Here is a 144,179-nt window from a genome sequence, read left to right on the forward strand (position 1 = left end):
GGAAGTGGAGTTGGGGGGTGGGGAGAAACTCAATATCTTCTCTTGGGCTTCTCAGTCTCCAAACCCCACCCCATCCCACCTCCAAACGGGCCAGCAAACAGGTCCCCTCTGCCAGCCGCTGACCAGCGGCCCCCTACTCCTCCTAGGAGAGGCTGGTACCTCGAGGTGCACAGTCCGCGGGGTCTTCCGGGACGCCTAAGGCTTTCCCTTTGGGGGAGATGGCTGCTGTCAGGGAAAGGAAGCAGGTTGGGAGGGGTATCCATGAAGCCCTCCCGCCCCCTCCCCAACACACACACACAACCCAGCTCCAGCCCGAGAGCCCTGGGAGCCCCGCCTGGGTTTCTTGCCTTCTCTCAGGAGCCTCACAAACGTGGTAAATGCGGTTTCTGAGGGTGCTTGGTCTTCTGTGCCAAGAGCGACTCAGAGCAGCGGGTCCCACCGGCGCAGAAGTTGGGCAGCGCTCGCTGGACAGTGAGGAACTCGCAGAGAAGATGCACTTGCCAGCTCAGCCCTGGGAGGGAGATGCCCCGCCAACTCCCCTCCTTACCTCTCTCCCCTCAATGCCAGAACTAGCGCTGGGGCTGGCGGCGGGCGCCCAGCTGGAGATATACCAGGCCCGCCCCTGGAGCCACTGGCCGGATGCGCGCGGCCGGGAGTACCCGGCCTGCTGGGGTCGGTGGGTACTCTGGGGGCGTGCGAGAGTGGCAGGCGGAAGACGCTAACTGAGAGCGCTGCTCAGGAGAAAGTCCGCGAATCCTGGCACAGCCCAGTGACTGACTGAATAGCCTCCAGGTTTGTCGCTCCTGAGCGCTGCGCGGGAGGGGTACAACTGGGCACTAGCCTCAGTGCCTGGTTTACAATGGCTAGGGGGCCTCGACAGTGTCCCACACACTTCCTGAAGGCGAGCAGGGTGGCCAACCGCACACTCTTTGCCTGCCTTGAATCCCCACATTTAGGATAGGAACTAAGCTCACAAATGAGCCCACAGAAAACGGTATGGTCGCACTGCTCCAAGCAGGGAGGCAGCGACTAGGCTTGCCGCTGGCTCAGTTGGCCTTCAGAGCCTGCGGGCTCTTGGGCAGTGCCAGGGTGCCGCCCCAGGGGCCTGAAGACCTATTGTTGCCTCCTGCTGCAGCCATCTCTTAGCTGGATGACCTTGGAGAAGCCAAACTTTGGAATCCATCATTTTTCCTTCTGAACAAATGTCAGAGCTTATCTTACTTGGGATTAAGTCATGTTTCAGAGCTGGGTTATGGCAGGCCCCCTCAGGGCTCTGCTTCTCTTTAGGTAGTTAAACCAGCCTTAGATCAACACCAAGGTCCCAGAGAACAGGTACTATGCAGCTAGCTGTAGAGCCTCTCTCTAATAAGACAGGACAGGGGGAGAGGGTCACAGGGCAGAAAGGAAGTATCATATAGGGGAAAAAAGACACACACACAGAAGAAGGAGAAGGAGAAGAAGGAGGGAGAGGGAAAGGGAGAGGAAGAAGAAGAAATAGAGAAACTAGTTGTAGCCAGGAAAGCATGAGGAACACATTGGAAAAATTGGCTTGAAGCCTTGGATCTGTCACATATTTGCTATGAAACCTTAGGTGGGTTCTCCAAACCTTAGTTTCTCTTAATCTCCAAGGTTCCCTCCAGCTCTAACCTTGAGTGGCTTTGATCCTAAGACCAAATTTCGTGTTACTTAAGTACAAATGACTAGTACTAAGTTACTTAAGTACAAATGACTAGTCCAAATGCTGTAGATGGTGGCTTTAACGGGGGTTGAGGGGATAGGAAGTCAATGGAAGGCTGTCCATTTAGTCGGGTCAGACCTGAGCTAGATTTTTTTTTTTTTTTTTAGACAGAGTTTCATTATTGTTGTCCAGGCGGGAGTACAATGGCAAGATCTCAGCTCACCACAACCTTCGCCTCCTGGGTTCAAGGGACTCCCTTGCCTCAGCGTCCCAAGTAGCTGGGATTACAGGCATGCGCCACCACACCTAGCTAATGTTTTTGTATTTTTAGTAGAGACGGGGTTTCTCCATGTCGGTCAGGCTTGTCTTGAACTCAGGTCCCGACCTCAGGTGATCCGCCCACCTCGGCCTCCCAAAGTGCTAGGATTACAGGTGTGAGCCACCACACCCAGCCCCTGAGCTAGATTTTTAAGATGTAGAAGTTGGAGGACTGGCTAAGAGGCGGAGGAGGTGGCCATGCCACACAGTAGGGGAGAAGTTGGGGTTCCTGGTGACTTGCTATCTGAGGGGAGCTTTTTTCACCTCTCAGTTTCCCCTACTATCAAATGAGATCCCCAGCACTAATTATCTGCCTGCCCCTTCAGGCACCTGTGAGGAAGGACACTCGATGGGGAAGGTAGAGATTCATGAGATAGATAATGATGAAACCATCTTAATTAAAGAGCTTTACCCCTTTGACATATCTAAAAAATATACATATGTCTGTTACCCAAAATTGTTTCCTAGATGCAAATCTGGGATGTGCTTTGCTCCATGGACGACCTTGACAAGGGAATATCCCCTGGGTTGATTCCCCTCCCTTGCCCTGTTATGGTAGGGAGGCTAGGAGAGGGCCAGGTCAGGTAGAGAGTCACAGTTTTGCAGGCATGGAGAAGAGAAGCTCTCTCTAGGCAGGCCCTCTTGGCTGCCGGTGCACAAGGTTGACCGTGAACTTGGTCAGGAATGTTAATAGCGTTCTGGATAATGCAAGGTACTCTGGTGTAAATGGCAGTACCAGCTACTCACTGACCAGACTCCACAGGGAATTTTACATTGTAATCAAGACTGCCCGTAGGACAACACCAAGTGGGTTTCTATTGAATGCTGAAAAACATTATCACAGTGGTTTTCTTTCTTTCTTTAAGTTAAACAAATATTACCATTATATTGATATACATTTGTGAACCAATTCAGAAGTCTCCTACTTAGAACTTCCTTCCCTCTGCTCTTACTAATTGGAGACTCCCTGGAATGAGGGGAAGGGGGAGATTAACACCATCTTTTTCAGGTGCACATATTCCCTTTGGAGTGTCAGATTCTCTAAACCTCCCTTTATTTTGCTAGGCTCACCTTGTGGCTGAGGTTAACCAAGAAGAGAGAGCAAGGATTGAGCTGCCCCTCATTTTCTTTTTCTTTTTTTTTTTTTTTTGAGACGGAGTCTTGCTCTGTCACCCAGGCTGGAGTGCTGTGGCCGGATCTCAGCTCACTGCAAGCTCCGCCTCCCGGGTTCCCGCCATTCTCCTGCCTCAGCCTCCCGAGTAGCCGGGACTACAGGCGCCCGCCACCGCGCCCGGCTAGTTTTTTGTATTTTTTAGTAGAGGCGGGGTTTCACCGTGTTAGCCAGGATGGTCTCGATCTCCTGACCTCGTGATCCGCCCGTCTCGGCCTCCCAAAGTGCTGGGGTTACAGGCTTGAGCCACCGCGCCCGGCCCCTCATTTTCAACTAGTAGTTTCCCAACTGGGCTCTTAAGAATCTCTCTGGGGCTCAGAGGAGACAAGCAGGCAGGCTTTGATCCTAGCTCCCTTCAAGCAGGGCAGTATTGTATCCATCTGTTTCACAAAAGTGAGCCTCCAGGTATGATTTCATTGAAGAAAAACTGTCCCTTACAATATCAAGTTTGAAAACCATAGCAATTTTTACACGTTTTCATGTATTTGTTGGGCATCTTCCACATACCAAGGACTGTTCTAGATACTGGAGACACATCAAAGCAGCAGCCGGGTGTGGAGCCTCATGCCTGTAATCCCAGCACGTTGGGAGGCTGAGGCAGGTGGATCACGGCAAAACCCCGTCTCTACTAAAAATACAAAAAAAAAAAAAAAAAAAAATTAGCAGGGCATCATGGTGCACACCTGTAATCCCAGCTACTTGGGAGGCTGAGGCAGGAGAATCGTTTGAACCCAGGAAGCAGTAAACCCAGGTTGAGGCAGGAGAAGCATTTGAACCCAGGTTGCAGTGAGCCAAGATCACACCACTGCACTCCAGCCTGGGTGAAAAAAAAAAGCAGCACATAACTCCCAGGCTCTCCCTCACATATTAGATAGTGCATCTTTCCCCACATACACACATCCTCGTACTGGCTTCCCATGTAGGCTAGAAGCTTCAGAGGGCAAGGGCTAGTATATCTCCTCCAGTGACATAAGCAGGACAGTGCTTGAACAGATCTTACTGAACATGCCAGTGAACATTCTGGCCCTAGGAGTGTGCAGAGGGACAAGAGGAAACAGTTGGAATGCCATGCACTGTGGTCATTCACAAAGCAGAGACTGGGCACACAAATAACAAATGGTTGACAGTCTTGTACTTGGAAAGGACTGCTGAGCAACTCTGGGAGGAAAGAGTCCATTCAAAGCCAGAGACCTGTGGTAAGGTGTAAGCAACCCCGTGCACACATACACCTGCAAACACTCTATGCCTGGAAGCTTGGCCAAAGCATGCATTTGTTCTGTATTTGATAGTCTCATTTTATAAACTGGGGTGACCCATAAATCTGCAGTCCTTACAGGGGGAAAAAAAAGAACCATGAACATTAATGGTATCGATATGGAAAGCAAGACCTCCCCTTGCTATACAGAGTAGCCAAAATCCACAACTGAAAGAAAGTTTAGCCGGGCATGGTGGCTCACGCCTGTAATTTCAGAACTTTGGGAGGCTGAGGTGGGTGGATCAGTTGAGGCCAGGAGTTCAGGACCAGCCTGATCAACCTGGTGAACCCCCATCTCTACTAAGAATTTTTTTTATAAAAAAATAGCTGGGCGTGGTGGCGCGTGCCTGTAATCCCAGCTACTGAGAAGTCTGAGGCAGAATTGCTTGAACCCAGGAAGTGGAGGTTACAGTGAGCCAAGATTGCACCATTGCACTCCAGCCTGGGCGACGGAGCAAGACTCTGTCAAAAAAAAAAAAAAAAAAAAAAAGGAAAGAAAAGGAAGGAAAGAAGGAAGAAAGGAAGGAAGGAAGGAAGAAGGAAGGAAGGAAGGAAAGTTAGCTTACATGGCAGCTCTGGTTTCACAAATGAGGCAACTGAACACTAGAGAAGGCAAGTGACTTGCCACAGGTCATAATGAATTTGATACGGCCAAATTGGAAGTTAGGGTTCATATCTCTTTGTCTCTTTGTTTATAGAATTTTTTCCATGTGATCTGAAAGCTAAAGAGCACAGAACATCTCCTTCTTTTTTTTTTTTTAAGACACAATTTCACTCTTTTGCTCATGCTGGAGTGCAATGGTGCGATCTTGGCTCACTACAACCTCCACCTCCTGGATTCAAGTGATTCTCCTGCCTCAGCCTCCCGAGTAGCTGGGATTACAGGCATGCACCACCGCGCCCAGCTAATTTTGTGTTTTTTTAGTAGAGACGAGGTTTCTCCATCTTGGTCAGGCTTGTTTCGAACTCCTGCATCTCCTTCTTCTTACTTATTGTAAGAAATTATTTCAGATTTCCCACCTACAAGATTTTCATCAGTTCAACAAATATTTATCGAACATATATTATGTGCTAATGGAGCTGCCATTTGTAGGGCAATAATAGGATATGACACAGTCCTTATCCTCTAGTAGCTAACTGAGGAAACAAGAGACAAAGATTTAAAAACTAACAGGTGGTCTGTAAGAAGTGCCAAAATTAAGGGAACAGTGTGTCCACAGAAGCCCTCAAAGGGGACAGACTGCAATGCAGTCTCATGGAAAAGGTGCCTTTAAGCTAGGTTGGAGAGGATTTAAATAGAGAAGTGAAAGACCACCCTGAGGCTCAATACCAGGGGACTTCCTTTATATTGGGGGATAGGTGGCCCAGGAAAAAGAGAATTCCAAGTAAGCTGGACTGGTCAAGTGCAGTGACAGGATCTCAGCTCACTGCAACCTCTGCCTCTTAGGTTCAAGCGATTCTCCTGCCTCAGCCTCCTATGTAGATGGGATTACAGGCATGCACCACCACACCCGGCTAATTTTTGTATTTTTAGTAGAGACGAGGTTTTGCCATGTTGGCCAGGCTAGTCTCAAACTCCTGACCTCAGGTGATCCACCCACCTCAGCCTCCCAAAGTGCTGGGATTACAGGCGTGAGCCACCACACCCAGCCAGGAATTTGTATTCTTAAAGGCTATCCATGTGATTGTGATGCTCAGTTAAATTTGATGTTCACCCATGTAAAGGATGATGCAGAATACATTGGAGGAGTTTACCCCAATTCTTCCCTCCCTTCATCCTCAGTTCCTCTAGTGGTGGCATTAATAATTCTTCCTATATTTTACTGAAAGGTAAACTGAGAGTCCAGAGACTATCAATGATGCGCACAAGGTCATTCAGCAAGTAGTGGAGATGCTGGCCTGTCAACCACTAAAAACAGAAAGATGGCAAGATACTATCCCAAGGAAGATTTTGCTTAATTTCTCTGCAAGACAAGTTAGACCCGCTTGGTAAGCTAGGGAGTCTGTCACCCAGAGTACAGAAAGGAGCAAGTCTTGAGCTGCCAGATGTGTGGGACAGAGCCCAGGACAAGGTTAGTCACCAGGAGGTTGGAGTTCTAACTTTGCTATGTGACTCAGCCCAAGCCACTTCCCCTCTCTCTTTATGTCTGTTCTTCACCGATGAATAACAATGCCCAACGTCACTGTTGGAATTAGCTACCAGTGATGGAAAATGCACAGTGCAGTTAGTCCCGATGTGAAATGTGATTCCTGGGAACAGAAGGGATGCACAGCCATCTGTTAATTGTTATGAGTAAAATTTGTGCTGGCTGCTCTCAGAGTAAGCATTTTCTTCCCAAGAGGAGAGTGGGCAGGAGGCTTGAGCCTGGGCCCTGCCCTCTTCAGAGACACTCACCAATGTGGAGGCTCTAGAGGACCAGACAGAGCAGTCTGGTCATGGGAGGAAAAAGAAATAAAAGGCAGGTTATCTGGAGGGAAAGCAGCAAACATTCACCAGGAGCAAATTATCTGAAGGCTTTGGCAGGATTGGGAAATGGTTAGAATCAGGGCTTAGATCTTTTTATTAATTTGTAGTAAAATATACATAACATAAAATTTATCATTTTAACCACTTTTAAGTGCATGGTCAGTGGCATTAAATACCTTCACATTGTTGTGCAACCATCGTCGTCATTCATCTCCAGAACTTTTTTCATCTTGTAAAACCAAAATTCTATACCCGTTCAATATTAATTCCCCATTCCGTTTTCCCCCAATCCCCTAGTAAGCCACCATTCTACTTTCTGTCTGTATCAATCGGACTACTCTAAGCAGTTCAAAGAAGTAGATTCATACAATATGTGTCTTTTTCCAACTGGCTTATTTCACTTAGCATAATGTCCTCAAGGTTCATCCATGTTGTAGCATATGAGAATTTCCTTTTATTTTTTCTTGGAGATGCAGTCTCACTGTATCACCCAGTCTGGAGTGCAATGGTGCAGTCTCAGTTCACTGCAACTTGTGCTTCCCGGGTTTAAGCCATTCTCCTGCCTTAGACTCCCGAGTAGCTGGGATTACAGGCGCATGCTGCCACGCCTGGCTAATGTTTTGTATTTTTTAGTAGAGACGGAGTTTCACCATGTTGCCCAGACTGGTCTCGAACTCCTGAGCTCAGGCAATCTGCCTGCCTTGGCCTCCCAAAGTGCTGGGATTACAGGCATGAGCCGCGTCACCCGGCGGCAAGAATTTCCTTCCTTTTTAAGGCTGAGTAATATTCCATTGCATATAAATCTCACATTTTGTTTATTAATTCATCTGTTGATGGACACAGGTTACTTCTGCCTTCTGGCTATTGTGAATACTGCTGCTATGAACATGACTATACAAATATGTCTTTGAGACCTTGATTTTAATTCTTTTGGGTACATACCCAACAGTGGAATTGCTGGTTCACACTGTCCTTCTATTTTTTTTTTTTTTTATTTTTTGAGGAAACAGCATACTGCTTTCTACAGTATGCGCCATTCTGCATTCCCACCAGCAATGCTTACGTAAGGGTTCCAATTTCTCCATATGCTGGCCAACTCTTGTTATTTTCTGTTTTTTGTTTTGTTTTGTTTATAGTAGCCATCATAATGAGTGTGAGTAGTATCTCATTGTGGTTTTGATTTACATCTCCCTAATGATTAGTGATGTTAAACATATTTTCATGTGCTTTTTGGCCATTTTCATATCTTCTTTGGAGAAAGGTCTATTCAAGCCTTTTCCCATGTTTTAATCAGTTTGTTTTTTTAAGAAAACAATTGCTGGCCGGGTGTGGTGGCTCACGCCTGTAATCCCAGCGCTTTGGGAGGCCAAGGCGGGTGGATCACAAAGTCAGGAGATCAAGACCATCTTGGCTAACACGGTGAAACCCTGTCTCTACTAAAAATACAAAAAATTAGCTGGGTGTGGTGGTGGGCACCTGTAGTCCCAGCTACTCTGGAGGCTGAGGCAGGAGAATGGCGTGAACCCAGGAGGCAGAGCTTGCAGTGAGCCAAGATCGTATCACTGCACTCCAACCTGGGCAACAGAGTGAGACTCTGTCTCGAAAAAAGAAATCAATTGCTGCTAAGTTTTAGGAGTTCTCTATATATTCTGGATATTGATCTGTTACTGGCTATGTGGTTTGCAAATATTTTCTCCCATTCTGTGGGTTGCCTTTTCACTCTGTTGATAGTTCCCTTATCTGAAGACTTTGGCAGGGCATGGATCTTGAACTTGAGAAATCTGGATTCAAAATCTGGCTGTGTAACATTGGGCAAGCTATGTTTTCATCTGAAAAATAGGGATGATGCTTATAATAGAACCTTGCTTATAAGATTGCTGTAATGATAAGTAAATGAGATTGTACATGTAAAATCTTACCGCAGAGCCTAGACCAGGTTAAGTGCTCAATAAGTAGTAACCTTTGTTACTGTTGGGCTTAAGAAGGAGCCAGAATAATGTACTTGAAATACTATATTCTTTATTATCAAATGGATGAGTATGCCAACAATAACTAAGCAAGCAATCTGAACACAATAACGTTACATAATACTTAACACTTGTGTAGCAAGTTGCAGTATACAAAGCATTTAAACATGCATCATTCATTCAACGAGCTCCACTGGGGGCATAATGATGAGTAAGACACAGTCCTGCAGAAGTGAGTAGGAGAAATCAACAAGGAAAAAAAGGCCGTTTAATCAGGCTGATGAGTGTTAAGAAGACAGAAGCATAGGGTGCTGCGGAGGTGTGACGGGGGAGACACAGAGGAAGAGCAGTTCAGACTGGGGGAGGGTTTCCCAGGTGGGTAATATAGATACAGAATATTACAGCGTTAGAAGAAGAAAAGGGGGAGTGGGAGCTGCAAGGCACTGAGTGTTCTGGGAACAACAAGAAGCTACTGCAAAGGCTGGAGGTGAGAGAAGCTGGCTCACTCAGGAACAGCTGTTAACTATGGCTAGAGCTTAGAATTTAAGAGGGAGTAGTAGTGTGGGATGAGTCCAGAGAAACCAGCAGGTGCCAGATCATGAAAGGCCTTGTAGACCAGGGTAAGGAATTGGGATTTTTATTATAATAACAGAGACCTATTGAAGGGTTTTGAGCAGATGAGCTACGTAACTGGGTTTGCCTTTTCAAAGGATCTCTTTGGCTACAGTGTAGAGAGCAAAATGAAGAGGACTCAGTTAAGGAGAGAACAGAGGATGGAGAGAAGAGGCATTTAGGGATAAGACAGAGCAGACGTGGAGACTGACTGGATGACCTCAATTGATTCTCTTTGGTAGTAACTTAGATATTAGCATCAATGGAAGTTGAGGAAGGCTAAGTGATTTGTACGAGGTCTCACAGCTTAAAGAATTCAATTAGGACCCTGGCTTTCCACCTTGACATCTTTTGTTCACTTCATCAGAAGATGCCATTAGACGGGGTGCTAGGTCTTTGTATGTAAAACCACTTCACGGAATTCAAGTCCCATTTCCCCATTGACTTCTATGCAGGAAATATTCATTTCAGAGGTATAGTACTTTATCTAAATGTTGAACTGGTCACCAATGTACTATGTTTTGGAACACTTGAGCTTCAAGTCACTCTTTTATCTTCTATTCTACTTTTAGTGTTTAATGGGCAGCCTGTAAGCAAACCCTTCCATTCCAGGGAGGCTCATATAAACAGGCCAAGGCTCAGGAAAGAAAAATGGGCTTGCGTCCTAGTCCAGACCACTAATTAACTGTGGGATGTAACTAGTCACTTTCTTTTTATAAACTTATATCAGAAAACCCCGGGGAATAAACAAGTGCTTATTCACTCAAATTCAATAACTTTATGAATGTCTTTTAAAATAACTGCCCTTTCAAACTGTGACTAGGAACTCTCTCATCAATCTGTTTGGTAAATTGGGTCTCTGACCTCATAATACACTTATACTTGATAGCGATTTTCCCTGAACGCTACTGTTTGCTCACCAGGGAGTGTGTCCCTGCCCTGTAATTGCTGAGCATGGTGTTATCAGACTCCAAGTGTCAACCAAGATATATGGGTATGTTTGTTTTTTCTGAGATACTTGTACTGCTAATATACTTTTGGAGGGGGAGGGCCACTCACTGAGTTAGAAAACCAGTAAGAAGAGAAAAAATGACTGAGGAAGGAGTTCAAATTATAGTTTATGAAAAACCCAACTGATATGCCCATCCTGAGACATCAATAAGATGATGAAGTGTCTCTGTGAATGACAAGGCCCTGCACACACAGAGGGTATTAATGATAATAATCTTTCTTCGAATCCCACAAGGTAGCTGAGTCTGTAAGTGAAAAGGAGCCTGTGGTGGTGCAGACTTGCCCAGAATCAGGGCCCAGTGGGGCTGCAGTTCCTGCTCAACAGGAAGGATGGAGCCCTGACATGTAACTCCAATCCCAGGGGCTGAGCTCAAGGTCACAGAGCCTGTGCAGTGACCCCCATGGAATGTGGGAGTGAAGGTCAAATCCCAAGAGAGACCAGCATTCCAGACTGTCTCTTACCCCTCCCGTGGCTTCCAGGAGCAGTAGGAAGTGCTGGGCTTGAGGACTGTGGGCCTTACCTGGCCTGGAGGGAGATGGCACTCCTGCACTGGTGTTTGTCTTTGGAGAGCACCCGCAGCCTGCTCCAGCTGTGACACAGTAGACTAGGAGGCCAGCAAGGGACCAAGTCACTCCCTGTATGTGGGGGGCGGGGGCAGGGTCTCCCCTGAGGGGTTAGATCCCTTGTTGTCCCCAGCCTCACAGCAGAATCACACTAGGCCAGAAGAGCAGAAACCTCACACGAGGCCAGGGAAATGATCCCAAGAAAAAGGAAGAGGGGATAGCAAGGCCCTTTGTAGGCAGTCAAGCCCTAGGCAGGTAGAAGAGAAACACCATTCATGGTGATAGTGATTCCAAAGCCTTTTGAGTCATTCAGCAAACATTTATCAAACACCGATCTGGTGCAGAGCCCTGTGGCAGGCTGTGGGTGTTACAAACTTGAGGCAGGCCTAGGCGTTCCCCCCAAAGGGCCTTTCTTAGAGGAGCTAAACCATGTCCACACACATCACTGTCATTCAGGATGGCCTCTGGTGAGGGTGGTGGGGGGTCAGATATAGAAAAGTAGGCTGCCTGGAGGCCCTGAGTTTTGAGACAGGCTGTAAAGTAGATCTTTGGGCTGGTCTTCCAGGGGTGTTGCCTGTTATCCCAACATTAAGCGGAAACCTCTGCGGGTTGTTGTGCCTTTAAGTCTCTCCCTCTGTTCCACCCTGACCCTGATATTGGGTCTGCAAATGGAAAGGACTTGGCCACTTCTGTTGACTGACAGAGGGAGTAGGGTGGGGAAACAGAGCACCTTTCCCTAAGGAAAATTGTCATCATCATCCAAATGTCTGTCTTCTCATCTAGACTAAACTGGGGCAAGCCACAAGCCTTAGGCAACTGTGAGTCCCCAGCCCCTAACACAACTTCAGGTGCATGGTAGATGTTCAATACATGCTCACTGCATGATTGAATGAGTAGAGTCTAGAGTGTTTGTCTTGCAGCTTTGAGTGGACAGCCCTGCTCTTCATGACCTGGGAAGACACTTTTTGCTTTCTATGAAAACTGTCTACCTAGGAGGATTTGATTTTGCAGTAGGCCAGCCCTGCTCTTCATGACCTGGGAAGACACTTTTTGCTTTCTATGAAAACTGTCTACCTAGGAGGATTTGATTTTGCAGTAGGCATAAAGACACCTTATTCGTCATCCTCCTCACCATAGAACTTCCATTAAATCTTCTATATCTGTCCTGTAGGTCTTTCCTCTAGACAGGACAACATCCCCTTCCTTCCTCCCTACCACAAGGCTCAAGTGTTGTGTTTTTGTTGTTGTTGTTGTTTTTCAGCCAAGAACCCTCTGAGGCTTCATGTACATTTTGACATAAGTCCTGTGGAGACAATGTCCTGCCTTTACTGCCCTACCCAGTCAGGGGCTGCCTATCTTTTGAAGCCCAAGTCCCTCCTCCTCTGGGAAGCCTTTCTTGAGAAAAGGCCACACACTGTGACCCTTCCTGACTCTCTTGACTGCACAGTTGAGTAAGTCATCATATTATAGGTAAACATAGTTGAGTCGTTTGAGTCATAGAGAGGTTTCATGTGTAGCTTTTTCTCCCAAATAGATGGTGATCCCCCTGTTGCCAGATATGGTAGCACTGACTTCTCTATCCCCGGTAGTGTCTCCCAAAAGACATTCTGCATAGGTATGTGGCAAATACTTGCTTGATTGAGGGGAAGGCAGATAACTGATCTGAACCTTTCAGGGATTGTCAAGTCACACATATTTCCTTTTTCTATGCCTGATTAATCAACCTTCTGCTATCAAGTTGTCCCAGACGTTAGACATGAAACAATTCTGTCTCAACTGCAGATTAGAAATCAGGAAATCTTTGGTTATAGTCCTCACTGATGTGAACTTTGGCAAGCCAGTTAGCTGCCTCAGTTTCTTCAATTAGGAAATAGGGAGACTTCCACTTCTGGCTAAGATGGAGCAACAGGGTTTGCATTTACCCTCCTGAATGAAACAACCAAATAGAATCAAATAAAGACAGACGACATGAAGTAAGTTTTCAAGGCACTAGATATTAATAGTAGGTGATGAAGGATGGTGATCCCAGGAAGATAGGAAACAAACAAGGTGAGCCCTATGAATGCCCCAGGTTATTTTTTAACAGCTTTATTGTACTATAAGTCGCATACCATACAATTCACCCACTTGAAATGTAGAATTCAGTGGTTTTAGTATGTTCACAGATACTGCAACCATTACCAATTTTGGAACATTTTCATCACCTCAAAAGGAAATCCCATGCCCTTTGGCTATCCCTGTTCTATTCCCTATTCCCTTCAGCCCTAAGCAACAATCTACTTTCTGTCTGTATAGATTTCCCTATTCTGGACTTTCAAATTAATAGAATCATACAATATGTGGTTTTTGTAACTGGGTTCTTTTACTCCCAGTTTTCAAGGTTTATCCATGTCGTAGCATGTATCAGCAAGTACTTTATTCCTTTTTATGGCCAAATAATATACCACTGTACGGAGATACCACATTGTGTCTATTGATTCATCAGTTGATGGACATTTGTGTTGTTTTCACCTTTTGGTTATTATAAAGGATGCTGCTATAAATATTCCTGTACAATTTCTGTATAAGTTTTTGTGTGGACATATATTTTCCTTACTCTTGGGTGTATACCTAGAAGGGGAATTGCTGGGTCATATGAGAACTTTCTGTTTAAACTTTTCACGAACTGCCAGACTGTCTTCCAAAGTGGCTGCATCATTTAACCTTCCTGTCAACGATGTAGGACGATTCCAATTTCTCCACACCCTTGCCCATACTTGTTATCTGACTTTTTAATTATAGTCATCCTCATGGGTATGAAGTGGTGTCTTATTGTAATTTTGCCTTGCATCTCCCTGATGATGTTGAGCAACTTTTCATGTGTTTATTGTCCATTTGTACATCTTCCCCAAAGAAATGTCTATTCAGATCCCTTGCCCATTTTTAATTGGTTTGTCTTTTTATTATTGGGTTTTTATATAGTCTAGATACCACTCCCTTATAATATTAATGAACTGAAAATATTTCCCCCATTCTGTGGGTTGACTTTTCACTTTTATGATGGTGTCCTTGTTTTACATTTTGATGAGCTCAAATTTATCTATTTTTTTATTTTGTTGCTTGTCCTTTTGGTATCATAAATAGCAATTCCTTGCCAAAGCAGAGGTCATGAACATTTAATCTTATGGGTTTTTTTGTTTGTTTGTTTTGTTTTTTTACGGAGTTTCACTTTTTGTTGCCCAGGCTAAAATGCAATGGCACCGTCTCGGCTCACTGCAACCTCCACCTCCCAGATTCAAGCGATTCTCCTGCCTCAACCTCCTGGGTAGCTGGAATTACAGGCGCCTGCCACCATACTCGGCTAATTTTTGTAATTTTAGTAGAGATGGGGTTTCACCATGTTGGCCAGGTGGGTCTCAAACTCTTGACCTCCGGTGATTCACCCTTCTTGGCCACTCAAAGTGTTGGGATTACCGGCGTGAGCCACCGTGCCTGGCCATATTTAGGTTTTTGATCCATTTGAGTTCATTTTTATATATAGTGTGGGGCGTGATCCAACGTCATTCTTTTCTGTGTGGCTATACAGTTGTTCTAGCACTATTTGTTGAAAACACTATTCTTTCCTCATTGAATGGTCTTGGCACTCTTGTCAAAATCAGTTGACCATAGACACATGGTTTTATTTCTGGACTCTCAATTCTATGCCATTGGTGTATATGTCTATCCTTATACCACTACTGCACTGTCTTGATTACCATTTGTTGTAAAATTTGAAGTCAGGAAGTGTGAGTCCTCCTACTTTGTTCTTCTTTTTCAAGATTGTTTTAAGTATTCTGGGTCACTTGCAATTCCATATGAATTTTGGAATCAGCTTGCCAAATTCTTTCTTTTCTTTCTCTTTCTTTCTTTCTTTCTTGCTTGCTTGCTTGCTTGCTTGCTTCTTTCTTGCTTGCTTTCTTTTCTTTCTTTTTTTTTTTTTTTTTTTTTTTTTTTGACGGAGTCTCGCTTTGTAGCCAGGCTGGAGTGCAGTGGCACAACCTTGGCTCACTGCAACCTCCGCCTCCCAGGTTCAAGCGATTCTCCTGCCTCAGCCTCCCGAGTAGCTAGGATTACAGGCACGTGCCGCCACACACAGCTAATTTTTGTATTTTTAGTAGAGACGGGGTTTCACTGTGTTGGACTGGATGGTCTCAATCTCTTGACCTTGTGATCCACCTGCCTCAGCCTCCCAAAGTTCTGGGATTACAGGTGTGAGCCACTGCACCCAGCCAGCTTGCCAATTTCTAAAGAAAAGCTAGCTGGGATCTTATAAAGACTGCATTGAATCTGTAGATTACTTTGGGAAGTATTACCATTTTAACAATATTAAGTCTCCTGACCCATGAACATAGAATGTGTTTCCATTTATTTATACCTTCTTTAATTTCTTTCAACATTGCCTTGTAGTTTTCAGAGTATAATTTTTGTATTCTTTTTCTTAAATTTATTCCTAAATATTTTATTCTTTTTGATATTGTAAATGGGATTGTTTTCCTTAATCTCATTTTTGATTGTTTATTGCAAGTATATAGATAAACAATTGATTTTTATATATTGATCTTATTTCCTGCAACCTTGATTGACCTTTTTGTGGATTCCTTAGGATTTTCTACATACAAGATCGTGTTATCTGCAAACAGAGATACTTTTACTTTTTTCTTTTCCAGTTCAGATGGCTTGTATTTCTTTTTCTTGCCTAACTGCCCTGGATAGAACTCCCAATACAATATTGAGATGCTGACATCCTTGTTTTGTTCCTAATCTTAAGAGTAAGTCATTCACTCTTTCATCATTAAGTATAGTGTCAGCTGTGATTTTTCCTAGTTGCCCTTTATCAAGTTGAGGGAGTTCCCTTCTGTTGCTAGTTTGTTGAATATTTTTATCATGAAAGGGTATTGGGTATTGGATTTTGTCAAATGCTTTTTTTTTTTTTTTTTGATGGAGTCTCACTCTGTCACCCAGGTTGGAGTGCTGCAGTGGTGCGATCTCGGCTCACTGCAGCCTCCACCTCCCGGGTTTGAGCAATTCTCCTGCTTCAGCCTCCTGAGTAGCTGGGATTACAGGCGCCCACCACCACGACTGGCTAGTTTTTGTATTTTTTAGTAGAGACAGGGTTTCACTGTGTTTGTCAGGCTGGTCTCAAACTCCTGACCTCAAGTGATCCACCGGCCTTGGCCTCCCAAAGTGCTGGGATTACACGTGTGAGCCACTGCGCCCAGCCTGTCAAATGCTTTTTCTGCATCTACTGAGGTGATCATGCGAATTTTAGTTTAGTTTTTATTCAGTTGCTGTGGTATATTGATTTTCAGATGTTAAACCAACTTTATGTTCCTGGGATAAATCCCACTTTTCTCCTTTCTTTCTTCTTTTTTTTTTTTTTTGAGACGGAGTCTCACTCTGCCACCTAGACTGGAGGGCAGTGATGTGATCTCAGCTTACAGCTTACTGCAACCTCTGCCTCCCAGGTTCAAGCAATTCTCCTGCTGCAGCCTCCCAAGTAGCTGGGACTACAGGTGTGCGTCAACACGACCAGTCAATTTTTGTATTTATAGTACATTTTGTATTTTTAGTACGTTTCACCATGTTGGACAGGCTGGTCTTGAACTCCTGACCTCAAGTGATCTGCCCGCCTCAGCCACCCAAAGTGCTGAGATTACAGGCGTGAGCCATCGTGCCCAGCCAAATCCCACTTTTTATACTGCATTGTTTTCTTTGTGTTGTTGGTTTCAGTTTTCTAGTATTTTTTTTTTTTTGATTTTTGCATCCATGTTCATAAAAGTTATTGATCTTTAGTTTTCTTTTCCTGTGATATCTTTATCTGATTTTGGTATCAGGGTAATATTGGTCTCATAGAATGAGTTGGGAAGGGTTCCATCATCATCTATTTTGGGATACTTTGTGATGATGAACTGGTGTTAAATTAACCTTTTTTTTTTTTTTTTTTTTTTGAGAAGGAGTCTCGTACTGTCTCCCGGGCTGGAGTGCAGTGGCAGGATCTCGGCTCACTGCAACCTCTGCCTCCCGGGTTCAAGCAATTCTCCTGCTTCAGCCTCCTGAGTTCCTGGGATTACAGGCTTACAGGCGCCTGCCACCATGTCCAGCTAATTTTTTATTTTCTCTGAGACAGAGTCTCACTCTGTCGCCCAGACTGGAGTGCAGTGGTGCCATCTCGGCTCACTGCAAGCTCCACCTCCTGGGTTCACGCCATTCTCTGGCCTCAGCCTCCTGAGTAGCTGGGACTATAGGCGCCTGCCACTACGCCCAGCTAAGTTTTTTTTAAATATATTTTTAGTAAAGATGGGGTTTCACTGTGTTACCCAGGATGGTCTCGATCTCCTGACCTCATGATCTGCCCACCTCGGCCTCCCAAAGTGCTGGGATTACTGGCATGAACCACTACACCCGGCCAATTTTTTTGTATTTTTAGTAGAGACGGGGTTTCACCATGTTGGCCTGGCTGGTCTTGAACTCCTGACCTCATGATTCGCCTGCCTTGGCTTCCCAAAGTGCTGGGATTACAGGCATGAGCCATTGCGCCCAGCTAAATTAACTCTTCTTTAAATGTTTGTTAGAACTCAGTGGTGAACTATCTGGGCCTAGAGTTTTCTTTGTGGTTAGTTTTTTAAAATTACTAATTCAATCTCTCACTTGTGATAGGTCTATACTCGTTTTTTCTTTTTGAGTCAGTTTCAGTAGTTTTCATCTTTCTAGGAATTTGTTCATTTTATCTAATTATTGATGTCCAGTTGTTAATAGTATTTCTTTATAATCTATTTTATTTCTGTAAAGTCAGTAGTAATGTTCCCTCTTTAATTTGTAATTCTATCAATGAAATCAACCCAATAGTCCCAGAGACAGTTTTTGTAGATAAACATAGAAATTGATCCTTTTGTCCTTAAAGCTTGAAACTTTTGTTTGTTTCATTTGCGTTCCTTCCTCAGGAAAAGACCCTCAGGCCTCTCAAAAAGTATCAAACAACTGAAACTCAACAGATCACCACATCCAGACAATGAGGTGCCAAACCACTCATTCCTCATGATTGCTTCCTTACCCCTCCCTAGTTCCTGATTTCCCACACAGTTACATTTCTTCCCCACTAAATAAACCCCTAATATTAGTCAGCCAGGAAGATGGAATTGAGACTGATCTCCCAACTCCTCAACTGCAGCACCCCCCCATCCCCACCTTATTAAAGCCTTCTTCCTTGGTTATATTCATTGTCTCAGTGAGTGACTTTCTGTGCCAGGAGCAGCAGGATCTAGACCAAACCTCGGGTGTTTTGGTAACAGTAATTTGAGTCTTCTCTCTTTTCTTCTTGGTCAATGTAGCTAAAGGTTTGACAATTTTGTTAATTTTTTTCAAAGAAGCAGCTTTTAGTTTCATTGGTTTTTCTCTATTTTTTTCTATTATCTAGTCTGTTAATTTTCACTCTAATTATTCTCTTCTTTTCACTTGCTTTAGGTAAATAACACTGAGTAAAATGTTTCCTTACATTATTTGTTTTTGTTTCGGCCTATCTTCCCTTCTTTGAAAGCTATCACATTCAATCATTGGGTAAGCTTATGTTAAGTTCCTTTATTGCTGCACTATATAAATTAAAATGTCAAGTTAAAACAATTTCTGTAAAGACAGAGATGGATGTCTAGCTTCTAGAACCTTGCTACTAAATATGTGGTCCATGTATCAACAGCATCAGCAACACGTGAAAGTGTTTTGGAACTACAGCGTCTCAGGGCCTCTGCGGACCTAGCATCAGCAACACCTGAAAGTGTTTTGGAACTGCAGAGTCTCAGGGCCTCTGCGGACCTAGTGAATCACAACTGCACTTTAACAAGATCCACAAGTAATTCCTGCACACATTAAACTTTAACATGCACACTGCTATTGAAAGCAGCATTATCAAAGAAAACCAAAGTGATGATCTAGATAAGCCTAGAAGCCCATGTAATATTAAAGAGCCTAGGCCCAGATTTTGGTTTAGAGAGCAATATGGGAAGAAGCTGAGCTTCGTTTAAGGTAGGACCAGGCTTAATTCAATGGCTTGAGACTGTTGCACGTAAACTGAATAGAACACCAAAGGCTGGGCTGGGGAAGAAGACTAGAAGTCATAGGGGCTGTAAGAGAAAGACCTCTTGGAAGAGCAAAGATTGAGTGGTGGCAGTAGAAAAATGAATAAGGGAAAAGCTAGTTCCAGAGGGATACAAATATTGTAATGGCACTTATATGGATTTTTAAAACACTTAATACAACTTATATATGCTTATTCCATGGCAGACTGGAATAAAAACATTTAATCAATTTATATATATACACATGCATGGGAATGATCATACATACATACATATATATAGAGAGAGAAAGAGAGAGATGTGTGAGAACGATAAACAGCACATTTAGGACAGTGGTTACCTCTTGGAAGGTATATTAGTTCATACTGCATAACAAATTAACAAATTACCCCAAAATTCAGGAGCTCAAAACATAATCCAGACATGGCTTCTCTGAGTCTTTTGCTTCAGGGTTTCTTCCAAGGCTGCAATCAAGGTGTCAGCCGGGGGTTCAGTCTTACCTGGACTTCACCAGGAGGATCTGCTTCCAAGTTCACTCACATGGTTGTTGTCAGGATTTGGCTCTTTGTGGGCTGTTGGACGAAGGACTCGGCTCTTCACCAGGTGTTGGCTAGAGGCTTCCCTTGATTCCTTGCCATGTGGAGGAATCAAGAGCATAGAGCATCTCACAACATGGCAGCAGGCTTCATCAGAATGAGCGAGTGAGAGTGCTAGCAGGATGGAAGTCAGTCTTTTGTAACCTAATTACAGAACTGACATCCCACAACTTTTGTCATATTCTGTTCATTAGAAGCAAGTCACTAAGTCCAGCCCCCAGTCAGGGGGAGAGGATGATACAAGGGCATGAATACCAGAAGACAGGGTTCACTGAGGGTCATCTTTCAGAGCTGCTAGTAAAAGCAGAGGATGGTGGGGCATGGCGGCTCACACCTGCAATCCCAGCACTTTGGGAGGCCAAGACAGGTGGGTCACTTCAGATCAGGAGTTCGAGACCAGCCTGGCCAACATGGTGAAACCCCATCTCTACTAAAAATACAAAAATTAGCTGGGTGTGGTGGCAAGCAGTAATCCCAGCTACTTGGGAGGCTGAGGCAGGAGAATTGCTTGAACCTGGGAGGTGGAGGTTGCAGTGAGCCAAGATGGTGCCACTGCACTCCAGCCTGGGTGACAGAGTGAGACTCCATTAAAAAAAAAAAAAAAAAAAAAAAAAAAGTTTAAATAAGAGCAGAGGATGTTAGTAAAAGAATTGTAGTTGTGTGGGTACTTCAACTATGTCTGTAACATTTTCTTGCTTAAGTGAGCACATGGGTATTTATGATGGTTTTTATAGACCATTTGCAGGTCTGAAATATTTCCTAATAAAGAAAAAAGAGAAAAAATTAAAGTTCAGTGGACCTAATCTCTGAATCTGTTGAAGACAGTTGTTCAGAGAAGGGGAAGGGTCCAGGGATTTGAGGGTTGGTAGCCTTGTTTCTACTTTTAGTTAAGGCTTCCTAGGTGCTCTCTAGTTAGCATCAATGCCTTCTCCCATATTATGCAATACCATATCTCATAGTCCGTCTTACATTACTGTTATTTACATATATATGTGTGTGTACTGTCATGTGTGTGTGTGTGTCTGTCTATCCCCCTCCTAGGGATTGTCAGGTTCTGGAAGGTCCCGAGTAGCTACAGGCGCCCGCCACCACGCCCGGCTAAATTTTTTTGTATTTTTAGTAGAGGCAGGGTTTCACCGTGTTAGCCAGGATGGTCTCGATCTCCTGACCTCGTGATCTGCCCGCCTCAGCCTCCCAGAGTGTTGGGATTACAGGCGTGAGCCACCGCGCCCGGTCTAGGTGGGGCATTTCAACACGAAAAGGACCCAGGCAGCCCTAAAGTAGCAATCATGACTGAAAGTGCATGCTTGGATTTTTTTTTTTTAAATCTTGCTATTAGAAGGACAACAGAAATTATAGTAGTTGTAACTGGTGAAAATTTCATTTTCTGAAACTTTAGGAAGTTCTCGGTGAGGTTGGAAACACTAGGCATCATTATTCATGTCCAGAAACGGTGTTAATCGTGTACATACTCAGAATGCAGTTTCCTCACAATATTAATACGCTTTATGATTGCACTACACATGATCCATGTAGCAGAATAAAATCCATCACTTTAGGATAAACTGTTAATAGCCGTTGAGGGGAAATAAAGATGACAGCTGAGTACTTGTTCTGTACAACTTACAGTGGCATCTTCCCCATTTCCAAAATAGTAATTCCAAACTTTAAGCAGAAAATTCAGTTTAACTAAGTAGACCTGGAACAAATGCCAAATATAGTACATGGCCCCAATTACCATTGCCATATTCTGTTTCTCTTTCAGAAGAAAACACATCTAGGGCTCCACTACAGATCTCTTCTTAAGAATTGATATAGTAACTGGCTGGGCACGGTGGCTCATGCCTGTAATCCCAGCACTTTGGGAGGCGAAGGCAGGTGGAGCACCTGAGGTCAGGAGTTCAAGAACAGCCTGGTCAACATGGTGAAACCCCGTCTCTACTAAAAATATTAAAAAAAAAAAAAAAAATTAGCCAGGTGTGGTGGCGGGCACCTGTAATCCCAGCTACTTGGGAGGCTGAGGCAGGAGAATTGCTTGAAACCGGGAGGCGGAGGTTGCAGTGAGCTGAGATCGCTCCATTGCACTCCAGCCTGGGCGACGAGAGCAAAACTCAGTCTTAAAAAAAGAAAATAAAGAATTGATATAGTAACCTTACCTTCTTCTCTTGTGAAAGAGAAATCTTTCAACAAACACCCTACCTCCTGCTTGCCCCTTGGGCCCAGAGCACAGAGCATGTCATTTTGGAAGGGTTGCTGGCCCACACTGTTTCTCTTTGCAATTACTTTAATTCCCCCAAATAATCCCTTGACTTCTTTGAACTTCTCAGAAGACAAACTGAAAAGGTAAGTGTGCAGGAACATATGTGTAACCACATTGTTTCATACTACACTTACTACTTCAAGTCCATTTTCTTCACAAAGTGAAGCCTTTGCAGAATTCATAAAGGAGGGCCTGAAATAAGCCCTGAAAGGGTTTTAAAGTTCTTAAAAGTTCACAGTCTAGTGCAGTGGCTCATGCCTGTAATCCCAGCACTTTGGGAGGCCAAAGTGGGAAGATCGCTTAAAACCAAGAGTTGGAGACCAGCCTGGGCAACATAGCAAGACCCCATCTCTACAAAAAAAGTAAAAAATAGCCAGGTATAGTGGTACAGGCCTGTGGTCCAAGCTACTCAGGACGCTGAGGTAGGAGAATACCTTGAGCCCAGGAGGTCAAGGTTGCAGTGAACAATGATTGCACTACTGCACTCCAGCCTTGGCAACAGAGCGAGACCCAAGTCTCAAGAAAAAAAAGTTCACAGAAATAAGATTTACCAAATGTTCAAAAATAATTATGATGAATCACAATCGTGAAGAAACAGTTTTCTGTCTTTATTACAAAGTTATTTTTAAAGTGTTTCTTCATGAATCATACCAAATAACTGATTGCAATATATATTGTCATCTTCATAACTACTTCTGAGAGAGAAAAACTCTTAATTAAAAAAAAGGAAACCAATATTTTAATTGAAAAATATTTTCTGGGCCGGGCGCAGTGGATCACACCTGTAATCCCAGCACTTTGGGAGGCCGAGGCAGGCGGATCACAAGGTCAGGAGATCAAGACCATCCTGGCTAACATGATGAAACCCCGTCTCTACTAAAAATACAAAAAATTAGCCAGGCATGGTGGCAGGTGCCTGTAGTCCCAGCTACTCGGGAGGCTGAGGCAGGAGAATGGTGTGAACCCGGGAGGCGGAGGTTGCAATGAGCCGAGATCGCAACACTGCACTCCAGCCTGGGCGACAGAGCAAGACTCCGTCTCAAACAAAAAAAAAAAACGAAAAATATTTTCTGCACATTAAAATAAATGACACAGTAATGAAAGAAACAATATACTTCCCAAATGTAGATTATGTCATTATTAAATAATACTCTTCTTGAATCTTTATTCAATTTTATTCCATAGTAGAGCTGTAAGCTATTTTGGTAAACTGGCAAGCCCTTCTAGATTATTCACTTCAAGGATCAGAGCAGCACTATATCTTTGTTCTTGAAAGTGGGATTGGTTTTTTTTTTTTTAAAGATAGAGACATATTAATGATAGAATCTGTGAATTATCTGTCCGGAATGGATTCTATTCAGAGTGATGCGTGGTACGTTGAATACTTTCACAGGCATTAACATCACATACTATTACTTTGTTTAAAAAACAAATGGGGCCAGGCGTGGTGGCTCACACCTGTAATCCCAGCACTTTAGGAGACCAAGGCAGGCAGATCACAAGGTCAAGTGATGGAGACCATCCTGGCCAACATGGTGAAACTCCATCTCTACTACAGATACAAAAATCAGCTGGGCGTGGTGGCATGCGCCTGCAGTCCCAGCTAGTCGGGAGGCTGAGGCAGGAGAATCGCTTGAACTGGGGAGGCGCAGGTTGCAGTGAGCCGAGATCACGCCACTGAACTCCAGCCTAGCAACAGAGCGAGACTCCGTCTCAAAAAAAAAAAAAAAAAAAATTTAGTCAGGTCTTTCTGCTCCTATCACTGTCATGAATATCAGGTATCTGGTTGTACTGACACTCATATTCCTGAGACACAATGTTTTGAATTGAGGGCATTCAGTGCTTATAGAACTCTACTGAGATGTTACCACTACTAGATCCCTCCCCACAATGACAGTTGGCTTTTCTAAGGGCACCCATCAAGTTGTATTATAAGATAAATCACATGTATATGTTTTTCATAAGATTGTGAACTTACTGAGGGAAGGAACTTTCTTTTTTTTTTTTTTTTTTGAGACAGAGTTGCCAGGCTGCAGTGTAGTGGCATAATCATGGCTCACTGCAGCCTCTGCCTCTCGGGCTCAAGCAATTCTCCAACCTCAGCCTCCCAAGTAGTTGGAATTACAGGTGTGCCACCATGCCTGACTAATTTTTGTATTTTTTGTAGAGACGGTGGTTTTGCTATGTTGCTCAGGCTAGTCTCGAACTCCTGAGCTCAAGGAATCTGCCTGTGTCTACCTGCCAAAGTGTTGGGATTACAGGCATGTGTGACCGCACCTGGCCCCTTTTATAAATATTTAGTATTACTAACACAATGCCTCAAACATAGTAATAATGATAAAGGTAATGATGAAAGCAATAATAACCTGTGCTGAACACTTTCTATGTACCAGGCCCTGTTTCTAAGTATATTACATGATTAACTCAATTAATCTCACAACGATCTTAGGAGGGAAGTACTGTTTAATCTACATTTTACAAATGAGGAAACAGAGGTACCCACTGGTTGAATAACTTGTCCAAGGCTATACAGCTAAATAAACTGCACAACCAGGAGCTTGAATCCAAGCAGTCCAGCTCCAGAGTAATGCTCTTAACATCTAAAGGTATGCTCTGCTGCCTAGAGTATGTATTCGATAATTATCATCGCAAATATTTGTTTGACTATTCTCTAAACACATGTTGTAATTTAAACATGTAAATGAATGTAGTCCTTCGAAGATGTTGCCCGGGTCGGGCATGGTGGCTCACGCCTGTAGTCCCAGCACTTTGGGAGGTTGAGGTGGGTGGATCACGAGGTCAGGAGATCGAGACCATCCTGACTAACACGGTGAAACCCCATCTCTACTAAAAATACAAAAAATTAGCCAGGCATGTTGGCGGGCACCTGTAGTCCCAGCTACTCTGGAGGCTGAGGCATGAGAATGGCGTAAACCCAGGAGGCGGAGCTTACAGTGAGCTGAGATGGCCCCACTGCACTGCAGCCTGGGCAACAGAGCGAGTCTCTGTCTCAAAAAAAAAAAAAGATGTTGCCCTGGGAAGCTACAATTGTTCAGAACCTTTTGTAATTCCTTCTTTGGAGTTGTTCTCAGAGCCAGTCTATGAATCAGAGAAGAAAATTGGTCAATATATTATGATCATAACTAATTTTTAAATAAGCTAGATGAGTACCTTATGTGCCCAACTTGTTTCTGAATAACATTTGTTTTCCAAAAATCATTCTCCATTAAAAGAATGAAAATTTGCTGTTGTTGAAGATGGTCCAAAAATGTGATACAGAGATATTTTTCAATCAACTAACAAACATTTACTGAGCAACTAGTCCTGTACATGCTTGGCCCCAGGGGTACAAAAACCACACAAGACATCCTCCCTATCTTCAGGGAGCACTCAGCCAGGTGAAGGAGAGAGATAATCCAGTGTGACAAGTGCTTTGACTGATGCAAGCACAGGAGCCCAGAAGAGGGGCATGAAACCCAGCTTTAGGAGTGAGGGCCAGCTTCCTGAAAGAAGGAAGTGATGTCTAATTTTAGTCCCAAAAGACAAGCAGTTGTTGCCACACCAATAGAACAAAGGCATAGACTCTCATGGTGGCTACATTAAAGGAGAGATTATATCTTTCAGTGGGTACACCCTATTATGTTTGTTGTCAAAAGATAACAATCACTTTATTTTGTAGTCACACCTGGTACTCAAGTTGTTTTTGCCTTTAAACTGAAAATATTTGCAGATAGTGGTTTAAAAGCTACATGAGTTTTAAGTATGTTTGAGTGTTGTTTGCTTTTGTTACTGAACCAGTTACGTAAGTTTCCCTAAAGAATTTTGCTGAAAGAGTAAACTGAAAACAAAATGATACATTAAGAAGTTAATTATATCAGAATCTACCACAGTGGGTTAATAGGTTTAGTATATAGCAGGCACATGATGACCATCTGTTTGAAAAACTAAAGGAGTAACTCCTTAGTACTGATTCTCCATATATATATATATATATATATATTTTTTTTTTTTTTTTTTTTTTTTGAGACGGAGTTTTGCTCTTGTTGCCCAGGCTGGAGTGCAATGGCACGATCTCCGCTCACTGCAACCTCCACCTCCCTGGTTCAAGTGATTCTCCTACCTCAGTCTCCCAAGTAGCTGGGATTATAGGCATGTACTACCACCCAGCTAATTTTTGTATTTTTAGTAGAGACAGGGTTTTACCCTGTTGGCCAGTCTGGTCTCAAACTCCTGACGTCACGTGATCCACTCGCCTCGGCCTCCCAAAGTGCTGAGACTACAGGTGTGAGCCACCGCACCCAGCCTGATTCTCGATAATTTAAACAAGCAACTTGTTTCCTTCACTCCTGTGAGCCAAAGTAGGCCAGGATAACCACACACTAGGAGAGAAATGACTGCTCTGGCAGCAGCTCATGCTTTTCTCAATATATCGATTTGAAGGACAGTAACTTTGAGCCATGAGGGGTGGGAGATATGATAACCCAAGAAAGGGATGCCCTATGTTTTTGTAGCTTACCTGCCCTTAAAAATCAAATGACGCTGGGATCACCCAAAACTGTCCTTGGAGGAAAAAAGGTCTCAGGAGGTAGGTAAGTGTTATTCAACATGGGTGGGGTTAAGTGCTTAGATACAATGAGCGATGGTGGGCAGTGTTCTATTCTAGTTGCATTCAGAGACAAGAGTTTGAAGACTCTTAATCTTCATCCTCTAGGTGGCCTGATGCTAACTCTGTAAAATGGTTATAGACAGCAAGAAGTAGAACTCATAACAAGGAAGCCTAGAGGTCCTAGAGCCTCTCCTAGAGGATTAGGAAAGGTCTGAGGCATGAGATACTATATGGGAAGATAGCCCTTTCTGGGATTTGAGAGTGAAATGACCTTGGGTAGGAGAATACACTGGGCACTTGGGAGAAAGGAATGCCTGCTAAAGCAAAGGGTGCCAAAGATAAACTTGACCTGATTGTCTAGAGCCGAGCCCAATGAGTTTAAAGAGTAGGGGACAAGAGATAATAGGAAGGAAAAGAATTTTCCTGCTCTGCCTTCCTACCATTTATTGACTCATTTGCACATGAAATATTTAAAGAATCATGACAGGGAGCTGAAGGAGCTACAGAAAAGAAGGAGCTACAGAAAAGAGTTTCTGCCCTCAAGTAATTTGTAATCCTGAGGGACTCTGATGCTGTACTGAAGTTACATCTTGTTGCTAAGGCATAAAACAGCGAAATAATACAATGTCCTTCCCCAGATCTGCCCCACCCCCTCCCCAACACTACCCTTAATGGCTGTTCATCCTACACACTCTTAATTATTTCAGACTCATGAAAATCCACAGATATGGATTTTACCAAGAATGCAGCAATATTTTTTCAAATTATTTCCCTATGTGTTCCCAGTGCACAGAGAAATAAAAAGTTATATTTATATTCACATGTTCAATCACTTACCTATTATATAAAGCAGGGCTGTTCAAATATGTTTTTTCTTCTTAGCAGTTGAACTTCTTTTCAAACAAATTTCGCAGAGAATAGCCACACATAACATATGAAAACAAAGCAATTCTGACTAAGATAGCGTGGGGGTCAAAACTTTGACTTCTCAGCTCTTTTTTCATCCATTTTCTAATGAGACCCATGAAATACCTCTGTCAGTGTGTCAGGGTGGCTGTAACGAAATACTTGAGACTAGGTGGCCTATAAACAACAGAATTTTATAATTCACAGTTCTGGAAGCTGGCAAGTCCACAACCAAGGCAATAGCAGATTGGTGTCTGGTGAGGGCTTGCTTCCTGGTTCACAGATGGCAATTTCTCACTGTGTCCTCACATGGTAGAAGCGGTGAGCTAACTCCCTGAGGCCTCTTTTATGAGGGCACCAATCCCATTCAGGAGGGCTCTGCCTGCATGGTCTAATCACCTCCCAAAGTTTCACCTCCTAATACTATCACCCTGGGAGTTAGAATGTCAACATATGAAATTTTAGAGGACATGAACATTCAGTCCACTGAAACTGCATTCTGCAGAATGCAGTTCAAAAGCATCAATGTAAAATATTTTGTGTAAAATCATTGATTTATCAGGTTAACAGAAAACAAAGTGGAAACCTTAAAACAAACAAACAAACAAACAAAAAACCTCGGTTGCTCTGGATTACATTTAAGAATATTTCCACCACATAGTCAACCTTCAAGTTTCCATCCAAAAAAAGTGGAAACAATAGCATGTGAAATCCAAAAGTCAATAGTATCAAACCCTGGAAAGCATGGTATTATGTTCTGGGGCTGCAGAGCAGATTTACATTTCCCTTTGAGCTCAGATTAGGCCAGTGATTCTCAACCTTAGCACTACTGACATTTAAGGGCTGATAACTTTTTTTATTTTTTATTTTTATTTTTTTTTGAGATGGAGTCTCGCTCTGTCGCCCAGGCTGGAGTGCAGTGGCGCGATCTCGGCTCACTGCAAGCTCCGCCTCCCAGGTTTACGCCATTCTCCTGCCTCAGCCTCCCGAGTAGCTGGGACTACAGGCGCCCGCCACCACGCCCGGCTAGTTTTTGTATTTTTAGTAGAGACTGGGTTTCACTGTATTAGCCAGGATGGTGTCAATCTCCTGACCTCGTGATCCGCCCACCTCAGCCTCCCAAAGTGCTGGGATTACAAGCGTGAGCCACCGCGCCCGGCTTAAGGCCTGATAACTCTCTGTTGTGTGAAGCTGTCCTATGCCTTGTAGAGATATTTAGCAGTAGCATCCCTGGCCTCTACTCGTGAGATATGACAACCCCCTCCCCAAATTGTGACAACAGAAATTGTCTCCAAACATTGCCAAATGTCCTCTGGAAGGCAAAATTGCCTCTAGTTAAGAACCATTGATAAAAATATGTGCCTGACTGGGTACACAAACATATCTTTTGTTGCAGGTGGCATATATGATGCAGGGGGCATTTAAATGATGATGAGGATAATTTATACCCAGATAATAAAAAGTTGGCCATATCAGGTGTTAGAGCTGATAATGGTTTCACAGCACCAAAAAAAAAAAAAAATCAGTTTTAACATCCTTCAGCTTGGTTCCATGCAGAAGTCACTCTGTCAGCTAGGCTGGGGCAATCAGAAGTTTGCCTCCACCACTAATATCTCCTTTATTGACCCCACCATGGTACCTAAAATATATTACTTCCTCTGGTTTTCTGGGAAAGGGAACATTCTAAGCCATCATAATTTGTGTACAATGAACTATAATTACTTTTTTTCCATTTTTAAAAATTGTAGTGAAATACATATAACAAAATTTACCATCGGCCGGGCGCGGTGGCTCAAGCTTGTAATCCCAGCACTTTGGGAGGCCGAGACGGGCGGATCACGAGGTCAGGAGATCGAGACCATCCTGGCGAACACGGTGAAACCCCGTCTCTACTAAAAAAAGTACAAAAAACTAGCCGGGCGAGGTGGCGGGCGCCTGTAGTCCCAGCTACTCGGGAGGCTGAGGCAGGAGAATGGCGTAAACCCGGGAGGTGGAGCTTGCAGTGAGCTGAGATCCGGCCACTGCACTCCAGCCTGGGCGACAGAGCCAGACTCCGTCTCAAAAAAAAAAAAAAAAAAAAAAAAAAAAAAAAAAAAAAAAAAAAAAATTTACCATCTTAACCATTTTAAGTGTGTAGGTATTCACTACATTCATAATGTGCAACCATCACCACCCTCCATGTCTCGAATTCTTTTCATCTTGTAAAACTGGAATTTTATACCCATTATCAATTTTATTTATTTATTTATTTATTTATTTATTTATTTATTGAGACAGAGTTTTATTCTCGTTGCCCAGGTTGGAGTGCGGTGGCATGATCTCTGCTCACTGCAACCTCCACTTCTGGGGTTCAAGCAGTTCTCCTGCTTCAGCCTCCTGAGTAGCTGGGATCACAAGTGCCCACCACCACGCCCAGCTAATTTTTGTATTTTTAGTAGATACGGGGTTTCACCGTGCTTGCCAGGCTGGTCTCGAATTCCTGACATCAGGTGATTCACCCACTTCGGCCTCCCAAAGTGCAGGGATTACAGGCATGAGCCACCACATCAGGCCACCCATTATCAACCTTAAAGAAAGATACCAGGTGGCCGGGCATGGTGGCTCATGCCTGTAATCTCAGCACTTTGGAAGGCCAAGGCGGGCAGATCACGAGGTCAGGAGATCAAGACCATCCTGGCCAACATGGTGAAACCCCGTCTCTACTGAAATACAAAAAAATTAGCTGGGCGTGGTGGTGGGCGCCTGTAGTTCCAGCTTACTCAGGAGGCTGAGGCAGGAGAGTCGCTTGAACCTGGGAGGTAGAGGTTGAAGAGCTGATATTGTGCCATTGCACTCCAGCCTGGGTAATAAGAGCAAAATTCCGTCTCAAAAAAAAAAAAAAAAAAAAAAAAAAAAAAATAATAATAATAATAATAATAAAAGAAAGAAAGATACCAGGAAAAAAATCTCCTAATTTGAAGCATTTATTTAGTAGTAAGCAAAGAGGATTATAATCTGGAATGTACAGCTATGGCAAGCCAGAGATGCATCTGAAGAAGGGAGGGGAAGCGGGGCCAGGCACGGTGGCTCACACCTGTAATCCCAGCACTTTGGGAGGCCAAGGCAGGCGGATCACGAGGTCAGGAAATCGAGACCATCCTGGCTAACACGGTGAAACCCCATCTGTACTAAAAATACAAAAAATTAGCCGGGTGTGGTGGCGGGTGCCTGTATTTCCAGCTACTCAGGAGGCTGAGGCAGGAGATCGGGTGAACCGAGGAGGTGGAGCTTGCAGTGAGCAGAGATCACACCACTGCATTACAGGAAGGGGAAGCTTTTATTGGCGAGAATAAGTTCACATAAGCTGTAGGACACGAAGTTCATTGGTTCAGGAGGTTCGAAATCAGAGTTGGCATCAGTTCACTGATGGAGATGCTGTGCTAGGCAAGTGTACTTTCCAGACCATCTTATCTGAATTGCTGCAGTCCTATAAAAGGAATATCTTGTGGGGTTATTTTAGAAGGTCCTTGAGACACAGTCTTTATCTCATACAGGCAGGCATGAACTCTCCTCCTTCCTGCTTTCCTGGCTCCAATTTGTTTGGGTTTGACAAAAGTGAATTTATCTTGGTATCTGCAACATTTAAACCATTAAACATTAACTCTCCATTGCCCCTTTCCTCTGGCCCATGGGAACCACCATTCTACTTTCTCTATCTATTATTTTGACTGCTCTATGCATCTCATACAAGTGGAATCATATACTCTTTTTGTGACTGGTTTATTTCGCTCAGCATAATATCCTCAAGGTTAATCCATGTTGTAGCATGTATCAGAATTTCCTTCTTTTTTAAAGCTTAATAATATTCAATTGTATTTATATACATTTTACTTATCCATTCATCTTGGGTTGCTTCCATGTTTTATCTATTATGAATAATGATGCTATGAACACGGGCATACAAATATCTTTTTGAGACTCTTAGAGAAAATAATTGAATTGCTTTTTCTGTTTTGAGACAAGGTCCCCCCTCTGTCACACAGGCTGGAATGCAGTGGCATGATCGCAGCTCACTGCAGCCTCAACTTCCCGGGCTCAAGCGACCCTCCCACCTCAGCCTCCTGAGTAGCTGGGACTACAGGCCCGTGCCATCATGCCCCACTAATTTTTGTATTTCTTTTTATAGAGATGGGGTCCCACTATGTTGCCCAGGCTGGTCTTGAACCCTGGGACTTAAGCGATCCACCCTCCTCAGCCTCCAAGCATGCTAGGATTACAGGTGTGAGTCACCACATCCAGCCTGCATTGCTTTCAGTTCTTTTGAGTGTATACCCAGAAGTGGAAGTGCTGGATCATATAGTATTATTTCTTCTTCTTTGGATCATATAGTATTATGCCGCCTTCTTCTTCTTCTTCTTCTTCTTCTTCTTCTTCTTCTTCTTCTTCTTCTTCTTCTTCTTCTTCTTCTTCTTCTTCCTCCTCCTCCTCCTCCTCCTCCTCTTCTCTTCTCCTCCTCTTTTCTTCTCCTTCTCCTCCTTATTCTCTTTTCCTCCTTCTCCTCCTCCTCCCCCTCCTCCCTCTCCTCCCCCTCCTCCTTCCTCCTACTTTATCCTCCTTCCTCCTCCTTTATCCTCCCTCCTCCTCCTTTCTCCTCCTTCCTCCTTCTTCCTCTTTCTTCCTCCTTTTCTTTCTGAGATGGAATCTTGCTCTGTTGCCCAGGTTGGAGTGCAATGGCACAATCTCAGCTCACTGCAACCTCCACTTCCAGGGATCAAGCTATTCTCCTGCCTCAGCCTCCTGCGTAGCTGGGACTACAGGTGCACGCCACCACACCCAGCTAACTTTTGTATTTTTAGTAGAGACAGGGTTTCACCATTTTGGCCAGGCTGGTCTCAAACCCGTGACCTCACGTGATCCACCCACCTTGGCTCCCAAAGTGTTGGGATTACAGGTGTGAGACACCATGCCGGGCCTCATATAGTATTTCTATTTTTAATTTTTTGAGGAACCATCATACTGTTTTCAATAGCAGCTGTATCATTTTACATTCCCACCAACAGTGCACAGGGGTTCAAATTTCTCCGCATCCTCACCAACATTTGTATTTTCTCTGTGTGTGTGTGTGTGTCTTATAGTAGCCATCCTAATGGATGTGAAGTGGTATCTCATTGTGCTTTTGACTTGCATTTCTCTAATGATTAGTAATGTTGAGCATCTTTCCCTGTGCTTTTTGGCCATTTGTATATCTTTGGAGAAATGTTTATTCAAGTCCTTTGCCCACTTTTGAATTCACTTGTTTGTTTTGTCGTTGTTGTGCTTAAGTTTTAGGAGTTCTCCACATGTATTCTGGATATGAATCTCTTATCAGATACATGATTTGCAAATATTTTCTCCCATTCTGTAGGTTAGCTTTTTACTTTGCTGATACTGTTTCTTGCTGCTGCTGCTTCTGCTGCTTCTTCTTCTTTTTTTTTTTTTTTTTCTGAGACAGGGTCTCACTTTGTTGCCCAGGCAAGAGTGCAGTGGCATGATCATGGTTCACAGCAGCCTTAGCCTCCCAGGCTCAAGTGACCCTCCCAAGTACCTGGGGTTACATGGATGAACCACCACACCCAGTTAATTTTTAATTTTTTCTTTTTTTTTTTTTTTGTAGAGATGAGGTCTCACTATGTTGCCCAGGCTGGTCTCAAACTCCTGAGCTCAGCTGGGCGCAGTGGCTCACACCTGTAATCCCAGCACTTTGGGAGGCCGAGGCAGGCAGATCACGAGGTCAGGAGATCGAGACCATCCTGGCTAACATGATGAAACCCCGTCTCTACTAAAAATACAAAAAAATTAGCTGGGCATGGTGGGGGGTCACCTGTAGTCCCAGCTACTGGGGAGGCTGAGGCAGGAGAATGGCGTCAACCCAGGAGGCAGAGCTTGCAGTGAGCCGAGATCGCGCCACTGCACTCCAGCCTGGGTGACAGAGCGAGACTCCGTCTCAAAAAAAAAAAAAAAAAAAAAAGAATTTTATACTTTTAGGTCTTCTATTTATGTATTTAATTTCATTTTTAGTTAATATTTGTGTATAATGTTAGGTAAGGGTCCAACTTCATTCTTTTAACGTGTAGATGGATATATAGTTTTCTTAGCATCATTTGTTGAAAAGACTGTACTCTCACCATTGAATAGTTCTTGGCACCCTTGTCAAAAATCATTTGACCATATATGTGACAGTTTATTTCTGGGCTGTCTATTCTATTCCGTTGGTCAATATGTCTGTCTTTTGCAGTACCACACTGTTTTTACTGTAGCTTTGTAGTAAGTTTTGAAATCAGGAAGTATTAGTCCTCTAGCTTTGTTCTGCCATGATTGCTTTTTTTTTTTAATCAGAAGAAACAGCTTCGTGTTTTCCATTTGCATAATCTTATCATAGACCCGTACAAGAAAAAGGTACCATTCGTGCCTGAATTTCTTTTTATGCAAATGCAGCTAACATATCATGAAGAACTCAAAATAAGTCAGTCACATTAGAAAAATATTTATATATTTATATATATATTATAATATTTATATATTTATAAATATATATATAAATATTATAATATTTATATATATATATACACATTTTTTTAGACGGAGTCTTGCTCTTGTTGCCCAGGCTGGAGTGCAGTGGCACAATCTCAGCTCACTGCAACCTCTGCCTCTCAGGTTCAAGTGGTTCTCCCGCCTCAGCCTCCGGAATGGCTGGGACTACAGGCCTGCACCACCATGCCCGGTTAATTTTGTATTTTTAGTAGAGACGGGTTTTCACCATGTTGGCCATGGTTGCTCTCGAACTCCTGACCTCAGGTGATCCTCCTGCCTCAGCCTCCCAAACTGCTGGGATTACAGGCGTGAGGCACTGTGCCCAGCCTTTTCTGATGCGTTGTCTTGCACAGGTGACCCTGAACCCGGAGGAGGAGGGGCTCGGCGTTTCTTCGTCTCTGACTTCATGGACACCTCTGAGATGCTGCCCAGCAAGAGGGATGGACCCAGTGTAATGGAATGTCAGTGCATGGATGGAGAGTTGGGAGAGCCATTCAAACCCCTTTCCAGGGCAGCCTGGAAGTGTCCTTATCACTGTCTGTACCCGACAGCAAGAGCTGCTCAGCCTTACTATTGCTTCTTTTATTAACTTTGAAAAATCCCAGAAAGTTTTTCTTCTCTTTATCTGTCTCATCATTGCCAAGTGATTATTTTCTAAAGGTTTATCTTCTGTTGTCCCACTAGTAGAGCTCCTTTATCCCAAGCTCGTTCAGGGAGTTGGACAGCTCTAGCTCCTCCCTGGCAATGTTGTCCCTGAGGAGAACCACGTGCTCTGGGCTGACCTCACACTTTGCACAAATGACTGGGAGAATATTTTGGAGAGGAACCTCAGGGCTCACAGGCACAACAGCTTTTTGTGTCTGCAAGTAATTTACGACAAAACACACAGATTTCTCAGGCACCTTAGGGGGACCAGGCTGAATTTTCTCTTCAGGAACTTTTTCTTTCAGAAACACAGTATGCACATTCAGGGTCCCAATCAAAGTATTTGGCTTAAAACTCAAAGGTTGTTGGGTTTCTGAAGACCAAATTTCAAGGGCTTGGTGGAATGGATTCAGGTGGTTTTGAAGGCAAAGTTCAACCAGTAGGTCCATCATTGCATGGCTCCCATTGAGCACGCTCCTCTTCTCCAGCCCCCTGGGCAGGACCACGGTGACATCCATGGTGCAGGCCCTCAGCTCCTCCTTCATGCGGACCAGGTTCTGCTGCAACCTGAGGGCCCCATTGTTGGGGTCTTCTGGTGGCTGTGCACGTGCAGAGTGGCAGCCTTTCCAGGAGGCGGGGGAGCACGGGCCTTCATCTTCCTCCTCTCCTCCCAGGCACACCTGGGATCTCAACAGCCCCCATAGGCGTACACTCAGCTCTCCATGACGTGAGGTGGGTGCCTGCAGTCACAACAGCTGCTCTTTTAGACCCGGGGGAGGATTGCACAGGATAAAGTGTGCAAATTTCTTTTGGTGGTGCCTGGCACTGGTAAGCAGTCGATCCACGTAACTCTTACCATTCAGACTTGTTCACTTGCTTTTGGTGCATAGTTCCCTGAACAACTATGCAGCTAGAGTCCTGGCCCCTTGAAAAGAGCTCAAAGCAGAAACAAGAGCCAAACACCCATCATCGTGCTCTGGCAGGTATACATGTCACCGGAGCTGGGCCAAGGTGGTGCGGGGCAGCAAGTTGGGGGGCTGTTTTGGGGAGTGGGAGAGTCATGCATCCGAAGTCCTCTTCTCCAGCCAGTGTGCTGCAGTACCCATGATTGCTTTTTAAGATAAACCTTTGTGGAAAAACAGTCCCAAAGACAACGGACAAAGTACATTGTGGTTTTGACAGGAAGATGGGAAGAAATACTCTTGGAGGCTGTTGCTGAGATGGATAACTCTAAGTGCTTGGAGAAAGATGATGAAGAAATTAATAAAAGGAAATACTATATATTGAGCATGTACTATGTGTCAGATGTTTTCATATATCCTCACAACAAACTCTGGGAAGCAGGTAATATTATCCTCATTTTTCCTGGTAATATTCTGAGAATTAGATGAAGTAATTTGCTTGTACCACTAGTAAGTGACAACTGAACCCATGTCATTAAGATTCTAAGGCCTGTCACCATATTTCCTTGATAATGAAACTACCTGAATAAATGTATCAAGCAGGGTCTAATCAGAAGAAAGAAATCACATGAGCTATTTGATCAAAGACAATTTAATATAAATAATTATTAACTAGGTTTATAGTTGTTAACTAAGTAGCTTAAAGGGTAAAAAGATAACATTTTTACTCAGCACAGATAAGACTGTGCTGTCCAATACAATAGCTACATGCAGCTTTTGAGTGCTTGAAATATAGCTAGGACAACTGATGAACTGAATTTTAATTTTTATTTAATTTTAATTCATTTAAATTTATATTTAGAAACTATTAGTTGGTACTTCCATTTCTAGCCAGTATGAAATAATAGAGACTGAATTTACCCTCACATTTGAAACAACTGAATATTGGATCAAATATATGAAATGGTTTCCAATACACTGGACAGCAGACAAGAAGAGCAGTGATCCCTGAGACAAGAGAAATAAGTGAGCTCTAGGATTGTCCCAGATTACTGACTGAAGAGAGTTTCCTGGCTGTGGCACAGAGAAGGGGAGGTAGAGCCAGGAGGACTCCCTGACTTGAGACAGGACTGAGAGTTCAGGAAGCTCAAAGCAGCTGGACTGCAGGGAAGAATACCTGGAAGGAGAGAAGTACACAGAAGGAGAACTCTAGAGAGCTTTGGTGGATCACCTTTAAGTACTGATAGGTGTGTACATATGAGGAAACTACCAGAAGCCAAGGAAAGGACTATACAAGAGGATTAAAAGGAATAGTATCTGACCGGGGATGGTGGCTCACGCCTGTAATCCCAGCACTTTGGGAGGCCGAGGTGGGTGGATCACGAGGTCCGGAGATCGAGACCATCCTGGCTAACACGGTGAAACACCATCTCTACTAAAAATACAAAAAATTAGGTGGGCGTGGTGGCAGGCGCCTGTAGTCCCAGCTACTCGGGAGGCTGAGGCAGGAGAATGTGTGAACCCGGGTGGCAGAGCCTGCAATGAGCCGAGATCACACCACTGCACTCCCGCCTGAGTGACACAGCAAGACTCCGTCTCAAAAAAAAAAAAAAAAAAAAAAAAAAGGAACAGTACCCAAGTACCCAACATATACTCAGAACCTGGAATACTATCTGTCCCAAATAGGCAGACTGGAAAACCTCATAATTAATGGTAAATTGATAGATTACTCAGAAGGGTCTTCCCTTGTAGTGGGAAATAATTAGCCTTAGAAAAAAACATTGCTGTGCTCCAACCTAACAGATCTTAAAAGAAAGACTGAAAAGGATAAAACTATGTTCAAGTAATTTAAAAATCAATTAATTAAAATAGTCCCAGAAATAACATAGATGTTAGAATTAGTAGACTAGGATATTTAAAGATTTATTATAATTGTATTTTAAATGGTAAAAAAGTTATGTAGAACCATATAATATATTAAAAAAAGGAAATGAAACTTAGATATGAAAATTATAGTATCTGAAATAAAATACACTGATAGGATTAACAATAGATCAGACATTTCAGTAGGAAAGATAAATGAACTTGAAAAAATGTCAATAGAAACTATCCAATGAAAGAGAGAATAATAAAATAATTATTAAAAAATGAAGAGATTCAATGAGCTATTGAACAACTTCGAGCAGCTTAATATATGTATAATTGTAATCCCCAGAGGAGAGGAGGGGAAACAAAACAACATTTGAAGAAATATTTGCCCATGTTTTCCAAAATTGATGAAAGCTATAAACCTACATATCACAGCATCTCAATGAACTCCCAGCATAAGAAACATGAACAGAACACTACCAAGGCAGGTCGTAATCAAATTGCTCATAACCAGTGGTAAGGAGAAAAAGTTAAAAAGCAGCCAGAGAAAAAAGGAATGTACAAAGGAACAAAGACAAGGATGATGGGAGATTTCTTGTGGGTGACAACACAACCACGAAAGCAGCGGAAAAATATATTTAAAGAGTTGAAAGAAAGAAGAAAAAGCTTCCATACCCAGTACAAACACTTTTCAAAAACAAAAGTGCTGGTCAGGCACAGTGGCTCATGCCTGTATTCCTAGCACGTTGGGAGGCCGAGGCAGATGGATAACGTGAGGCTGAGAATTCAAGACCATCCTGGCCAACATGGTGAAACATCGTCGTGACAAAAAATACAAAAATTAGCTAGGGGTGGTGGCGGTTGCCTGTCGTCCCAGCTACTCAGGAGGCTGAGGCATGAGAATCACTTGGACCTGGGTGGAGGTGGCAGTGAACTGAGATCATGCCACTGCACTCCAGCCTCAGTGACAGAGTGAGACTCTAAAAAAAAAAAAAAAAAAGAAGTGCCACCTCACACCCATTTGAAATACAAAAAAAAAGGGTTGGTGAAGCTATGGAGCAACTAGAACCCTTGTGTACTGTTGGTGGGAATGTAAAATGGTACAGTCTCTACTGTGGATAACAGTACGGCAGTTCCTTAAAACATTAAAAACAGAACTACCATATAATTCAGCAATTCCACTTCTGGGTGTATACTCAAAAGAATGGAAAGGCAGGATTTTGAAGACATATCTGTATACTCATGTTCATGGCATTATTATTCACAATAACTAAAATGTGGAAGCAACCCAAGTGTCCACTGTTGGATGAATTGATAAACAAAATGCAGTATATACATACGATGGAATATTAAGCCTTGAAAAGGAAGGAAATTCTGACATATTTTACAACATGGATAAACCTTGAGTACATTATACTAAGTGAAATAAGCCAGTTACAAAAAGACAAATACTGTATGATTCTACTTATATGAGGTACTAGAATGAGTCAAATCCATAGGGACAGAAAGAATGCCAGGCCGGGAGCAGTGGCTCACGCCTGGAATCCTAGCCCTTTGGGAGGCCTAGGCGAGATGATCATGAGGTCAGGAGATTGAGACCATCCTGGCTAACACAGTGAAACCCCATCTCTACTAAAAATACAAAAAATTAGCCAGGCATGGTGGTAGGGTCCTGTAGTCCCAGCTACTCAGGAGGCTGAGGCAGGAGAATGGTGTGAACCTGGGAGGTGGAGCTTGCAGTGAGCTGAGATCGCACCACTGCACTCCAGCCTGGGCAGCAGAGCGAGACTCCAGAGAAGGAGAAGGAGAAGAGGAAGAGGAGGAGGAAGAGGAGGAGGAGGAGGAAGAATGCCAGCACTTAGGGAGGCCAAGGCAGGTGGATCGCCTGAGGTCAGGAGTTCAAGACCAGCCTGGGCAACATGGTGAAATCCCCAACTCCACTAAAAATAAAAAAATTAGCCAGGTGTGGTGGCAGGCACCTATAATCTCGGCTACTGGGGAGACTGAGGCAGGAGAATCGCTTGAACCCAGGAGGTGGAGCTTGCAGTGAGCCGACACCATGCCACTACGCTCCAACCTGGGTGACAGAGTCAGACTCTGAAAAAAAAAAAGAGAAAGAAAGAAGGAAGGAAGGAAGAAAAGAAAAGAAAAGAAAAGAAAAGAAAAGAAAGAGAAAGAAGGAAAGAAAGAAAGAAAGAAAGAAGGAAAGAAAGAAAGAAAGAAAGAAAGAAAGAAAGAAAGAAAGAAAGAAAGAAAGAAAGAAAGAAAGAAAGAAAGAAAGAAAGAAAAGAGAAAAGAGAGAAAGTAAATAGAATGCTAGTTGTCAGGGCTAGGAGTAGAGGATAATGGGGAGCTGCTGTTTAATGGATATAGAATTCTAGTTTTGCAGAATAAGAGTAGTTCTGGAGATGACTGATAATGATGGTTGCACAACAATGTGAACGTAGTTAATGCCACTGAACTATACATTTGAAAATTGTTAAGATGCTAAATTTTGTGTTATGTGCAGTTTGCAACAATTTTAATTTTTTTTTTTTTTTTTTTTTTTTTTTTGCGATAGAGTCTCTCTCTGTCGCCCAGGCTGGAGTGCAGTGGCACGATCTCAGCTCACTGCAACCTCCACCTCCCGGGTTCAAGTGATTCCTCTGCTTCAGCTTCACGAGTAGCTGGGACTACAGGTGCATGCCACCATGCCTGGCTAATTTTTATTTTTGTTTGTTTCGTTGGTTTTTAAACGGAGTCTCTCTCTGTCCCCCAGGCTGGAGTGCAGTGGCGCGATCTCAGCTCACTGCAAGCTCCGCCTCCCAGGTTCACGCCATTCTCCTGCCTCCGCCTCCCGAGTAGCTGGGACTACAGGCGCCCGCCACCACGCCCGGCTAATTTTTTGTATTTTTAGTAGAGACAGGGTTTCACCATGTTAGCTAGGATGGTCTCAATCTCCTGACCTCGTGATCCGCCCACCTCAGCCTCCCAAAGTGCTGGGATTACAGGCATGAATCACCGCGCCCGACCTAATTTTGTATTTTTAGTAGAGATGGAGTTTCACCATATTGGCCAGACTGGTCTCGAACTCCTGACCTCGAGATCCGCCCGCTTCGGCCTCGCAAAGTGTTGGGATTACAGGCTTGAGCCACTGCGCCCGGCCCAAAATAAAGACTTTCTAAGCATACAAAAGGTTTAAAAAGTCATCACCAACGGACCTGAATTACAGTAAATGTTGAAAGACATCTTTTTTTTTTTTTTTTTTTTTGAGACAGAGTTTCACTCTTGTTGCCCAGGCTGGAGTGCAATGGTACAATCTCAGCTTGCTGCAACCTTTGCCTCCTGCCTGGGTTCAAGCAATTTTCCTTCCTTGGCCTCTCAAATAGCTGGGATTACAGGCAACCACCACCACGCCCAGCTAATTTTTTATATTTTTAGTAGAGACGGGGTTTCACCATGCTGGCCAGGCTGGTCTTGAACTCCTGACCTCAGGTGATCCACCTGCCTTGGCCTCCCAAAGTGCTGGGATTACAGACGTGAGCCACCACACCTGGCCTGAAAGACATCCTTCAAGCAGAAGAAACGACCCCAGATGAAAATATGGATCTATATTAAAGCAATAAAGAACACTGGAAACAGAAACTTCATGGATAAATATATATGATATTTTTCTTATTTCATAAATATCATTAAAAGATAATTGACCAAGCAAAAATAGTAACAATGAATTGTGGGCTTTATAATTTATGTGTAAGTAAAATATATGCAAACAACAGTATAAAGGCCAGGAGAGAGTAAATGTAGGTATACTATTGGAAGGCTCTTATATTATTTGTGAGGTGATATAATATCACTTGAAGGGAGACTACAGTAAGTTAAAGATATGTGTGTGTGTGTGTGTGTGTGTGTGTGTGTGTGTGTGTGTGTGTGTAGCTTGAACCCAGGAGGTCGAGGCTACAGTGAGCCATGATCAGGCCACTGCACTACAACCTGAGGAACAGAACATGACCTTGTCTCAAAAAAAACAAAGAAAGAAAAAGAAAAAGACCATCAGACTGGATAAAGAAGCAAGACCTAAGTGTATGCTGTTCACAGCAAACACACTTTAAATACACAAACCAGTGAAAAATAAAGTGATGGAGAAAGATATACCATGTGTAGTGAACTCAATAGTGGCCCCAAAGATATGTTTATGTTCTAATCCCCAGAACCTGTAAATATTACCTTACATGTCAAAATATGTGATTAACTTAAGGCTTTTGAGAGGAACTTGTCCAGGTAGGCCCTAAATGCAATCACACGTATCCTTGTAGGACAGAAAGAGAGCTAATTTAGCTACACTAACACAGTGGAGAAGGCAATATGAACGTGAAACAGAGAAAGAGATAGAGCTGTAGCCATAAGCCAGCGAATGCTGACAGACACCAGAAGCTGGAAGAGGCAAGGAATATATTCCCCACTAGACCCTATGATGGAAGTGTGGTCTTACCTATACCTTGATTTCAGACTTCTCACTTCCAGAACCATGGGAGAAGAAATTTTTTTAAGCCACCAGAATTTCAGTAATTTGTTATAGTAGCCACGGGAAACTAATAGATCTAGTTAATTAATGCTAACACCAGATACAGGAAAGACAGATGGCTTTATTAGTGACAGACAAGTAGATTTCAAAGCAGCAAATATCACGGTAGGATGATAATAACAAAGGGGTCAATCCATCAACAGTACATAACTGTCCTAAATGTTTGTGTACTTGACAAAGCTTCAAAATACATGAAGCAAAACATGTATTCAAGTCATACAAAGTATGTATTCTGATGTCAATGGAATTAAATTATATTCTAAACACAGAAAGATAGCTGGAAAATACTCAAATATGTGGAAGCTAAATGGCATACTTATAAGTAAAACATGAATCCAAGAAAAAAAATCAAAAGTGGAATTGAGAGGCATATTTAACTGAATGAAAATAGAAATAAAATACATCAAAATATGAGATACCATAAAGCACTATATAGTGGAAAATTTATAACACTACATTCATATGTAAGAAAAGAAAAAAATATTTCAGATAAATGACATCATTTCCACATTAACAAATTGAGAAAGTAGATCAAATTAAGCAAAAAGTAAGAAGTAGAAATCAATAAAATAGAAAACAGAAAATCATTACAGAAATTTAATGAAACGAAAATCTGATTCTCTCAGATAATAAGCAAAATTGATAAAACTCTGGCTATGTGGATCAGGACAAAGAGAAGACACAAATTACCAATGTCATAAATGAGATAAAAATATTAACACAGATTCTACAAATATTAAATGGTTAATAAGGGAATATTGTAAACACATTTTTAGCAATAAATTTGAGGACTTAGATGAGATAGGCTAATTGCTTGAAAGATATAAACTACTAAAGCTCGTTAAAGGAGATTATATCATTATCTCTGTCTATCTACCTATCTGTATGTATAGAGATACATACACACACATACAGACAAACACACAAAAATGAATACCCCTAAACCTATCATAGAAATGGAATTTGTAGTTAAAAAGCTTCTCACTAGTAAACTCCAGTTTAGTAACTCCAGACCCAGATGTTTACACCGGTTATCACTACCAAAAACTTAAGGTTTGAAATAACATCAGTTTTACCCAAACTCTTCCAGAAAACTGAAAGGAAGGAATATTTCCTAACTCATTCTATGGGGACAGCATCACCATGATACTGAAGCAAGACAGATAAAACTACAAACCAATACCCTCTCATGAACATAGAAACAAAAACCTCCAAACAAAATCTTGGCAAATTGAATCTAGCAATATAGGAATATAAAAAACATAATGGGTCCAAAAAAACAGTAGAAAGAATGACTAAGACCTACTATTTGATAGCACAACAGGGTGACTATCGTCAATAATAACCATACATTTTAAAATAACTTAAAGAGTGTAATTGAATTGTTTGCAACTCAATGGATAAATGCTTGAGGGGATGGATACCCCATTCTTCATGGTGTGCTTATTTCACATTGCATGACCATATCAAAACATCTTACGTACCTCATAAATACATACACCTACTATGTACCCACAAAAATTAAAAATTAAAAAAATAATAATACATCATGTGTAAGTGTGGTTTATATCAGCAATGCAAGGTTGGTTTACATTTGAAAATCAATCAATATAATTGACCATATTAATAAATTAACAAAGAAAAGCCATGAGCTCATCTCAATAGAGGCAGAAAAGTCATTTGACAAAACCAGTATCTATGGCTGATAACAACTCTCAGCAATATAGGAGTAGAAGGAAAGTTCCTCAACTGATTAAAGCACATACGTGAAAATCCTATACCTAACAAACTTTATGGTGAAAGACTGAATGCTTTCCATATACAATCAGCAACAAGTCAAGGATGTTTGTTCTCACCTCTTATATTCAGCATTGTCTTAGTCTGTTTTGTGCCATTGTAACAGAATACCTGAGACTGGGTACTTTATAAAGAACAGAAATTAATTACTGACAACTCTGAAGGCTGTGAAGTCCAAGATCAAGTCACCAGCAGGTTAGAGCCTGACCTCTCTGCTGCCAAGATGATGCCTCGAACACTGCATCCTCTGGAGGAGAGGAATGCTGTGTCCTCATGTGACAGAAGCGCACAAACCCACTCCCACAAGCCCTTTTTTATAATGGCATTAATCCATTGAGAGGGCAGAGCCCTCAAAACCTAAACATCTCCCAAAAGGCCCCACTTCCCAACACTGCTGCAACTAGGGATCAAGTTTCCAACACATGAACTTTGGGGGATGCATCCAGACCATAGCACACATTGTACTGGAGGGTCTGGCCAGAGAAATTAGGCAACAAAATGCAATAAAAGCTCACAAATGATAAAGAAGTACTCTCTTTACTTGGATATAATTGCTCATATGCAGAAAATCAGTTACAATCTAAAAAAAGTTCTAGAACTAAAAGTGAGTTTAGCAAGGTTGCAGGCTACATCATTAATGTTTTTTAAAATTTCATTTATATATACTAGTAATTGACAATTGAAATTGAAATTTTAAAAGACCATTTAGGTCGGGTGTGGTGGCTCATGCCTGTAATCCCAGCACTTTGGGAGGCCGAGGCAAGTGGATTGCTTGAGGTCAGGAGTTCAAGACCAGCCTGACCCACATGGTCAAAACTTATCCCTACTAAAAATACAAACATTAGTCGGGCATGGTGGCACACACCTGTAGTCCCAGCTACTCAGGAGGCTGAGGTGGGAGAATCGCTTGAACCCAGGAGGCGGAGGTTGCCGTGAGCTGAGATCACGACACTGCACTTCATCCTGGGGATCACACCACTGCACTTCAGTTGCATATACAAATGGTCATAGAAGCTTTATTTGCAATAGCTACAAACTGGAAAGAGCCCAAATGTGTATCAATAGGTAAATGGATAAACAAATTGTGGTATAGCCATACAGCAAAATACTACTCAGCAAAAAAAGAAAAGGACCATTGAGATATATATAAAATAACATATATGTGGCCGGGTGTGGTGGCTCACGCCTGTAATCCCAGCACTTTGGGAGACTGAGGTGGGCAGATCACGAGGTCAAGAAATGGAGACCATCCTGGCCAACATGGTGAAACTCCTGTCTCTACTAAAAATACAAAAATTAGCTGAGCGTGGTGGCGTGCACCTGTAGGCCCACTTACTAGGGAGGCTGAGGCAGGAGAATCACTTGAACCCAGAAAGGCGGAGGTTGCAGTGAGCCGAGATGGTACCAGTGCACTCCAGTCTGGGCAGTAGCAAGACCTTGTCTCTGAAAAAAAAAAAAAAAAAAAAAAACTACAACAAAAAATAAAACTAACATAGGTGAATCTGAAAATAATTATGCTCAGTAAAAGAAGTCAGAAAAAAATTGATGTATGATTCAATCAATCTATGAATCAAAACGTATACATTCTTTTTTTGTTTTTTGTTGTTGCTGTTTGTGAGTTAGGGTCTTGCTCTGTTGCCCAGGCTGGAGTGAAATGACGCGATCTCGTCTCACTGCAACCTCCGTCTCCCAGGTTCAAAGGATTCTCCCACCTCACCAAGGTAGCTGGGACTACAGGTGTGTGCCACTATTCCTGGCTATTTTTTGTTTTTAGTAGAGACAGATTTTCACCATGTTGGCCAGGCTGATCTTGAACTCCTGACCTTGAGTCATCTGCCTTGGCCTCTCAAAATGCTGAGATTATAGGCATGAGCCACTGTGCCCAGGCAAAACATAAATTCTTAAAAAACACAAACTAGGCCAGGCAAGGTGGCTCATGCCTGTGATCCTAGGCACTTTGGGAGGCCAATGTGGGAGGATTGCTTGAGTTCAAGAGTTTGAGACTAGCCTGGGCAACATAGTAAGACTTCATCTGTACTAAAACTTTTTAAAAAAATTAGTCAGCCATGGTGTGAATGCCTGTAAGTCCCAGCTACTTGGGAGGCTGAGGTGGGAGGATCATTTAAGCCCAGCAGGTCGAGGCTGCAGTAAGCTGTGTTTGTGCCACTGCACACCAGCCTGGGTAACAAAAGTGAGACCCTTTGAGGGTCAAAGTGAGATTGTACACTTAAAATATGTGCAGTTTATTGTATGCCAATCATACTTCAGTAAAGCTGTTAGAAAGAACTGACCCACACAAATACGTCCAACTGACTTCTGACAAAGATGAAAAAGTAATTTGGTGAAGTGTGAGAAAAGGCTAAGGCCTGACAGACTTCGCCAATAAAAAAGACACCATGAGCACTTTTAAGATTCAGACAGTTTATTACTTACATGGAGAGTGAAAAGAAGAGTAGCCAAAGGTGCCAGCTCCCTGTGGTCCTTGTTTCACACACCAAAAAGGATGACATCAAAACAAAAGGGACCTCTTATCCTCTTGTATACTGAGAAGATCACAAGGAGTTCTGCCAAGATTCAGATAAACTGCAGGTCAAGTCTTTGTCTGTGTGGTCTCTGTTGTCAGGTTGCCATAACAGAGCTGTTCCTCCACACATAAAAGCCGCAGACCCCGGGATTTGAACAGGTTTCTCTGGGCAGAGTTATTCCTCACATGCTCCTGTAGTTAACTGCAAGAGAGAAAGCACATCCTGTGTGGCTTCAGATAGGGAAGTCTATGCCTGACCTCTCTGGACTCTGTCCAATGCATGCATTTTTCCTGTTGTTTTTGCTCTGTTTCCTTTTCCTAATAAACTTTAGCAGTGAGTAAAACCTGCTATATTGACTCTTGTGACGCCTTCTAGTGAATCACTAAACCTGGGGTGGTCATGGGACCCCAGAAACATGGGAATTTTCTTTTTAACAAATGGTGCTGGAAAATGTGCACATCCATAGGCAGAAATAAACAATAAACCTATACCTAAGCCTCATACTTTATACAAAAATTAACTCAAATTTGATCTTTGATTTAAATGTAAAATTATAAAGCTTTTAGAAGAGAACACAGGAGGCTGGGCATGGTGGCTCACACCTGTAATCCCAGCACTTTGGGAGACTGTGGTGAGCCCATCATTTGAGTTCAGGAGTTTAAGACCAGCCTGGCCAAAATGGTGAAACCCTGTCTCTACTAAAAATATAAACATTAGCAGAGCATCATGGTGCATGCCTCTAATCCCAGCTACTTAGGAGGTTGGGACAGGAGAATCACTTGAAACTGGGAGGTAGAGGTTGCAGTAAGCTGAGATCATGCCACTGTACTCCAGCCTGGGCAACAGAGTGAGACTCTGTCTCAAAAAAAAAAAAAAAAAAAAAAAAAAAAAAAAAAAAAAAAAGGCCAGGTGCAGTGGTTCATGCCTGTAATCCCAACACTTTGGGAGGCCAAGGCGGGCAGATCACAAGGTCAAGAGATGGAGACCATCGTGGCCAACATGGCAAAACACCCCATCTCTACTAAAAATACAAAAATTAGCTGGGCATGGTGGCACATGCCTGTAGTCCCAGCTACTCGGGAGGCTGAGGCAGGAGAATCGCTTGAACCAGGGAGACAGAGGTTGCAGTGAGCCGAGATGGCGCCACTGCACTCCAGCCTGGCAACAAAGCAAGACACTGAAAAAAGAAAGAAAAGAAAGAAAGAAAGAAAGAAAGAAAGAAAGAAAGAAAGAAAGAAAGAAAGAAAGAAAGAAAGAAAGAAAGAAAGAAAGAAAGAAGGAAGGAAGGAAGGAAAGAAGGAAGGAAAGAAGGAAGGAAGGAAGGAAGGAAGGAAGGAAGGAAGGAAGGAAGGAAGGAAGGAAGGAAGGAAGGAAGGAAAGAAAGAAAGAAGAAAGGTAAAGAAAAAAGAAGAGACCGGGCACGGTGGCTCACGCCTGTAATCTCAGCACTTTGGGAGGCTAAGGTGGGTGGATCACCTGAGGTCAGGAGTTCGAGACCATCCTGTCTAAGATGGTAAAACCCCGTCTCTACCAAAAATACAAAAAATTAACCGGGTGTGGTGGCATGAACCTGTAGTCCAACTACTCAGGAGGCTTAGGCAGGAGACTCACTTGAACCTGGGAGGCGGAGGTTGCAGTGAGCCAAAATCACACCACTGTACTCCAGCTTGGGTGATAGAGTGAGACTCCACCTCAAAAAAAAAAAAAAAGGTAAACATAGAGTTACCATATGGCCCAGCAATCACAGCAATCACATTCCTGGGCATTTATCCCAGAGAAACATGGTGAAACCCTTCCTGTACTAAAAATACAAAAATTAGCCAAGTGTGGTGGTGCATGCCTGTAATCCCAGCTACTGGGGAGGCTGAGGCAGGAGAATTGTTTGAGCCTGGGAGGCAGAGGTTGCAGTGAGCTGAGATCATGCCACTGCACACCATCCTGGGCAACAGAGTGAGACTCCGTCTTAAAAAGAAGAAAGAAGAAAGAAGAAAGAAAGAAAAGAAGAAAGAAGAAAGAAGGAAGAAGAAGAAGAAGAGGAGGAGGAGGAGGAGGAGGAGGAGGAGGAGGAGGAGGAGAAGAAGAAGAAGAAGAAGAAGAAGAAGAAGAAGAAGAAGAAGAAGAAGAAGAAGAAGAAGAAGAAGAAGAAGAAAAAGAAAACACAGTAGAAAGAAAATCACCGTGATCTAGGAGTTGGCTGAAGGGAACTTAGACATGACACCAAAAGCACAATGCACAAAAAGAAAAAAACATAAATACATTGATGAAAAGCTCACAGAACTTCTGCTCTATGAAAGACTTCTGTTAAGATGATAAAAAGACAAGCTATGGGGCTAGGTGCAGGGCTCATGGCTGTATTCCTAGCACTTTGGAAGGCCAAGGCGGGCTGATCGCTTGAGCTCAGGAGTTTGAGACCAGCCTGGGCAACATGGCGAAACTCTATCTCTACAAAAAATACAAAAATTAGCCAGGCATGGTGGCATGCACCCATAGTCCCAGCTACTTGGTGGCTAGGGTGGGAGGATCGCTTGAGCCCAGAAGGTCGAGGCTGCAGTGAGCCAAGGTTACGCCACTGCACTCAATCCTGGGTGACAAGATGAGACTCTGCCTCAAAAAAAATTTTTTTAGCTGGGCATGCTGGCATGCACCTGTAGTCCCAGCTATTCGGGGGGCTGAGGTGGGAGGATCACTTGAGCCAGGGAGATTGAGGTTACAGTGAGCCATGATCACATGACTGCACTCCAGCCTGGGCAACAGAGTGAGGCCCTGTCTCAAAAAAAAAAAAAAAAAAAAAAAAAAAAAAAAAAAAAAAAAACCAGCTACAGTCAGGGAGAACATATTTGCAAATCACATCTCTAACAAAGAATATATATCCAGAATATATAAAGAACTCCCAAAACTCATCTGTAGTAAACCAACCACCCAGTTTTTAAATGGGTAAAATACTTGAACAGACATGTCACCAAAGACAATGTACTGGTGGCAGATATATACATGAAAAGATGTTCAGTATCACTAGCCATTAGTGATATGTGAATTAAAACCACAATGAGATGCTGTTATGCACCTACTCAAATGGCTGAAAAAGAAAACACTGATAACAACAAATGCTGATGAAGATGTCAAGAAATAAGATCTTTCATATATTTTTGGTAAGGATGTAAAATGGTAGAGGCAGGCTGGGCACAGTGGCTCACGCCTATAATCCCAGCAGTTTGGGAGGCTGAGGTGGGCAGATCACTTGACGTCAGGAGTTCAAGACCAGCCTGGCCAACATGGTAAAACCCCGTCTCTACTAAAAGTACAAAAATTAGCCAGGTGTGGTGGCGGGCGCCTATAATCTCAGCCACTCAGGAGTCTGAGACAGGAGAATCGCTTGAACCTGGGAGGCAGAGGTTGCAGTGAGCCAAGATCATGCCACTGCACTCTGGCCTGGGTAACAGAGCAAGACTCCATCTCAATAATAATAATAATAATAAGGTAGAGCCACTCTAGAAATCATTCTGTCAGTTTCTTAAAAAGTTAAACATAGGCTGGGCGTGGTGGCTCACGCCTGTAATCCCAGCACTTTGGGAGGCCAAGGCAGGCAGATCACAAGGTCAGGAGATCAAGACCATCCTGTCTAAGATGGTAAAACCCCGTCTCTACCAAAAATACAAAAAATTAACCGGGTGTGGTGGCACGAACCTGTAGTCCAACTACTCAGGAGTCTTAGGCAGGAGACTCACTTGAACCTGGGAGGCGGAGGTTGCAGTGAGCCAAAATCACACCACTGTACTCCAGCTTGGGTGATAGAGTGAGACTCCACCTCAAAAAAAAAAAAAAAGGTAAACATAGAGTTACCATATGGCCCAGCAATCACAGCAATCACATTCCTGGGCATTTATCCCAGAGAAACTAAAACTCACACCTACAGAAAAACCTATACTCAGATGTTCACAGCAGCTTTATTTGTTTTTTTTTTTTGTTTTTTTTTTTTGAGACGGAGTCTCGCTCTGTCGCCCAGGCTGGAGTGCAGTGGCCGGATCTCAGCTCACTGCAAGCTCCGCCTCCCGGGTTCACGCCATTCTCCCGCCTCAGCCTCCCGAGTAGCTGGGACTACAGGCGTCCGCCACATCGCCCGGCTAGTTTTTTGTATTTTTTAGTAGAGACGGGGTTTCATCGTGTTAGCCAGGATAGTCTCGATCTCCTGACCTCGTGATCCACCCGTCTCGGCCTCCCAAAGTGCTGGGATTACAGGCTTGAGCCACCGCGCCCGGCCACTTTATTTGTAATAACCAAAATTTAAAAATAAGTCAAATGTCCTTCAGCAGGTGAATGGTTAAATGTACTGTGGTATATCCATACCATGGAATATTACTCAGCAATAAAAAAGGAACATATCATTACTACGTCCAACAACCTAGATGGAGCTTATGGGCATTGTGCTGAATAAAAAGGACAGTTTCAGCTAGGCACAGTGGCTCATGCTGGTAATCCCAGCATTTTGGGAGGCCAAGGTGGGTGGATCACCTGAGGTCAGGAGTCTGAGACCAGCCTGGCCAATGTGGTGAAACCCCATCTCTACTAAAAATACAAAAATTAGCCAGGTGTGGTGGCCTGTGCCTGTAGTCCCAGCTACTCGGGAGGCTGAGGCACAAGAATCACTTGAACCTGGATGGTGGAGGTTGCAGTGAGCCGAGATCACACCACTGCACTCCAACCTGGGCAACAGAGTGCGACTTGGTCTCAAAAAAAAAAAAAAAAAAAAAAAAAAAGGCCAGTCTCAAAATGTCACATACTGTATGATTCCATTTATATAATATTCTCAAAATGACAAAATTATATACATGGAGAATACATAAGTGGCTGCCAGGGTTAGTTGTAGGGAAGGGAAGAAGTAAAAATAAAGGGGAAGCATGAGGAACTTCCATTGTAGTAATGGAGCAGTTCTGTCTCTTCATTGTAGTGGTAGTGGTCACACAAATCTATGCACATGAGAGCTACTGTATGATTGAGCAATCCCATTACTGGGCATATACCCAAAAGAAAGGAAATCAGTATATCAAAAAGATATCCGCACTCCCATGTTTGTTGCAGCACTGTTCACAATAGCCATGATTTGGAAGCACCTAAGTGTCCATTAACAGATGAATGGATAAAGAAATGTGGTAATTACACACAACGGTGTACTATTCAGTCATAAGAAAGAGTGAGATCTTGTCATTTGTAACATGGATGGAACTGGAGGTCATTATGTTAAACGAAGTAAGTCAGGTACAGAAAGACAATCATCACATGTTGTTACTTATTTGTGGGATCTAAAACTCAAAACAATTGAACTTATGGACACAGAGGGTAGAAGGATGGTGGCCAGGTGTGGTGTCTCACACCTGTAATCCCAGCATTTTGGAGGGCCGAGGCAGGCAAATCACTTGAGGTCAGGTGTTGGAGACCAGCCTAGCCAACACAGCGAAACCCCATTCTATAGTAAAAATATAAAAATTAGCCAGGCATGGTGGCACATGCCTGTAGTCCCAGCTACTCGGGAGGCTGAAGCAGGAGAATCTCTTGAACCCAGGAGGCGGAGGTTGCAGTGAGCCGAGAAAGCACCACTGCACTCCAGCCTGGGCGACAGAGTAAGACTCCTCAGAAAAAAAAAAAAAAAAGAGAGAGAGAGAGAGTAAAAGGATGCTTACCAGAGGCTGGGAAATGTAGTAGGGGGAAGGGCAGGAGTTAGGGATGGTTAATGCGTACAAAAAATAAAAAGAATGAAGAAGACCTAATGTTTGATAGCACAACAGGGTAATTACAGTCAGGAACAATGTAATTGTACATTTTGAAATAACAATAAGAGTATAATTGGATTGTTTATAATACAAAGGACAAATGCTTGAGGTGATGGATATCCCATTTTACATGACGTGATTATTATGCATTACATGCCAGTATCAAAACATGTCATGAACCTCATACACCTACTATGTACACACAAAAAATAAAATTAAACAATTTTTTAAAATCTATACACGTGAGGAAATGTTATATAATCACAAAGACATACAAAAAAACAATACGTGCATGCCAAAACTGGTGAAACCTAATTAAGACTTCCAGTCTGGTTAGTTGCATTGTGCCAGTTAATGTTCTGGTTTTGACAATACACTATAATTACAGAAAACGTCACCAATAGGAGAAGCTGTGTGATAGGTACATGGAACGTCTCTGTACTATTTATTTCAACTTCTTTTGAGTGTATAATTATCCCAAAGTAAAAAGTTACAAATTCATAATTCCGCTAATGAAAAATGTTAAGTATGCTTGGAACAACTTGAGTATGTGAATCCATATTTTCTTTCTTTTTTCTTTTTTTTTTTTAGACAGAGTCTCACTGTGTCACCCAGGCTGGAGCACAGTGACGCAATCTTGACTCACTGTAACCTCCGCCTCCCGGGTTCAATTGATTCTCCTGCCTCAGCCTCCTGAGTAGCAGGGGTTACAGGCACACACCACCACACCTGGCTAATTTTTGTATTTTTAGTAGAGTCAGAGTTTTGCCATGTTGGCCAGGCTGGTCTTGAACTCCTGACCTCAGGTGATCCACCTGCCTCGGCCTCCCAAAGTGCTGGGTTTACAGGCATGAGCCACTGAGCCTGGCCAATCCATATTTTCAACTGTAAATTTTATGAAATCTAAAAACATATCAAGAAGCCTAGGAAGCCTAGGCTAGGGGGAAAAGGGAGTTGTAATTATTAAAACTTGGGGGAGGGGCTGCAAGGAGCTAAAACCCATACTTGTTTTTTTGTTTTTGTTTTTGTTTTTTGTTTTTGAGATGGAGTCTCGCTCTGTTGCCCAGGCTGGAGTGCAGTGGTGCGATCTCGACTCACTGCCACCTCTGCCTCCCGGGTTCAAGTGATTCTCCTGCCTCAGCCTCTCGAATAGCTGGGACTACAGGAGCCCACCACCATGCCCGGCTAATTCTTTGTGTTTTCAGTAGAGACGGGGTTTCATCGTGTTAGCCGGGACGATCTCAATCTCCTGACCTCGTGATCCGCCCGCCTCGGCCTCCTAGTCCTGGGATTACAGGCGTGAGCCACCGCGCCCGGCCACTAAAACCCATACTTCTGAAAAGGGGTCATCTGCTTGCTGGTGCTGAAATCTCTGAGCTTGGAAGAGGGTCCCTGTGATGCTGGGACCCAGACTTCTAAGGAGGGGCACAGACTGTTGGTGCTGTCTGTGAGCAGGGCATGATGAGATTGGTTCTTACTTTTTTTTTTTTTTCTTGAGAGGGAGTTTTGCTTTGTCGCCAGGCTGGAGTGCAGTGGCACAATCTCGGCTCACTGCAACTTCCGCCGCCCGGGTGCAAGTGATTCCCCTGTCTCAGCCTCCCGAGTAGCTGGGACTACAGGCAAGTGCCACCACGTCCAGTTAATTTTTTGTATTTCAGTAGAGACGGGGTTTCACCATGTTGGCCAGGATGGTCTCCATCTCCTGACCCCGTGACCTGCCCACCTCGGCCTCCCAAAGTGTTGGGATTACAGACGTGAGCAACGGCGCCCGGCTGAGATTGGTTCTTTCAAGTGATGGAAAAACTGCAAACTGGACTCACTCAATTCTATAGAAAGGACGTGCTCTTTCCAGGGTAAAGAGGCAAGGCCAGGGTGGCACTCATAGGAACTACAAGCAGACAGGCAACCCACAGTCAGCAAACACCTAGGAGCAAGTCCTTTTCTCCTTCAGCTTTGCAATCCCCATCTAGGGACCCCTATTGTCAGAAGCTAACACAAAGCCAGTAGACAAAACTGACTTGTGGTTTGCAATGTCCTATTGCTAGCATCATGAAGTAGGGTATAGAAGAGTGGGTTTGGAACCAGGCACGGTGGCTCACTCTTGTAATCCCAGAACTTTGGGAGGCGGAGGCGGGCCACTTGAGGTCAGGAGTTCGAGACCAGCCTGGCCAACATGGTGAAACCCCGTCTCTACTGAAAATACAAAAACTAGCCAGACATGGTGGCAGGCGCCTGTAATCCCAGCTACTCAGGAGGCTGAGGCAGGAGAATTGCTTGAACCCAGGAGGCGGAGGTTGCAGTGAGCCGAGATCCCGCCACTACACTCTAGCCTGGGTGATAGAGCAAGACGCAGTCTCAAAAAAAAAAAAAAAAAAAAAGTGGGTTCAGAGCTGAGACAATAACCTAATAACTGACAAAATACAACTGTGGCAAAGCCACTTAACTATCCCCCAAATATCAGTACTGCCAGTACTGTCCTTTCATCATGCTAAATTGTGGCAGTGAGGTGGCTCTGCAGATCAGAACTACCATTTCTTAGTTCCTCTTGCATCTAGGTGGGACCTTGTGACAGGTATGTATGACATTCAGGCCAATCTAAGAAGCCACTCTTTCTCATTTCTCATGTGTTGACTGGTTGTCAGCATCCAGGGTGACTTCTGATGCCATATGTTGAAAGTGATGGAGCTAGTGTTACCATAACAGATACATAATAATTCTCTAGACACTTTGGCACTCCTCATAGTTACCATGAGATTGCCAAGGAGGTTTTAAAATTCACCAGCAGGGAGCTCACAAACGCTTATCAAAACACTACTCCCAAATACATGCCACCTTCAATATAAGAAGAAATATTCCTTTTTCCTTTTGAACTTACTTTATTTAGCTAAGAAAAATTGATATTCTTAAGAGTTTTAGAGAGTTTATTCATGCATTGTAAATTGGAGAATACTTAGTATTGATAATGCTTCTGGTGTAATGCTGCAATTATGTTATAATAGCACACTATTAAACTTGTTAAGAATTTCTGTAAAATACACTGGATGGGGAGCGGACAATGGGGATGTATTCCAGTGCCTCTCTCTTCACCAGAACAAAAGTGCTGTTTTTTTAAAATGATGCAGTGTGAAATTACTAACAAGGGGCCATCCTCAGACTCTAATTAAAGTCACATGTTAACATACAAATCTGAACTTCCACCAGCTCCTTCATTCAACAAAGGTGTAAAAAACTGTAGGGTTTTCCTAAGGGAATGACTCTTAGGCACCAATCCTAGAAAAAACTATGTTTAAAATTCTCTCAGATATTGGGGCTAAATACAAAGGAGATAAAGGAAGAAAGATTTTTCTGGGTTAGTCAAAGAGAGCAGTTGCTTTAAAATCTCCCATCCTTTTGTAAAAAAGGAAACCTAGAACCTCTGCAACAAAGTCATACGTTTACTTAAATTCCCTTTTAGATTGTTTAAATTTCAATTTGTTTAAAGTTTAAGTTCTTTTCTGCCTTTATATTTTGAAATATCATGAAGAAATCTAGTCAAATACGTTTTTAGAAAGGTAACTGACAACCTCTCATGAAGATCATGTTGAATGTTGGCTCAAGAGGCCAGAAAATGAAGAGGAGGCAGCCATAGCAATGTCTCAGTGGAGTGGTCAGAAGGTCTTCCCGGACCTCAGAGTTCTGCTTCTCAAGGGAGAGATGTTCTGGAAGACTAGTGAAGATGTCTTAGAGAGGAATTTGATACTTCTTTAGCTTTCTCTTCCTCTCAGTCAAGTTTCCCTGCTAGCGGAGAAGAGGAGTGATTGACTAGACTAGAAAGAGGATTGGAGTGGCTTTGATGAATAAGGACAAGCACCAGGAGGGCTCCCACTACCAGGTGTGGGAGAGCAGCAGGAATGCATGCACACGTGGGTACACGTGTGTGTGTGTGTGCGCGCCTGCTTCCTCCTCTCCTCTTGCCCCCCTCCTTCTCCTTCTACCTCCTTCTCTCCTGTCTCTCTCTCTCCCTCTCTCTCCTCTCCCCTTTTCTCCCTTCTCTGCCTCTCGTTCTTCCTCTCCGTCTACCTAGGCACATGCTGACATACCTTGATATAAACTTGAACTCCCTGAACCCTGATCCTACCAAGTGCAACTCTTTGCCATGCTCACTTTACTTTCACTTGCTTCGTTTCTCCTGAGACTCCCCTATAAAAACGTTTGCTGTTTGCCTATGATATTACCACCTTTTTCAGTGTTATCAACTCCCAGTTCTCTCTTCTAAGTTAGGCTCAAAGGAATGATATAGTTGTAGTTTACATAGAATAGAATCAAAATTTACAAAGTTGTGCAAAAGTACACAAAATACATTCATTTTTATTAGAATTCTGTACCAGTAGAAGTAAACAGGTTTACCTACTGAAGTTTCAGGGGCTATCAAGTCACTCAGAGATCAGTGTGGATTAAGGCACACGAAGTGATTAAACTATTTGTATCTGAGATTAGCTGCCAACCTCCAAAATACTCTCCTCAGTAACTTTCCACCTACCCTTGAAATTCTCACCACTTCCCAGCACAATCATAGCTCACTGCAGCCTCGAACTTCTGGGCTCAAGGGATCCTCCCACCATGTCTGGCAGAACCTTCCTGTAGAAGGCAGGGCCTTCCGAACAGATACAAATAGGTTTCCAGGGTCTTGGCACAAAACAGTGAAGTAATTTACATTTATGATAAATAATTTGGCATAGTCCCTGCTTAACAACTGGGTAGCAATTAAAGCTCTTTGAGATTTGGTTTCTTCATTTGTTTAAAAAAAAATTCTCTCTCTTCTCTGTACTTGATGCTGATTTCGTGGGGTCCTTGAGCAGCTGGCATTAATCATCCAATAGGATGCAAGCTGACAAGACTGAAGGTGGTCTCTCTTCCTGTGATATCTACATTTTAATAATAGTATCTCAGTAACTTATATCTGATGGATATTTGTGAGCTCTCATATAATCCTCCCACCAGTTCTGTGTGGTAACCTGATTATACATCTATCTTACTGGCAAGGAAATGATCTAAAAGAGGTTTAAATGACCTGACCATCATTATAGAACAAGTCAGTGGTAGAATAAAGATCAGAATCATATTTTCTGCCGGACATAGTGGGAGGATCAGTTGAGCCCAGGAGTTCAATACTGCAGTGAGCTGTGGCCGTGCCTGTGAATTGCCACTGCACTCCAGCCTGGGAAATATTACAAGACATCGTCTCCAAAAAAAGAAAAGAAAAGAAAAGAAAAGAAATTATATCTCCCACTCCTAGCAAGTGCTTTTCCCTAGGGGTGAACATTTTCAGCCTCTGTGTCTCTTGACCTTCCATGGTTTGTTTCTGATGATTTGGACAGAAGAGAGGGCAATCCCAGTCTTGCCCTGAGCATAAAACCACTAGCATCCACCCTAGTTTATTATGTGCACGCTACGTGCTTTGCCTCACATCCAGATCCTCTTCCTCGACTCTGGAACCCCCTACCAGTCCTTCACGGTCTGGCTAGAGACCTTCTCCAGGCAGCCTCTCCTGATCAAAACCACACTAGAGTCATTCTTTCCTCAAATTAAATCCCCTCAGCACCTGTGTATCCATAACCCTCCGCTAGTTGGGCTTTTTCGTGCATGTTGGTGTTAGGTGGGAGGTTCCATATACCAGTTTTCAGGAAAAAGAGAAAAGTGACAACGTAACCAACTATCAGAGGTTTAGTTGAACTGCCAGATTTTAGACAATGACTGGGATTGACACAAATTCAGTTAAATTTCACCCACTTTCTCTCTCTACCTAAACTTCTGAGAAGTGATCACTGATGATAATGGGGTTGACCTAGAGGCTCTTCAAGATTCTCAAAGGAAGAGAAAAATCAATGGTCGCATTTGGGGACATTTGTTACCACAACACTCTCCAAAGGTGACCTGGGCATGTCTGATAACTGCATTTTTCATCCATTTGACAAATAAAATTCATCGCACAAAGGATCAAAGCCCTGGGATGCTGAGAAGGAAATTTGCATAGGAATTTCAATACTGAAAAGGTCAGAGATCCAATGAGACAAGCTAGCCCTGGGGAGTTCTGAAGCCCTTATTCTAAGGAAAGGAAATGAAATGGGGTTCTCTTTCATTTTGAATGATGATGAGATGACTTACGATAACAAGTCTCACTTCAAAGTGATGAGCTATCCCATCTGAGCTTCAGCTGCATTAAAATTGATGGCTTCAAGGACCAGAAAGATATGCTTATTAGTTGCATGACTGGAGAGTTACAGGGCTGTTTACTCTTTGGAGGTAAAACTCTTTTGGGTGCCCTAGCAAAGTGAGGTAGCACGTTCTACTTAACTACAGAGAATCATTTCTGAAATCATATATACTAAGATATGCGTCAGATATCTATGTCAGCCTAAAGTTTTCCAAAATAGTTCAGTTCAACAAATAGTTCTCAAATGTCTATTGTCCAGGCACCGTGCTGGTTGCTGGAGATGGAGAGATATTAATAATGAGTTATAAGTGTCAGGCATTACTCAGAGTTTCTTACTATGTAAGACCCTCTGCCAGGTGCTTTAGATACATCATGTCATTTCATTCTTTCCATTACCCTGTGAGGTATTCTTAGCCCCACTTTATATGGTCTCTAGCCAGATCATGAGGGATCTGTAGGGGGTTCCAGAGTGAGGAAGAGGATCTGGACATGAGTCAAAGCACACAGTGCACAAAATAAACTCAGGTCGATGCTAGTGGTTTTATGTTCAGGACAAGGCTGGAATTGTCCTCTCTTTTTCTGTCCAGATGGTCAGAAACAAACCATGGAGGGCTCAGAAATAGACTGGAAATGTTCAAGCCTAGGGAAAAGCACCAGCTGGGAATGAGAAGATACCCACGTTACAGGTGAAAAAAGCAAGTCATAGAAAGGTTAAATAATTTGGCCAGGCACGGTGGTGCATGCCTGCAATCCCAGCGCTTTGGGAGGCCAAGACAGGCAGATCACCTGAGGTCAGGAGTTCGAGACCAGCCTGGTCAACATGGTGAAACCCCATCTCTACTAAAAATACAAAAAATTGCTGGGCATGGTGGTGCACACCTGTAGTCTCAGCTACTCGGGAGGCTGAGGTAGCAGAATCACTTGAACCTGGGAGGCATAAGTTGCAGTGAGCCAACATCGTGCCACTGCACTCCAGCCTGGGCAACAGAGAAAGACTCTGTCTCAAAAAAAAAAGAAAAGAAAAAAGAAAAGAAAAGAAAAGAAAGGTTAAATAATTTGCCTAAGTTTACACACTCAATACATAGCAGAGATGGAACTTAACCCCAATTCTATCTAATTCCAAACTCCATGATCTTAACCACTATACCATACTGCCTCAGATATTAATACATTTTAAGAGCCTCATGGTAAACTAGCAGGCACATACAAAATGAAGCATTTTTGAATTATTATGCTAAATGCTAAGATACAAGCATGCCTAGGGTGCTGCTGGAATACAGAGGATGTGCCCTTGGGAAGTAGCACTGCATATGGATTAAGAGCACAGACTCCAAAGCTATAACTGCCTGATGGGTTCTTCTGCCCACAGCACAGACAAAATCAGACCACGGCATTGCAATACAGAAAGAGTTTAGGCCAGGCACAGTGGCTCATGCCTGTAGTCCCAGCACTTTTGGAGGCCAAGGCAGGTGGATCACTTGAGCCCAGGAGTTGGAGACCAGCCTTGGCAACATGGCGAGACCCTGTCTCTACAAAAAATACAAAAATTAGCAGGGTGCGGTGGCACATACCTGTGGTCCCAGCTACTCAGGAGGGTGAGATGGGAGGATCTCTTGAGCCTGGGAGTTTGAGGCTGCAGTGAGCCATGACTGCACCACTGCACTCAGCCTGGATGACAGAGTGAGACCCTCTACCTGCCCCCACCCCCCAAAAAAAGAATTTAATAGATATGAGGCTAGCCATGCCATGTGAGAGATGGAGTCATCATTGAAATCAGTCTCCCTGATAATTTAGGGGCTAGGGTCTTTCAAAGACAGTTTAGGAGAAGGGGTGGGGGTAGCTAAGCAACGGGTGCTTGCTGCTGATTGGTAGGGGTGCAAACATGGGGATGTGGGAAATGGTCCTCATGCGCACTGAGTCACTTTTGGTTGAGACCACAGGAGTGGTAGGCAGGTTCAGGTGGAGCCATCAGTCCGTCAGACACACGGAAAACCTGAAATGATATCTCAAAAAGCCAATCTTAGGTTCTACAATAGTGATGTTATCTGCAGGAGTAAATGGGGAAGTTGCATATCTGGTGATCTCTGGAATAATGGTTGGCAATCATTTATGTCTACACTTTGGCAGAATTCAGGCTCCTCTATCCTCCTAACCTGGTGGTCTCTCATTAGCTTTTAAAAGGAAGTTAAGTTTTGGGGAAGGGCTATTAGCATTTAAACTATAGGCCCAGCGTGGTAGCACACCTCTGTAATCCCAGAACTTTGGGAGGCTGAGGTGGGCAGATCGCTTGAGGCCAGGCGTTCCAGACCAGCCTGGCCAACATGGCGAAACCCTGCTTCTACTAAAAATGCGAAAATTAGACAGGTGTGGTGGTGCACGCCTGTAGTACCAGCTACTTGGGAGGCTGAGGCACGAGAATCACTTGCACATAGGAGGCAGAGTTTGCAGTGAGCCGAGATCGTACCACTGCATTCCAGCCTGGGTGACAGTGCAAGACTCTGTCTCAAAATAAAAATAAAAATAAAACATAAACTAAATATCTCCCAAAGTTAGCTTGGCCTAAGCCCAGGAATAATTAAGGGTAGCTTGAAGGCTAAAGGCAAGATGGGGACTGGCTAGATGGGATCTCCCCCATTGCCATAATTTTCTCACTGTTAAAATTTTTGCAAAGGCAGTTTCAAAGCCAAATAGCCTGGATCCGAAGTGTGAATCTGTCACTTACAAATTATGTGAACATGGGCAACTTAAACCTCTATGTGCCTCAGTTTCCTCATCTGAAAATCAAGATAATAACAAAACCTAATTCATAGAGTTGTGAGGATTAAATGTGCTTAGACTAATTCCTGACACAGAGTAAGCACTACACAAGTGTTAGATAAAATGAATAAGCTTAACTCCAAATGAGGTTACGGGAAAGCTTTTTGGAAGGACTGATGCCTGGAGCTGAGTGACAGAAGATGAATAGGAGTTAGCCAGGTGAGGGCCGGGCGTGGTGGCTCATGCCTGTAGTCCCAGCACTTTGGGAGGCCAAGGTGGGCGGATCACAAGGTCAGGAGATTGAGACCATCCTGGCCAACATGGTGAAAACCCGTCTCTACTAAAAATACAAAAATTAGCCAGGCGTGGTGGTGCGTGTCTGTAATCCCAGCTACTCGGGAGGCTGAGGCAGGAGAATCAATTGAACCAGGAAGTTGGAGGTTGTGGTGAGCCGAGATCACACCACTGCACTGCACGTCAGCCTGGGTAACAGAGCGAGCCTCTGTTTCAAAAAAAAAAAAAAAGAGCCAGGTGAAGATGGGAAAGGTTTACCAGGCAGGGGGAGAGCATGAGCACAAAACACAGGCATACAGCAGTATTGTTGATGGAGGCTAATTACAAGCAGTTTGGCAATTCTCCACTAGACCATAAAGCACAAGCAAGGAAGAGGTAGGGGCTGTTCTGGACAGGGGCGTTCTGTAGGTCACTTGAAGGAATTTGGACTTTATTTTGTAGGCAACAAGGAATCATAGAAGAAAAGAGTTTTATGTAGGGGAACCATGTAGACAGATATATATGGGAGAGTAGATTTGTTACATGACCTACAATTTACTTAAAAATACTCTGCAGAGACAGTGTGAGATACACATACACTTATATACATGTACATGTAGATATACATATACTCTAGGGGCAGTTAATATCTGAAGTACCCCCAGTGATGAACACATTCCAGCTGCACTTAGTTTGCATATAAAGACACTAATTGTGAGTCCACACTCCAGAGGCAGCTACTGAAAAACTGCAACCAATCTACCTAAACCTACACTAGAGGGTTTGCTCATTCACATAAAAGAGTCATTCATTCATGAAATAAATAGTGTTCTAGATATATGGATGGACACGTCTGTCTACCCTCACATGAATGAAGCCTAAAAAACTGGTGATCCCAGAGTGGCGTCTTAGTTCTAGGAATCTACTAGTTTCCACATCCTGACACTTAATGGAACATTCTATTGCCTGGCCTAGCCATTGAGCAAAAATGTTGCTACCACTGGAGAACTGCTGCATGCGCTTCAAGTGAACTGTTCCTACATGGGGCTTAACGGAACTTGTGAAGACAGGCTTCCAGAACAACTGCTAAAAAATGCATGATTGACAGAATTGCGCCAAATTTGTATTTTCATTAGAACATACCAACTGGTTGGGAGATTGTGGAGGATGAGGAAGAACTAAACTCCATAGCTACCTCTAATCATTAGAAGCTACTGATATCACTGAAATGTACTGGATGATGTGAGAGGCTCAACTGGTTTAAATAAATTTGCAGGCTGGGGGAGGTGGCTCACACCTGTAAGCCCAGCACTTTGGGAGGCCGAGGTGGGCGAATCACAAGGTTAGGAGTTCGAGACAAGCCTGGCCAACATGGTGAAACCCTGTCTCTACTAAAAATACAAAAAATTAGCTGGGTATAGTGGCAGGCGCCTGTAATCCCAGCTACTCGGGAGGTTTAGGCAGGAGAATCGCTTGAACCCAGGAGGCGGAGATTGCAGTGAGCTGAGATCGTGCCACTGCACTCCAGCCTGGGCAACAGAATGAGACTCTGTCTCAAAAAAATAAAAAATAAAAGTAAAATAAAATAAAATAAAAATAAATAAATAAATTTGCAATAGAATTGAAGAAGGGCAATTATGGAGGCAGGGAAACAAATTAGGCAGAGAGACTGCTGCAAGTGGTTCAATCAGTAGATGATAAACTACAAAAACAATTACATAACAAAAGATGACAGCAAGAGAGAAATGAAAGAACTGCAAAACAGATAAAAATAATAAAATAGCAATAGTAAGTCCTTATGTGCCAATAATTATTTTCAATGTTAATGGACTAAACTCTCCAATCTAAAGGCATAGAGTGGTTGAATGAATAAGAAACAAGATGCAGTGATATGCTATTTACAAGACACTGACATTAGATATAAAGACACACATAGGCTGAAAGTGAAGGAATGAGGAAAAAGATATTCCATACAAATCATAACCAAAATAGAACAGGGGTGGCTATACTTATACAGACAAAATAGGCTTTAAGTCAAAACCTGTCACTAGAGACAAATAAGGTCATTATGGAATGATAAAAGGATCAACTCTGCAGGAAAATATAATAATTATACATATATATGCACCCAGCATCAGAGCACCTAAATATTTAAAACAAATATTGACAGATCTGAAGGGAGGAATGGACAGTACTACAATAGCAGTAGGAAACTTCAATATCCCACTTTTAATAATGGATAGAACATCCAGGCAGAAAATCAATTAAAAAACAGCTTACTTGAACAACACTATAGACTAAATGGACCTAACAGACATTACAGAATTCTCTACCCAAGAGCAGCAGAATACATATTCTCTTTTAGTGCACATGGAACATTCTGCAGGATAGATCACATGTTAGATCACAAAATGAGTCTTAACAAATTTAAGAATATTGAAATCATACCAAGTATCGTCTCAGACAGCAGTGGAATGAAACAGGCAATCAATAAGATAAAATTAACAAACTTACACTAAGAAAAAAAGAGAGAAAACACAAATTAATAGAATCAGAAATGTATCTCTAGGTGGACAGTGACAGAAAAAAAAGAGAAAGAAAAAAGAACATCAGAAATGATACTGGAGACATTACAATGGATGATGCAGAAAATGGATCATAAGGGACTAGTATGAACAACCTAGGTTTCTAGGTTGAATAACCTAGAAAAAAAATGAATAAATTGCTAGAAACACACAACTTAGCAAGACTGAATCAAGAAGAAATAGAAAGTCTGAAGAGACCAATAAGAAACAAAGAGATAAGGCCAGGTGCAGTGGCTCACACCTGCAATCCCAGCACTTTGGAAGGGCAAGGCGGGTGGATCACGAGGTCAGGAGATCGAGACCATCCTGGCTAACATGGTGAAACCCCATCTCTACTAAAAATACAAAAATATTAGCCAGGCGTGGTGGCGGGTGCCTGTAGTCCCAGCTACTCGGGAGGCTGAAGCAGGAGAATGGCGTTAACCCAGGAGGCAGAGCTTGCAATGAGCCAAGATCACACCACTGCACTCCAGTCTGGGTGACAGAGTGAGACTCTGTCTCAACAAAAAGAAAAAAAGAAAAGAAAAGAAAAAGAAAGGAAACAAAGAGATAGGGTCAGTAATCAAAAAGCTTCCAACAAAGAAAAGTCCAGGACTAGACAAGCTTCTGGAAAATTCTACAAAACACTCAAAGAATAATTAATACCAAAATTTCTTAAACTCTTCCAAAAAATGGAAGAAGGAACACTTCCAAACTCATTTTATAAGGCCAGCATCACTCTGATACCATGAGCCAGACAAGACATCACAAGTAAAGAAAACTATAGGCCAAAATCCCTAATGAACGTAGATGCAAAAACCTTTAATAAAATATTAGCAAACCAAATTCAATAACACATTAAAAGGATTATACACCATGATCAAGTGGGATGCAAGGACAGTTCAATACACAAATATATCAAATCAATCAATGTGATACACCACATTAATTAGATGAAAGCAGAACCATATGACCATTTCAATAGACACAAAGAAAGTATTTTACAAAATTCAACATCCCTTCATGATAAAAACCCTCAACAAAATAAGTACAGAAGGAACTTACCTTAACAAAACAAAGGCCAAATATTAAAAACCATCATAAGCATCATATAAGCAATGGAGAAAAACTGAAATTTTTTCCTCTAAGATCTGGAACAAGACAAGAATGCCCACTCTTGTCCTGCTATTCAACACAGTACTGGAAATCTTAGCCAGAATAGTTAGGCAAGAGAAAGAAATAAAAGACATCCAAATAAAAAGAGAAGTATAACGATTTATATATGCTGATGACATGATCATATATGCAGAAAACCCTAAAGATGCTACCAAAATAACTGCTAGAACTAATAAATAAACTGGGTAAAGTTGCAGGATACAAAACCAATATGCAAAAATTAGTGTCATTTCTCACGTATGTTCACTGCAACACTACTCACAATAGAAAAGAGGAATCAACCTAAATGCCCATCAATGGTAGAATGGATAAAGAAAATATGGTACATACATACCATGGAAAATGTGGTACATATATACTATGGGATACAGTCATAAAAAGAACAAGATTGGCCGGGCATGGTGGCACATACCTGTAATCCCAGCACTTTGGGAGGCTGAGGTAGGCGGATCACAAGGTCAGGAAATCAAGACTATCCTGGCTAACATGGTGAAACCCCATCTCTACTAAAAATACAAAAAATTAGCCAGGCATAGTGGCACACGCCTGTAGTCCCAAATACTCTGGAGGCTGAGGGGAGAATCACTGGAACCTGGGAGGCAGAGGTTGCAGTGAGCCGAGATCACCCCACTGCACTTTAGCCTGGGCATCAGAGCAAGATACTGAAAAAAAAAAAAACAAAAAAAACAAGATTAGCCAGGCGCGGTGGCTCACGCCTGTAATCCAGCACTTTGGGAGGCCAAGGCAGGCAGATCACCTGAGGTCAGGAGTTCAAGACCAGCCTGTCCAACATGGTGAAACCCTGTCTCTACTAAAAATACAAAAATTAGCCAGGTGTGGTGGCAGGCGCCTGTAATCCCAGCTACTCGGGAGGCTGAGGTGGGAGAATCGCTTAGACCCAGGAGATGGAATGTGCAGTGAGCTGAGATTATGCCACTGCACTCCACCCTGGGTGACAAGAGTGAAACCCTGTCTCAAAAACAAAACAAAACAAAAACAAAAACAGAAAACCCAAGATCATGTCCTTTGCAGCAATGTGAATGGAGCTGAAAGCCATTATCCTAAGCAAACTAACGCAGGAAGAGAAAACCAAATACTGCATGTTCTCACTTATAAGTGTGAGCTAAACATGGAGTGCACATGGACACAAAGAATGGAACAACAGACACCAGGGTCTGTTTGAAAACGGAGGGTGGGAGGAAGGTGAGGATCAAAAAACTACCTATTAGGTACGATGTTTATTACCTAGGCAACAAAATAATCTGCACACCAAATGTCCACGACACACAATTTATCTAAATAAGAAATCTGCACATATACTCTTGGACCTAAAATAAAAGTTAAAAAATTAATGTTATTTCCATAAACTAACAACAAACTATCTGAAATGCAAATTTTAAAAAATCCCATTTATATTAGCAGCAAAAAGAATAAAATCCTTAGGAATTAACTTAGCCAAAGAGGTGAAAAATTTGTATACTAGAAATTATAAAACATTGATGGAAGAAATTTTAAAAGACACAAACAAATGGACAGACATCCCCTGTTCACAGACTGGCAGAATTAATATTGTTAAAATGTCCATACTAGCCAAAGCAATCTACAGATTAAATGCAATCCCTACCAAAATCCCAATTATTTTTTACAGAAATAGGAAAAGGAATCCTAAAATTTGTATGGGACACCAAATAGCCAAAGCAATAATTCAAGAAGCTAGAAGCATCATACTTCCTGACTTCAAATTATATTACACAGCTATAGCAATCAAAACAGTATGGTACTGACAGAAAAACAGACATACAGACCAATGGAACAGAATAGAGGGCCCAGAAATAAACCCATGCATTTATGGTTAACTGATCTTCAACAAGGGTGCCAAGAACACACAATGAGGAAAGGATAGTCTCTTCAACAAATGGTGTTGGGGAAACTGGATATCCACATGCAGAAGAATGAAATTGGACCCTGCTATAATTTGAATGTTCCCTCCAAAACTCATGTTGAAATTTAATTGCCATTGTCAGAGTATTAAGAGGTGGGATCTTAAGAGATGATTAGGAGGACATAAGGGCTTCACCTTCATGGATTGATTAATGCTGCTATCAATGGAGATGCAGTTATTGTGGGAGTTCAGTCCCCTTTTTTTCTCTCTGTCTTGCCCTTTTGCCATGAGATGATAGAGCATGAGGGCCATTGCCAGATGTAGGCACCATGCTCTTTGACTTCCCAGCTTCCAGGCCATGAGTCAAATAAACTATTGTTTATAAATTATCCAATATTTGGTATTCTGTTACAGCATCAGAAAAAGACTAAGACCCCTAGCTCACATCATATACAAAATCAACTCAAAATGGATTGCTTAAACATAAGATCTGAAACCACAAAACTCTAGAAGAAAACAGAGAAAAGTATTTTTGACATTGGTCTTGGCATGACAGCAAAAGCACAGGCAATAAAAGAAAAATAGACAAGTGAGGCTTCATCAAACTAAAAATCTTCTGCACAGCAAAGGAAATAATCAACAAAATGCAAAGGCAACATACAGAATGGGTGAAAATATTTGCGAACTATATATCCAATAAGGGATTAATACCCAGAATATATAAGGAACCCATATAGTTCAATGCCAAAAACACAAATATACCAATTAAAAAGTGGGCAAAGGACCTAAACAGACATTTCTCAAGAGAAGAAATTCAAATTGCTAATAGATATATGAAATGATTCTGAATATCTCTAATCAGGGAAAGGAAAATCAAAACCACAATGAGATATCACTTCAAACCTGTTAGAATGAATGTCTACTATCAAAAAGAGAAAACATAAGTGTTGGTGAAGATGTGGAAAAAAGAGAACTCTTGTACGCTGCTGGTAAAAATGTATATTAGTACAGCCATTATGGAAAATAATATGAAGGCTCCTCAAAAATTAAAAATAGAACTACCAAATGATCCAGCAATCCTGCTTCTGGGTATACATCCAAAGGAAATGAAATCAGCATCTTGACGAGATAGCTACATTTCCATGTTCACTGCAGCATTATTCACAGTAGCTATGGTGTAGAAACAACCTAAATGTCCTTTGATGAATGAATGGATACAGAAACTGTGGTGTATAGATATATAATGAATATTATTCAACCTCAAAAAAGAAGGAAAGGCTGCGTGCAGTGGCTCACACCTGCAATCCAGCACTTTGGGAGGCTGAGCTAGGAGTATTGCTTGAGCTCAGGAGTTTGACACCAGCCTGGGCAACATAATGAGACCTTGTCTCTACAAAAAATCGAAAAATTAGCCAGGTATGGTGGTACACACCTATAGTCCCAGCTACTCAGGAGGCTGAGGCAGGAGGATCACCTGAGCCCAGGAGACTGAGGCTGCAGAGCAAGACACTGTGAAGAAGAAGGAGAAAGAGAAGAAGGGGAAGAAGGGGAAGGAGGAGGAGGAGGAGGAGGAGGAGGAGGAAATTCTGCCATTTGCGACAACATGGATGGAGCTGGGAACATTATACTAAGTGAAATAAACAAGACACAGAAGAGAAAAACTGCATGATCTCACTCGTATTTGGAATAGAAGATAATCAAATTCACAAATTCATAAAGGCAAAGAATAGGATGGAAGTTGCCAAGGGGCAGGAGGGGCTAATTCAGAGTTAGACTTACGTTTGCCGGATAGACCAACCCTGAATGTAAAGCTACTCTAAATAGAAGAAAAGAGGGCCAGGGACAGAACCTAGGAGAAAGCCAGCACTTAACCAATGAAAGCTAGAGTCGACTCTGTATCTGATCGTTCAGGATTAATGTTTAATTTGGGTCTACCTTTCCCTACCATTTGTATGGCTCTGGATCTATTGTTTTTAACACCAAATTGGCTACATGTCCCAGGAATGCCAACTAATAACCTTTACAAATCATAATTAGAAAGGAAAATGTGTGGCAATAAAGTCATATATCATATTCCGGAAAGAGAACAGGAATGGAAATCATCAGGTTTGCCACCTTCTCTCTCTGGGTTTCTGTTTTTCCAAACATAAACGTGATGAACTGGCTTCAGTTATTTCTATGGCTCTTCCAGTTGGAACAGCCTATGATTCTTTGACATTTGGTTTATCTACACTTTTCTTGTAGCTGTATCACTTCTCTCCTACATTAATACAAATGGGTAGAAGCTGACTATATTCTTTTCAAGGTCATGACAATAGAAGAAAATTGCAAAAACCCAGTCACAAAATATGGTAAGTAAAAGGAAGTGAGAGTTATAGGGGAAAATGTGATTGACCTCTTGCTATTAATATCAGTGCTCAGCTGTACAACAATAAGGGTGTGTCCCCTTGAGATCAAATCAATGGCTCAAAAGAGGGAAACATACCACTTTTTTTCCTGATCAAATCAAAGTTTACTCCCTAATTCTGCTAATTTTTGAGGTGATAGTGAATATTGTTCTCTCTTCATTACTTCTCTCACAGTTGTCATAAAGTGTTAATAATTTTTTTTTTTTTTTTTTTTTTTTTTTTTAGACAAGGTCTTGCTCTGCTGCTCAGACTGGAGTACAGTGGCATGATCTCGGCTCACTGCAACCTCCGCATCCCAGGCCCAAGTGATTCTCCTGTCTCAGCCTCCAGGCCCAAGCGATTCTCCTGCTTCAGCCTCCCGAGTAGCTGGCACTACAGATGTGCACCACCACACATGACTAATTTTTTTTTTTTTTAAGTGCGACTGCACTCTGTCACCCAGGCTGGAGTGCAGTGGCACAACCTTGGCTCATTGCAACCTCCGCCTCCCGGGTTCAAATGATTCTCCTGCCTCAACCTCCTGAGTAGCTGAGATTATAGGCGCGTGCCACCATACCTGGCTAATTTTTGTATTTTTAGTGGAGATGGGGTTTCATCATGTTGGTCAGGCTGGTCTCGAATTCCTGACATCAGGTGATTCACCCACCTCGGCCTCCCAAAGTGTTGGGATTACAGGCATGAGCCACCATGCCCAGCCTAATTTTTGTATTTTTAGTAGAGACAGGGTTTTGCCATGTTCTCCCCCCCACACCCCCGACTGATCTCAAACTCCTGAGCTCAGGTGATCTGCCCACCTTGGCTTCCCAAAGTACTGGAATTACAGCTCTGAGCCACTGCCACCGTGCCCAGCCTAGAATATTTTAATATATGTAAAAGAAAGGGTGTATAACTACTGTTCTCATCTCATCAACTATTCTTACCAAACCTTCAAAGCTTAATTGGAGGGAAATTAGTCTAGAGACAGTGTGCCCTGCTCACCTTCTTCCATACTGCCAGCTTGGAATGATTTTCCAGTGTAACACCTATGTTCCTTGCTTCTATTCTGAAGTTTAAGAATACTTTTAGAGAGGGGGTGTGAATAAAGATCACACCGCCTTTCTTTTTCATTGTTTCTTTTTTTGAGATAGAGTCTTGCTTTGCCACCCAGGCTGGAGTGCAATGGCATGATCTCAGCTCACTGCAACCTCAAACTCCTGGGCTCAAGTGATCCTCCTGCCTCAGCCTCCCAAGTAGTTGGGACACAGGTATACACCACCATATCTTAATTTTTTCTTTTTTTTTTTTAGATGGAGTCTCACTCTGTCGCTAGGCTGGAGTGCAGTGGCGTCATCTCGGCCAACTGCAACCTCCACCTCCCAGATTCAAGTGATTCTCCTGCCTCAGCCTCCCGAGTAGCTGGGATTACAGGTGTGGACCACCACGCCCAGCTAATTTTTGTATTTTTAGTAGAGACAGGGTTTCACTACGTTGGCCAGACTGGTCTTGAAATCCTGACTTCAGGTGATCTGCCCGTCTCAGCCTCCCAAAGTGCTGGGATTACAGGCGTTAGCCACCGTGCCTGGCCATACTCCTCGCTATTTTTAATCATTTTTTTAATAAATGGCATTTGCTATATTGCCCAGGCTGGGCTTGAACTCCTGGCATCAAGCAATCCTCCTGCCTCAGCCTCTCAGAATTCTGGGATTACAGGCATGAACCACTATGCTCAGCCTGTGCTGTCCTTTCTATGAAAAGATGATACAACTGATCTATGAATAAGCCATGTCCTTTCAGTTCTTTTGCTAGGGTTGAGGATGAGATTATTCTGAATCATCTATACTCTCTCACACTCTTGTGACCAAACAGCTATCATGTGTACCCAGGTGGCTACTGATAGAGGTAAAAGCAGTGGCCAAGAAATTAACTAGTTCCTTTACATCAGACCTAGGATCACAAACCTCACATGCCTGGTACTCTTATCAATTACTTTCACCGTGTCATACTGACCGTGTCATCGGGTCCACCACATAGGCAATGTATAGATATATGCTGAGTCCCAAAACCTCAGTATGGAACCCCACAGGCAGAGGCTCCAGCTTGGAGAATGGGTTAAGTTCTAGGTTTCTGCTCCAATCTGTGAAGCTGATTCAGTCCCTGGAGCAGGGTACAGGGGTCAACACGCTGCCTTCTGTTTTTTTGTACCAGGGTAGGTAGAGGGAGGCCACAATTTTGGAAGATGGGGATTGCCCAGCTGCCAGCTTTTTCAGCAGATGGTATAACCACCATGAGATAATTAGCATGCAGTCCCACAGTGGGGCTGGGTACAGAGAAGGAGCAACTGAAATGGAAAATTAGATCAACAAAAATGGAGGAGAGGTTGTTACCCCAGTTGAAAATGTTCACACCTCATTTGTGAAAGGCTCAACATGAAAGGCTCCTGACTGCATCAGCACTAAAGATGCATTTCTTTCCCATTCTCATTTGGGCCTCAGAACACCTTACTAGCTTCCTAAGTGTATTTTATTTCTGCTGTTTCTCAAATTGCACTTCCTTTATGACTACTAATGAGAAGAGGTCTGGAATATTTTAATGCTCAGATCTCCCACTTCCTGGGCCACACCTAAACACACCAGCTTGGTGTACAGGTGTCATGGCCAGAATCCATCAGGAATGGGACTGTGCCTGCCTCAATACCTCTGCTGGCAATCTGTCATTTTGCTTATTTAACCAAAGGCTGGTATCATTATATGGCTTGAATCTGTTAAGAATTGAGGTGATAAATTGTGCTTTTGATTATTCTTTTGTTGTTTTAAATATCCTTTTGATGTACTAAGAGTCACTTATATATGAATAAAACAAGCAACCATCTGTTTTATGAAGCATTGGATTGTAAAAGTGTCAACTCAAGCACAATCTACTAATTTGTCAATTGTTGAGCATTGGTCAATTGACGGAAATTAGCTGTGTTGCTGGACATACACACCCTTACTTCATTAGTTGTTTATGTCTGTGGTTGGGAGGGGAGCTATAAAATAACACTGGTGATGGACATGGTGGCTCACACCTGTAATCCCAGCACTTTGGGAGGCTGAGGCAGGCAGATCACCTGAGGTCAGGAGTTCGAGACCAGCCTGGTCAACATGGTGAAACCCCTTCTCTACTAAAAGTACAAAAATTAGCTGGGCATGGTGGTGGGCGCCTATAATCCCAGCTACTCAGGAGGCTGAGGCAGGAGAATTGCTTGGACCCAGGAGGCAGAGGTTGCAGTGAGCCGAGATCGTGCCACCGCACTCCAGCCTTGGCGACAAGAGCAAGACTCATTCCAAAAAAAAAAAAAGGTGAAAAAGACCTGACCCTGGTTAACCCCAGGCAGAAGGGAAGCTTACTTTTTTCTTTTTTTAAAGATGTATTCTCGCACTGTCGCCCCGGGTTCAAGCGCCTCATTACAGGTGCACACCACCATCCCCGGGTAATTTTTGTATTTTTCCTAGGGACAGGGTTTTGCCATGTTGACCAGGCTGGTCTTGAACTCCTGACCTCAAGTGATCTGCCCGCCTTGTCCTCCCAAAGTGCTGGGATTACAGGCATGAGCCACCGCGCCAGGCCAGAAGGGATGCTTACTTCTGGAGGCAGTGTGCAAAGATTGTCCTATTGCCTTCAGCTCCAGGTTAAATCCTGCCACCTGAGACTGACTCCCTTCCTTATAGAAACTGGCAGTTTTCAATACTTGACAATTGAGTTCCTTAGGACCTCAGTGATGGCTTGCCTTTGAGGAGAAAGGGGAAACACAGAAGAGGAAACTAAACAAAGAATAAAGCCCTCCTGCAACCAGAAGGCATCCTTATCCCTCATTTTGGCTAAGTACACTGGATTCATAAACTCATTTTTATTGAATTCAATTTCAAAGCTTCTACTTAGGGTTTTTCTGGTAGGTAGATAAGGCAGAAGTCAACAAGCATCTAGCTACCCAACTCAATAGTGGGGCCCACCAGGGCATGATCCAGGCATATTTATGAAATAGGCAAAGTTTGTACTCAGCATGCCCCCACTCCTCCTTTGGCACTTTCCTCCCCTTCTGGCCCACCTGTCTGAGTCCCAGCATCTCCTGCTGACACCTGGCTGGGCAGGATCATTCCCTGTCCCACCTCTTAATGTAAACTGGAGTTCCTATTTCTTAGCATTGAGCACCATTTCAGACCTTTCACACATCTCAAATCAAAAGGTATCATTCTAATCCCACAGAGCCGAACTTCATCATGGAATATCCTCATAAGTGACACATCTGCATTTTTAGGGAGGTCTTCTGGAATTCCTTAGTCCAGACAAATGATTCTGATGCTGGAAAGTTCAGACATGATTAAACTTTAGCAAGAGACATTTTGGGGTACTCAGGAGGGCAGTTTAAGAATTCCTTAAAACATGACTTCCTGAGGCAGTTGTACCTATTGTGTGTGTGTGTGTGTGTGTGTGTGTAGGACTGGCTCTAGAATCACCTGGAGGCTCCTGGGCAAGAACCATGTATATGTACAGAAGTCAGCTGGCTTCTTCTGTCCTCAAAGTTTCCCCAATTGGTGACAGAAGTGATCTGAGAATAGTTCAGGCAGCCCAAGATGCTGATTTCTGGTTTCAGAACTCTATAATGAGGGTGGAATAATACACATTGGAGAAGACTCCAAAAGGTAAGAGGGTGGGAGGTGGGTGAAGGATGAGAAAGTGCCTATTGGGTACAATGTATACAATTCGGGTGATGGGTACACTAAAAGCCCAGACTTCATCAACTATGCAGTATAACTGATAGAGTTTGTATATTTGTCCTCACCCAAATCTCATGTTGAAATCTAATCCCCAATGTTAGAGGTGGGGCCTGGTGGGAGGTGTTTGGATCATGGGGACAGATCCCTTGTGAATGGCTTGGGCCACCCCCTTGGTGATAAGTGGGCTCTCACTCTGAGTTCACATGAGATCTGGTCATTTAAAAGTGTGTGGTGTCTCTCTCTCTCTCTCTCTCCACATACACATACACACTTCCCTCTCTCGGTCCTGGCCACTCCATTCTCACCATGTGATATGCCTGCTCCTGCTTTGCCTTCCACCATGATCGGAAGCTTCCTGAGGCCTCCCCAGAAGCAGATGCCACTATGCTTCCTGTACAGCCTGCAGAACCATGAGCCAATTAAATCTCTTTTCTTATAAATTACCCAGCCTCAGGTACTTCTTTATAGCAATGCAAAATTGACCCTGTCAAAAAACAAACCTCTCAAAACTCAAACAATTCAATTAGAAAATGAGCAAAACATATGAATAGATATTTCACCAGAAAGGATATATAGATTGCAAACACACATGACAATCAACATCATTAGCCATAAGGGAAATGCAAATTAAAATCACAATGAGATATCACTAAACACCTATCAGAATAGCTAAAAGTAAAAAATAGTTAACAACACACATGCTGGCAAATAAGTAGAAAAACTGTATCATTCATACATTGTTGGCATTCTTCAACAGATTAATGATTAAACAAATTATAATTCATCCATGCCATGGAATACTATGCAGCAATAACAAGAAATCAGGGGCCAGACACAGTGGCTCAAGCTTATAATCCAAGCACTTTGGGAGGCTGAGGAAGGAGGATTGCTCGAGCCCAGGGGTTCGAGATGAGCCTGGGCAACATAGTGAGACCCTGTCTCTACAAAAAATTTAAAAATTAGCTGGGTGTGGTAGCACATGCTTGTAGTCCCAGCTAATCAGAAGGCTGAGGTGGGAGGATCGCTTGAGTGAGTTCAAAGCTACAGTGAGCCATGATCACATCACTGCACTCCAGCTTGGGTGACAGAATGAGACTCTGTCTCAAAAAGAGAAAAAAAGAAATCAGGTATTGGTTCATGCAATAACTTGAATGAACTCCTGGGAATTTTGCTTAGTGAAACAAAAAAAAAGCCAATCTTAAAAGGTTATAAACTGTATGATTATTTATATAACACTCTTGACAAAAATATGGAGATGGGGAACAGATTAGTGGGTACCAGGCATTAGGGAATGGATCATATAGGAGGTAGGCATGGCAGCCGGGTGCGGTGGCTCATGCCTGTAATCCCAGCACTTTTGGAGGCCGAGGGGGTGGATCACCTGAGATCAGGAGTTCCAGACCAGCCTGGCCAACATGGTGAAACCCTGTCTCTACTAAAAATACAAAAATTAGCTGGTCATGTTGGCAGGTGCCTGTAATCCCAGCTACTCAGGAGGCTGAGGCAGGAGAATCGCTTGAACCTGGGAAGCAGAGGTTGTAGTGAGCCAAGACTGCACCAGTGCACTCCAGCCTGGATGACAAAGGCAAAACTCCGTCTCAAAAAAAAAGTAGGCATGGTTACAAAAGCTTCCTTGTGGTGAAAGTACATCTCTGTATTGTGTTGGTGGATACATGAACCTACACGTGATACAACTGCATAAAACTTCTAGTGAAAAAGATCTGTTATTTTAAAAAATGCATATAACGAAATACATAGAACACATAAACAGAAACAAATGATTACAAGTAAAACTTGGGAAATCTGGACAAGAGTGGTAGGTTGTAGCAATGTCCTGGTTGTGATACTATAGTACAGTTTTATAAGATGTCACCACTGAGAAAAACTGGATAAAGGGTACATAATATCTCAATGTGCTCTTTCTGACTGTTGCACGTGAACCTACAGTCATCTCTAAATAGAAAGTTTAATTTTTAAAAAAAGATAAAAACAAAAATTCGGGGCCTTGAACATTTTCTGGCTCATTGTGCAGGCATGAAACTCATTGGCCGTCTGGCTACCAGGTTGGATAGTTACAAAGAAGAATGACTCCCCAAACCTGAGTATGTAGCACATTAGGGCCCCTGGTAATCCAAAGAATTGTTTGCCTTCTGGAATTTCTCAGTAACCAAGTTTAATTGAACATCACTTTAATGAAAAAACCAGGCCTTTGCTATATAAATCTTCATACCAGGGTACAGCACTAGGAAATCAAAATAGGGTGTCTTAATCTATCTCCACCCCAGAGGCAGGGTCGCCCAGGCTGGAGCGCAGTGGTACCTCCTGTCTCGACCTCCTGGGCTCAAGCAATTCTCCTGCCTCAGTCTCCTGAGTAGCTGGGACTACAGGCACGCGCCACCACACCCAGCTAATTTTTATATTTTTTTGTAGAGATTGTAGCTTGCCATGTTGCCCAGGCTGGTCTCCGACTCCTGGGTTCCAGTGATCTGCCTGCCTTGGCCTCCCAAAGTGCTGGGATTACAGGTATGATCCACCATGCCTGGCCCAAAAGTTCTTCATGTATCCTAGATACGAGTCCTTTGTTGGGTATGTGACTTGCAAATATTTTCTCTTAGTCTATAGCTTGTCTTTTCATTCTCTTAATAGGACCTTTCATAGATCAAAGCTTTTAAATTTTTATGAAGTCCAATTTAATGTATTTTTTCTTACATGGATAAACCTTAGTGTCAAGCCTAAGAACACTTCGCTAGGTCCTAAATCATGAAGATTTTCTCCTGTGTTTTTCTTTTTTTTCCCTCTAAAACGTTTTATAGCTGTATGCTTTACACTTAAGTCTGTGATCCATTTTGAGTTATTTTTGTATGAGGTGGGATGTTCAGGTAAAAGTTCACTTTTTTGGCCTATGGATGTCAATTACTTCTGAACTGTTTGTTGAGAACGCTATCCTTCCTTCATTAAGTTGCTTTTATACCTTTGTCAAAAATCAGTTGAGCAAGTTTGCATTGGTGTATTTCTGGGTTTTTTGTTCCATTGATCTATGTGTGTACTCTCTGCCATTACCACACTCTCTTTTTTTTTCTTTTTATTTGTACAATATTGGTGTACATGTGCAATTTTATTATATGCATAGATTGCTCAGTGGCCAAGTTAGAGCTTTGAGTGTATCCGTCACATGAATAACATACATTGTACCCATTAGCCAATTTCTCATCATCCTCCTCCCTTCTACCCCTCACCCTTCCAAGTATCCATGATCTATCATTTCCACTCTCTATATCCATGTACCACAGTATCTTGATTACTATAGCCATACATGGTAACCCTTTACATTGGGAAGAATGATTCCCCCCAATTTGTTCTTTATGAAAATCACTTTAACTACTCTAGGTCCTTTGCCTTTCCATGTAAATTTTAGAAGAAGCTTTTCTATGTCTATGAAAATCCTTGCTGAGATTTTGATAGGAATTTCATTTGCCTATAGATCAATTTGGGGATAATTGATATCTTTACTGTGTTGAGTCTTTTAACCCACAAACACAGTATGTCTCTGCAATTATTAAGGTCTTCTTTGAGTTCTTTCCTCAGTGTTTTATAATTTCCTACATACAGATCCTTGCATGTTTTGTTAAGTTTATACTTGCTCTTTGGCACAAGTGTGAATGGTATTGTGTTCTTTATTTAGATTTCCACATCGTTAGTATATATATGTGATTGATTTTTATGTGTTTATCTGGTATCATATGACCTTACTGAATTCAGTGAATACTTCTAAGAGGTTTCTTTTTTCTTTTTTTTTTTTTTTAAAGATTCCCTGTGATTTTCTACGTAGACAATTAAGTCTTCCACGAATCAAGACAGTTTCACTTGATCCTTTCCAATCCATATACCTTTTATTTCCTTTTCTTGCCTTGTTGTGCGAGAGCTACTTTTCCCCCTTTCTTGCCATTGTACTGGATAGAACTTACAGTACAATATTGAATAAAAGTAGTGAGAACAGCCAGGCGCGGTTGCTCATGCCTATAATCCCAGCACTCTGGGAGGCCAAGGCAGGTGAATAACCTGAGGTCACGAGTTCAAGACCAGCCTGGCCAACATGGCGAAACCCCATCTCTACTAAAAATACAAAAATTAGCTGGGTGTGGTGGTGGGCCCCTGTAGTCCCAGCTACTCGGGAGGCTGAGGCACAAGAATTGCTTGAACCCAGAAGGCAGAGGTTGCAGTGAGCCGAGATCGTGCCACTGCACCCCAGTCTGGGTGACAGAGTAAGACCCCACCTCAAGAAAAAAAAAAAAAAAGAAGTAGTGAAAACAAACATGCTTGCCTTGTTTTGACTTGAGAAAGAACTCAATCTCTCACATTAAGTATAATGTTAGTTGTAGGTTTTTCGTAGATGTTCTTTATGAGATTAAGGAAGTTCTCCTCTATGCCTAGTGTACTGAGTTTTTAATCATGAATAAATGTTGAACTTTAGGCTGGGTGTGGTGGCTTATGCCTGTAATCCCAGCAATTTTGGGAGGCTGAGGTGGGCAGATTGCCTGAGCTCAGGAGTTCGAGACCAGTCTGGACAACACGGTGGAATCTTGTCTCCACAAAAAAATACATTAACTAGGCATGATGGCACACACCTACAGTACCAGTTACTGGGGGTACTGAGGAGGGAGGATCACTTGCGCCCAGGAGGTTGAGGCTGCAGTGAACCATGTTTGTGCCACTGCACTCCAGCCTGAGTAACAAAGTGAGACCCTGTCTCAAAAAAAAAAAAAAAAAAAAAAAAAAAAAAAGTTGAATGTTACTATCAAATGCTTTTTCTGTGCCAGTTGATATGGTCAAATGATTTTAGTCTGCTGATATGGTGGATTACATTGATTAATTTTAAAATATTGAAATATGCATACATGGGAATAAACCCCAGAGTATAATTATTTTCTACATTGTTGGGTTCATCTGGCTATTATTTTGTGGCAGTTTCTGTGTCTAAGTCCATGAAAGATATTCATCTATAGTTTTCTTGCTTTGTACTGATTTCAGTTTTGGTATCCTTCTGGGAATCTGATTATATGAATGTTGGATCTTTTGTTATTTCCAACAGGTCCCTGAGGCCCTATCCATCTTTTTTTTTCAGTCTATTTTCTCTCTGTTGTTCAGGCTGGGTAAATTCTATTGATCTATACACAAGTTTACTGATTTTGTCCTCTGCCATCTCCACTCCATAATTGATCCTATCCAGCAATTTTAAAAAATCTATTTTTCAGTTCTGTAATTTTCATTTGGTTCTTTAAAAAAATGTGAACAGGTGTTTTAATCATGTATAAAATGCCTGATTATGTATGAGTTTGAAGGAAGAAGAGATCAAAGGATTCCTGGAGGAAGGAGTGTCAGAAGGGGCCTTCAAGTAAAGAGGCACAGACTATCCCCGCCTAGGGCTGCTCTGAGTATCTTCCCATTTCTTCCTCACAACAACCCAACAATGATTATAGCAATACTTACACCCATTTTACAGACGAGGAAACTGAGGTTTAGTCAGGTTAAGGTTTTTTCTTTTTCTTTTTTTTTTTTTTAGGTTAATTTATTTAACCAAGGTCCCATTGCCAAGAAGCAAAGGAGTTGGGACTTGAATCCAAGTCTTCCTGATGCCAAAGCCCATGCTTTCACCAGTATTTGGAAGCTGAAGTTAAATACCCTGCCAAGGGGAAATCTTCCCAAACACTCCCAGAATATGGCCACTTGTTCCTTGGGATCCCCATGTTGTTCCATCCCAGGAACTTGCTTGCCCCCCACCTGCTGTGAGCTCTAGTCACGTGTGTCTATGAAGGGTGTCATCACAGTATCACTTATACCTGTATCCGGCACAGGGCTTTGTAGCTGGTAGCTACCCCAGCTGTCTACTGAGGGAACTTTAACCCAATTAAACCTGACATCTCAAAACTGCCCTCAGTGGATGGCTACTGTGAGGATTCCATGAATGGATGCTTACAAAGAGATCTAGTTCAGTGTTTGGCACACAGTGAGTATTCACTTCAAGGAAGGGTTGCCATTGGGCTGTTGATTGTTATTTGTATTTGACCAGCCTCCCTTCCTGGATTCGAAGTAGTTCCTATTCTCAGAAAGAGGCAGATGAGAGATAGTCACACAGCCACACAAAGGTCAAAACCAAGTTTCCCAATTCCTGACTCCCCAGAAAGTGCTCAATGCCCCTCAGAAAACTACTCAGCCAAGGTTCAGGTCTGTGTCCTTTGACAACATAAGAGCCCCTTGTGATGAAATAATTCAGCTGCAGCTCCATCACAGAACCACACATGTATTTCCCATCTTATCCTGTCCTTGCCCTACTCCACGTTCCTAATCAGAGACTGAATGTGCCATGTCAGACTGGTCTGGAGTATATTTGATTCTTTTGTATAACTTCTATTGCTATGCTAAGATTTTATATTTTTTCCATTTATTTCAAGAGACTTTGCAATTACTTATTAAAGCATTTTTGTGGTGGTGGCTACATTAAAACCCTTGTCAGATAATTTCAACACCTAATTCATCTTGGTGTTGGCATTGGTTGATTGTTTTAGGGTGATTTTTATCATATTCTGGATATGTTGACTATTATGTTAGAAGACTCTAATTCCTACTTAAATATTTGATTTTAGCAGGCAGTCAGTTTGTTTAGGTTTAGCATAAAAATAGGTTTAGGTCCTGGCCTACTTTTGAAGGCTGTGATTCCAATGACAATTTAGTTTCAGAGCCTCTGTAGTGCTATTTTGGTCTGCTTGATTCATGTGGTGCTGATGGGTCCACTCTTCCCTACTGGTGCTGCCTGAGGAAGCAGTGTTCCTCAGATAGGGTTGCCTGGTGCCTCTAGGTGGGGGAAGTGATTTTTCTAGTCTGTGGAAACAAAGAATCTTTCTTGTCTCTGCTGGTTCTGGTGGGACTCCCCTGACTTTGCTGCTTGCCTTCCTGGTATCTCTCAGAGGAAGAGAGAAGCCTCAAGACCATGAAGACAAACAGGCTTCCTGGGCCAGGCTACTTGTCATGGTCACGTTTCCCCTTGATGGTGTGCTTGCTTGGAGAGTATCTTTCAGTGGGGTAGGGGAGTCTCCGACCTTGGTGGGAAAGGACAGCACTTCTGCTGGCTACTTATTGTCAGTGGGGTGCCTTGCTAAATCCCACTTGCTGGAGTTGCTAGGCTTACCTGTTGATGTCCCATTCAATGCAGAGGAGAAAGGAACTCACAGGAACCATTTTCTGTTGCTAGGCTGGGGTTTGAGAAATGCTGGGCCTGGATCACATTCTTTGGTTGGCTTGAGAGTCATAAGGTACCCTGCTACTATGGTGTTCCTCCAGTTCTGGGATTCCTAATCATTCTGCCTTCCCCTTTACACCTTTTAGAATTCTCCTGTGGCCACCTCTTGAATTATTTCCAGGATTTCTGGTTGGGCTTACCTGGGAGAAGCAGGGAGAAATGAGTCTGTGCCATCTTGTCCAGACTGGAAGTGGAAAACCAATTCTGCATTGGTGTCTGCTGCTGCTTCTCCTAGGAATGATTCAGACTTTCATTTATCATCCTTTTTTGGGGGCAAAAAGAAGCTCAGAAGACTTTGCTTTGGTTAATATATCAAGCCCCCAGTTTTCTGTTGGTGGGTGCATCCATATCAGTGTGTGTGTGTGTGTGTGTGTGTGTGTGTGTGTGTGTTTGAGAAGAAAAGCTGGCAGAGATTAACCCTGAAATGACTGTATTACAGTAACCAAACACTCTGATAGGATACTGAGTTAGCTGTGGATTTGTCTTGCTGATAAGATACTCCTATACCACTATACTCACAGAATCATCATATTTTGAGAGTCAGAACAATCATATTTTGGTATTTCCATATAGGCCAAAGGCAGAAAATATGAGAAACACATTCACCCATCCAAACCCAAAGAATGGACTCAGAGGCACGAAGAACAGTGGAAGCAAGATTTTTAAAGGCAGTATTACAAAATTGGGTGTCTGGTAGGCAGATAAATCTGGGGCAGTTACAGCAGGTAATTTATCTCTAGCATGCAAGTCCCTCCCCCAGTTCCTCATTGGTCTAGTACTATGGGGTTACAATAGTCCCAGACATCACCTAAGTTTCATTATCTTTTATAAGATGATACCCCAGTCCCCTACCCCACTTACATTTCGATTTCCCAATAACAAAACTTTCTTCCCTTTTATGGGCTGACCCCTGCTCTACATTCTGTTTCCTTATCATGACTTTCTAGGTACATGAGCCATGTGGTTTGTCATGTCCACAGGCTGGTTGCCAGTACTTAGATTTATCATACCTTGAAAATTGACCACATAAAATGTTTTCTCACAAATTCCTTCCTCTTTTTTATTTACTTCCTCTGGTCTCATTTTCATCTAAACCCTTTTGGTCTTTGAATCACTCTAGAAGTTGTCTACTTTCTTCCTTATAGGAGATGAGAGTGAGTTTAATTTGGTTTCTAATAGTAGCAGGTTATTTTGCTGGTAAGTCATTGGTATTTGTTTATTAATAGTTGTTTCAATTAATCTCTGTGCTACTCCCTTCACACAAGGGATAATACAACATCCTACTGCAGTTAAGACTCCTGCCACAATTATGAGAGATGTAAGGATTGAAGCTATAATGTCTTTCCATTTTCCAAACCAACCTTCTAGCTAGCCTGTAAATGGGTCATCAATTCCAGCATTTTCTGCCAGTTTGTTGGCTAGAGTTGCCAGTCCTTGTAAAACTTTGGTGATGGTCCCATCTGGGGCAATACTGTTGGGAATGAAAATACAACATTTCCCATCCAGCATAACACATACGCCCCCTTTTTCTGCTAGTATCATGTCTAGCACAAGTCTGTTTCCCAGGCCATTTGGCTGGTGGCATCTAACTCGCTAGCCACCTCTTTGAGGGCATCCTGAGTAGAATTGATGAATCTCTGTTGATTATAACAGATGTAGTTAATCCAATCCACATTCTTATTAATAGTTGATCACCAAAAGAGTGCTGACTCAAACTCAGCAGCTATTTGGCTTCGGGCCTTAAATTCATTAGGCACCCCCTTAGGGACTCCTATCGAGTCAATATATACATTGGGATCAAAAGAATTTGTCAAATCTCTCTGGTTTTGGTGGCCATGTGTATTTTCGGGTATCTTATGAAATGCCAGGGTGAAAGGAATGGCCAACTGGACTAAAGCACAAGTCCTGGTCCAATTGGACAGTAACTAACAGGTTATGGAGGTCCCTTTTCCCACAATACCACCAGACATCAGCCCAGAGTATACGGAGAGCTGACTAATTGCCATTGCCTGACTCACCAGTGATGATTAGGATGTGGGTACAAGTACGAGAGTTCTCCCACGGGCTTATTGAACTCTGCCCCCTGCCTAGAGAGACAAGAGGAGTGCCTAGGTTCATATTCCCTGTAGAGAATGAGGGGATTGCTCTGAGATCTGACCTCTACAATGCGGGAAAGAGCAATGACAGGCTCTTACAAGTCTCATTTCCCCATGCATCTTCGTCCTGGTATACAGCCACCATGCAATGCATGCCTTCAGGATCGGTATTCCATCCTCGGGGAAATGGAACCACCTGTGCTTGAGGTCGTCCCGCAGCACACACATAGCAATTACTTCTTTTTTTGTGTGACAGACTCTCGCTCTGTCACCCAGGCTGTATGCAGTGGCGTGATCTCGGCTCACTATAACCTCCGCCTCCCGGGTTCAAGCGATTCTCCTGCCTCAGCCTCAGCCTCCCGAGTAGCTAGGATTACAGGCACGTGCCACTATGCCTGGCTAATTTTTTGAATTTTTAGTAGGGACAGGGTTTCACCGTGTTAGCCAGGATGGTCTTGATCTCCTGACCTTGTGACCCGCCTATCTCGGCCTCCCAAAGTGTTGGGATTACAGGCATGAGCCACTGCGCTCAGCCAGCAATTAGTCTTGTTGAGGGCTTGTACCGAAAATTTGACCCATTTGACCCAGGCATTCACATCCCTGTATGTTGTCTCAATTTCTAAAGTTTGCCTTAAATCCTTTACCTCAATTATTTCTACGCTTTTAGAGTCATTATTTGGTTAACTTAAGTATTTATTTCCATCAATAACAGCATAACCATTATGTCTCTTGCCATTTGTCACTTGGGACGACCCATCCACAAACAGCCTTATCCCACCATATAGTGGAGCTTCCTTAAGGTCTGGTCTAACTTTGACTTGGTATTCTATGATATCTAAGCAGTTATGGTCTGATGTCTCTTTGTTCTCCTCTCCTTTCCATAGGAAACTGGCTGAATTCAGGCAAGTATCTGTTGTTACAGCCAAATTATCTTTTTCTAGTGATATGGCTTCATATTTTAAAATCCAAGAATCCTTTAACCACCTCCCAGCTTTTTGATTTAATATATTCCTGACTTGATGTGGGGTGTTTACTATTAGGGCCCCACCAAAGGTTAGCTTTTGACTGTACCAGCAGAGCTGTGGCAGCTACTGCTTACACACATTCAGGCCACCCCCGAGAGACAGGCTTGAGAAGCTTGGAGACAAAAGCAACAGGTTGTCTCTTCCCTCCCCAGGTTTGAGTGAGCACCCCAAGGCCACACCCTGGTCTACTGTTACAAACAGATGGAATGGTTTCTTTAAAGATGGGAGGGCCAGGACCGGGGCTGTAATGAGGGCCTGCTTTAGCTCTTTCACTGCCTGAATTTCCTCTGGGGACCATTGCATGCGATCAGGTTCCTATTCTAGTAACTTGAGATACAGAATTTTTGTCTTTTGAGCATATGAGTCAATTCATAACCTACAGTAGCCAGTTGAACCTAAAAATTTTCGGAGTTCTCTCTGTCTTAGGCAAAGGCAGGCCCATTATTCCAGATATTCTCTCTGGGTTTATTATCCGCTTCCCTTCACTAATTAGGTGTTCTAAATATTTAACTTCTTTTTCTACAAACTGCAATTTGTTCTTAGAGACTTGCAATCCCCTTTCTCCTAGGAAATTAAGCAAGCTTATGGTGGTTTCTGATACCTCGGCCCTCCTCTCCCCAGAAATTAAAAGATTATCTACATATTTTAATGACTGGGTTCCCCTGGAAGGTTGGAATTCCTCCAGGACTTTTTCTATGATTTGACCAAATGTGTTTGGGGCTTCCATGAAACCTTGTACTGTTGTTTTCTCCCAGTTATAGGATTTTCCCATTCAAAGGCAAAGAGGTCCCTATTCCTAAAATCTAGGGGACATGCCCAGAATGCATCTTTTAGACCCACCACACTGAACCACTTATGTTCATGGTATCTTATTAAGGAGGTTGTAGGGGTTAGGCACCACAGGACGGTGGGTCTGGACAATTTGATTCATATCCCCTAGATCTTGCACCAATCTAGGGAACCCATCAGGCTTTTTGACTGGGAACATTGGAGTACTGTATGGTGACATACAGGATTCTAATAGTCCATCTTTAATCAATCTATTATCAGTTGGAGATCTTTTCTCCCTTCAACAGAAATGGGATATTGTTTTCTTTTTTTCTTTTTCTTTTCTTTTCTTTTTTTTAAACAGAGTCTCACTCTGTCGCCAGGCTGGAGTGCAGTGGCATGATCTCAGCTCACTGCAACCTCCTGGGTTCAAGTGATTCTCCTGCCTCAGCCTCCTGAGCAGCTGAGACTACAGGTGCATGCCACCATGCCGAGATAATTTTTGTATTTTTAATAGAGACGGGCTTTCACCATGTTGGTCAGGATGGTCTTGATCTCTTGACCTCATGGTCCGCCCACCTCAGCCTCCCAAAATGCTGGGATTACAGGCGTGAGCCACTGCGCATGGCCTGTTTTCTGAAAACTACTTCTCCTGGTTGTTTTAGTTTAATCTGTAAGGGTATGATTTTTAACCATCCCCTGTTGCCTTCCCTAATCCACACAAGAGGATTAATTTTTTTTCTCTTCCTTTGTTAGGAGGCCCATCAGTACTTTTATTTGTCCTTCCTCTATTCCTAATCCTAAATCCAATCTCACAATCAGGTCTCGACCAAGGAGGTTAGTTCCTGCTTCAGGAACATGTAAGAGTGACCCCTCAATTTGTTCAGGTCTCAATCTAATTAACATTTCCTTGAATATCTGAACCTGCAATCCCTCTCCTTTTGCCCCTGATACTGTCAATTTTTCCTTAGAGAGTTCTGTACCCCTTGGTTGGTGAATTAGGGAGGAGCAAGCCACCCCAGTATCAACAAAAAATGTCACTTCTTCTCCCTCGGGTCCCACCTTCACATTTATTAAGGGTTTCTGGAGGGTCCTACTCAGAAGGAACCCCTGACCCCTCTTGTCTTCATCAACGGTCATGAAGGGGATCACCTTTTCTTCTTTTTTCCCTTCAGGACATTCTCTCTTAAAAGGCCCTGGTTTTCCACACTTGTAACGTCCACTCATAGTCTTAGGAGGTTTTCCCTTCTTTCTCTGTGTCGAAATCTATTATTCCATTGTCTCCTTCAAGAGGGATATTGATCTAACCTTTTTCTGACTACCTCTTCCACAGCGGAAACCATGATTCTCACTTTTTGTTTCAGCTTCCCTTCCTCTCTCCTTACAAAGACCTTCTGAGCTTCCCTCAGTAATTCCTCAATTGGTTTCTCATCCCATTCATCACCCTTTTGTAATTTTTTTGTAATGTCTGGCCAGATCTTAGCTACAAAGTTAACCTTCAAAAGGCCTTGCCCAATCAGGAGCAAGGTGGCCGAATAGGAACAGCTCCAGTCTCCAGCTACCAGCACGAGCGACACAGAAGACGGTTGATTTCTGCATTTTCAACTGAGGTACTGGGTTCATCTCACTAGGGAGTGCCGGACAATTGGTGCTGGTCAGCTGCTGCAGCCTGACCAGCAAGAGCTGAAGCAGGGCGAGGCATCACCTCACCTGGGAAGCGCAAGGGCGAAGGGAATCCCTTTTCCTAGCCAGGGGAACTGAGACACACAACACCTGCAAAATTTGGTAACTCCCACTCCAATACTGCGCTTTACCAAGGGTCTTAGCAAATGGCACACCAGGAGATTATATCCCACACCTGGCCAGGAGGGTCCCATGCCCGCAGAGCCTCCCTCATTGCTAGCACAGCAGTCTGCTATCTAACGGCAAGGCAGCAGCGAGGCTGGGGGAGGGGCACCCGCCATTGCTGATGCTTAAGTAGGTAAGCAAAGCCACTGGGAAGCTCGAACTGGGTGAAGCGCACAGCAGCTCAAGGAGGCCTGCCTGTCTCTGTAGACTCCAACTCTGGGGAGAGGGCACAGCTAAACAAACAAAAAAAAAGCAGCAGAAACCTCTGCAGACACAAACAACCCTGTCGTTTTGAAGTCTTTGAAGCTTTGAAGACAGCAGTGGACCTCCCAACACGGAGATTGACATCTGAGAATGGACAGACTGCCTGCTTAAGTGGGTTCCTGACCCCTGAGTAGCCTAACTGGGAGACATCCCCCAGTAGGGGAAGACTGACACCTCACACAGCGGGGTACACCCCTGAGACGAAGCTTCCAAAGCAAGAATCAGACAGGTACACTCGCTGTTCAGCAATATTCTATCTTCTGCAGCCTCTGCTGCTGATACCCAGGCAAACAGGGTCTGGAGTGGACCTCAAGCAATCTCCAACAGACCTACAGCCAAGGGTCCCGACTGTTAGAAGGAAAACTAACAAACAGGAAGGACACCCACACCAAAACCCCATCAGTACGTCACCATCATCAAAGACCAAAGGCAGATAAAACGACCAAGATGGGGAAAAAGCAGGGCAGAAAAGCTGGAAATTAAAAAAAAAGAGCTCATCTCCCCCTCCAAAGGAACACAGCTCGTCGCCAGAAACGAATCAAAGCTGGATAGAGAATGACTTTGACGAGTTGAGAGAAGGCATCAGTCCGTCAAACTTCTCAGAGCTAAAGGAGGAATTATGTACCCACTGCAAAGAAACTAAAAATCTTGAAAAACGAATGAAAGAATGGATAACTAGAATAATCAATGCAGAGAAGGCCATAAATGAACTGACAGAGATAAAAACTATGACACGAGAAATACGTGACAAATGCACAAGCTTCAGTAACCAACTCCATCAACTGGAAGAAAGAGTATCAGCGATTGAGGATCAAATGAATGAAATGAAGCGAGAAGAGAAGTCTAAAGAAAAAAGAGGAAAAAGAAATGAACAAAACCTTCAAGAGGTATGGGATTATGTGAAAAGACCAAATCTACGTCTGATTGGGGTGCCTGAAAGTGAGGGGGAGAAAGGAACCAAGTTGGAAAACACTCTGCAGGATATCATCCAGGAGAACTTCCCCAACCTAGTAAGGCAGGCCAACATTCAAATTCAGGAAATGCAGAGAACACCACAAAGATACTCCTCGAGAAGAGCAACTCCAAGACACATAATTGTCAGATTCGCCAAAGTTAAAATGAAGGAAAAACTGTTAAGGGCAGCCAGAGAGAAAGGTCGGGTTACCCACAAAGGGAAGCCCATCAGACTAACAGCAGATCTCTTGGCAGAAACTCTACAAGCCAGAAGAGAGTGGGGGCCAATATTCAACATTCTTAAAGAAAAGAATTTTAAACCCAGAATTTCATATCCAGCCAAACTAAGTTTCATAAGTGAAGGAGAAAGAAAATCCTTTACAGATAAGCAAATGCTTAAAGATTTTGTCACCACCAGGCCTGCCCTACGAGAGACCCTGAAGGAAGCACTAAACATGGAAAGGAACAACCAGTACCAGCCATTGCAAAAACATACCAAAATGTAAAGACCATCGATGCTAGGAAGAAACTGCATGAACTAATGAGCAAAATAACCAGCTAATATCATAATGACAGGATCAAGTTCACACATAACAATATTAACCTTAAATGTAAATGGACTAAATGCTCCAATTAAAAGACACAGACTGGCAAACTGGATAAAGAGTCAAGACCCATCAGTTTGCTGTATTCAGGAGACCCATCTCACATGCAGAGACACACAGGCTCAAAATAAAGGGATGGAGGAAGATCTACCAAGCAAATGGAGAACAAAAAAAGCAGGGGTTGCAATCCTACTCTCTCATAAAACAGACTTTAAACCATCAAAGATCAAAAGAGACAAAGAAGGCCATTACAAAATGGTAAAGGGATCAATTCAACAGGAAGAGCTAACTATCCTAAATATACATGCACCCAATACAGGAGCACCCAGATTCATAAAGCAAGTCCTTAGAGACTTACAAAGAGACTTAGACTCCCAAACAATAATAATGGGAGAATTTAACACTCCACTGTCAACATTAGACAGATCAACGAGACAGAGTGTTAACAAGGATATCCAGGAATTGAACTCATATCTGCACCAAACAGACCTAACAGACATCTACAGAACTCTCCACCCCAAATCAACAGAATATACATTCTTCTTAGCACCACATTGCACTTATTCCAAAATTGACCACACGATTGGAAGTAAAGCACTCCTCAGCAAATGTACAAGAACAGAAATTATAACAAACTGTCTCTCAGACCACAGTGCAATCAAACTAGAACTCAGGACTAAGAAACTCAATCAAAACCACTCAACTACATGGAAACTGAACAATCTGCTCCTGAACGACTACTGGGTACATAATGAAATGAAGGCAGAAATAAAGATGTTCTTTGAAACCAATAAGAACAAAGATACAACATACCAGAATCTCTGGGACACATTTAAAGCAGTGTGTAGAGGAAAATTTATAGCACTAAATGCCCACAAGAGAAAGCAGGAAACATCTAAAATTCACATCGTAACAGCACAATTAAAAGAACTAGAGAAGCAAGAGCAAACACATTCAAAAGCTAGCAGAAGACAAGAAATAACTAAGATCAGAGCAGAACTGAAGGAGATAGAGACACATAAAACCCTCCAAAAAATCAATGAATCCAGGAATTGGTTTTTTGAAAAGATCAACAAAATTGATAGACCACTAGCAAGACTAATAAGGAAAAAAAGAGAGAAGAATCAAATAGATGTAATAGAAAAATGATAAAGGGGATATCACCACCGACCCCACAGAAATACAAACTACCATCAGAGAATACTATAAACACCTCTACACAAATAAACTAGAAAATCTAGAAGAAATGGATAATTTCCTGGACACTTACACTCTCCCAAGACTAAACCAGGAAGAAGTTGAATCCCTGAATAGACCAATAGCAGGCTGTGAAATTGAGGCAATAATGAATAGCCTACCAACCAAAAAAAGTCCAGGACCAGATGGATTCACAGCTGAATTCTACCAGAGGTACAAGGAGGAGCTGCTACCATTCCTTCTGAAACTATTCCAATCAATAGAAAAAGAGGGAATCCTCGCTAACTCATTTTATGAGGCCAACATCATCCTGATACCAAAGCCTGGCAGAGACACAACAAAAAAAGAGAATTTTAGACCAATATCCCTGATGAACATCAATGCAAAAATTCTCAGTAAAATACTGGCAAACTGAATCCTGCAGCACATCAAAAAGCTTATCCACTATGATCAAGTGGGCTTCATCCCTGGGATGCAAGGCTGGTTCAACACACACAAATCAATAAACGTAATCCAGCATATAAACAGAACCAAAGACAAAAACCATATGATTATCTCAATAGATGCAGAAAAGGCCTTTGACAAAATTCAACAGCCCTTCATGCTAAAAACTCTCAATAAATTCGGTATTGATGGAATATATCTCAAAATAGTAAGAGCTATTTATGAGAAACCCACAGCCAATATCATACTGAATGGGCAAAAACTGGAAGCATTCCCTTTGAAAACTGGCACAAGACAGGGATGCCCTCTCTCACCACTCCTATTCAACATAGTGTTGGAAGTTCCGGCTAGGGCAATCAGGCAAGAGAAAGAAATAAAGGGTATTCGGTTAGGAAAAGAAGAAGTCAAATTGTCCCTGTTTGCAGATGACATGATTGTATATTTAGAAAACCCCATTGTCTCAGCCCAAAATCTCCTTAAGCTGATAAGCAACTTCAGCAAAGACTCAGGATACAAAAATAATGTGCAAAAATCACAAGCATTCTTATACACCAGTAATAGACAAACAGAAAGCCAAATCATGAATGAACTTCCATTCACAATCGCTTCAAAGAGAATAAAACACCTAGGAATCCAACTTACAAGGGATGTAAAGGAGAACTACAAACTCTTCAAGGAGAACTACAAACCACTGCTCAGTGAAATAAAAGAGGACACAAACAAATGGAAGAACATACCATGCTCATGGATAGGAAGAATCAATATCGTGAAAATGGCCATACTGCCCAAGGTAATTTACAGATTCAGTGCCATCCCCATCAAGCTACCAATTAGTTTCTTCACAGAATTGGAAAAAATTGCCTTAAAGTTCATATGGAACCAAAAAAGACCCCACATTGCCAAGACAATCCTAAGTCAAAAGAACAAAGCTGGAGGCATCACACTACCTGACTTCAAACTATACTACAAGGCTACAGTAACCAAAACAGCATGGTACTGGTACCAAAACAGAGATATAGACCAATGGAACAGAACAGAGTCCTCAGAAATAATACCACACATCTACAGCCATCTGATCTTTGACACACCTGACAAAAACAAGAAATGGGGAAAGGATTCCCTTTAATAAATGGTGCTGGGAAAATTGGCTAGCCATAAGTAGAAAGCTGAAACTGGATCCTTTCCTAACTCCTTATACGAAAATTAATTCAAGATGGATTAGAGACTTAAATGTTAGACCTAATACCATAAAAACCCTAGCAGAAAACCTAGGTAATACCATTCAGGACATAGGCATGGGCAAGGACTTCATGTCTAAAACACCAAAAGCAATGGCAACAAAAGCCAAAATTGACAAATGGGATCTAATTAAACTAAAGAGCTTCTGCACAGCAAAAGAAACTACCATCAGAGTGAACAGGCAACCTACAGAATAGGAGAAAATTTTTGCAATCTACTCATCTGACAAAGGGCTAATATCCAGAACCTACAAAGAACTCAAACAAATTTACAAGAAAAAAAAAACGACCCCTTCAAAAAGTGGGCAAAGGATATGAACAGACATTTCTCAAAAGACATGCATACAGCCAACAGACACATGAAAAAATGCTCATCATCACTGGCCATCAGAGAAATGCAAATCAAAACCACAATGAGATACCATCTCACACCTGTTAGAATGGCAATCATTAAAAAATCAGGAGACAACAGGTGCTGGAGAGGATGTGGAGAAATAGAAACACTTTTACACTGTTGGTGGGATTGTAAACTAGTTCAACCGTTATGGAAAACAGTATGGCGATTCCTCAAGGATCTAGAACTAGAAGTACCATATGACTCAGCCATCCCATTACTGGGTATATACCCAAAGGATTATAAATCTTGCTGCTATAAAGACACATGCACACGTATGTTCATTGTGGCACTATTCACAATAGCAAAGACTTGGAATCAACCCAAATGTTCATCAGTGACAGACTGGATTAAGAAAATGTGGCACATATACACCATGGAATACTATGCAACCATAAAAAAGGATGAGTTCATGTCCTTTGTAGGGACATGGATGCAGCTGGAAACCATCATTCTTAGCAAACTATCGCAAGAACAGAAAACCAAACACCGCATGTTCTCACTCATAGGTGGGAACTGAACAATGAAATCACCTGGACTCGGGAAGGGGAACATCACACACCAGGGCCTATTATGGGGAGGGGGGAGGGAGGAGGGATTGCATTGGGAGTTATACCTGATGTAAATGACGAGTTGATGGGTGCTGATGAGTTGATGGGTGCAGCACACCAACATGGCACAAGTATACATATGTAACAAACCTGCACGTTATGCACATGTACCCTAGAACTTAAAGTATAATAATAAAAATAAATAATAAATAATAATAATAATAATAAATATAAAAAAGGCCTTGCCCTACGGAGTCCTCCAGATCTAATCTAGAGTATTTTCTCAGGAGCCTCTGCAGGAATGCAGAGGGAGTTTCCTCTTTTTCTTGTTGAATCTTGAATGCCTTTGAGACATTTTGTGTCCTAGGAGTGGACTCTTTGATCCCTTTAATTATTAGTTCCCTGAGGTCCTGCATTTGGGCCCAGTTCCTGGGATCGTTATTATCCCATTTAGGATCGACATTTGGAAATTTTTGTTCGGTTGGCAAGACTCCTTGCCCGGGAGGGTGTTGCCTCTCCCAGATGGTCATGGCTGCTCTCCTAATCATTCCCCTTTTTTCTCCTGTGAACAGGATATTCATGATAGACATCATTTCAGCCCAGGTGTAAAAGCTGGGTCCTAGGAATTTGTCCAGCCAGTCTGTTAAACCGAGGGCTCTTCTAGGAGTGGTTTCATCTCCTTCTTGAAATTCCTAACTTCAGTACTTGTAAGAGAAGCATTTACAAAGCCAGTCTCTCCCTGTCCCATGGGAACTTCCCTAAGAGGGAGCATGCTAGACGCCTGCTGTGTGGAAAGGATAGGGAAGTTCTCAATATCCCTCTCATGCTGTTCTTTTCCTTAAATTTGGATAAGGACTTAAAGGAGCAATTGGTTCAGCTCCCCCATGGTCTCCAGGTTTTTCTTCCTCTAACCCTCCTGTTGCCCCCTTGATCCCCCTGTCCCCTATTTTGTGAGCTGTATGGAAGGGCAAGCATGATAGGGAGTCCCAGGGCTTTTCACTGGGCAAGGGCTTTTTACTGGACTCTTTTTCTTCTTCTTTGATGGGGAACATGGGGGTTAATTCTTTGACCCAGCAGAGAGCATAATGTATCTCTTCTTGTGAGGATTTTTTTTTTTTTTTGAGTGGAGTCTTGCTCTGTCGCCCAAGCTGGAGTGCAGTGGCATGATCTCAGCTCACTGCAAGCTCCGACTCCCAGGTTCACATCATTCTCCTGCCTCAGCCTCCTGAGTAGCTGGGACTACAGGCGCCTGCCACCACATCCGGCTAATTTTTTGTATTTTTAGTAGAGACGGGGTTTCACCATGTTAACCAGATGGTCTCAATCTCCTGATGTCATGATCCACCTGCCTCAGCCTCCCAAAGTGCTGGCATTACTGGCATGAGCCACTGCACCTGGCCTAGGATGGGGTTTTATCATTCATATAGAGAATTAAAGCTTGGCACACCCAATCCTCATCTGAGCCAAACTTAAACCAAAAGACTGAAGGCTTATGAATGGGGTCTTTGGGACAGATAAAACAGCAATACTTTATCATCTTTTGCTTTTCCTTGAGCCTGGTTCAAGGGTTGTCCCTCCAAACCTGCAGCATTCTCCCCAAAGGACTATCTGGGGGAATGTCAGAGGGAGTCTCTTTGGCTCCCTCTTTCCATCATCCCCTAGGCCTAGAATTTCTGTTTCCCATTTTCGTCAGTCTCTGTGTCTGAGCTTTTCCCTGTGTACTCAAGCCCCCCACTGGAGGTTTCTTGCACACACCGAGAATCATTTCATCCTTCTCTGGCTGTTTCCCTTGGCAGAGAACAGAACCGTAAATTGGGTCTCCACACTTGCTTCATACCTAGGACACATCTCAGTCACACACACTCAACCTCCAAAAATGCCCAACCACCAAGGCAATACTGACAGTCCAATTTTCCTACCTTGGCTCGTACATGAGGTTGCCTGGTTGCCACGGTGCCTGCTTTTCTTCCTGTGTCACCTCCACTGCCTCCTGAATAACAGTCTCTATGACCTCTGCAGGGAGCCGGGCTTCCCAGACAGAGCAGGCCACTTAAATCAGGTGGGACGCGTGTCCCCTCTCAGCCGGAGTCCAACTCCACGCAGGCACAGAGATCCCAGATGGGCCCCCAAGTTTGTGAGAAACACATTCATCCATCCAAACCCAAAGAATGGACTCAGAGACACAAAGAACAGTGGAAGCGAGATTTTTAATGGTGATCTTGCAAGATTGGGTGTCTGGTAGGCAGGCACACCTGGGGCAGTTACAGCAGGTAATTTATCTCCTAGCACACAAGTCCCTCCCTCCCCCTGTTGCTCACTGGTCAAGTACTATGGGGTTACAATCTTCCTGGACGTCACCTAAGTTTCATTATCCATTATAAGGTTATAACCCAGTCCCCTTCTCTGCCTAAGTTTCGATTTTCCAATAACTTTGGAAACTTTTTCTTCCCCTTTATAGGCTGACTCCTCCTCTACATTCTGTTTGCTTATTGTGACTTTCTAGGTGCATGAGCTGTGCGGTTCGTCACGTTTGCAGGCTGGCTGCCAGTACTTAGATTTATCAAACCTTGAAAATGGAGCATTTAAAATGTTCTCTCACATAAAATAAGATTTTAAAACATTATTCTCCCTTTATATAAAACCTTGGGATATCATCATACTCTGTGCATCACTAGTCCTGGAAAATAAGGACCACTGGATCACTGTCCATCACGGGAAAACAAAATGCCACTGTAGAAAACTGTCTGTGGCAGGCTGAATAGTGGTCCTCACAACGTACCGGTATAACATAATGGTAAAATGCTAAAAGGGACTTTGCAGGTGTTATTAAGTTAATAATCTTGAAATGAGGTGATTGCTCTGGATTAGCGAAGGGGACCTAATCTTTATTACAGACTCTTCATAAAAGAGGCAGGAAGGTCAGAGTCAGAGAAGGTCATGTGACTATGGAAGCAGAGGTCAGAGAGTCACAGAGAGACTTGAAGATGCTACACTGCAGGCTTTGAAGACGGAAGAAGGAGCTATGAACTAAGGAATGTAGGCAGCATCTAGAAGCTGGAAAATGGTTGATTTTGAACTTCAATCTCCAAAACTGTATTGCCTTAGTTGGTTTTGTGTGGCTATAAAGGAACACCTGAGACTAGGTAATTCATAAATAAAAGAGGTTTATTTGCCTCACAGTTCTGCAGGCTGTATAAGCAGCAAGCAGCATGATGCCAGCATCTGTTTCTGGTGAGAACCTTAGGAAGCTTCTATTCATGGCAGATGGCAAAGGGTGAGCAGGCATGTCACATGGTGAGAGGGGGAGTGAGAGAGAGAGGGGAGGCATGCTATGTACTTGTAAACAACCAGATCTCCTGTAAACTAGTAGAGTGAGAACTCACTCATTACCATGGAGACGATACCGAGCTATTCAAGAGGGATCCACCCCCATAACCTAAATACCTCCCAATGGGCTCCACCTCCAACATTAGGGGTCACATTTCAACATGAGATTTGAAGGGGACAAATATCAAAACTATGTCATATATGATAATAAATTTATATTGTTTTAAGTCACTAAACTTGTGGTGATTTGTTATAGCAGCCATAGGAAATTAACACTAATAGAGGGCAAATGACAATGCTCAGGGGTTGGAAGTCAGAGAGTGTTGGAGAATAGTATGAGCATGGCTGCTTGTACAAGGATGCACTTAAACCATGAGACTCTACTTTGGAAACAAGAAGCCTGAGAAGAGACTGGCTCAATGTCTAAACCATTGCTACTCTATAGAACTTTATTTGATGATGAAAATGTTCTACATCTGCACTCTCCAGTATGGTAGCCACTAGCCACATGTGACTACTAAGCACTTGAAATGTGGCTAGTACAATAAGGGAACTTTTTCTTTTTCTTTTTCTTTTTTTTCTTTTTTCTTTTTTCTTTTTTTTTTTTTTTGAGATGGAGTCTCGCTCTGTCACCCGGGTTGGAGTGCAGAGGTAGATTTCGACTCACTGCAAACCTCCACCTCCTGGGTTCAAGGAATTCTCCTGCCTCAGCCTCCTGAGTAGCTGGGATTATAGGTGTGTACCACCATGTCCAGCTAATTTTTGTATTTTTAGTGGAAATGGGGTTTCACCATGTTGGCCAGGCTGGTCTTGGACTCCTGACCTCAAATGATCCACCCGCCTCGGCCTTCTAAAGTGCTGGGATTACAGGGATAAGCCACCATGCCCAGCCTACTCTTAATTAATTTATATTTAAATTTTTTTAAATTATACTTTAAGTTCTAGGGTACATGTGCACAGCAGGTTTGTTACATATGTATACTTGTGCCATGTTGGTGTGCTGCACCCATCAACTCGTCAGCACCCATCAACTCGTCATTTACATCAGGTATAACTCCCAATGCAATCCCTCCCCCCTCCCCCCCCCCCGTGATAGGCCCCGGTGTGTGATGTTCCCCTTCCCGAGTCCAAGTGATCTCATTGTTCAGTCCACATGTAGCTAATGGCTACTGTATTCGAGAGACTGTTTTCTACCATTATAAAGAATGTGGATAGGGTGACTATGAACCTATTCATTAAATTGTTCAATGCTAGAAAACTAGCTTGCCAAAAATAGTCTATGCCAAATTAAAGAAGTATCAACACTTCTCTGGAGATCAGATTTCTTATAATCTCTGCCATTATATAACTAAAAACCTAGATGAGAAAAAAGCATCTAAGCAGCATGTAAAATTGCTGTCATAAAACCCATGAATTTTACTTCATAGGAGATGCACGGAGTCAGTCCTTAGTCAAACAGCTACACATTAGAAGAACCAAGAATACACTGATCTCAGAACTTCTTCAAAAGCACAAAAATCCAGAACACACTTAGGGAGAAGACATAAGGAAAGACATATTCCTACATGCCTCAGAGGTCCAGGGCAAAAGCAGATGATCATAATGGCCACGCTGAGTCACAAGACAAGGTTATATTATGTTCTGAATCATCTGTTTAAGAAGGCAAAGCAGGCCAGCCGCAGTGGCTCAAGCCCGTAATCCTAGCACTTTGGGAGGCTGAGGTGGGTGGGTTGCTTGAGGTCAGGAGTTCGAGATTAGCCTGGCCAACATGGTGAAATCCCATCTCTAATAAAAACACAAAAATTAGCTGGGTATGGTGGTGGGCATCTGTAATCCCAGCTACTCGGAAGGTTGAGGAACAAGAATCACTGGAACCCAGGAGGTAGAGGCTGCATTGAGCCGAGATTGCCACTGTACTCCAGCCCGGGCAACAGAATGAGACTCTGTCTCAAAAAAACAGAGGGCAAAGTAGTGAATAACTCAGTATTAAAAACAAAAACAAAAACAAAAGACAAACAAACAAACAAAAAAACTCAACAGAGGGAATGGGTAAATGTAAAACAAAACAAAAAGCTATCTTTCCACTTTCATGTAAAACCCCTTCTTTTAGGGTTCTAGTCACTATGCTATGCCATCCACTCCAGCTCCTTGTTAGTCACTTACACACCAGGATTGATCTGCACCACATTGTTGATAAATTATTTCAAATCCTCTCTCACCATTACCATCCAAATCCTTCTCACCTGCCATGCAACTTCCAAATCTGGATCAATTGAATCGATCCACCACCATTGTTTCTATTTCCAGGGTGCTGAGCCCTGGTGGAAGAAATAACACAATGATATAGACAGGCATATCTTGAAAAGCATGGTTTCTGTGGCATGTTATGCAGCAGTTAAATATGTAAGATATCAGCTGGGCATGGTGGCTCACGCCTGTAATCCTAGCACTTTGGGAGGCCCAGGTGGACGGATCACCCGAGGTCAGCAGTTTGAGACCAGCCTGGTCAACATGGCAAAACCCCATCTCTACTAAAAATACAAAAATTAGCCAGGCATGGTGGCAGGAGACTGTAATACCAGCTACTCAGGAGGCTGAGGCAGGAGAATCACTTGCACCTGGGAGGCGGAGGTTGCAGTGAGCCGAGATCGTGCCACTACATTTCAGCCTGGGCTACAGAGTGAGACTCTGTCACACACACACACACACACACACACGAACACATACGCACACACAAAAGTAGGATATCTATATATACTGATACAGAAAAAAATCCATACACATTAAATAAAAAAGCAAGTGATATCACAGTCCCTAGTATGGCTATAATCAAAAGGACAGATACTAACAAGTGTTGGCAAAGATGTGGAGAAACTGGAAGTCTCATATACTGCTGGTGGGAACATAAAATTGATCAGCCACTTTGAAAAACAATCCAGTAGTTCCTCAAAATGTTAAATACAGAGTTACCATATGACCCAGCAATCCCACTCCTAGATACATACCCAAAAGACATGAAAATATATGTCCACACAAAAACTGAAACATGAATACTCATAGGCATGTTATTTATAATAGCCAAAATGTAGAAACTGGCTCAGTGCAGTGGCTCACGTCGGTAATCCCAAAACTTTGGGAGGCCGAGGCAGTTGGATCATGAGGTCAGGAGATTGAGACCATCCTGGCCAAAATGGTGAAACCCTGTCTCCACTTAAAAAAAAAAAAAAAAAAACATACAAAAATTAGCTGGGTGTGGTGGCGCATCTCCCACCATAAGTGAGTCTCTAATCCCAGCTACTCAGGAGGCTGAGGCAGGAGAATCACTTGAACCAGGGAGTCAGAGTTTGCAGTGAGCCGAGATAACACCACTGCACTCCAGCCTGGTGACAGAGTGAGACTCCATCTCAAAAAAAAATAAAAGTAGAAACTACCCAAATGTCCAAATGACGAATAGATAAACAAAATGTAGTATATCCACACAATGGATATGCCAAGAGCAAGTTGCAAGTCTTGGGTTTTGTTTTTTGTTTTTTGTTTTTTTTTTTGAGACAGGGTCTCACTCTGTTGCCCAGGCAGGAGTGCCGTAGCACAATCATGACTCACTGCAGCCTTGGCCTCCCAGGCTCAAGCAATCCTCCCACCTCAGCCTCCTGGGTAGCTGTGACTATAGGAACCCACTGCTACATCCAGCTAATTTTTTGTATTTTGCAGAGAGACAGGGTTTTGCCATGTTGCCCAGGCTGGTCTTGAACTCTTGAGCTCAAGTGATCCACTCGCCTCAGCCTCCCAAAGTGCTGAAATTACAGGCGTGCACCAACATGCCTGGCCTGCAAGAGCAATTTTATTCAGCAATAAAAAGAATGAAGTTCTGATTCATGCTACAACATGGATGAACCTTGAAAACACTGTGCTAAGTAAAATAAGCCAGTCACAAAATATTACATATTCTTCCATTAATATCAAAGTCCAGAATAGGGAAATCTATAGAGACTGAAAGTGGATTAGTGGTCGCTAAGGGTTGGGGGATAAAGAGGCGATAGATAAAGGATACAGGGTTTGTTTCTGAGGTGATGAAAATGTTCTAAAAATTGACTATGGCAGTGGTTGCACACATTCATGAATATACTAAAAACAATTGAACTGCACACTTTAAATGTGTGAATTGTGTAGTGTACGAATTATAGCTCAAAAAAGCTGTTTTTTTTTTTTAAAAAAAGCAAGTGATAGAATAATACATGTACTATGAGCTCATTTATATAAAAACCAAAACTACATATGCATGTAATATAAACATTTGTGAATGTATGTAAATATATAGAACATGATTTGGAAGGATACCCACCCATCTGTTAGCATTGGTTGCTTTTGGGGAGAGAAGTAGGATTGCCTTCTGTAACATCACACTTTCCTGTTTCTCCTCCTACCACCCTGGTTGTTCCTCCAAATTGCTTTGTAGGCATTCTTTCCTCTGCTCCCTCCTTTATAATCTACATTTAACTCTTCAGGCTCTCCTTGAAGTGATCATATGATCACATATTTCCCATGGTTTCAACAACGCAGGTCCATATCCTGACTCATCTATTCAACAAATAATCCACTGAGCACCTGCTAAGTACTGAGCTAGTTGCTAGACATTCAGCAGGATAGAGGCAAATAAGATTGCCATTCTCATGAAGTTTACATTCTAGTGGTGGTGAAGATATATAATAATAAGCAAACCAATAAATGGACAGACAATTTGAGATAATGTTAAGTGGTAGGGAGAAAATAAAACAGGGTGAGGGGCAGGCACCACAGCCATGCTGAGCGCCGAGTCTCGCACCAAGCCCCACGCTGCGGTCCACTGCGCAGCTCGCTCCCTGCCACCCGATGCCCGCATGCTAGCCATGTCCCGTCCACCGCCAATGTGGGCCGCCTTGGGCATCCTGGCCCGGCACGCCATGGTGCTAGGCACCATGGAGATGGGGGGCCACATGGACACATCCGCCAGTGCCACGACCATGCGCGCTTTCCTGGAGTGCAGCCACACCAAGCTGGACATGGCCTTCATGTACAGCGATGGCCAGTCCAAAACCATCCTGGGTGGCCTGGGGCTGGGGCTGGGCAGCGGTGACTACTGAGTGAAATTTGCCACCAAGGCCAACCTTTGGGAGGGAAAATCACTAAAGCCTGACAATGTCCGGTCCCAGCTGGAGACGTCATTGAAGAGGCTGCAGTGTCCCCAGGTGGATCTCTTCTACCTACATGCACCTGACCACAGCACCCCAGTGGAAGAGACGCTGTGTGCCTGCCACCAGTTGCACCAGGAGGGCAAGTTCATGGAACTTGGCCTCTCTAACTATGCCGGCTGAGAAGTGGCGGAGATCTGTATGCTCTGCAAGAGCAAAGGCTGGGCCAGGCGCGGTGGCTCATGCCTGTAATCCCAGCACTTTGGGAGGCCGAGATGGGCGGATCACGAGGTCAGGAGATCCAGACCATCCTGGCTAACATGGTGAAACCCTATCTCTATTAAAAATACAAAAAAAAAAAAAAAAAAATAGCCAGGTGTGGTGGTGGGCACCTGTAGTCCCAGCTACTCGGGAGACTGAGGCAGGAGAATGGCGTGAACCCGGGAGGCGGAGCTTGCAGTGAGCCGAGATGGTGCCACTGCACTCCAGCCTGGGCGACAGAGTGAGACTCCGTCTCAGAAATAAATAAATAAATAAATAAATAAATAAAAGCAAAGGCAGGATCCTGCCCACTGTGTACCAGGGCATGTACAATGCCACCACCTGGCAGGTGGAAATGGAGCTCTTCCCCTGCCTCAGGCACTTTGGACTGAGGTTCTATGCCTACACCCTCTGGCTGGGGGCCTGCTGACCAGCAAGTGCAAGTATGAGGACAGGGCAAGAAACAGCCCGGGGGCCACTTCTTTGGGAATAGCTGGGCTGAGACCTACAGGAATCGCTTCTGGAAGGAGCACCACTTCAAGGCCATTGCCCTGGTGGAGAAGGCCATGCAGGCTGTGTATGGTGCCAGTGCCCCCAGTATGACCTCAGCCACCCTCTGGTGGATGTACCACCACTTACAGCTGCAGGGTGCCCATGGAGACGTGGTCATCCTGGGCATGTCCAGCCTGGAGAAGCTGGAGCAGAACTTGGCAGCGATGGAGAAAGGGCCCAAGGAGCCGGCTGTCATGGACACTTTTAATCAAACCTGGCATTTGGTTGCCCACGAATGTCCCAACTACTTCTGCTAGGCCCATCATGGCTCAGGCTGCCCAAGGCTCTTCTGTCACCTTTTGTTCTCTCATGCCGACCAGTCTTGGCCTTGAGCTGACTTAGCAGGGTCTTTCTGGATCGTCTGGATACATGCGTTATTTTTCTAGCTTCCTGCCTTGCTCCCTGCTTACTTTACATTGTGAAAGGTGGGGGTGAGTCCCACTTGGGCATTTCGCATTGAATAAAGCAGACACTTGACCCAGCCATAGCCCAGGTCAACCCCCCAGCTCCGCCAAAAAAAAAAAAAAAAAAAAAGAGAGAGAGAAAAAAAACCAGGGTGATGCGATGAGATACTGATCACAGTAGGGGGCTCCTGAGTTGGGATGACCAGGGAAAGCCTCTCCGAGGAGCTGACCCTAGAGCTGAGATGTGGATGATGAGAAAGAACATTTTACACAGGGTGCAAAGGCCCTGAAGAGAGAACAAATTATAGCTGGAAGCATCGCAAACAGCATAGTATGGGATAAGATCAGATATTTTGGTAAGGGCTACTATATCTTATTAGGTCAAAGTAAAGAGTTTGAATGTTATACAAAATGTAACTGGAAGTCCCTGGAGGGTTTTGAAATAGGCAGAGTGTCCTAGTCTGTTTTACATGGCTATAACAGAATATCAAAGACTAGGTAATTTATAATAAACAGAAATTTATTTGGCTCATGGTACTGGAGGCTGGGAAGTCCAACAGCATGGAGCCAGCATCTGATGAGGGCCTTCATGCTGCGGCATGCCATAATGGAAGGCGGAAGGAAAAGAGAGGGTAAGAGCAAGGGAACAGGAAGAGTCAAACTTGTTTTTATAACACAGCCACTCTTGCAATAACTAACCCACTCCTGAGATAATGACATTAATCTATTAATGAGGGTAGAGCCCTCATGACGTAATCACTTCTTATCATGTCCCACCTCCCAACACTGTTCCATTGGGAATTAAGTTTCCAACACATGAACTTTATGAGACACATTCAAACCATGGCATTCTATTCTGGTCCCCAAAATTCATGTCCTCACAATGCAAAATACATTCATTCCATTGCAGTAGCCTGAAAATTCTTAACTTGTTTCAGTGTCAACTCAAAGATCCAAAGTCCAGTCCCATCTAAAGCAGATATGGGTGGGACTGAAGGCATAATTCACCTTGAGGCAAATTTTCCTCCAGCTGTGAGGAAACAGATTAAAATTAAACAAGTTATTTATTTACAAAATACAATGCTGGGTGATGTGGTTTGGATATGTGTCCCTGCCCAAATTTCATGTTGAATCGTAAACTCCAGTGTTAGAGGTGGGGCCTGGTGGGAGGTGATTGGACCATGGGGGTGGATCCTTTATGAATGGTTTAGCACCATCCCCTCTGTGCTGTTCTCGTGATGGTGAGTTCTCATGAAATCTGGTTAAGTGTGTAGCACCTCCCCTCTCTCTTCCTCCTGCTCCAGTCATGTAAGACATGCCTGCTTCCCCTTCACCTTCTGCCATGATTGAAAGTTTCCTGAGGCCTCCACAGAAGCTGAGCAGATGCCAGTACCATGTTTCCTGCAGAACCTGCAGAATCTGCATACAGCCTGCAGAACCAGGAGCCAATTAACCTCTTCTGTTTATAAATTACCCAATCTCTGGTATTTCTTTTTTTCTTTTTTTGTTTTCTTCTTTTTTTTTTTTTTTTGAGATGAAATCTTGCTCTATTGCCAGGTTGGAGTGCAGTGGCGTGATCTCAGCTCACTGCAATCTCCACCTCCCAGGTTCAAGCGATTCCCCTGCCTCGGCCTCCCAAGTAGCTGGAACTACAGGCACGCACCACCACAACTGGCTAATTTTTTGTATTTTAGTAGAGATGGGGTTTCACCATGTTGGCCAGGATGGTCTTCATCTCCTGACCTCATGATCTGCACCCCTTGACCTCCCAAAGTGCTGGGATTACAGGCGTGAGCCACCATGCCCGGCCTGGTATTTCTGTATAGCAGTGTAAGAATGGACTAATACAGTGGGACAGACATAGGATAGATATCCCCATTCCAAGGGGGAGAAATAGGCAAGAAGAAAGGGATCCCAAGAAAGTCCAAAACCCAACACAGAAAACCACATTAAGTCTCAAAGGTGTAGAATAATCTCCTTTGATTCCATGTCCTGCATCTTGGGCACACCAAGACAGGGGCTGGACCCCCAAGGTCTCAGGCAGCCCTGCCACTATCTATGGCTTTGTTGGGCTCAGCACATGTTTCAGCTGTCTCGGATTGGAGTCTCATGCCTGAAACTTTCCCAGGTTGGCGCTGTATGCTGGTAGCTCTACGGCTCTGGGGTCCCAGTAGTGGTTCCACTCCCATGGTTCCACTAGGCACTGCCCTAGTGGAGACTCTGCAGGATCCTGCTTTCCACAGCTCCACTAGGCATTGCCCTAGTGGGGGCTCTCTGCAGTGGCTCTGCCTCTGCAACAAGTCTCTGCCTGGGCCCCCAGACTGTCTGATACATCCTTTGAAATCCAGGTAGATTCCACCATGGCCCCACAATTCATGCGCTCAGCACTGTTCCAGAGTCAGCACCAGGTGCATGCTGCCAAGGCTTACATTTGTGCCCTCCAGAGCAGTGGCATGAACTGCACATGGGCTCATTTGAGCCATGGCTGGAGAAGCCAAGGAGCTCTGCACCAACACATGGGAAGCAGAGTCCTGAGGTGGCCCTGGGCAGTGAATGCTGAGGTCTGGTGGGCACCTTTCTGGAAATCCTGCCCTTAAGGCCCTGCTCTGAACTTGTAATGGGAGGGACAACCCACTCAATGATCTCTGAAATGTCTTTGGGATCTTTGTCCCATTGTTTTGGTGACTAGCAATATCACCCTTCCTATCTCCCTACTGTTCCCCTCACTTCTGCTGCTGCTTGTGATTCATCCTCATTCCCCATCCCAGTTGCCCCCTCCCCTCTCCAGTTCTGTCAATGCAGAGGTCCTGTTGTCATTCATCCACATCCTACCTCCAACTCAGATGACTGGGTGGGGGACAGACACTTTACAACCACAAGTATGAATGGCTATTCTAGAAGTAGAGACCCCTGGCTGTTGCCTGCAGCCATGTCCTATCTTACCACCTGTTACCTGCCCAGCTCTTCAGAGGAAGGGTTCACTCTAACCCTGGCCCAGCTGGCCTGAGATCAGCTAGTTGCTGAGGTGCAGCCTCTTGTGGCTACTATGACTACAATATGATTTTTTTCTTTACATATATTTTATATTTGTATTTTTGTAAATCGAGATGGGGTCTTGTTATGTAGTCCAGGCAGGTCTCAAACTCCCAGCCTCAAGTCATCCTCTCACCTTGGCCTCCTAAAGTGCTGGGATTACAGGTGTGAACCACTGTGCCCAGCTGGTACAACAACTTTGGAAAATAATTTAGCAATACTTTGTAAAGTTTAAAGTAAGCATACTACAGGACTCAACAATTCTAATTCTAGGTATTCATTGGTCTCGGAAAACTTTTTGCACATATGCACTGGGAGACACATAAAAGGATGTACGTTGCAGCACAGCTTGCAAAATACGTAAATTGGAAATAAGCTGATGTCCATCAAAAAGATAATATATAAATAATCAGGGTATGTTTACATGATGGAATGATACAAAGTAGTTGAAATGACTTACCATGAATTAGGCTTAGTCTTTCAGTCTGTGTTTTGCTACATATATACCTATCCGTAAACAAAAGATACTCGTTTGTGTATTAATCCAAGGTGGGAAAAATACTAGCATCCAGTATATATCTGTCTACAACTTGCTTAAAAACAAATAACCTCATTGCTTCCTAATGTATATTGATTGATTGATTTTTTTTTTTTTTTTTTTTTTTTTTTTTTTGAGACAGGGTCTCACTCTGTCACCCAGGCTGGAGTGCAGTGGCACAATCTCAGCTCACTGCAACCTCCCTCTCCCAGGTTCAAGTGATCCTCCCACCTTAGACTCCCAGGTAGCTGGGACTACAGGTGTGTGCCACCATGGCTGGCTATTTTTTTGTATTTTTTGTAGAGACGAGTTTTGCCATGTTGCCCAGACTTCAAATAGGACTTTGGAGCTGGTGGAAAGGACTTGGAACCTTTTTAAAAGCCCATGTTAGCACTTCCGGTTTGTTGAGACAGGGTCTTGCTTTGTTGTCCATGCTGTTGTGCAGTGGCATGATCACAGCTTACTGCAGCCTCAACCTCCCAGGCTCTGAGCTTCCCAAGTAGCTGGGACTACAGGCATGTGCCATCATGCCTGGCTATTTTTAATTAATTTATTTATTTTTTCATAGAGACGAGGTCTCGCTATGCTGCCCGGGTTGGTCTCTAACTCCTGGGTTCAAGTGATCCTCCTACCTTGGCCTTCCAAAGTGTTGGGATTACAGGGATGAGCTACCACACCTGGCCAGCACATTCGATATAAATGAAATTTCACAGGATTCTAGAAGGCAAGCTGGTTATAATCTGTTGTACACACAAGGACAAGTGAGGAAGAAAGGAGACACAGTGCCCAGGGATAGGGAAGCAAAATAAGATATACTCAGTTATCCATGGTCATGGAGAACAGACATGCCAGATTATTAAAACCAGTAGATAATCCAAAAGGCACTCTGGAATACATTATATGTCCTATCAACACGTTGCCTCTGAACCCCAGTAGATTTATTCCTCCAGTTAACTTTTCTCAGACTGACATTAAAATGAACATATATTTTCCAAGTTGCTTCCAGCTGATGGCTGGAGGGAGTGGGCAATAGCATGAAGATTGTGAAGGGTACGGAAGGCCTAAAATAATCCATTAGCCACAGAGAATCTCAGTGTGGGTATTTGAGAGTCACCTGTACATGCCCAGCAAAGAGGTTCTGTTTGTCAAGGCAACTGAGTTGAGCCACCTAACTCTTCTCGGAGGCCCACTCCAAAGGTGTATAGTAAGTCAAGTCAGGAGTCTCAAGCTGAATGCCTCTCAGTCCATAATGCTACCAGTCGCATAACATGTGTGGCCAAACCAGAGATACTCTGTTGATTCCCAACATTCTTGTGCAAAAGCGACTTTAGTCCATATTATGCTATTTAGCAATGAATTGTAGTAGGGAAAGGAAAGGTAGGGAGGGCTCTGCCCCCGTCCCTGCGATATGTGGGCCATAGTTGCTCTGAAAACCCAGCTACAGAATGGGGACAGTAAACAACAAGCAGAATTCTAGTTCAGTCATGAATCATTTTCTTATGGTTATAGCAGAGTGATCATGGAGCAGGGAAAGGACAAGAGGCCAAAACACAGAGTCAGTGCTCCTGAAAGCAAGATTACTCACTGGAGACATTTATTGGTTTCTGTTTTTCCTGTGAAGGGGAGAAAGTAGGTCAGCACACTCAAAGAACTGTGACCAGGAACAGTGGCTCTGAGAGGGAGTCATTTGCTGCACCCTGTGCCAAGATGAACGAGTAATAGACACGCCTCTCAATTGAGGGCATTTGACTGAGGTCACTGGGTTTGGGAAAACCTCAGGCTGTTGATCCCTTGGTGTGTATTCTTTGCAGGCCCTAGGAGGTAGGTACAAGGGAAGGCTCACAGTTTTAAAACCAACATCTAAATGGTTGGCTAGCATGAGCTGGCAAGCACAGGAATGTTTATGAGCAAACTGTGTGCCTACTTTGGCTTTCAGACAAGGTAGACAAGGCTCAGGGCAGCTTGGCTAAAAATAGATGGCACAGAGGGGCCTAGGAAGCAGGAGAGCTAGGTTTCATTCCCAGGTCTCTGAGTTAACCTTCAGGCAAACTTGCTGAGTGTCTTTCTTTCATATACTGATTTAGCTCTTAGTAAGCAGGAGTATTGAATAAGTTTTCCTAGGCCTGGAGAAGGGTTCACGTGGAGTCTGCTACATTTTCTTGTCTCATCTTTCCTCAAAAGATCCAGGTGTGGGGAAAGACTGATTGTGATCCGGTGGAAGGTGGAGTAGCTGACATAAGATGGAATGGTACTAAGCTATGATGACCCACTGGGAGCCATGAGTCCTTCCGGACTAACCAAGGTGGCTGCCCAGCCAGAGCCAAAAGGAGGCTCTCTGACCCTGGGTCTGGAGGCAGAGGTGGCAGAGAAGTAAACAAGAGGCACCAAATCAGAACTCCTGATGCATAACCCACAGCTATGAGGGGGACAGTATGAAATGCGGGGCTGTAAGTAGGAAATTTAGCAGGAAATTCTGAAAGCAGGTAGTTCCTGCCCTTTGTCACTGCCCCACATGCCATTCCCTTCCTCAGCAAGATTCTACTTGCTCAGAAGCAAGGGTCCAAACCAAGGCAGCCACATTTCTAGTCTGTAGTTGGGCGGTAATGTTCTTAGGAAAAAATTGGACTATTCACAGAGAAGGGGAAGCTGAGCACAAGAAAACTATTTTGTGCCAGGTGCAGTGGCTCACACCTGTAATCCCAACACTTTGGGAGGCCAAGGCGGGTGGATCACCTGAGGTCAGGAGTTCAAGACCATCCTGGCCAACATGGCGAAACCCCATCTCTACTAAAACTACAAAAATTAGCTGGGCATGGTGGCGCATGCCTGTAATCCCAGTTACTCGGGAAGCTGAGGTGGGAGGATCGCTTGAACCAGGAGGTGGAGGTTGCAGTGAGCCGAGATTGTGTCACTGCACTCCAGCTTGGGCGACAGAGTGAGACTGTCTCAAAAAAATTAAAAAATGAAAAATAAACAGGCTGGCTGTGGTGGCTCACTCCTGTAATCCCAGCACTTTGGGAGGCCGAGGCCAGTTGGATCACGAGGTCAGGAAATTGAGACCATCCTGGCTAACATGGTGAAACCCCGTCTCTACAAAAATTACAAAAAATTAGCCAGGCATGGTGGTTCCTGTCTGTAATCCCAGCTACTTGGAAGGCTGAGGCAGCAGAATTGCTTGAACCTGGGAGGCAGAGGTTGCAGTGAGCTGAGATTGCACCACTGCACTCTAGCCTGGGTGACAGAACTATTTTGTATTATTTCCTGCATCAAGACCCTTGGCCCTACCCTCATCCCAGGACACTTTCTCCAGAAGTCAGCGCACCTCTGTGTGGCAAGAATATCTAGGAGGAGCTATTTTTTTTTCTGATTACAAAAGTAATAAGTGGTTATTTTATAAAATTAAGATTTTCAAAATAACTAGAAAAGAGGATTCTAAATCCTCTCTCAACCCCCAAAAATGATACATGTTTGAGGTGATGAGTATGATAATTACCATGACTTGATCATTTCACAATATATTCATGCGTCAAACAAAACATCACACTGTACCCCATAAATACATAGAATTATCATTTATGAATTAAAAAAATAAAAAATTATAAGCATAAAGGGAAATATAGAGGCCAGGCACCGTGACTCACACCAGTAATCCCAACACTTTGGGAGGCTGAAGTGGGAGGATCACTTGAGGTCAGGAGTTCGAGACCAGCCTGGCCAACATGGTGAAACCCCATCTTTAGTAAAAACACAAAAAATTGGCCAGGTATGGTGGCGCACACCTGTAGCACCAGCTACTCAGGAGGTTGAGGTGGGAGGGTTGCTTGAACCCAGAAGTTGGGGGTTGCAGTGAGCCAAGATCATGCCACTGCACTCTAGCCTGGGCAACAGAGCAACACTGTCTCAAAAATAAATAAATAAATAAAATATAAAGCAGAAAACAAAAATCACTATAATCCCATCACTTAAAGATTACTAGGGTTAACAGTCGTTAAGTAAATTTGGAGTATTCAGCCTTACTTACTTACCTTGGGCAAGTTACTTAAACTTTCTGAGTCTCAGTTTTGTTATTTACAAAATGAGAATAATCGTAGTACCCACCTCACAGTATTATCTCAAGGATGAGAGAATTCATGTAAAGAGGTTTCATAGTCCCTGGAAAATAGTGAGTGATCAATAAATGTTGGTCATCACCATCATTATTATATTCTATGTGTACATATTCAAAACTACTCATATTGATGGCTGTATAATATTTTGTTTTGTGACTGTACCATTTCCCTAGGGTTAAACATTCATGTTGTTACAAAAATTTCACCATTACAAAACTACTGCAAGAAACATCCGTGTACATATACCTTCTTGTACACCTCTGACTATTTCCTTAACATAAATTTCCTAGGATTGAGTTTACTGGATTAAAGTTTCCTAAAAATGACCATTTTGGGCCCAGGTGCGGTGGCTCAGGCTTGTAATCCCAGCACTTTGGGAAGCCAAGGTGGGCGGATCACGAGGTCAGGAAATGGAGACCATCCTGGCCAACATGGTGAAACCCTGTCTCTACTAAAAATACAAAAATTATCTGGGCTTGGTGGTGCGTGCCTGTAGTCCCAGCTAGTTGGGAGGCTGAGGCAGGAGAATCACTTGAACCCAGGAGGTGGAGGTTGCAGTGAGCCAAGATTGTGCCACTGCACTCCAGCCTGGTGACAGAGCAAGACTCCATCTCAAAAGAAAAAAAAAAAAGAGCATTTTTAGGCCCTTGTTACAGACTTTGAAATGGCTTTATGAAAAGGTTGTAGTTGGCCGCGTGAGGTGGCTCACACCTGTAATTCCAGCACTTTGGGAGGCCGAGGCGGGTGAATCACCTGAGGTCAGGAGTTCAAGACCAGTCTGACCAACATGGTGAAATCCCATCTCTACTGAAAAAAAAAAAAAAATACAAAAATTAGCTGGGAATGGTGGCAGGCATCTGTAATCCCAGCTGCTCAGGAGGCTGAGCCAGGAGAATCATTTGAACCCAGGAGGCGGAGGTTGCAGTGATCCAAGATTGCGCCACTGCACTCCAGCCTGGGCAACAGGCCAAGCCTCTGTCCAAAAAAAAAAAAAGAGAGAGAGAGATTGTAGTCATTTACATTTTTGCCAGCAGGGCACATATAAGTATCCGCTTCTCCATAGTTTTATCAACATTTTATCAACACTGAGTAATAACACTTTTTAAAACGTCTTTGACAATTTCATGGGGAATAATGGTGTCTTGTTTTCACTTGTATAACTTTGATTATAAGGGATAATAAACTCTTTTTTTTTTTTCCAGGCTAGAGTGCAGTGATGTGATCTCGGCTCACTGCAACCTCTGCCTCCCGGGTTCGAGAGATTCTCCTGCCTCAGCCTCCCGAGTAACTGGGATTACAGGCATGCACCACCACACCTGGCTAATTTTTGCATTTTTAGTAGAGACAGGGTTTCACCATGTTGGCCAGGCTGGTCTCCAACTCCCGGCCTCAGATGATTGGCTTGCCTCTGCCTCCCAAAGTGCTGGGGTGACAGGCATAAGCCACCACGTCCAGTCATAAGGGACAATAAACATTTTAAGTTAATTCTCCTGTTAAGCTCATACAGTAATTCACAAGTTCCCACAGACAAAAATCCATAAGAAAGTCCTCAGGGATCCTGAAATGAAAACATACAGGGGACATTTCCATAAAAATAATTCACATTTGAGTAGTTGATATACATATTTTTAACCATTTTAACTGTAAGATATAATAATAGAAAACTGCATATCTTAATAGAGTATTATAAAGTAAATACACTTTTAGATATTTACTTCTAGGTCAAGAAATAGAACTTTGCTAGCTACCTTAGAAGCCTGGCACATGTCCCATCCCAATCCTAAAATTAACCACTATGCTGACTTCTATGGAAATCTCTTCCTCTCTTCCTTGATTTCATTATAGTTTTATCACTCAGGTTGCAACCTTAAACGAATAGTTTAGTTTTGCCTTTTAAAGATATTTTAAGTGTTTTTCACTTAGTTGCTGATATACTTGTAATAAAAATTACACCAGGCTATAATAGCAATCAACTTAAAGAAGTAAATGCTTAAAAATGCTCATTTTTGACAATAGTGCTTTACAGATACATGAAAACATACACAATTTTTCCCATGGATGTGACTAAATAAATTGCTTTGTCTCAAACTTAGCATGTCATTTTGATATGGTTATATGTTTTGGTTCCGTTTTGAAGTAATGCCTCCAACATCAGTATAATTTTAACACTTTCTATCAAAGTTAGATGTCAGTTACAAGTCATTATTCTGAAGTTCAACCTTGTTTTTCAACCTACTAGATAGGTCTGAGTTCTTAATTGCAAACTGCAAAATCCACTCTGACTAGTTTAAGCAGAAAGGAAATTTATTAAACAGTATTAGACCACCCACAGGATCTTTGGAGACCCATAAAGCGAGGCCCTGAAGAGGCCAGAAACAAGGTGCAGCCATACTGTGGGTGCTTCGCTGGCAAAAACTTCACTGCCACTACCCTAAAGAAGACATCAACTCTCCACGATCCTTGCTTTCCACATGAAATTTCCAAGCTTCTAGTATCTCTCTTCAAACAGCCCCCAGAAACCCCTGCCAGAGAGAATGCTGAACTGGATAGATTCCAGCTGTTTCATGTGGTCCCTCTGTTGCTTGTTGGTTTCTGCTGTCCAGAATGTTGATATGTCCTGTGTTGGATCTCGGACAACACAGAAAGGTTTTCCATCTCTTTTGGGTTTCTTTCCTACTCAACTCTTCAGTAGAACATAAACCGTTTAAGGGCAGAGGCCAGTTCATCACTTTTAAGTAATCAAATATATTCATTAATAACCTATGATATTCATTAACAAGTATTTATTGGAAGCCTACTCTAAATTTGGCATAGTGCTAGGTGCTGAAGATATCATTATGAATGAGAGACAAAGGTCTTCTCTCATGAGTTTGTGCAGAGTGACAACAAATACATAAACAAACAATTATGATTTCAGGTGAGCAGAAGAGCAGGGCTACCTTAGATAGGGTGATCAGAAAAAGTCTCCATGAGGGGCTGACAGTGAAGGTGACACTTAAAGGAAAAGCATCCAGGCATTTAAAGCGTTAGGGGAAGAATAGTCCTGGAAGAAGGAATGCCATGTGAGAAGGAAACATATTCATTCACTGGGTCTCAGGCTAGAGCACAACAAGTGAGCAGGAGAGTAAAATGGTTCAGTTTTATTCCAAGCATATTAACAAGCAATTGGAGGTTGTGAGTAGCCAGAGGCGACATAGTCTGATGTACATTTTGAAGGATCACTCTTGGTGGTGAGTGGAGAACAGGCTATAGAGGAGACAAACTGAAACATTTAGGAGGCAAGTGGTCCAGATGAAAGATGATGATGGTTTACACCAGGGTGGCTGAGAGAATGAGAGATCACATTTGGGATATGCTTCAAAGTTAGAGTCAAAAGAAATTCCTGATTGGTTGTGGGAGGTGATGGGGAGAGGAGAATCAAGGAAAACACAAAGATTTGGGGGCTTGAGCAACAGGTTGAATGATGTTGACAGCTACTGAGATGGAGAAGAGTGGGGTAAGGGGGGAAATCTAGTTCATATTTGTACATGTTGAGGTGCTGATGTCTATGGGCATGAACACGAGAAGATATAGTGAAATATATGAGTCTTGGGCTTAGAGAAGAGGACCTGTCTGTGCTAAGCACTCTGAGGGGATGCATGAAATGTCTAAGACACAGCGTTGAAGAAAGGGTTAACACAGAAGCTCTAATTGATCAGTCCTTGCACATCTCCAGGGGAGCCTAGAATTATGATTGCCCCTAGGTCTACCTCTGGGAATACAGCCCTCAGATGTTCTTTATGTCACCAATTGATGATGTCTTGATGTCATTTTATACCTGCAGAGCAATGGGGTATGCTGTATCTACTTGTCAGGACTTCTCTGGATTGTTTTTGCAAGATTCATGATGTACCTGGTTTTGATGTTGGGATCCTGAGTGTCATTTCACAAAAGTCCTCAGAGACTCTGAGACTTGGGTGGGCTTTCCTAGACAGAGACATTTCACAGGTGTCCCTGTAGTTTGCTGTTAATTTGTTAGGTGTTCCTGTGCAGCCCTGGATAAGAAAGGACTTGAAAACCTGTGCCTACTCTATGCATATTTTTCCTGCAGCTTTTGTTCTGTATCCTTTGGTATAATAAACCTTAGCTGTAAGTAAAACCTGCTATTGAGTCTTATGAGTCTTTCTAGTAAATCACCCAACTTGGGGTGATTGCGGGACCCCTCAAAACACAATTTGCCCTCCAAGAGCTTACAGTTTAGCTGCAGAGGAAAAAGAAACATACATGAAGCAACAGTGACCCAAGCAGGACAATATATTACTGTGAGCCCGAGGCCAGGCGCTAAGTTTTTATTCTTCTTTGTATCCTTAAAAGAGGGCTGGGTCTTAAAATTGGGTGGTCCTCAATAAAGGTCTGCTGAACTTAAATAGAAGAGGTGGAGTTTGCTGGATGGGTAGGACTTTGAATAAGCTAGGAGGAAAAGGAGGGCATGCCAATTGGAGAAAACTTGATATAGGCCCAAAAGCAAGAACAGGCAGGGTTTGTTTGTAGAAAGTTGTCCTTAGTCTCCCTGCCCCACAATGCCTGGCTCATTTGCCAAACAGTGGGCATTTCATAAAGTCTGCCACTTGTCTGGTATCCTTGTCCAAGTTTGCTACCACACCCTTTTCAGTCTTTCCTCTGCTTTTTCTGGGCAGTGCTAATGATGGGAGGTGATGGGATAGCATATTCCTTCTGCTCCCACCCCAGTCACTTGCAGGAGAGAACTGAGGCTGAGATGTCTAGTTCCAAATTTAACTGCATCATGGATGGTTAGCTTGGCTGCTCTCCCTGTGATTCAGTGATTAAAATTCCAGATGGGACTACAATAACTCTATTAATCTTGAATTCCATACATCGGTTTCAAAATAAAAACTCCTAGAACCTAGGCACCTCTATATAATCTTTCCATATTCCCAGGGCAGCTTTGAAATGAAATAGATGAATAACTGCTTCACCAAAAGAGAGGTTCTGGTGAAAGGAGACATGGATACAGAGAAAAAGAGAAGACATTCTAGGAAATGAACCAAAACATTTCTGTCTGTATGAACAGGAAAGAAAATGGAAGATTTAATGCTTAGATCTCAGAGATTGACTAGTATAACCATCGTCCCCTTGCCCCTCCAGCAGATGAGGAAGAGATTTATCCAAGATCACACAGCAATCCACAGCAGACTCAGGACCAGAATCTGATTAGAATCAGGACCAGGCTTCCTGATTCTAAGTCCAGTACTCCACCACATTTTAGAGCCCTATTTTGTAGTTCTATAGCCACAACAATCATCCTCAAAGAAGGATGCACTAAATTTCCCAATTAGCAACTACCTCTCGGTGAAGCATGTTAAGGGCCAGAGCAGGGAAGGGTGGCAAAAGGCCAAGCCAAGACATCACAATTACAAGGGCTAAGTGAGACATGTTTCTGACTGCTTTATGGGCTCTGCAGTCTTGCTGCTTCTTTGCTTTGAGCCAAGTCAATCATACTCTCTGTCATGGAGTGGGATTGGGGGGAGGATCAGTGAGAGGAGTGAATAAAATGGACCTTCCTGCTGGCAAAGATGTGTGGCCAAACTATGAATCTGCAAGCAAAAGAAGGGAGGTAATTGTAGAAGCATATGACAGCACCAGAAAGCTCTGGCACAACCAGCATCACCTCCCGCCCAGCACCTGCCAGTTCACAGCAGCTGGTCAGAAAGCTTATGGCCTTGCGGACAGGACAGACCACAAGAGTAGAATCTGTATACCAGCCTCTGTGCCCTGCCCAGGCTTGACTCAGAAGCAGTGACGAATGCACTGGGCTGGTTAGTTCATCGGTACACCGAACATGAATCCAGGTGACAACAAGGCAATGACTTTCCTGAAGATTGAAGTCACTTCCTGTTTGGGACCTCCAGTCCTGAGATGCACTCCCCCACAGCTCAGGCTTCCATGAAGGATCAAAGGCAACTCCTGGGCCAATGAAAGAAATGTGAGGAAAAGCCTAAGGGCGGTTGGGAGAGCCTTGAATGAAGGCTGAAATGTGACACTTTTTTTTTTTTTTTTTTTTTTTGACTCAGAGTTTTGCTGTGTCACCCAGGCTGGAGTGCAGTGGCGCGATCTCGGCTCACTACAACCTCCCTGCCTCTCACGGTCAAGCGATTCTCGTGCCTCAGGCTCCTGAGTAGCTGGGAATACAGGCGTGCACCACCACACCCAGTTAATCTTTTGTATTTTAGTAGAGACGGAGTTTCACCATGTTGCCCAGGCTGGTCTTGAACTCCTGAGCGCAGGCAATCCGCCCAACTTGGCCTTCCAAAGTGCTAGGATTACAGGCGTGAGCCACTGCACCTGGCTAACACTTCTATATGAGTACCAAATCAGGGAATGAATGAATTCAGCATTCTAATCACATTCTTACGCAATGCCTGAATCACACTCACAAAACCAGGGCTTCAAATCTTTACTATAAAAAAGCATTATATTGTTGCTATAGGAAATACTCATAATTCTGGTTTCAGTGGGTTATGGCAGACCTAGAAACAATTGGATTTGTACAGATAAGGGAAACTTATCCCTTAAATGCCAAAAATTTTAAACAGTATTATCATGACTTGTGAAATATACATGTTTATATAACATGTTTGCCAGATTTCTCAGCCCACTCGAACCTTTTTCCAGCTTACTCAGGGTAATCACAATCACATCCTTCATTACGTTATGCTATTTTGTTTTCCGGTCTCCTCCCAGGATTTCAGGCCTTCAGCAGGCACTTCCTCCATCAGTTTGTCTGAGATTCTTCCCTCCCTCCCCCACTGCAATATATCTGCCTGTTGCTTCTAATCTGTGCACCTAGGTAACCAGATTACAGGACTCTTTAGAGCTATGTTATAAACAAGGCACTAGAAAAGGTCTAGAGAATAACAGACCTGTAACGCTGTAAGGCTACCTCTGTGTGTTTGAGGGAGTTTGTGACTGTTTCTTCTATTCAGATTTGGAGCAGATTTTCAGAGAGCAGAGGGTGCCAGAGGCCTGACCTGGGGATAATGCAGTGCTAGGGAATATAAACCTGGAATCAGGCCATGCCTCATGCTCCCCTGTCCTCTACTCAACTCCCTAGAGCTCAGAGGGCTTTGAATGACAGAAAATTGGGAAGAACAATTAGGAATAAATATGAAGCCACGCCAGATTCTTCTTTCAGAAAAAGAAATAAGTGCTGACAAAGCAGGGGTAACACTAGCCTGGGGAATTTGCTCTAACCTCCACAGAGGAGCATCTCTGCATTGCACCTAGGGGAACTGTAAGCGTTGAGGAAATTGAAAATGTGATTTTGGTTGGGCGCGGTGGCTCACGCTTGTACTCCCAGGACTTTGGGAGGCCGAGGCCGGTGGATCACCTGAGGTCAGGAGTTCGAGACCAGCCTGGCCAACCTGACAAATCCTGTCTCTACTAAAAATACAAAAATTAGCTAGACCTGGTGGCGGGCACCTGTAATCCCAGATACTCTGGAGGCTGAGCTCATGATTGTAGCAATACTTGAGATCTCTGTGGTCTTCCTTACAAACATTGGGGGGAAAACAACACATGTAATTTATAATGTCACAGCAATAACCATCGTGTATTCCATATTTTTACTACTTAGAAACCACTTTCATAGTCACTAACTCATTTGGTAAGCTATAGAGAAGGCCACCCTCCCATCCTAAGCTGTCACTTGCTACTCTAGGAAGGAACACTTGAAACTTCTCTATTTCTATTGTCTATAACATTCTTGGCAGCTAAGTACTCACTGCATCCCCATACTCTGTAGGCAAGGATTACCACAGGGTTCTGCTGGGAGGGCTGGGCCAGATGCCAAAGGCCCAGCCAGACACAGGATATCAAAGGAGGATCATTTAGATGCTGGGGTCCCTGCCTTTTAGGGACACCTAACTACAGAGTTCTGCCTCTGCCAGATTATTCACCCCCATACAATGCACAGCAATCTCCCTCAGCCTGTCCCAGTGTCAGTTTTAGTCAAGGAGGTAATAATGCAGAATTCACAGGTCATCATTTCACCACTTTGGTCTGGACATCAAAGAACCAGCAGGATAATAATGATGGAAAAGTTATTTATCATCTCTGAATCTCGATTTGTCCATTCTTAAAATAGGAAGGGTAAAAGTCACCCCTACCTAGTCTCCAGATATCTGGAGATGATAAATGAAGTACTACAGTAGAATAGTTTAATTTTTAAGGTGAATTACTTTGAATTCCTTGAAAGGATCACATAAGTCTAAGGGATTCTAATTGGCTCAGAGTTATATATCTTGAGTCACTTAAAAGTTTTGCTAGAAATTGCACAAAATAACTGAAATTAAATACACAGAAAAGGGAACAAAACTTAGAATTTGATGTTGGGAAAGGAAAGAAAACTTAGCAAAGAAAGTGGCAACCAACAGCAGGGATCAAAATAGGAAGAGGAAGACAGGAAAATGTGAAATTGAAGAATTAAAATTTTGTTACTGGGAAAGAAAGCAGAAATACAGGTATACCTTGAAGGTTTTGTGGGTTGGGTTCCAGACCACTGTAATAAAGTGAATATCGTAATAAAGTGAGTCACACAATTTTTTTGGTTTCCTAGTGCATATAAAAGTCATGTTTACACTATACTATAGTGTACTAATTGTACAATAGCATTGTGCCTATAAAAACAATAAACATGCCTTAAGATACTTTATTGCTAAAAAATACTAATGATCATTGGAGCCTTCAGCAAGTCATAATCTTTTTGCTGATGTTCATGGCTCCTGCCTGATCAGGGTGGTGGTTGCTGAAGGTTAGGGTGGCTGGGGCAATTTCTTAAAATAAGACAACAATGAGGTTTGCCACATCAATTGACTCTTCCTTTCCAAAAGATTTCTTTTCTTTTTTTTTTTTTTTTTTTGTTGAGATAGAGCTTCACAGACTGGAGTACAGTGGCAGGATCTCAGCTCCCTGCAACTTCCACCTCCTTGGTTCACGCAATTCTCATGCCTCAGCCTCCTGAATAACTGGGATTACAGGCGCCCGCCACCACGCCCGGCTGATTTTTGTATTTTAATAGAGATGGGGTTTCGCTGTGTTGCCCAGGCTGGTCTGGAACTCCTGAGCTCAGGCAATCTGCCCATCTCAACCTCCCAGAGTGCTAGGATTACAGGCATGAGCCACCACGACTGGCCCGAAAGATTATTTATTTTATTTTTTTAGACAGAATCTCACTCTGTCACTAGGCTAGGGTGCAATGGTACAATCTTGGCTCACTGCAGCCTCCATCTCCCAGGTTCAAGTGATTCTCCTGCCTCGGCTGGGACTAGAGGCATGCGCCACCATGCCCAGTTAATTTTTTTGTATTTTTAACAGAGACAGGGTTTCACCATGTTAGCCAGGATGGTCTCGATCTCTTGACCTCGTGATCTGCCCGCCTCGGCTTCCCAAAGTGTTGGGATTACAGGCGTGAGCCACGGCACCCAGCCCAAAAGATTTCTTTATAGCATGCAATGCTATTTGATAGCATTTGACTCACAGTGAAACTTCTTTCAAAATTGGAGTCAGTCCTCTCAAACCCTGCCACTGCTTTATCAACTAAGTTTATGTCATATTCTAAATCCTTTGTTGTCATTTCAACAGTGTTCACAGCATCTTTACCAGGAGTAAATTCCATCTCAAAAATCCACTTTCTTTGCTCATCCATAAGAAGCAATACCTCATCTGTTCAAGTTTTATTATGAGATTACAGCAATTCAATCATATCTTCAGGCTTCACTTCTAATTCTAGTTCTCTTGCTATTTCCACCACATCTGCAGTGGCTTCCTCCACTGAAGTCTTGAACCCCTCAAAGTCGTCCATGAAGGTTGGAATCAACTTTGTATTAGTCCACTCTTGCATTGCTATAAAGAAATGCCTGAGACTGGGTAATTTATAAAGAAAAGAGGTTTATTTGGCTCACAGTACTGCAGGCTGTGTAGGAAGCATGGCAACATCAGCCTCTGGGGAGGCCTCAGGAAGCTTCCAATCATGGCAGAAGGCGAAGGAAGAGCAAGTAATTTCAGATGGCCAGAGTAGGAGAAAGAGAGCAGGGAAGAAGTGATACACACTTTTAAACAACCAGATCTCACAAGAATGTGATGACAGCAACTAAGGGGGATGGTGTTAAGCCATGAGAAACCACCCCCGTTATCCAACCACCTTCCTCCAGGCCCCAGCTCCAACACTGGGGATTACAATTTGACATGAGATTTGGGTGGGGACACAGATCTGAACCATATCAAACTTATTCCCAATTCCTGTTAATGTTGGGGGTTTTTTTGTTTGTTTTTTGTTTTGTCTTTTGTTTTGTTTTGTTTTTTTGAGATGGAGTCTCACTCCATCATCCAGGCTGGAGAGAAGTGGCACAATCCCGGCTCACTGCAACCTCCACCTTCTGGGTTCAAGAGATTCTCCTGCCTCAGTCTCCCAAGTAACTGGGATTACAGGCGCCCACCACCACGCCCGGCTAATTTTTTATATTTTTAATAGAGACAGGATTTCGGCATGTTGGCCAGGCTGGTCTTGAACTCCTGACCTCAAGTGACTCACCCGCCTTGGCCTCCCAAAGTGCTGGGATTATAGGCCATGTTGGTATTTTGACCTCCTCCTGTTTATCACGAGTGTTCTTAATGGCATTTAGAATGGTGAATCCTTTCCAGAAGGTTTTCAATTTCCTTTGCCCAGATCTGTCAAAGGAATAGCTCTATGGCAGCCTTACAAAATGTATTTTTTTAAAAAATAGGACTTGAAAGTCTAAATTACTCCTTAATCCATCTGCTACAGAAAGGATGCTGTGTTAGCAGACATGAAAACAAAGTTAATTTCCTTGTACATAGCCATCAGAGCTCTTGGGTGACTAAGTGCATTGTTAATGAGCAGTAATATTTTGAAAGGAATCTTTTTTTCTGAGCAGCATGTCTCTATAATGGGCTTAACATATTCAGAAAACCATGCTGTAAACAGATGTGTTGTCATCCAGGCTTTGTTGTTCCATTAATAGAACACAAGCAGAATTTGGCATAATTCTTAAGGACCCTAGAATTTTCAGAATGATAAATGAATATTGGCTTCAATTTAAAGTCACCAGCTGCATTAGCTCCTAAAGGAGAGATAGGCTGTCCTTTGAAGCTTTGAAGCCAGGCACTGACTTCTCCTCTCCAGCTATTAAAATCCTAGATGCTGGTTGGGCACGGTGGCTCACGTCTGTAATCCCAGCACTTTGGGAGGCTGAGGCAGGCAGATCACTTGAGGTCAGGAGTTCAAGACCAGCCTGGCCAACATGGTGAAACCCCATGTCTGCTAAAAAATACAAAACATAGCTGGGCGTGGTGGTGGGCACCTGTAATCCCAGCTATTCAGGGAGAATTGCTTGAACCCAGGAGGCAGAGGTTGCAGTGAGCTGAGATTGCCCCACTATACTCCAGCCTAGGCGATAGAACGAGACTCTGTCTCAAAACAAACAAACAAACAAACAAACAAACAAAAAACCTAGATGTCATCTTCTTCTAATATAAGGCTGTTTTGTCTACATGGAAAATCTGTTGTTTAGTGCAGCCATTCTTATCAATTATCTTAGTTAATCTTCTGGATAACTTGCTGCAGCTTCTCCATCAACACTTGCAGATCTTTGCACTTTTGTGTTATGGAGACAGTTTCTTTCGTTAAACCTCATGAACCAACCTCTGCTAGCTTCACATTTTTCTTCTGCAGCTTCCTCATCTCTCTCAGCCTTTATAGAATTGAAGAAAGTTAGGGCCTAGTTCTGGATTAGGCAGGCTTTGGTTTAAGGGAATATCGTGACTTAAGAAAACATTTGATCTTCTATCCAGACCACTAAAACTTTCTCCATATCAGCAATAAGGCTGTTTGCTTTCTTATCATTCACATGCTCATTGGAACAGCACTTTAATTTCTTCAACAACTTTTCCTTTGCATTCACAACTTGGCTAACTGGCACAAGAGGCCTCGCTGGGCTTTTGACATGCCTTTCTCACCTAGCTTAGTCATTTCTAGCTTTTGATTTAAGGTGAAAGATATGTGTCTTTCCTTTCACTTAAACACTTAGAAATCATTACTTGGCTTAATATCAATATTGTTGTATTTCAGGGAATAGGGAGGCCCAAGGAGAGGGAGAGAGTTTGGAGAAGGGCCAGTCAGTGGAACAGTCTGAACACATAAAACATTTATCAATTAAGTTCACTGTCTTATCTGGGCACAGTTTGTGGCACACCAAAACAAGTATAATGGCAACATAAAAGATCACTGATCACAGCTCCACATAACAGATATAATCATAATGAAAAAGTTTGAAACATTGAGAGAATTACCAAAATGTGAGACAGAGACAAAGTTAGCACATGCTGTTGAGAAAATGATGCCAACAGACTTGCTCAATGCAGAGTTGCCACAAACCTTCCATTTGTGAAAAACACAGTATCTGCAAAGTACAATAAAGCCAGGCACAATAAAACGAGGCATGCCTGTATAAACAGCAACCGTCAAGTGATGTTTTCCAACTAGAATTAAAAGATTACATAAGGAATTTTTTAAAGGAATTCAATTCTGGAAGAACCGAGCAACAATTAAGAATGCATTATAAAGGATGTGATACTTACATATGTGAAATAAATTTAAATGGCCAATTCCAACCAGAGTGAATGCTGCAGCTGGGTGTTAAAAATCTTTCAACCATACTGAGTTTGGCAGTGATTCTGTACAAGGATATGATTTACATTCAAGGACTGACTATTTGGGTATCGCATCTCAAGATATCAAGACCCACATAGAATACAGCAATGAAGCCAAAGGAAGGAAAGGGAGAACTAATCATCATGGCCCTATTTCAGATGCAGCCCTCCCTTACCCATCTTACATTTCTGCCCCTTTCATGCTTCTAAGCCAAGCCAGACAGTTATGCACAGAGTGGATAACTTACCTATGTCTGGCTTAAGGGCCTACCCTTCAGAAAGGTACACATGTTGGAGGTAAGGAAGCTGAGCTGCAATTCTGGCAGATTTGCACTACTTGGGTTGATCTACACTGACTCCAGCCACTCCTTTTCTAAGGAAGACACTAAAGGCAGTAAGATGATAGTATTTCTTTAGTTTGCTCACCCCTGAGATTCAAAGGAAAAAGAATGACAGCAGGAAATTGTTACAAGAGCTGGGCATCCAAAGTCACCAAATACCATAGGATTGTGTGTGAACGTGTGTGTGCATGTACATACACACACACTAGTATACACTAGTGGTATGGTTCAGTTAAACACTATGAGTCAGGTCAGGAGCAGCCAAACACTTTTTATCTCTCAGGTTCCTTCTGGAAATTTGGTCTTTACTTCTAGTGAGAAATCTGGAAAAGGATCCACTGGTTATCCTCTTCTTGGGAGAAAGACCACATTAACTTTCCTTCTCTCAGGACACTGGGGAATTCTGTTCACTTAGCCTTATTAGAAGGTTAATCATTAATTAATTTATGGTGACACAACCATGAGACATTAGGGTCCTTACCTAATTAGGCACAACCTGCCTCAGCCTTATAAGGTCAACCTCATAAAGAAGAAATATCTCACTATCTATTCAAGCACTCCTGTTTGATCTGGGGGCACTTCTTATGTTCTTATGAGTGTGACGTTTGGGACAGAAGTAGAAGGGACAATGTGTGTTTTACGGTGAGTAATGAGAGAGGGAAAGGAAAAGGACTGTAACTGACAAACAAGTGAGTACTGCCTGTGCTGCCTCCTTGCCTTAGGTAAAACAAGCACTGTCTGTTAGACTGAAGAGGTGGTCTAATATTCACAATCCAGTCTCTTACTGAATTCGAAAAATTAGCAGCAGCTATACATTCCTGGTGAGTGGGGTGGGAAGTTAGTGGTCAGTTGGCACTGAGGGGGTATAGCAGAGACTGTTAATAGACATGAAATCTACTAGGTATGCCTCTACATATCCCAGTCTTCCTTGTGGTTAAATTGGGGCTAGGTGATTAGTTCCTGCCAATGAAATGTATGCAGAAGTTCTGTGTTACCTCTGGGATGAGGCGATTAAGGCACATGGACTTCCAGTTCTCTTTTTCTTTGCTACGGTGCCCTTGGAAGTCATCTTTTCCAGACGGCATAGCTACAAGATAGAAGAGGGCCAACCAGTCTATATCAAACATTATGTGAGCAACAAATAAACCTCTGTGATTTTCTGTATCGGTCTTGCCTATCCTGACTAATATAGGCACCAAAGCAGTGTTCATTTAGGATGCCACAGACTTTAGTGCAAGAAATTAAGCTACTCACACCCACAATGTATAGTTCCTTTTAGAGATACAAACTCTGCCAGGATGATCAGATTTCATGTTTCCCAAGACTCTCTTCAACAAAACGTTGTCTTTGAAGGAGAATGGCTTGCCATGAATTAGTAACTTCAAGTGTAGAGGCCATCTCTCCTAAGGACACACATCTTCCAAATATCAAAAAGCATCCAAAACTTATTGAATAGTTCATGAAATCTCTTTCTAGGTACCTATCATCTCCTTCTGCTACTTCCCATTTTACTGATGGCACTGGACACAAATGCTAGCTTATAGCCTTTATACACAGAACTCCCTCATATATTAGGTTCCCATTAAAAAAACAAATAAGGAGACACAACTAAGTTTCTGTTTATCAAAGACATCTGATAGTGGCAAGCACCTGTAGTCCCAGCTACCTGGGAGGCTGAAGCAGGAGGATTGCTTGAGCCCAGAAATTCAAGTCCAGCTTCTGTGACATGGCAAGATTCCATCTCAAAAAAAAAAAAAAGTCTCAATTTCTTGTAGGCCCTGGCTCAGTGTATTTTTAAAGTTTAGAATAGGAGGGAGAGGAACATCCTTCATTCACTGTCTCTAAAATGTCTAATATTTGCCTCTCTCTATGTCTCAGTGAGCCAGCAGGTCCAGTATAAGATAGGAAGCACAACACTTCATTTATTTTTTTATTTTTATTTGTTGAGACAGAGTCTCACTCTGTCACCCAGGCTGGAGTACAGTGGCACGATCTCCATTCACTGTAACCTCCATCCCCTGGGCTCAAGAGATTTTCCTGCCTTAGCTTCCCCAGTAGCTGGGATTACAGGTGCGCACCACCATGCCTGGCTAATTTTTTTTTGTATTTTTGGTGGAGACAGGGTTTCGCCATGTTGTCCAGGCTGGACTCGAACTCCTCACCTCAAGTGATCCACCTGCCTCAGCCTTCCAAAGCTCTGGGATTACAGGTGTGAGCCACTGTACCTGGCCAGGAAGCACAACACTTAAAACCTTGAAAACGAAAGGGCTGGGACCACTTCCACTTGGCACTCTTCACCAATGAGGGAAGACTTCTTTTAAATGTTTTTCACTACAACCAGTTGAAGGCTCTACCTTTCAGAGCATCTACTTACTGAGCTGACAGCGACCCCATATACAACTGCTTATTGGAAAAGACCAAACTATGTCTTTAAAAATGTTTCTTTAAAAAGCAGGTCACATCACCAATGAAAATTTGTAAACTTACATACACAGAGAAATATTTTTCTTGGGTTACTGACTTGATAGAAATTTTGATATATTCTCCCCCTAAAGGAACCAGTGAAAAGGCCTGTCTGGTGATAAGGGGCTATACAAAAGCCATGGCTTGGGTCCTGTGTACAAGCTTGCCTCTTGCTCCGCAGCTGGAATCTAGTTCTGTTGGGAGAAGACAGTCAGAGAAGTCCTTACATCTCTGACCCCGAAAACCTCTTCTGAGCATTGCCCAACACTCCTGTTATACAACATGCAAAACAAATAATCAACCTTAAAAGTCAGGCAGCCAAAGCTCTACTCGAATAATAAGCCCTTTTACAAACCGCTTGTCATCTGCCAAAATCAGCTCCAAAGGAACACCAGGAACTCAAAATTCTATTGTTCTCATTAACTACTTGGGGGAACTAGACAAGCTTCGATGGCTTTATTGGTTTTCTGAGAGACAAAAGACATTAAGATTTTCATCTATCTGTACCCTGTCTTTGATCTCAATAATTTAATTGTAGCTCCAGTCCCACCATCTCTGAGAGGCCTCTATTAAAAGGGTGAGCTAGAAAGGGACCCCGGCCTTTTTTTAGAGCATATGCTATTTTCTCTACTTCTTTCCTGCCTGATTGTTAGGGTGGGAAAAGAATCTAAATGCCAACTTTTCCCGAAAATTTATTGAGAGGGAGGGAGAGGGCAAGACAGAAGCATCTGAAATTTAGTCTTCTGCCTGTGAGGGCTCTCTGGCTGAAGTTCAAAAGGAAAGAGGAGCTTTGTCCAAGGAAAACTATTCAAAACTATGTTTGGTGCACTTGGGAAAGGCTGGTGGTGCACTGTTGGCCCAGAACAGGTTCTCCAGGATTCAAAATGCAGGGTGAGGCCTTTTTTTTTTTTTTTTTTTTTTTTTTTAAGATGGAGTCTTGCTCTGTCTCCCAGGCTGGAGTGCAGTGGCGAGATCTCGGCTCACTGCAACCTCCGCCTCCTGTGTTCAAGCACTTCTCTACTTCAGCCTCCCGAGTAGCTGGGATTACAAGTGCCCACCACCATGCCCGGCCAATTTTTTTTTTGTATTTTTAGTAGAGATGGGGTTTCACCATCTTGGCCAGTCTAGTCTTGAACTCCTGACCTTGTGATCCACCCACCTCGGCCTCCCAAAGTGCTGAGAATACAGGTGTGAGCCTCCGCTCCAGGCCAGGGTGAGGCTTTCGTTTTTAGGCATCAGACAAGATTTATTCACATGATAATTCCATATTTTCTGAGAAGGATTAAAATTTTTCTTAGGTCCCCAAACTAGAAGGCAATATCGATACTGGTCTTGGTTATACGCATTTATCATAATATTCATTTAAATAGCAGACTGGGGTTCCCTAAAACAATTAGCCCTATTTCTGTTTCCATGCAAACAGGACAGACAGAAGTCATTCAAAAATTCTTTTTCAAACCAGATATGAACAAAGAACTCTCAAGTCTGGATGCAATGTTGAATCCAGTAATCATGCTCCTACAACCAGCCAGATCTCTCAAAAGGCAAGGTGAGAACGAGGAGCCGCACGGCAGTACAGTCACCGTGCTGCCAAGTGAGGACAGGGATCATCACTGTCTGGAGGGTTGTTAAGTGGTCCTATTAAGAACATCTTCCAGGTAAATGCTTTCAGTGAAACAAAAACAAACAAACAAAAAAGAAAATCTGATGGGAGAAATCTGTTATAAAACTCATCTCTGATGAACCACAAAAGGGATTTCAATGTGTACTTGACATTAATATCCCAGGCCTGCCAACTCACAGATACGAAGCTCAGGATTTCCCTCCTCTATAAAGTCTTACTACCCTGCCTTTTCCTGTTCCTGTTCCCGCCTGTTAAATTGATCCCTTCTTCTGCTAGGCTGCATACATACTGCTTTGATTGCACTTGTTTCCTTCACTAGCTTATAGGATTTCTGAGAACAGGGACCAAACCTTTTTCATCTCTGCATCCCCATTGTTAGCACAATTACTGGAACATTGTAGGGGTTCATTAAGTCGTTTAATTGCTGATAAGATTAATAATACTGATAGTTAACTTTTGAGTGTTCAGAAACTCTATGTTTAACATCCTATATTTCTCCTCATTTTCCAGGTGAGAGAGCTGAGGCACTGAGATGTTAAATATCATGCCTAACCTCATCCAGCCAATAACTGGCAAAGCAACAACACAAACTAGGTGATCAGGCTCCAGAACCTTCATTCTTAACTACTACACAGAGTGGCACACAGGAATGAATGAGTGATCTCATAAAAGGGCTATATACCTATGAAACTATTAAATAAGAACTGAAATTGGTTTGATTTAGAAACCTGGTTTATTCACACAAAAATTGATTAAGTAGATATCCAGTACTCTCTGCCAAGCCCAGTGCTAAGCATTAGTGGTACAAAGAGAAAAAATATGGTCCTATTCCTCAACAAGAAGAAAAACAAACAATGAACGGTCACTAAGCACTCACTGTTAAGTAAGTGCTTAATAGTAAGCTGGGCACTGTTCTAAGTATTTCACATTGTTAGTCTCGTTAATCTTTACAAAATCCCTATTATGAGACCCCAGTTATATTGTATTATTAAACTGAGATGAGACAGATAAGAAACTGAGGCTCAGGGAGGTTAAGCGAGTTGCAAGAGCCACCATTTGAATATAAGCAGCCTAGCTCCAGAAACCATGCTCTCATCATTATACTCTACTGCCTCATCAGTTTATAACCACACAACCATAACACAATGTGATATGTGCTAAGAGAAAGCAAGAGAAAAAAATACTATAGATGCAGAGAGGAAATGATAACTTTTGCCAGAGGGAGCTCAAAGAAGGCTCTGTAGAGCAGGTAACATATGATCCGGGCCTTGAAGATATGAGTATAGGAAAGAAATTCAGGCCAGGCACAGTGGCTCATGCCTGTAATCCCAGCACTTTGGGAGGCTGAGGCAGGCAGGTCACTTGAGGTCAGGAGTTCGAGACCAGCCTGGCCAACATGGTGAAATCCCGTCTCTACTAAAAATACAAAATTTAGCCAGGCATGGTAGCAGGTGCCTGTAGTCCCAGCTACTCGGGAAGCTGAGGCAGGAGAACTGCTTGAACCCAGGAGGGGGAGGTTGCAGCGAGCCAAGATCACACCACTGCATTCCAGTCTGGGTGACAGAGCGACACTGTATCTCAAAAACATAAAAATAATTTTAAAAAATTCAAACCAAAACGCTACATGGAGACCAGTAAAACTTGTATGTGTCTCCAAAGCCACCACTACTAAAGTACAAAGCTAAGAAGCAAGCCCAGCACTAAACTGTCTTCTACTGCTGAGGCCACTTCTCACCAAGGAACAGGGAAATGACCAGTGAATCTGTGGCCAGAATCTTTATGTCAAGTTTCTCACTTAGTTGAAACGCTCCCTGGGGTTTTAGTCAGCTTCACAGCACCTGTAAGAACTTCTTTTTTTTTTTTTTTTTTTTTTTTTTTGAGACGGAGTCTTGCTCTGTCGCCTGTAAGAACTTCTTTTCCCCTCCCTTCCATACAATAGATAATGTTTCTGGAAGGAGACCCTCAGACTCTCTTTAGTGTAACTTGAGGCCAGATCTTTCAAGGTTGGCAAAGGAGGCTGGAATCACCATGTGGGTGAGAGGGATAGCTGGACCTCACAGCCCCAATTTTTTCCATACATGAAGATACTCTCTGCTCTGTTAACTGCAGAGGTTCTGAATTCAGTTGTATTAAAGGGCATCCATGGGTTCCCTTAGAGTTCATTCCACTCAAACCTATTGGCAACATCCCGTCCTGTGATTGCTACCTTCCCCAAGGATTACTGGGTGCTATCCCCAAGAAATGCAGGTGAATAAGTACAAGTGAACTCAACTCTCGCTAAGTACTCCTGGAGCAAATTTGCAATTATTTCTCCCACTCAAAACACCCTCTCTTGACCCCACATACCATTTGAGTTACTGATTCATTTCTCTGCTCACCTTTAAAAAAAAAATCTTCAAAAGATTTGTCTATACTCCCTGTCTACAATTTTTCTCTTCTCTTTCCCTTTTGAACCATTCTAATCAAGCTTTTGTCCACTGAAACAGCTTTTATCAAGGCTACTAGTGACCTCTATGTTGTTAAATTCTACCAAAAATTCCCAGACCTAATCTTACTTGGCCAACCAGAAGTATTTTTCAGTTGATCATTCTCTCTTCCTTGAAGTACCTTCTTCACTTGGCTTCCAGGATACCATTGTCTTCTGGTTTGCCTTCTACCTTCTGGCCAGTTTTTCTTAGCCTCCATTGTTTGTTCCTCTTTATGTTCCTAAACTCTAAATGTTGAGATGTCTCAGGGCTTGGTCCTCGGTCTCCTTCTCTTTAACTCTTCTCATTCCTTGGTGATTTCGTCTGTATCATACCTTAAATACTATGTAGATGTCTATGACTCAAAAATTTTTATCTCTGGCCCGGGCCACTCCTCTGAAGGCCAGGCTCATACATCCCACAGCTTATGCAACACCCCCACTTAGATGTCTAATTGGAAGCTCAAATTAAACATATCCAAAATTGAGCTTCCAATACACTCCCAACCCTGTTCATCTGACAGTCTTCACCATTACAGTTAGTGGCAACTCTATCTTTCCGACCATTCAGGCCAAAAGCCTTGGCATCATCTTGGACAGAGATGCTATATTACAGAACTCCAGGGGGCACTAGACACTTTTTTGTCACTGCTATTAGTGTTATGCCATATGGTGACCCTGCTTTCCTTGATTCCTTTTACATCCTACATCTGATCTGTTAGCAAATCCAGTTGGCTGTACCTTCAAAATGTATCCAAAATGCAACAACTCCCCAAGTCCACTGTCCTCCCCTGACCCAAGCTTGCCCCCTTAAATTTACTTTCCACAAAACAATCACAGCAATCCTTATAAAATATAAGTCAGATCACATCACTCCCCTACTCAAAATTTCCCAATGCTTCCCATCACATTCAAAATTCTTACAATAGCCTACAAGATGCTGGATTGCTTTTTTCTTTTATATTTATCCCTATCTAATAGACTGTATATTTTCTTTATTCATCTCACTTATTGTCCGCTGCCCATATGTGAATATAAGCTCCATAAAGTCAGGGACTTGGTCTGTTTTATTCACAGATGAAGCCCCAGCATCTACAGCAATACCTGACACGAAGTACGCACTCAATATGTATTTGTAAATGGAATGAATGAAGTAGATTGAGTAGGGGGAAATCTTGACACATGGGCCAGAATTATACCAAAACGCAATATGACAAGTGAAATGGCATTTGAGGAGCAAGCTAGTGCTGAGACCTAGTCAAGCCCCAGGAGATGTTTTCAGTTTCTACTTCCTACCATTGTTTTGACATTTTGTCTGAGGAAGTCTCCATTCTTTTGTCTCCTAAAGAGAAAGAAATTGACTATATAGAAAAGTAAGGAGCTCCCCCTAGTGGAAGTAACTCCATCAAAGCAATGGAATAGAAAATCAAAGCCTGGTGCTTGAAATTACAAAGATCACTGGGGACAAAGGAAGTGACTCCAGCATTTCACAGGAAAAATCCTCAGTGGAAACATTGGAGAACTAAAGATTAGATCTGAAGCACATGGGGGAACTTACCAATTTATTTTATTGTTGAACCTCTTTTATTTATTTAAAGTTGAACAACAGGCCGGGCACAGTGGCTCACGCCTGTAATCCCAGCATTTTGGGAGGCCGAGGCGGGCAGATCACTTGAGGTCATGAGTTCGAGACCAGCCTGGCCAACATGAAGAAATTGCTAAAAAAAAAAAAAAATTAGCCAGGTGTGGTGACATGCACCCATAATCCCAGCTACTCGGGAGGCTGAGGCATGAGAATTGCTTGAACCCGGGGAGTGAAGGTTGCAGTGAGCTGAGATCGTGCACTGCACTCCAGCCTGGGAAACAGAATGAGAATCTGTCTCAAAAAAAAAAGTTGAACAACATATGTACCTACCCTCAAGGAATTTAAAATCTGGTAGAGAATGTAACTCACGAATACAAATAAGCACAAAGCAATGAGTATGGATGTAAATCAGTGAATATGAGCCAAACAAGACGAATAAACTAAAAGATATGACTCACTCAGGAAAAAGAGGGATTACTTTAGGCTGAGGAAATCCAGGAAAACATCTTGGAGGGAATGGTTCTTGAGCGGCACCTTGAAAGACAAATAAAATTTACATAAGCGAGTACTATATGTAAAGACCTAAATCTAGAGAAGGGCACATCATGTGAAATTCCAAGCAGACCAGTGGGGCTTTATAAAGGTCACAATTTGGGTGATAACACAGAACCTGAAACCCTCCTTGAAAAGAGCAGAGAGGGATTCCTGAGAGAAAGGTCCTTGGCAAAGGTGAACACAGGCAGGGACCAAAGAAAGTCCCTTTCTTCATTTTCCCTTGGATGAAAGGAACACTACTTAAATGTATAGGGGAAAAAAAAGAAAATAATATAACTGCAAGTGGTTATTCTCTTCCATGGTAATGCCTACTGAGGCACTTTTCTGGTGAATCTAGAGGAGGGGTCCACAAACTTTTTATTTAAAGGGCCATATAGGCTGGGCATGGTGGCTCATGCCTGTAATCCCAGCACTTTGGGAGGCTGAGGCAGGTGGATCGCTTGAGCCCAGGAGTTCGAGACCGACCTGGGCAACACAGTAAGACCCCATCCCTACAAAATATTTAAAAATTAGCTGAGCATGGGGGGGTGCACTTGTAGTCCCAGCTACTTGGGAGGATGAGGTGGGTAGATTGCTTGAGCCCAGGAGTTTGAGGCTGCAGTGAGCCGTGATCACTCCACTGCACTCCAGCCTGGGTGATAGAGCGAGACCTTGTCTCATTAATGAATAAATGAATGAATGAATGAATGAATGAATGGACAGATAGTAAATATTTGTGGCTTTGTAGGTCATATACAGTATCTGTCACGACTACTCAACTTTTCCATCACAGGGTAATAGCAGTGATAGACAATATATAAACAAATAAACAATAAAACTTTATTTACAAAAATAGATGGCAGACCAGATTTGGTCCACATGCTGAAGTTTGCTGACTCCTGGCCTACCAATAAGAGAAGCAGTTACATGATTCAAATGCTTAATCACATCGGGCTTTGGTAGCCCAATGTGTTCATGGATGCAACAGAGATACACCTACCTCCAGTATCAGATTGGGCAAGTTCTTGGGTTGGGTTCCTTCTTTTCTGACCAGCGCTTAGATGTATACTGCCAATATTTGCCTCTCTAGTACTTCTTTTTAATTGCTGGTCACCCTAAAAACAAAACCCATCTCATTTGAAATCCTCCATTATTAGAAAGCTATTGATAGGACTATTGATAGGGCTCACAAGGCAGCGTTTATCTTGATACATTTTCTTTTTCAGGGTCTGGACTTCACCTTGGCTTTGCAAGATAAGAAATCCAATCTAGGCCAGGTGCAGTGGCTCATATCTGTAATTCCAACACTTTGGGAGGCCAAGGCAGGAAGATCACGTGAGGTCAGGAGTTCAAGACCAGCCTGGCCAACATGGTGAAACCCCATCTCTACTAAAAATACAAAAATTATCCGGGCACGATGGTGGGTGCCTATAATCCCAGCTACTCGGGAGGCTGAGGCAGGAGAATCGCTTGAACCCGGGAAGTGGAGGTTGTAGTGAGCCGAGATCATGCCACTGCACTCTAGCCTGGGTGACAGAGCGAGACTCTGTCAAAAACAAGAAAAAAGAAGAAGGAAGGAAGGAAGGAAGGAAGGAAGGAAGGAAGGAAGGAAGGAAGGAAGGAAGGAAGGAAGGAAGGAAGGAAGGAATTCAATCTCGAGTTGTCTGAAATTGGGAAGACTATGAAAGCTCTACTTATCAGTAAAAGTCCCAGAGGAATGCCAGTAGCATCAGTTTACATTCAGTAGCTGTTTTACAGAGATCACCCTGATACTTTGTTACCTGCAAGGGAAGCGGGAGCCTCCATTCTTAGATGTTTTCCTGCCCTGAAAAAAAAAGTGACAAATTGGCAATATGAATACTTACAAGAGGCATTAGCTATAAGCTTTGTGAAAAGAGAGATTATTTTTTAAATTAGAAATAATCTTTTATTTTTACAAAAACAGTATATATTCATTGTGAAAAATTCGAAAGCAGAAATAACTAAATAGAACATTGTGTTCCCATCACACAGAAATCACCACTGTTAACAGCTTAGTATATATCTTTTCAGATATTCTTTCTAAGTATATGTAATACATATACGCATTTTCTTCCAAAAATGAAATACTGTACAAAATGTTTTACAACTGCCCTTTTCAGTTAATGACCTCCACCATTTCATCTTAATAAGTTTTCACATCATCTAATAACCATCCATATACAAATTTCCCTAATTTTCCCAAAAATGTCCCATTAAGCAAGTTTGTTTAAATCATGATCCAGTCTCAGACCACACGCTGCATCTTAAGTCTCTTTTCATTGAAAACAGTGTCTTCTTTCAGGACAAAAATTTTGTTTCATGCTGTATCCCCAATGCATTTAACAGTTCTTGGTACATAACAGTAACTCAATAAATATTTGTATAATTAATTAATAAAAAATTTAGGGGGTGGGGGATTCATGGTAGAGTTTATCTCATCAACCCATTACCCTTTAGCTCAATTTTATAGAAAATAAAAATAAAGACCAGAGACATAAAGTGACTTCCCAAGGTCACACAGCCAAGTATATGTCAATTGTTTTCCATACTTTTTTTTTTTTTTTTTTTTTTTTTTTGAGATGGAGTCTTGTTCTGTCGCCAGGCTGGAGTAGAGTGGTGTGATCTCAGCTCAACTGCACTCAGAGGTGCGACCTCTGCCTCCCGGGTTCAAGCAATTCTTCTGCCTCACTCTCCCAAGTAGCTGGGACTACAGTTGCACGCCACCATGCCCAGCTAATTTTTGTATTTTTAGTAGAGACAGGGTTTCACCATGTTGGCCAGGATGGTCTCAATCTCTTGACCTCGTGATCTGCCCACCTCGGCCTCCCAAAGTGCTGGGATTAAAGGCATGAGCCACTGCACCCAGCCCTTTTTGTTTGTTTGTTTTGAGACGGAGTCGCCCAGGCTGGAATGCAGTGGCGTGATCTCGGCTCACTGCAAGCTCTGCCTCCTGGGTTCAGGCCATTCTCCTGCCTCAGTCTCCCGAGTAGCTGGGACTACAGGTGCCCGCCACCACGCCCAGCTAATTTTTTGTATTTTTAGTAGAGACAGGGTTTCACCACGTTAGCCAGGACTCGATCTCCTGACCTCATGATCCGTCCACCTTGGCCTCCCAAAGTGCTGGGATTACAGGCGTGAGCCACCACGTCCAGCCCAACTTTTTATTCTATTAAACCAGGAGTTGGCAAGCTTTTCTGTGAAGGTCAGAGAGTTAATAATTTAGAATTTATGAACCAAGAAGCAAGATCGAGGATACTATATAAGTATTTACATAATGAGAGAAAACAAAATTGTACAAATTTTTAATTAATGAAATTTAAAATGTAATAACAATTGACTATAAGGTTTCATAATACAGTTCTACTAATGAAAAGATTAGAATAGAAAAATAACATTTTGCTTCATTGGGGTTGAAAATTAGTGTTCCCTATCATCAAATTTGTTGTCACTTTTCATCTGAAAACACATTCTTAGCTCACAAGTCATAGATTGCCAATTCCTATACTACATCATGCAGCTTGTTTGTGGTCTGCTTTTCTTTTAAAGTTTAAGTGAAAATAACATTCCTCATAATTGACAGTTACATTTGGGTGCTGGCTTATTGGAGCTATATGATAGTAAAGCACCAATGAGGAAAACAATTCCTCAGTCACTCTTTATTTTATTTTATTTTATTTTATTTTATTTTATTTTATTTTATTTTATCGCCCAGGCTGGAGTGCAGTGGTGTGATCTCAGCTCACTGCAACCTCTGCCTCCCAGGTTCAAGCGATTCTCCTGCCTCAGCTTCCCAAGTAGCTGGGACTACAGGCACACACCTGGCTAATTTTTGTATTTTTAGTGGAGATGGGGTTTCGCCTATGGTCTCGAAACTGGTCTCGAACTCCTGACCTCAGGTGATCCACCCACCTCGGCCTCCCAAAGTGCTGGGATTATAGGCATGAACCACCGCGCCCAGCCCACATTTTTAAAAAGTATGTAGTGTGTTACTTCAGTTATTCTAGTAGCTAGCTGTTGAGCATGCCTGTCTTCTTTCATTTAGATGGACAGAAGGTAGGCTGCATTGTGACGGTCACTTTTATAATTAACCACGTGTTAATATTTAATAAGGCTGACCAATTTAAAAATCAGTGCAAGTGAGGATAGTAATTGGCCTATGTTGGGGCTTCCTTTTCTCAAATAAAAATATGCTCTTTAAAGATACATAGGTAAATATTCAAAGAGTTAAAAGAACAGAAAGTGGTTGCTTTTGGGGGCAACATGGAACGGGAAGGAAAGCAAATGATTCCTTTTTTAAAAAAGCAAATCTTGTAGAACTATTTGATTTTTTTTAAACTACAGTATGATACCTGTAATCCCAGCACTTTGGGAGGCTGAGGTGGGAGGATTGCTTGAGCCTAGGAGTTCAAGATCAACCTGGGCAACATGGCAAAAGCCTGTCTTTTTTTTTTTTGAGATGGAGTCTTGCTCTGTCACCCAGGCTGGAATGCAGTGACGTGATCTCAGCTCACTGCAACCTCCACCTCCTGAGTTCAAACAATTCTCCTGCCTCAGCCTCCTGAGTAGCTGGGATTACAGGTGCACACCGCCACACCTAGCTAATTTTTGTATTTTTAGCAGAGATGAGGTTTTGTCATGTTTGCCAGGCTGGTCTCGAGTTCCTGACCTCAGGTGATCCATCTACCTCGGCCCCCCAAAGTGCTGGGATTACAGGTGTGAGCCACTGCGCCCAGCCGTGAAACCCTGTCTCTACACAACATTTAAAAATTAGCCAGCCGTGGTGGTGTGCACCTGCAGTCCTAGGTATTTGGGAGGGTGAGGTGAGAGGATTGCTTGAACCCAAAAGGTTGAGTCTACAGTGAGCTGTTATTGCACACGCCACTGTACTCCAGCCTGGGTGACAGAGCGAGATGCTGTTTCAAAACAAACAAAAAACCTACAGTATGTACTTGTATAATTTTGATTAAAATAAACAAAAGAAAACCAGAGGCACATTAAGACCCCTTCTGGAAAAGGTTTCCTTAATACTTTCCTCCACGTGCGTTCAAGCAGGGTTAAGTGTTCTCTTCTCTGCTCCCCAGAGCATCTTGTCCTCAACTCCCTTCAGAGCACTTAACAAGCTGTACTGTCATTGTGCTCCTTGCAAGGAAGGACTATGTATTATTTATTTCAGCTCCTATTTTTTACAACACTAAAAAAGGCATTCGTTAAATGAAGTGAAACTAGCTAAACCAAATACAACCAAAAATCACTCAATCTAGGCAAATTAACATCACAATGAGACACCAATCAAAAAGACAGACAAGAAAGTATTGGTAAGGATGTGGAGAAATAGAAATCCTCATACATTTACCAGTGAGGAGAGAAAACAGTGCAGCCACTTTGGAAAACAGTCCAGAAGTTCCTAAAAATTTAAACATATGGTTACTTTATAAAACCCAGCAATTCCATTCCTAGGTACATACCCAAGAGAACCCAAAACATACGTCCACACAAAAACTTGTATACGAATATTCACAGAATTATTCATAACAACCAAAAAAGTGGAAACAACTCAAATGTTTATTAACTGATGAGTGGAAAAACAATATGGTATATCCATCAATGTAATATTATTTAGCTAGAAAAAGGCAGTACTGATAATGTTACAAAATGGATGAACCTTGAAAACATCATGTTAAGTGAAAGAACAGAGACACAAAACGCCACATATTGCATGAATCCATTCATATGAAATGTCCAGAAAAAGCAACTATATACAGACAGAAAGCAGACAAATGATTGCCTAGGGCTAAATATGAGAGAGGAGATTAACTGCAAACAGCTTCTGGGAATTCATGGGGGATAGGGGAAATGTTCTAAAACTGTATTGTGGTGATGGTTGCATAACTCCATAAATTTATTTTTATTTATTTGTTTAGTTTTGAGACAGGGTCTTGATCTGTCACCCAGACTGGAGTGCAGTGGCACAATCACAGCTCACTGCAGCCTTGACCTCCCTGGCTCAAGTGATCCTCCCACCTCAGCCTCCAAGTAGCTGGGACTACAGGTGTGCGCTACCACTTCTGGCTAAATTTAGTTTTTAAATTGTACACTTAAAATCAGTGGATTTGATGGTATATAAAGAACAAGGCTGGGAAAAAAATTCCTCAATCTATTACATTATTCAGTTTCTTTACAAATTAACTGTTTTTCCTCAAATAGACTACTTCTATTAAGAACCGTGGTGAGGCTGGTGGTAGTGGCTCACACCTGTAATCCCAGCACTTTGGGAGGCTGAGGCGGGTAGATCACCTGAGGTCAGGAGTTCGAGACCAGCCTAGCCAACATCTTGAAACCCCGTCTCTACTAAAAATACAAAAATTAGCCGGGCGTGGTGGTGGCATGCCTGTAATCCCAGCTACTCAGGAGGTGGAGACAGGAGAACTGATTGAACCCGGGAGGCAGAGGTTGCAGTGAGCCGAGATCGTGCCACTGCACTCCAGACTCTGTCTCAAAAAAACAAAAACAAAAAACAAAAAAAAACCGTGGTGAGGCCGGGCGCGGTGGCTCACGCCTGTAATCCCAGCACTTTGAGAGGCCCAGGTGGGCTGATTACTTGAGGTCAGGAGTTCAAGACTAGCCTGGTGAATATGGTGAAACCCCATCTCTATTAAAAAATACAAAAACTACCCGGGTCTTGTGGCCAGCTACTCAGGAGGCTGAGGCGGGAGAATTGCTTGAACCCAGGAGGCAGAGGTTGCAGTGAGCTGAGATCGCGCCATTGCACTCCAACCTGGGCCACAGAGCAAGACTCTGTCTCAAAAAAAAAAGAAAAAAAGAACCGTGGTGAATTAAGTTTCTGAGCCATTTCTGTCGGTTGGGACTTGGGGCTGTGCTGCATAGACATCACAGCCAGCATCTCAGTCTGTGAAATTGTAGGATGTCTTGAGGTGTAAAACGTGTTTCCAGTTGAGTGACGCCAGTGTGTAGTCTAGATAGTCTCTGGCCTCTCTGCCAGTTTAAGTGTGAGAGTGCCTAAGGCCTCTACACCAAGCAAGAAACTAGTCAGTTAACAAACTCACGTCTTGAAACTGCCCAGCCCAGTTCACAACCAGGTGAATTGTTCTATTACAGCATATCTATGAAAATGATCGATCAAATTACTGATTTGATTTTTCTCCTTTTTTTGGAGGGTGGGCAACTGGGTAAGTGCTTATTGGGCAAGGATGTTTGGGCAAGGATGTCCGACCAGATCAGCCAAGAGATACGAAGTCCATCCCGTCGACCTGTCCCCTGGGGTAGTACAGGGGAAAGCTCATTTCTCCAAGGCCAGTGGGGAGGCACAATGGGATTTAACAGCACCTCTCCTGGCTAGGGGAAAGGCTGGGACAAAGTCCCTCCTTTGTTGCATTGCGGGAAGGGCCAAACCTGCCACAATGTCAGGGTGAGGTGTCTGTTCCCGGGGCCTCCTGGTAACCGGTAAGCTCATGCGACTGCTCCGGAACTTCAGTCGCTTTCGCCGCTGCAGCCCCACCGTCCGGCCCGCGCACGACGAAACGAGCAGGCGGTGGAGGGAGGAAAGCAGCCCAAGCCGGCTCGGCACTTTGCCGCTCACTCCTGGCAGCCGTCCGAGAATCCCCAGGCGGTCCCCCACGACCCTGCGCGTGACCCCCCTGTCACGTGGCCGCCGTCCCTTTCGGGACACGCCATTGCTTCTGGCGCCCCCTGGTGACCAGAAGAGAATAGAGCTGGCGTCGCGAGCGCGAGCCTGCCGGTCAGCTGGACCCTTCGCGAGCCGGCGGCGGCTGTCTCGGCCTCCGCGGCGGAAATGGCCCCGTCGGTGGCACCGGGGCGTGCTCCGCGACACCTAGGGAGCTGACCCAAGCCCGAACTGTAGTGGGTGGAAGCGGTTTCCACCCTTTCCTCCCTTCCCCCGAAATGGAAAAGAACCCCTGTGAAGACAGAATGGCCAGATAATTATCTTGAACCTGGATTCCAGCTCCCTTGTGCAAAAACAGAAGAGTAAGGCAGGGTTTTGGAGTTTACGTTTGTTTGATTAAGAGGGTTTTGCTGATGTTCCTGAAAACATGTATTTGTAGCCCCGAGATTGTGAACTAATTATTACTTCTGAGTCTCATTGTCCTCTTCTATAAAATAGGGACAATAATGGTGAAGTGTTTGTGAGGATTCACAGGTGTTTGTGAGGATCAAATGAAATAATCCACCTGAAGGTTTTAGCAGACAGGTTAAAGCTACTTGTTTAGCTTTAAACTAGCTAGTTTAGCAACTAACTCAGGTCTCAAACACCTTCGAGAAATGAAAGGATTTTGACACTATAAAATAAACACGTGCCTAAGGTGCATTGTCCATTAAAAAATGTATGTATATGGGAATTAAAACTGTCTATCCCCAAACTCGGTCTGGACACTGAGAATCAAAAACCCCACGTTAGCATCTACATAAAAAGGACTTTGCTAGTCCACTATCTTCATTCGCATTACTTTTCCAGAACGTTCTCTGCAGGCAAATGGTTTCTGCATTACAGGATCTTCCGCAAAGACCCATCAACTTGTCAATGGACAGCACCAACAGTTTGCACTCTAAAATTTTTTGAATGCCTCTCATTAAAATCCTCCTCTTGCTGTTAACACCAATCCTAGAATGTTGGTATCTCATGGTTCTTACCCAATCCCAGTCAAATCCCGACATTGAAAGACTCACCGCCTTAAGCCCATTTTTCATTTCTCAGTAAATTCTGATCTTTCTTTTCCTGTCTGAAGCACTGCTAAAGCTTCACGAAGTGATGTTCTCCCATAGTAAGGGAAGCAATAAATGCAGCTTCATCATACCATCAGGTGCATTGGTGATATATGGGGAGCCAGCATTTGATTTGTATTTTTTTAGAGATAGGGTCTTGCTCTATTGCTCAGGTTGGTCTCCAACTACTGGCCTCAAGCGATCCTCCCACTAATTCAATTAATGGTGTTGGAATAATTAGCTAAGCATTTGCACGGCTGTCGCCCAGGCTGGATTGCAGTGGCATAATCTTGGCTAACTGCAACATCCGCCTCCCAGGTTCAAGCAATTCTCCTGCCTCAGCCTCCCAAGTACTTGGGATTACAGACACATGCCACCACACCTGGCTACGTTTTGTATTTTTAATGGAGACGAGGTCTCACCATGTTGTCCAGGCTGGTCTCGAACTCGTGACCTCATGTGATCCACCTGCCTCGGCCTCCCAAAGTGCTGGGATTACAGGCGCGAGCCACCAAGCTGGGCCTCACACTTGTTTCATTCCCAGTGAACTACTTCACATACTGGCAAGCCTATCGGAGCAAGAGGTCACTGCACTGTAATGGTGAGGTTAGCCTATGATATGGTTGGGGCCTGGATGATTTCATGGTGATATCTTCCTCTTTGCCCCAGCCACCAGGCCCACCACCCTCCAGTTAAGCTTAAGTTTTCTCCATTCATTCAAATCTTCTAACAGGTGCACTCAAAAGAGTGGTATCATTTTCTTCTCCTAAGTCGTTCAGTTTTATGTTATTGTCCCTCATTGTTTTATTTTCAGCTGTGTTTCCATCAATTCTCTTGCTTTTTCTAGGAAAAGAGTCATATTTATTACAATTTATGATGGGTATTTGTCAGCCAGTAACAACACAGTGTTTATTATAGTTTTTCATTAGTATATTTTTATATTTGCTCGGGCTTTACCCCCTTACTCCTCTTTTTTGACAAATAATCTTTAATTTTGCTCTCAATATTATCACATTTGTCATTAGAAAAAGAACAAAAACAATTTTATAAATACTTTGTATGTAAAACTCCCTTTTTAGAGAGTACAATCCCAATAAAGTAAATTATACATGAATCTACATTCACAGGGTTAGAAAAAAGATTTAAAAGAAATATGCCAGGCTAGGCATGGTGGCTCACACCTGTAATCTCAGCACTTTGGGAGGCTGAGGTGGGAGGATCTCTTGAGTCCAGGAGTTTAAGATTAGCTTGGGCAACATGGCAAAACCCCATCTCTACTAAAACTGCAAAAATTAACCAGGTGTGGTGGCACATGCCTGTAGCCCCAGCTACTTGGGAGGCTGAGTTGGGAGGATGTCTTGAGCCCAGGAGGCAGAGGTTGCAGTGAGTTGAGACGGTGCCACTACACTCCAGCCTGGGTGAAAGAGCTGGACTCTGTCTTCAAAAAATAACAAAGAAATAAAAAGAAATAAAAGAAATATGCCAAATATTCAGTGTTTACCTATGATTTATTTTTTTACTATATACTTTTATGATTATTTAAATATTAACGATATTTTGCATACTTTTGTGACATTCTAAATATTCAACTTTTATAACAAACCTAAAACTACTTAATAAACAAAATAGTTTTACAAACATTCTGGCAAACAGAGAAGGAAAATGTTTACATGTCTTGTCTTGTCTTTCTTTTTTTTTTTTTTTTTTAGAGACAATCTCATTCTGTCGCCCAGGTTCAGACATCACAATTCACTGCAACCACGAACTCCTGGCCTCATGTAATTCTCCTGCCTGGGCCTCCCAAAGTGTTGAGATTACAAGCATGAGCCACCGCACTTGGCCAAGAATCTTTTTTTTTTTTTTTTTTTTTTTTTTGAGACATTGGTCCCATTCTGTTGCCCAGACCAAAGTGCAGTGGCATGATCTTGGCTCACTGTAGCCTTTACCTCCTGGGCTCAATCTATTCTCCTGCTTCAGCCCCTACAAGCAGCTGAGACCACAGGCATGCATCGCCATGCTGGGCTAATTTTTTTTTTTTTTTTTTTTTTTTTTTGAGATCGAGTCTCACTTTGTCGCCCAGGTTGGAGTGCAGTGGCGCGATCTCGGCTCACTGCAAGCTCCGCCTCCCAGGTTCACACCATTCTCCTGCCTCAGCCTCCTGAGTAGCTAGGACTATAGGCGCCCGCCACCATGCCTGGCTAATTTTTTTTGTATTTTTAGTAGAGACGGGGTTTCACTGCATTAGCCAGGATGGTCTCGATCTCCTGACCTAGTGATCCGCCTGCCTCGGCCTCTCAAAGTGCTGGGATTACAGGCGTGAGCCACCGTGCCCGGCCCATGCCGGGCTAATTTTTAAGTTTTTTTGTAGAGATGGTGTCTCACTGTATTTCACAGGCTGGCCTTGAACTCCTGGGCTCAAGCAATCCTCCTGCCTCAGCCTCCCAAAGTGCTGGGATTATAGCCATGAGCCACCATAACCAGCCCCAAGATTCTATCTTAACTTATATTTTCCTGAGCCAAAATTAGATCTTGGTCCATCCAGGATATTTAAAACCAACCTCTGGCCAGGCGCAGTGACTCACGCCTGTAATTCCAGCACTTTGGGAGACCGAGGCAGGCGTATCACGAGCTCAGGAAATAGAGACCATCCTGGCTAACACGGTGAAACCCCAACCCTATTAAAAATACAAAAAATTAGCCATGCGTGGTGGCGGGCGCCTGTAGTCCCAACTACTGGGGAGGCTGAGGCAGGAGAATGACGTGAACCCGGGAGGCAGAGCTTGCAGTGAGCCAAGATCGCGCCACTGCACTCCAGCCTGGGCGACACAGCAAGACAGTCTCAAAAAACAAAGAAAGAAACAAACAAAAAAACCTCTACCATGTTCCCACTAGTAAAATTTAAGTTTCTTTACTTACAGTTTTTCAAACAGCTTTGCCCCGTGCTTGATGAATAGGAAATTGGTCAAATATTCATATCTGCTTATTTCTCCTGCCCCAAAAACTAATCTTCCATTATGATACAGTTTTTCTAAGCAATGTCAGTATTTTCCTTAAAATATGTGATGGAAAGTTCACAGGCTTTGGAGCTGCCCAACTTACCATTCACTTACTGACTGTATGACCTTAGTCCTGTTACTATCTTTTGCTGAGACTCATTGATCTTCTCTTAAATGGGATTAAGAATTCTTACTATATTATTGACCTGTTCAATACATAGTGATTGAAAATCATATTTATTGTTATCTTTTTTTTTTTTTTAATTGAGACGGGGTCTTAGGCTGTCACCCAGGCTGGAGTGCAGTGGCGCGATCTCAGCTCACTGCAACCTCTGCCTCCCAGGTTCAAATTATTCTCCTGCTTCAGCCTCCCAAGTAGCTAGGATTACAGGCGTACATTACCATGCCCTACTATTTTTTTTTTTTTTTAATAGAGACAGGATTTCACCATGTTGGCCAGACTGGTCTCAAACTCCTGACCTCAAGTGATCTGTGTGCCTCGGCCTCCCAAATTGA

At 43.0% G+C, this 144,179-nt stretch overlaps 1 long non-coding RNA gene and 2 pseudogenes across 1 annotated transcript; 1 reads left to right on the forward strand and 2 right to left on the reverse strand.

The window, feature by feature from the left end:
* Window positions 1-34,182: 34,182 nt before the first annotated feature.
* On the reverse strand, window positions 34,183-86,510 carry LOC103247393 (protein cordon-bleu-like; annotated as a pseudogene).
* A 14,394-nt stretch (window positions 86,511-100,904) lies between these two features.
* On the forward strand, window positions 100,905-102,382 carry LOC103247321 (aflatoxin B1 aldehyde reductase member 2-like; annotated as a pseudogene).
* Window positions 102,383-131,826: 29,444 nt separating this feature from the next.
* Window positions 131,827-139,514, reverse strand: LOC119620937 (uncharacterized). The gene is made up of 5 exons (XR_005237485.2): window positions 139,339-139,514; window positions 137,276-137,332; window positions 133,689-133,732; window positions 132,908-133,022; window positions 131,827-131,907 (listed from the first exon to the last, which is right to left on the reverse strand). It is a non-coding gene; the product is annotated as an uncharacterized lncRNA (long non-coding RNA).
* Between the last annotated feature and the right edge of the window lie 4,665 nt (window positions 139,515-144,179).

Source organism: Chlorocebus sabaeus, chromosome X, assembly GCF_047675955.1.
Source record: "Chlorocebus sabaeus isolate Y175 chromosome X, mChlSab1.0.hap1, whole genome shotgun sequence".
NCBI lineage: Eukaryota > Metazoa > Chordata > Mammalia > Primates > Cercopithecidae > Chlorocebus > Chlorocebus sabaeus.